General features: G+C 35.0%; 1 pseudogene; it reads left to right on the top strand.

Moving 5' to 3' along the window:
- The first annotated feature begins 27,261 nt into the window (after positions 1 to 27,261).
- LOC149542331 (uncharacterized) lies at positions 27,262 to 29,606 on the top strand (annotated as a pseudogene).
- The last annotated feature ends 114,573 nt before the right edge of the window (positions 29,607 to 144,179 follow it).

The raw sequence follows: 144,179 nt of genomic DNA, 5'->3' as shown, positions 1-144,179 counted from the left end.
GACTGTGATGTCCCCATTTTGGCAAGTAATTTAAATAGTAATAAATACTTTATATAAAGTAATATTAATAAATAATATTAAAATAATAATATTATGCTATAAGTAATATTATAATAATTATATTATGTATGTCATATTATAATAGTAATACGAATGATATAATAAATAATGATAAAGATATGTTTAATATAGCAATATTATATTAGTAAAATATTATAATATAATATAATATATATAGTTATTAAAATAATATATGATATACTTATTAATATAGTTATATTAATTAATCAAAACTTATTAATATAAATATATAATTAATATAATATAATTATGTTATTATTGTTAATATAATGAAAGGACGTGACTCTTATAATAAAATTATATATATATTGAATCAACTATGGAGAAGAATGCTCAGATAGGAGGATTGAAAAGTTCATACAGAGGAAAAAGGGAAAATATATGTGCAGTTGGAATTAAAACCCTAATGTCCTAATTGGCGACATTACATATATCCATATGCTCATGAAAATAAAAGATACCTCATCAATTTCAACAAAATCATGTCCTTCCACAATCTATCTTCTTCTCTTCATAATCTCTTTAACTAGCCAAACAACCTTCTTTCTAATCCTTAGATGCCAACTCAAATCAAACTCTTCCAAGTCATCAATTCTTTCATGTAATTCATCCCAAAAAGAATCATACTCATTGCTCTCAACATCATCAAGATATCTTCCTTCATTTTGCTCTAATTCGATAGTTTCAACTCTAGCTGCAATTTTCCTCAACATGTCGAATAACTCTAGATCAACATCTCTCCTTCCACGAACCGTCTTTACACATACAAACACTAATCAAAAGACAATTCCTCTACAAGTGTAGGCCAAATTTGTAGATTTTCCATCCTAGGCCAAATTCACCAACTAGACAGGACTTCCAAAATCAAACTCTTCTTTGACAAAATTCACCCAATCCAAGGTTCTGGTACAAACAACCTCACGCTTTGGTGATCTGTTGCAAACTCATGAAGATTGAGCTCTGGTACCACCTAATGAAAGACAAATCCATGTATACCCCTAAACAAGGTGATCTAGTTTCTAGGAAACAAACACATAGTGGAAAAAATGAACAAGATCCAAATCTAGAAAGACAATATTTCATATATTTGAATCAAGAAGTTTACATCCAACATGCTTGGTTGTATGACCTTTCAGGTTACAACCATTACAAAGAAGAATACATCATTCGAAGAAGAACAAATCTTCACACTCAAATGTGAAATCTACTCCAAGCTACTCCATGCTAAGACTCCCTAAATTAAATGACGTTCTCATGCTTCACTACATCTCCACATTGAATCATCATTTCCTAAGACTCTACCCAAGACACCTTTAAATACTTACATGAGCGCAAGTTGGCCTGTTACAAATTTACAAACTAAATAAACCCTTACATTAAATGCAAATCCAAGCCACAAGTCGGCTCACAACAAATATTAAATACTTATCACAAAACTAAATATAAAGGTTGGCTCCAAGTAGAAATTGAACACAAACAACTTAGTCAATGAAGGACCAAGACATAACTGACCATCAAAAGGATCACCAAACTACTCGACACATGAAAGAACTCAGTCATCAAGGAAACTCAATTCATATTGAACTCAGTTAGAACAGAAACTCAACAAAAACATGAACTCGATGAACACTAGAATAATTCAACTCAACTGATACTTGAACTCAGTCAAGGCTTCCAGTAGGCCAACATAGCCACTCGGTAAGTACTGTAACAACTCAGTAAGCACTGCTACTCGTCAACCACTAATTGAAAAGAGTAGGAAAGTTAAGAGACCAAGGATGCCCCTGCATCATTAATGAATCAATCAATTGATCATCATTTTACCCATCTCTCTTATGTTATCAATTGAGCTTCTAGATCTTAACATTTTCAATCCTCATCTTAGGCAAATTCTTATAATTTTTTTTATCTACTCACTCCTAGGCATTGAAGATTCAAAATCCTTCAAAGAAAAAAGGATAACCATACTACTTATTGCCCTAGTCTTTGCAATTAATGGGTGCAAAAAACCTTCGCATGGTGTCTATATTGGCACATCCTTCTTTTCGCATAGCAAAAAAATTCAATAGACTATTAAAGGTGTCACTTGATGGGGATGTGACAAGATAATCGAATTCAAAATATAAAGATATATTAAATAGAAGAAAATCCCTATAATTTTTTAAGTTTGAATTTTTAGGCTAATCTATTAATTTTAAAAAAATGAATATTTTTTTTTTTTAAAATTTGAAATTTTTTATTTGTTACATAGTACAAGAGTGTTAGCCCTTGGCACAATTAGAAGTAGCACATTAACAATGCATTGATCGCAACTAGCACATTCTCATCATAACATAACAACCACTTCTTACCTCTATCAAAAATATAATACGAACCAGAGTATTTCAAGCCAAAATTAAAGCTAACAATATAAACATGCATAAAATATAAGTTAAAGTAAACCATTAGCCACACAAGGCCAATAAAAAGTAACAATCTTTTTTAAAAAACTCTCAAAGCTTGTAGGGTTGTCACACACTATATAGCCAAAAACAAAACAAAAAACTCGTACCCAATAGATTTTAGCATCCAATCCCAGTCGCTTAGAGAAGAGAGTAGAGGCCCATTCCTCCTTGAGAAATTCAAATAGTTCATTGTAGTCTTCATTAGCTTTGGGTTTTTTATTCGTAATCCTTTCTTGCATCATGTATAAGGAGACAGAGTAGGCGTGTAACACCTTGATGAAAATTTTGTAGGGTTTGGCATACACTTGTTGATATCTTCAACAACCTTCTTGAGCTCTTTCAAAATAACCTCCAAAATCAAAAACTAGTTTTTGAAATTTCCCACCATGCCACCAATTTTTGGGGCAATGGTGTTAGTCTTCGATGCCTCCTGAATAACCTACAGGGGGGATTAGGGGTAGGGCTAGAGGCCAATGATTTAGGGTAAAATTAGGGCCATGGAGGGAGGGGGTAGTGTCCACAATAGGGGGGAGCTCTTTTTTCTAGCTGGAAGAGTTTGAAGATGACTAATTAGTAGCTTTGAAAACAATCATCCACTTATATTTTTTCTTATCAATTCTATGGGATCCATGAGTTCCTAGTGTTTCAATATAGCCCTTCAAATCAACAACATAGACCTCTTTTTTGCTTTTTTTTAGTACCCTAGAGTCAACACTTTTTTTCTTTGTGTATTTGGATTTAGGGGGAGACTCACACTCATTTTTTAGTATGTTAGTGATACACCATTTCCTACTTTTCCTAGGCTAATGGGTGCTCACATCTTGGGTCAAGCCAGATGGGGTAGCTTCTTTGACTAGTTGGGAAAAAATATTAGCAGGAGGGTACAAAGCCAAGTGAAATTTATAAAGCCTATAATTAAGGCCCTGATGCAAAATGACATTCTCCTTTCGTTTTATAATAGTCTCAACATTAGTTTTAATGGAATACAAGAGAAAAAAAACATAAGCGAAACGAGCTCCTTATTCCTGAGATTTTAAGAAAGGGAAGGTGATAGAAGTAGAAGACAACAAACTTATGGTATGGAAAATTGAGGCGAAATATCTGGAAGGTCCTCCCTACTATAGCCACCTTGTTTCTTAACAATTTCCTACTTTGGGGATCTAAAAAACTAGTTAAGGCCTTCATAATCAAATGTTTTACTTTTTTTTTTCCACTTTCGACCTTTCATAGACAAGTTAGTAGCCTTAGCAATGAAATCCTCATTGATCTCGAAGGAGATATCCTACATAGTAACCTTCTATTTGTTCATGGAGGAAACAAATTTCCTTGACACAACCTCATCATAGCCACCTATCATACTCTCCATGAAGGAAAAGATGCCACTCTCCTCACACACAAACATCACCTTACGGTTCTTTTTGAAAGCTTCGTGAATTTTGTTGGGATCTATTCTTAGCTTGCCTCTACCCATGGTGTAAAAATGAGAGTAAATAGTAGTATAAAACAATAGGCAAAAATGACAAAACTCTTCTTAAGACTAGGTTGAAGACCCAAGTGTTTTTTCATAAACTTGTGCTTATCATAAACCAATATTTTATCTTAATTATAACTATAATTAAAGTTGCACTTTATAGTATGAGTTGAATATTTGTACACATGGGAATTTTTAAAATGAAGATTTGGGACGATTTTGGTAAGATCACCATCTTTCTCATAAATTCTTACCTTGGGAATGTTGTTAAAATAATAATTCCTTTTCCAGTTCCAAAAGGATACATAACTTGTCATCATTTTCACTTGCCAATTTAAATTTGAAGAAGCCAAGATGGTCCTCAAAATCACTCTAATCAACAAAAGCCTCTATGTGTTGTTGATAATCATTAACATTAAAAAAAATATTAGGGGTGTAATTCTCATTATTTGAAAATTCATGGTCAAGACCCTTTGTTCTCAAATTAATAAATTTGACACTCATGACTAACATTTTGGTGACATATTCCGCTAACCTTAGAAGGCTTTGAGTATTCTCTGGCAGCTGATCTATAACACACCAATATCTCAGACCTTCCCAGTGCAGACCAATCACAACCATAGAGTTAGCAACAACATTTCCCTACTTGTAAATATGGTTGATCCTAGGGTTATGGAACCAATAGAGGAGGGTGGTGGCATCAAGGAGAATAGGGCTTACTTTCTAGTCTACCATAGTCCTAAATAGGATAGCATCCACAATAATTTTGAAGTTTCCATTAATCTCTAACCTTGTGATACCCATAGAAGCAACAATTTTTAGACCCCAGAGCAGAGCTATACCCTCAACCTGATTGATTGTATGTTCCCTTAGAGGAATAACATAGGAAACTTTTAGCTAACCATATTGATTCCTTAGAATTCCCCTGCTAGCCGTCTCATTAGCTCTAGCAACACCATCAAAATTTAGCTTTAGCCAACTATAGGGGCTGGATCCCACTTGACTTTAGCTCTAGCCATACTTTTGGAGCTATCAAATTTGTCAAACTCTGAGAAAAGGTTCCATTTCTGGGCAATTCCTTGATCCATAAGAGAACGGGGGTAGGGGAGTATGGGCATTTCCACTTGCAAGTAGAGATATTCTCCATGAGTAGCTTCAAACCCTTGTAAACTGTGACTTGAAGGGGGCTTTCAACATCTCTAAAGATCATGTTATCATTTCCTTCCAAATGCAACAACAAATGTGGGCGGTACCAATTTCCAAAGGATTTTTAAAAGGGGGTGGTTGGAGGTGCATTAACAGTGTACAAACTATTTGATATCCTCATTGAGAGCCCAATTGAGTTTGAGTTTGTTGAGAATTTGTTACTAGGTGAAGGAATCAAAATCATAGTAAATGAAGAGGTGATTGATGTTTTTCTCAACCTTCTTGCACATAATGCATATGTTGGCTAGATTGAATCCCCTTTTAATTAGATTATCTTGTGTGAGAATTTTTCCATACATTAGGGTCCACAAAAAAAAAGACTTTAGGGTTAGGTGTAGGTCCAAGATTTTGACCCAATCCTCTAGATATCTGATAGTAGTGATAATCAAATTGTAGGCAGAGTTAATAATGAACAAACAAAATATTGTAAGGCACTAGGTGATCCTATCATCCTGCTCAAACAAAGGGATTCTAGTTTTCTGAAGGTTAGCCATAAGTTCCTTGGTGAGATTTTGGATCTTTGAGACTATCTATCAAAGTGACCAAATTTGTCCACCTCCCCTAGTTGAAGTACCCAACTACCTTTTGGCCAAGGATGGAGACAAGCACATTACACAAAGGCTGGTACATATTTGGCTGCATGGTTAGTAGGTAAAGCCAATTATCCCTGTAGAGTATGGTGTTTTCCCCATTTCCAAGTTGTCATCTAATGCCTTTGTAAGGAGGGTTTTACACTTGAGGACGTTGTTCCATATTTTGAACTCTTAGGAGAGGTTTACTTCCATGAAAACTTCACTAAAGGAACCCTAATTTAGGTATTTAGCTTGCATAATATTACACCAACCCTTCTTTTCCATGATGAGTTTCTACACCACTTTGGATATTATAGCCTTGCATAAGTTATTAACTTTTTGTAGTCTAAGTCCGCTAAATTTTTTGGGGGAGAAAAACATGCCTTAGTTTACTAGAGACATTTTCCTTTTGTCTTTAGTACTTGCCTAGATAAAGGTGTGTTAGAAGTGAGCAATTGTCTTTTCCAACCCATGAGTTTCTTTTGGGTATGTTTTAAGATAATGTTCCAAAAAATAACTTTCACATCTTTGACCGTGAGGGAGAGCCCTAGATAAGTAGATGGTAGGTTAGTAGATTGATAACCCAAAATTTTTATGACCTTGGTTTGAATATCAATTACCATATTAAAGAAGAAGATTATGTTATTTTGGAAATTAATACATTTCCCAAAGGCCTCAACATACTTGTCCAACAAGTTTTTTCATTTTCTAGCTTCAACCATCAACGATTCCCCAAATAAAAAGGTCTCATCCACAAATTGTTGGAGGACCAAGGGAGGGAGAGTCGAGGCGAGTTTAATATTTTTTATTTTTCTCTGATCCACTAGGTTTTGCATATTTCTACCCAAAACTTCAGCAACTAGAATGAAGAGGTAATGGAGACAGGGTCTCCCTATCTCAAACCTTTGTTTGGGAAAAAATTCTCACCAGGGAAGTCATTAACAATAACAAAATAAATGATTGTCTCAGCACATTCTTTAACAATAGTGATAAATTTATCATTGAAGCCCAGTCTAGCAAGAATTCCATATAAAAAAGACCAATTGACTTTATCATAGGCCTTAAAAATATCAAGTTTGAGGGCCATAACTGCATTATTGCTCTTGTCCATGGAGAAAATAATTTCAAGGGTTAAATATCAACATCCAAGATTTGTTGCCCTAGATCAAATCCTTTTTGGTTTTGACTAAAAATCTTGTCCATAAGTGTTAAAGTAACTAAGATCGTTTCTACAAATGTACTTTCATTGCCATTGTAATTGATGATTTTCAAATGCAGATTTGGATCTCATATAGTATAATATGAGAGGAGGAGACATGTCTCTATAGTTAATCACCATTTAGTTTATAAATAACTATATGCATATCTCATCTTATATATATAATATTAATATATTAACCATATATGTAATATAATATAATATATAATGCATAATATATATAATACATATTATATTACATATATCATATATATATATTATATATGAGATATATAATGCATAATATATATTATATATTATATTACATATATAATATATATTATATATATAAGAATCACCAATAACAATTTATTTGAAAAACATAAACACAGATTAATATATCAAATAATCAATGTTTTACTTCTACTGACACTAAAACATTAGCAATCCCTCTTTAGCAAGGGAGAAGTAAAACATCATTAGATTAGAATCAAAATCATTATGTAACCAACACAATGCATATTAAAATCTCTTAGCAACATAAAGTATTTCGTATGATCTCTACTTGCACTTAAGTAATGTCTAGAGATGTCCATAGTGATTAAAATTTTCATGATCTCTACTTGCACTTAAGCAATGTCTAGAGATTTCCATGACACATTTGTAGTTCATGATCTCTACTTGCACTTAAGCATTGTCTAGAGATGTTCATGACACACCCATGATCTCTACTTGCACTTAAGCATCATCTAGAGATGCCCATAACACATTCATGATCTCTACATGCACTTAAGTAATGTCTAGAGATGTTCATGATACACATATGATCTCTACTTGCACTTAAACAATGTCTAGAGATGCCCATAACACATTCATGATCTCTACTTACACTTAAGCAATGTCTAGAGATGTTCATGATACACATGATCTCTACTTGCACTTAAGCAATGTCTAGAGATGCCCATAACACATTCATGATCTCTACTTGCACTTAAGAAATGCCTAGAGATGTTTATGATAACATGACTATCATTAGTAAGATCGTCACCTTACAAAGATTACCTTTTGTTTGTTATCATGGTGTCCAGCAGATTCCAACCCAAAGAACCATGATAACAAGCCTATCATATGTAAGATCGTCACCTTACAATGATTACCTTCTATTTATATATGCCAATGAAAGATCGTCACCTTTCATTACATATTTGAAACAACAATTATATAACCAGATATAGATTGAAATCAACATATCAGTTTTTACCTTTGAAATATTTCAATTTAACATTTCCCTTTAGAACTTCTCCTCATAGAGAAGATATCATCCATAAGGGATTGCATCTCAAAATTTCTCCCTCTGAATATAGATCTTGGGATGTCAGGTCCTCTTGTTACTTCCTCAAAAAAATCTCTTTTCCCAAGGATGCTTGACAAAGTCATCACTCCCTCATGATATACGTAGGAGTAGGCCCATCAACATCATGGAGTCACCCACATGGATTTCTAGACTCCCTTTGAGTATCAATCTTCTAAGTTCTAGCACTGCCTTTGAAGAAGTGTCACACTCCCTCTTAATGTAGAAGAATCTCATAATCTCAATCATCAAAGATACTTGCATCGAGAGCCACGCTTGATGATCAAGGTCTTTGGAACTATTATCGTTAGATTTAGTCTGCACAATATTTGGTAGCATATTTGAAGTGCCAGCCTTCTTTCCTGTAAGAATATCCTCAAACATAAAGGAAAAGATCAAAGCAAATGACCCTTATAATATGTATAGAATTACAAATAAATGAATAGATAAATGTAAAAGATACAAGTACTTATCTACCCATGAGTATCATGGAATATTTCCCTTTCTAAGGATGGTTCAAGTGGGAATGAAACATTGCCTATTATTCCCCCCACAATGTAAAGTTACCACTCTTATATCATTGAACACTTTCACATCACATCAAATTTGAATCTTCTTTCTAAGTTCCAACATGCACTTTCATATCATGTACACAAAGGGTAGGTCCATTAAGATCACATAGTTGAATGAATTATAGTCCTCTTTACTATTACAATTTATCGATCATTGAAGATTCCATCACAACATGGTTTACTCTCTCTGAATCGAGATCACTGAAGATTGACTGAATCATATCATCTATTTGCTCCCTCTTTTCCAAAGTTGCCTGAAGTAACATTCTCGAAGGAAAAGATCAAGGCACATAGTTTTTATAGTATACATAAGAATCTTAACATTAGTTAGGATTCCTACAACATAACTATATTTCTCGTTAATAATATCACGATTCACTATATAAATAATCTACAATTGTGAGAAAATAGTTTTACATTTATAAAATGAAAATTCATAATGATCTAATTATGTATATAACATAATAATCTTTATATGATTTCCAATATACTATAGATCAAATAAATATTTAAATATATTCAATATGTATATTTTAATCTATATTTCCTCATTTTAATATTAAACATATTCCTATTACTAACAATAGCATAAATAATTGTAATATTTATATTTTCATTAATAGAAGTAATAACTTAATCTTCCATACTCTCCTATTAGATCTCTCAATCATTATAACAAATTAAATGTTATCAAATGTAATTATACATATATAAGTACATGTATACAAATTCGACCTTTCAATTATATGTTAATACACATATAAATAATAAATCATTATGACTTCGCACAAAGAAAAATTAACACAAATTAATCAACAAAATACTTACCTCTTGATGAGATCAATAGAATCATACCATGTTTTAGTGATTTGTCACCAATGGATGTAATGCGATAAAGATACATCACTGTTATGATAGTGTTCTTACATCGATCAGAATTCAATAGAATCAAGCCTCCAATAATCATTATTGACTACTCCCCTATTATTTACATGATGCCCCTTTCTCCTCTAATGAATTGTCTTTTTTTTATTCATCATGTGCATTGCAACTAATATCAGTTAAGTTTGCTTACAATCGACAGAGGATGATTTGAGAATTCCTTTTGGTGTATCTAAATGATTGAACTTCATCATTTCCTTAAATGCGAGAAAAAATGTCTTCAAACTATTTGTATTTGGTTGCAAGTGATTACTAGGATGACTATTCATGGTCTTCTCTTATGTGTTATCACTGATATAGATTCTCATAGTTCCAGACTTGTCATCTATATTTCTCAATTATTTATTATATTTATAATTTGTAGGTCCTTCCATGTCATATCTTTCTTTAAAAACTTTGTCAAAGGGTCTCCTTTTGTTGAATATTCTCTTGCTGGGATGTGTTTTCTATTTAAGATTCAATCCTCAATCTGTTTTCAAAAGGTTCGGTGACATTGAAATGCATTTGAATAGTCACGTTGTCCAAGTAACCTTTCATGACAATTTTGCATGTTTTATTTCGCTATCCAAAATGAAACTCGTGATATTATGATATCCTTCACAATATATTTTAATCGCCTTCTTTATTCATTCAATATTAATTGTATATCATAGTTTGATAATTTCTAAATGGTTATCTATAAGTATATTCTCCCAATAAATGCTACATGGATTGGTGGTTTACTCCATTCTCTGACTGTGATGTGACTCTCTACAAATTGTATCTTTCCTCCTTCCATAGTCTTGTTTGGGATGATTGTTACAAAGGTTGTAAGAGATAAATTGGGTCCTTTTCAATCCAATGGTTAAATATGTCTATTTCCCAGTGCGTTATGAGAGCAACATAACCTCTCAATTGGGTTTGCAACATAACCTCTCAATTGGGTTTTAGTTCTTTCTGATTTCAATCAAAGGCTTCCATTCCTTTGGACCTTTTGAAGGTGTCATTCCCTTCTAGAAGGGGAGCTTCTGCATGCTTTCTCTCCATGGAGAAGATGTGAATCTTGACCCAATATCTACAATTTAATGAGCTCTCAACAAATTCTATGCTTGATTCTCTAGATCACTATCCTGGATAGAGAGGCACAAGTCAAGATTTGTGTACCATCTTTAACTACAATATCTCTTATTCCTCATCATGTTTTCTTAATGGTGTGACACAAACATGTATTATGTGCTTGGATATATATGCTAGTTTTCTAAAGCTTATCAAAAAAATTTGCCCCCTCTCGCAGCGAAGCTTTCAGTTGATTCACATGGTCAACATCATCCAAAGTGATAAGCACATGAAGGGATTTTATATACTTAGATTTGCCTTGGCTTATATCCTTCATCATTAGCCATTACAAATGTAGACAAATATCATAACTAGGTTTTGATGTATTGGATGACATATGTTCCAACTGAGGACGTAACCTTTGTTTTGCTACTTTGCAAGATATATTCTTTGTCTCTGAATTCCCTGTGTGTATGAATATCGACACACCTCTTCAAATACATGTCTCATTATTGACATATCTTCAAATAATCATATGTCAATGTCTTTGACTCTCATCCCGTCGTACATTTCTATTACAAGTTTGATCAGTTCAAACATTTGAATAGATGATTGGCTAGTGATTATCTTTGATAATGGCCTGAATATTCTGCAACTATACGAATGAACTGTAATGATATTATTGAGCATGTTGAAAACTTGTTATGAAGATGGTCACTCTCGTTGTGCTAACTCCAAGTGCAATATGTATTAATTACCACATCTATGTTGCAGTCTTGATCAAGAACAATCTCAATGCCCTAATAATGGTGTAATTGGCTATTGTTGACTACATGCTATGTGTTATTGTGTTGGAGAACTATTCATATATTGTTATGATAGCAAACTATGCAATCGCTGCAATTATAAATATATGTATGGGAGCATTGCACTATTAAAATTTCTTTGTCAGAAAATTCATCATTAATGTATATTACTTATATTCGTTTGTTCACATGCATTTGCAGCCTACTCTGATACCATGTTAAAGTAACTGAGATCATTTCTGCAAATGTACTTTCATTGGCATTGTAATTGATGATTTTCAAATGCAGATTTGGATCTCATATATGTATAATATGAGAGGAGACATGTCTCTTCAAGAGACATGTCTCTATACTTAATCACCATTTAGTTTATAAATAACTAAATGCATATCTCATCTTATATATATAATATTAATATATTAACCATATATGTAATATAATATAATATATAATGCATAATATATATAATACATATTATAGTACATATATCATATATATTATATATATGAGATATATAATGTATACTATATATATTATATATTATATTACATATATAATATATATTATATATATAATAATCACCAATAACAATTTATTTGAAAAGCATAAACACATATTAATATATCAAATAATCAATGTTTTACTTCTACTGACGCTAAAACATTAACAATAAGTAGCTTAACTCTGTGCACCATGATTTTGGAGAGGATATTGTAGAAGGTCGTACATATGTTGATGGGCCTAAAATCACTCATGGAAGTATGATGATTGTGTTTGGGCACAAATACAATGAAGGTTTTGTTATGTTGACACAATATTTTGTCCATCAAAAAGAAGTCTCTTGTAACCCTAGAAACATCCGGCCTAATAATATTCCAAAACTCCTAGAAGAAAGTTGAGGGAAACCATTCGGTCTTGGGACTTTGTAGTTGCCCATGACAAAAGCCACCTTTTTGACCTCCTTGTCAAAAACACAAGAAAAGAGGTTAGCATTATCTTCCTCAATGACTATATTATGGAGGTGGTTGATGAGAGGGTCTTACAACCTCAGATTACACCCCTATTTGTAGAGTAAAGGTTCTTGAAGAAATTAGTGGCATTGAGGCCAAGGAGATTTTTATCATTAATTACATTCATCATAGATCTATGTGAGAAGGCGGTGTTACACCCCCCTCTTGAAGCCATTGCACATGAGATCATTGCTTCAAATTGATTCTTCATCAATCATGAATTGCTTCCACTTCTGCCAGTGAATTTCTTCCTTTTTTTGCACATATAGTGATAGATTTCCATTAGCTAGCTATGTTTTAAGATCTCTCAAGGTGTTGGTGAGGTCCCTTTAAGAGAAAATGTCCCCAAAGTTATTTTTACTCGACCCCCTAACTTTCATCTTGATTATCTATAGTTTAGTAACAACTCTGTACATGAATTATCCTATAATTGGTGTTGCCCACCACTTTTTAACCACTTCCCTAAAAGTAGGATGGGAGGTCCACACAATCTCGTATCTAAAAGGGGTTGGACCTTTTTGGGTAGAATCCAACCATTTGAACAAAAGCATGTTATGATCTGAGGTCGTATAGGACATGGATCTAGGCATAGTGCAATTTGCAACATCCTAGTATAGGGAAGCAAGAAATGTGTCCAACCGAACCTAAATAAGTTGTTTTCCCTATCTGTTATTAGACGAGGTATGAGGCTTATCAGTCAACTCAATATCAACCAGAGTAGAGTCATTTATAAAAGTAGCCAAGTCCCCCGTACTATTATTATAGTCAATTAATCCACCAACTTTCTCTGAAGGGTAGACGGGGGAGTTCAAATAGAAAATTAGTGGTATGATCTTAGAACATACAATTATTGATTTTCTCCAAGAGGTTCTTTCGACCAACCCTTGTGTTGAGAGCAGATATGTGGATAAGGTGCTAGTTGTTAAGGTCCTTGTTGAAAGAGACCATAAGAAAGTTATAAGAGAAGGACAAAGCACTACCCGTCACATGGAGGGGGTTCTAAAGGGTGACAATCCCTCTAGAGGCCCTGTAGGTTTCAGAGTAGATAAATTGGGGCCCCAACCACAAATTTTTCACTATAATAGCAAATTTATTATAAGACATTTTAACTTGTTGGAGAAACATGATATCAACTTTGTGTTCAAGAATATCTTGTCTAATAGCATATTGTTTTTTTGGGTTGTTCAGACCCCTAATGTTCTAGGAAAGGAAAACCATTTCTTACCTTTTTGATTGGTGTTTAGGGTAAGATGCGTCCCAACAATGATCTCCCTTGCAATGACCTTCTACATTCAGACTCTTTCAAAGGGCCTACCTCTTGGTGTTTCCAAATCCACATCCACTTTTTTATTTTATTTTATTTTTTCTTTTCAATTTTCTAGTCCCCACCAGTGTCCTTAGGTTCAAAATTCAATTGTATTTGTTGTAGGAATGTAACATCTGGGAGGATCCCATTTTTTAAGGGTTGAGTGTCATCTCGCCTAAGATGTCTTCAATGCTCACTTGGCCTATGATGGGGGCTACCACAATATTAGCTACGGTCTCATCTTCAATTGAGAGAGTGGTTTTATTTGGTTATTTTTTTGAAGCCTTGAGCATTGCAGCTGCACTCCTTGGATGCAGTGTAGACTTTGTGGCTTCCTTTCCTTCCTCTACGTGGCTATACTTCCTTTTCTTTGCTCTATTGTATCCTCATGGGTTATTATTATTGTTACTTACTTCATTTTTTCTTATACCATTTTATGTGTTTTGAGTGCTTGACTAGGGTTTAGGTTAAATGTCTTCGGAGCCGAGCTCCCTCGGCTCCTAGCCTAGCTTGCTCATGTCCAAGGATGGAGGGTTGTCTAATGATGGAAGAAATGATGCAGAAATGGAGTGTCTGAATAATGGTTGTGAATACAATGTGCAGAAAGAAGGTGCAGTTTCTCGACCTTTACATAAAGCAGTTCTTTTTTAACAATCTAAACCTGAGTGTCCACCAACAACTGTATTTAATGGAGTTTTTAGTTGGAAAGATGACAATGTTTGAAGACCCACATCCAATAGAGATATATTGGAGGGAAAACCAGTCGAGGATGGAGGTTGAGACAATGGTGGAAATGGTAAATATGCCCCTAATGACTTCAAAACTCTTTCTTTATCTCCTAACAAAGATATGATTTTGGCTATTAGGAAGGAACAAAAAAGATTGAAGGATATTACTATTTTCTTTGTATATGTTGATAAAGAATCCATTCCCTCTTGAATTTTTTTTGATGACCAGATTGCTAACATATGTGGGAGAAAGGTAGGGATTCAAGTTAGCTTTTGTAGAATGATTAAAAAAGAGTTTTTTGTGGTTTTTCTTAAAACTCATAGAATGTAGGAAAAATTTTGGAAAAAAAAAACTATTGGAATGTTGGTTGGTCGCTCTTTAGGGCTTATCAATGGTCAACCACAAGTAAGTTTTAGTAGATTGTTGCTCATTCTCCCCTTAGAAAGGTTGAAATTAAGAATCTTCAACCAAAATTCTAGCCTTTTATTCCTCAGATTGTCCAATTATTAGGCTCTATTCTTTAGGTTGAGAATGCCAGGAACACCTTGCCTCACTTAAATGCTAGGATTCTGCTTGCTTTAGCACTTGATATTGAATTTCCAGAATTTATTTCGATGTGTCTAGGAGAGGAAAGCTTTATATGGGAAATCTTTCTATTAGGGAACCCAGGGTCATGTTTTAGTTGTAAAAAGAATGGCCATACAAAAAAGGAATGCCCAACCCTTGTTAATTTGAAAAACCCTAGGTTTGAATCTATGGCTAAAGCTAACCCAAAAGATGGTGATAAATGGGAAGTATCCAAATGAGATGATACTATCATTAATGATTCATCAAAGGATATTCGACTAGATGTCAGTGTCGACTCTTAGAATTTCTAAGGATGTGCAAGTTAATGAGATAGGAACTGAGACAATTGATGGTGGTAAGTTAATTAGTTTGAATAACCCTTTGTTTGAAGTTGATTTTGAGGTTGTGCCAACCTTGGGTCTTCATACCTTGAAAGCCCTAATTTTTTGTCAACTTGTATCTCTTTCAGCTAACAATAGTGGTAATGCAAAGCTTAATACTATTCCACTTAAGCTTAATACTCAACAATTAGCTCTTAATACCATTAATGCAAGAGATGAGAATGTTAGGAGGAATACAAATGAATCCTTAAATAGTGATAAGAGTCTAACTGGTGCCCTAAAATCAGTGATTATCATAAATGTCAATGGTGACTTAAATGAGGTAATCAAGGAGGAACCATTTACAAAAGTCATTCGTAAAATTGTTAAAAAGAAGAAGAGGAGAATGGTGAAAAGGAAGCCTATCTCTAATGAGAATAGAAGGATTGTGGTAAGGAGATACCAATTTTTTTTAATAGATTGTATAATAACCCTAAATAAATTCAACCTAAATGATGCACTTACATAGTTGGAATGCGCGAGGTTTAGAGATGTCTGATAGGAAGTATTTGGTTAGAAAATGGTGTAACAATCTTAAACTTAAGGATATTATCCATTTACAAGAAATTAAGATTGTATGTTTTAAAGTCTATACCATTTTGAAATTTTTTTGGGATCAATCTACATGATTTCATTCTAACCATCTCAGAGGCAGAGGTGGGTTGGCTATCATGGTTGGCCCACTTTGGGCTAACAAGATTGTTGATAATGGTTTCTCCCCATGTCATAGAGTTATGTGGGTTATTTTTAAACATAATGAAATTCTAATGGGGGTCTACAACATTTATGCCCCCAATGATTATAGAGATCGTGTTGCTTTATGGGAATGGTTAACCTATAATCTGGATTTTTGTTGGAAATTTCAATATTATAGAGAATAAGGAAGACAAAAGTGGGGGCTCCACCCAATGTTGGAAAGGTAATGAATTTTACTTCTGGTCTTGTTTCAAGAGGAAATACAGAGTTGTCAATCCTTTAGCTCTTCAAAAGAAAAGATTCTCTGATATTTGGTTCACCTGGTGTAACAATCAATTTGGGAGCCAAAGAGTTTACTATTGGCTAGACATGATTTATTTGGAAGAAACAATTTTTAGTGTTGTTAAAGGATTTAGACTGATTCACTTGTTAGAATGAGACAATAGATCTCTGACTTAGGGATAGATCTCTGACAATAAAGTATGCACTCGATAAAGAGATTTTGAGAATGACTATTAAGTCTACCTTGTTAAAGGATTTAGACTGATTCACTTGTTAGAATGAGACAATAGATCTCTGACTTACAACTAATTTGTTGATATAGATTCCTTGATTGTATTGATCACCTTTTGTGATGGATATATCTTTGCTGCTCCTTTGCTGATATGACCTTCAATCTATACTTTATCTATTGCTTCATCATATTTGCATTCTTACATGTTCATTATTTTGCATACTACATTGGATATGATACAATACATTACATATATACCAATCCAATTTACAAAATTACAAAGTCGGCTAATATACAAGTTAACACCAATATTACAAAGTCAGCCCATATGAAAACACTCGAGTTTTGAAGACTAACTTAGTGAAGTTTTTGATACTCGGTGTCCACTATCATTACTTGGCATCATCATGCATTCGGTAGAAGTAGAAGCTCGGTTCATACTAATCACCTCCAAGTAGTCTCGAACTTTGGTATGCACTGCTGACTTGGTAAATACCGTGTCACTTGGCATAAACTGAATCACTAGTTTACCATGGCTTCACTCGGTAAACACTATCTTCACATATGACTTGGTTAACACTAGCTTCGCATCACATGAATTGCTAGCTCAATAGAAACTGTAAAGCTCGGTAACCACTAGAGTGCTCGAGTTGAACTGCTAGACTTCACATTGCCTGACTCTGCTTGGTTTAAACTGTTGCACTTCACACTAACTGAATTCCCTTGGTAATCACTGGAATTCTTGGTGGCCACTGGAATTAGTCTAGAAGACTTGGTAGCAACTGTAGAATTTGGTGGCTATTGAATTACATGGCAAACACTGTAGACTGTTCAATGACCTCGGTAGCCATACAAAATCTAAATAAGTGTTGTCAGTAATGGTTCTATTAGACTTGGAAAAAACTTATGACAAAATAGAGTGGCCTTTTTTGATAGGTATGTTGCATGCTTTTGGGTTCCCCCCTAGTTTTTGTAAAATTCTTCTACAGTTATAGATGTTAACAAGGAGTTGACTGAAAGATAGTTCTTCAAAGATCTATAAGGAAGGGATATCCAATTGCTCTCTCTTAGTTTGTAATTTCTGTTGATGCATTATTTTATATTCTCAAAGCTTCTCAGTTAGGACCTCCAGTCAAGGGTATAACTCTGCGCAATCAAGAGATATTGCTTAATGCTCAATTTGCAGATGATACTGCTCTGTTCATAGGCTTGGATGAAGAGAATTTTGATAATATGTATCATAGGTGGCATTTTTTCTATTTGATTTCTAGGGCCAACGTGGCTCCCCATAAATCATCCATTATTAGGTGGTCCTTGTCCCCTCTTGTTTGGGTGGTGAGTAAAGGGTGGCAATGACTGGGGCCTAATGAGATTGTTAGGTATCTTGGAATTCCATTCTCTATTAAGCCATCTATTAAGGATATGTGGATGTGGTTTTTTTCCAAAGTGGAGAAGAAGTATTTGAAATGGAAAACTCATCTCCCATATCTAGAAGGTAGAGTTAAAGTGGTTCAGAAAGTTTTATTTGCCCATCACATATATTTCTCTTCAACATGGTTATTTGCCAACTATCAGAGCAGTGGTTTAGAAGGGATGATAAGGGACTTTTTGTGGTTTGATGGATTCGGGAATGAGAAAAATCATTGTGTAAAGTGGGAGTGGTGTTGTTTACCCAAAGAAAAAGGAGGGTTGGGGATTATGGATTTAAAAGCTCAAGGTATGGCACTGACTTCTAAATTGATCATTCAAGCTAAGACTGGGGATGGACCATGGAAAGTATTATTTAAAAACAACATTTATAGGTATGGTATCATAAAGGGGAAATGTTGGACCAATGTTCAACTTTGTGATAAGGTTTTTGGAATTTTTGAGTTATTAGTGTTTGGATACAAAGTTTTTCATTCTCTTTGGAAAGTTTGGTCTCACGTTAGGAAGCTTATTCCATTTAGGGATGCAGTTGGTGGTCCCCCTAAATATTTTATTATAGATAGATCTATTTGGTGGGGTGTTCAATCTAATGGTAAACCTCATGCATTAATCCAAAGTTGTTCTTCAAAAAATTGGAATAAATATGGCATTTTTGTTGTTGGTGATATATTGGTTGACAATAGGTTAGGGTTGTGGAATGAGATTGCTGGCAAATTTAACATTCCTAATTCTTAAATGAAGACTTACTCCATCATTGATAAAGTTGTAGGTAATATCTTCCCTAGACATATTATGAATTCTAATAAGTTTGTGCAGAAGATCAGATGGAAAGATGGTAATCATTTCAGTAGTGTCTCTACTAAACATATATATACAATGCTTAAAGACGATTATTCTATTTTTGACAGGGTTAACCAAGGTTGGGGGTCTCGATTGAGAGATGACATTTTATCTTTTTTTTTTTTTTGGCATTCTCATTGTGAGCCTAAGAAATCTTGTTTCAAGTGGCTGTTACTTTTAAAAAAACTTGCCGTTGGTAATACACTGCCTAATGGTCATGGTAATCCTATTATGTGTGTTGTTTTCTCTTTTCATGAGTCCTATGGGCACCTTTTTTTTTAGTGTTCCTTTGCTTGTGGTGTTTGGTTTATTTTTCTTGGGTCACCCATAGTTTGGAATGGTAGGCCAGGTCTCTCTTGGAGTGAAATCCTTGCAGGTTTTGTTGAAAATTTTGATCTGAAAATGAAAAATTTTGGGTCTATTTTTACTTGTGAAATTCTTTGGTTTCTTTGGAAGGAGAGAAATGGAGAGATATTCCAGAAGAGAAGGAGACAACTTACTGAGTTTGGATGTAAACTCATACATTTTCAAATTATGTCCTAGGTTGGTACTACTTTGGAAATATCTAGGGGCAAATTTATGATGCTGATGCGAGAGGAATAGATCCTGATCCACAAAGATGATATTATCTCATGTCAATATTTTGATATCCACAAAGATATGCTTAAACATAGGGAAATGGACAATCTTAACCAATTTATTAAAGATCTTAGAATTGGAGATAGAGTAAAGTCTAGTAATTATTTTCCTTATGATCATGCTACAGATGGACAAATGGGTTAGCACTACACATATATATGTGTGTGTGTGTGTGTGTTGGGAGGATAGATCAAGTTGGTTATACATCCTTTTTTTTGTATTAACTATTTTAAATCTCGGTTATGACAATTGTTTTGTAATCAATTAATAGGTGCTATGTATTATAAGATGTAGTTCATTTCAGGTATATGTTTAGGCTGTATGCATATACTTTCTGCTGAGCATATTTTGAAAATATATTGTAAGGTGTTCGGTGCTTAATAGAACTCATGATGTAACCTGTATGACTTCACTTTGTTAATACAAAAAATTGAGAGAGTAGATTCAATGTTGCCCAAGTTCCCTTTAGAAGCAATAAGAGTCACCTTGGGAAACTGGGGATTCTCTCCCTCTTCTAACTCTAGTTCCCCAACAAGGGGAGAAGAACTAGTATCTCTCACAACCTTGATGGGGTTGGCATCCCCACTTGGGATTGGACTACTATTAGAGCACTGTCCTAGGGTGATTTGGGTGAACCCCGGGGATGTTGTTTTCTCCTCATCCTTTAATTCTATGGAGGGATTGAGCTTGTAGGAAGCATTACTGCGGCCTCTAGACTTGCACTGTTGATAGTACATGGTTGCATTTTCACAGGCCAGTGCTTGGATATGCTTGCCAAATCTCAACTTGAGAATCACAAAATCAACAAGGTGTTGTCAATAGCCACATTAACATAGATTTTGACGAACACTAGGCAAGATTTGGAGAGGGTTACCAAGTTTTTCAATATATAATTACCAAACAAGTTGTCTATCCAACGAAATGTCTATTCATCCCAAGACTTAAGTGGGAGCCCATGCGATCTAAACAAAATCGAGGTCACATGGGTAAGCTCATTCGCAGGGTCAAACTGAGGCTTCCACTTTGCAAGCATGAGAAAATGTTTGCCAGAAACTCACGGGCTGAGGAGAACAAGAGAGAGCTCCTTTGATGCAGTGAAATCAAAGAGGAAGAGTCCTCCTAGCATTGTTGAATTAACAATGTTGCCCTTGAGCTTCCAATGGGAAGAATCCCATCTCCTTACCATGTTGATTGAGGGTCTAAAGTTAACAAGCCTTCCAACTAGGGCAAGATTCAAATTAGCTATGGTCCTCTCAACAACTCAGTGAAGGAGGACAATTTCAGTTCCCTCCCCCATTTGTATAATATCAACGATAAGAGATTCAAGCATATCCCGAGGGTCCCCCAAGAGTGCATCTTTCTAGCCAACTTTGGAGGGGGTTGAATATAATTGTTCAAAGACACCATTAGGCCTAAAAACTAGAGTTACTGTGATCAGGGGAGAAGTTGTTTGGGTAACCGTGTCCTAGGGCTCCAAACAACAATGAGGTTTGCAATAGGACCAAAAGAACCTAATCCCAAGAAAACCATAGTGCAGTTGCAAAACACTCTTGACAATTTCTTAATAAATGAACTAATTATTAATGTTAATAGACGTTCTACAACAACAATAAAAGATAGAGTACAATGGAAGAAATGGGTTAGGACAAACTTTTCATTTTTATCTTAAATTTGATGACCATTAGAAATGCCAAAATACTAATATACAACCATAAACATACTATTTCCAAAATAAGTAATATGCAAAATAAAGAAAAATATTGAATAAAACGAAATACACCCACATATGTATGTATGTATATGTACATGTACATTTATATATTCATATACATATACTTATAAATGTATATGCATATACATATACATATGTATGTATGCATGTGTGTGTGTGTGTACATACGTACATATGTATATGTATACATACATATATGCATATACATATACTTACATATACACACATACAACATACATATATGCATATACATATACTTACATATACATACATGTATGTATGTGTGTGTATATATGTATACATATATGTGTGTGTGTGTGTATACACATATATGTATATACATACATATATGTAGGTATATATGCATCTGGGTGTGTGTGTTTATGTGTATATATGTGTATGTGTAATTTTTTCTTTGATTGCTGTTTTTAAATTTAATTTTTCTTTTGATTAATATTTTTTAGTTTACTTTGACTTAATTAAAATTTTAGAAAATTCAGTACAAAAATTCTGATTTATAAATTTGATTTTTTAAAGTAATAAATAAATAATCAAAAATAAATTTGAAATAATTAATCAACTAAAAATTGACACTAAAACATAAATAATTTTTTAACATATAAATATAAAATAAAATAATAACAAGAGCTTTGGAAGAGCTTGAGTCCCTGCCTTCAATGGTTTTGAAAAGATAAGTTATAAATTTTAACAAATTGAATTTAGATTTTTAATTAATATTTTAAATTTTAGTTTTATAGAATAATGTAGCAACTAGCCATTGTCTAAAAATATACAATTTAATGTAATGCATTGTAAAATCACATGATTTGAATTAATAGATTTTTAACCAAGAAATTTAAATTTTTTAGAATTTTATTACATAAATTAAATTTAGAAATTAATTGTTTTTAATTTTTTTAATTAATATATACTAAAGTCTATATATATAAAGAAATACATCTCTTAATAGCAATAATATATTTTAATAAAAAGTTAAATTTAATAATTATTGATTTATATAAAACTAATTTTTAAAATAATTTAAAATTTATTAACATTTTTAAAAATTACTTTCAAAACTAAAAATTGTGATATTAATATTCATAAGACATTATTTTTGTTGTGGAAGATAAAAACATTACTTTTTTATAAATCTAATGAACTTGTGACAAATATGGAAAAGATAAAGTTGTAATTAATAATGAACTTGTGACAAATATGGAAAAGATAAAGTTGTAATTAATAATGAACTTGTCACAAATATGGAAAAGATAAAGCCGTAATTAATGAATTTATTAATGCATGTTAGAAAATATTGTAGAAAATATTGTATTTTTTGAAGTGGAAAAATAAAATAAATCCCACCAAAAATGCAAAGAATCAATTAAAAAAAAGATAATAAATCAATATAAATTAATTTAAAAATATAAAATTTGTTTAATTTTAGATTTGTTTTTTTTGGTTGCACAAATTAGCAGGGGGTAAACAACAAAAACATTAATACCTACGCAGGGACTAATAAACGATCGTTTTATTTTAGTTTTATGAAAGGAAACAAATTAATTGCTCAAAACATTTTAGGAATGTGAGGAACATTTCACATTTCTTCCGACCTACATTTAATTTCTCATAAAAAGCATAGCTGAAATATGAACGAAATCTGGACGTTCGTTGAATCAGAATTTCTGAAGTTACCATTAAACACAGTCATTACGACCAAAACAATAGAAAGGCCATTTACAGCTCTTAATTTGGTCCTCAGAGACCAACCAACTCGCGAAAGCAACAATGAAGGGCAACAGGATTTTCTCAGCGCTGTCGTCGATCTTGATCAGAAACAATGCACGCTCAAATTTTCAGGTCACCAGACAATACGGGTTAGTACCTATGGTGATAGAACACACATCGAGAGGAGAAAGGGCCTATGACATATTCTCAAGACTCCTCAAAGAAAGAATAGTGTGCATCAATGGGGCCATAGATGATGACACCGCATCGCTAATAGTAGCTCAATTGCTATTTCTAGAGTCAGAAAATCCAGAGAAACCTATCAATCTGTACATAAATTCTCCTGGTGGGGTTGTGACGGCGGGGCTTGCAATATATGACACTATGCAGTACATAAAGAGCCCAGTGAGCACACTGTGTGTAGGACAGGCTGCTTCAATGGGGTCTCTGTTGTTGACAGCAGGGACAAAGGGGGAGAGGAGGTCACTGCCCAATGCCAGGGTCATGATTCATCAGCCCTCTGGTGGGGCAAGTGGCCAGGCTTCTGACATTGCCATCCAGGCTAAAGAAATCCTTTTGACCAGAGAGAGGCTCAATGGCTTGTATGCCAAACATACTGGCCAGGGGATTGATAGGATTGAGAAGTGCATGGAGAGGGACATGTTTATGTCTCCCGGGGAGGCCAAAGAATTTGGGCTTGTGGATGAGGTTATTGAACACAGGCCAATCTCGCTTGTTACTGACGCTGTAGATGGTTCTGATGGCAAGAAAAAAGAGAAGCCGCCTAAAAGCAACAGCTAAGTTTTTTACATCTGGATATTTATGTTTCTGAAGAGCAGAGAGGTTATATAATTGGTTTCTGAATAGCAGCGAAGCTTTTAGGTGTAAGGCCTTATGTTTTCTTCACTTATATTGTCGGGAGTTTTGAGGTTATATGATTTGAAATAATTTCAAGGGTTTTGCTAGGGTTTAGTTTGCTTAAAATTTTTGGTAAATTTTTGATACCTATAATGTTGGTGAGAAGCTTCCCTGTTTTCTGGTCTAGATCCTTGCAAAATTAAGTTGTTAACATTGATTTATGCATATCAAATTTAGTTTTTTGTCACTTTTCTTTTGGAAACTGAGATGTTATAAATGAGTTCTGTGACAGTTCCTCACCCAAAAATACGAGATGACAACCAAAAGAATCCAACTTTTTTCCTTATGGTTTTAGTGTTTCTGGTTTATTTCTCTATCAGTTTTCAGTGTTTTAGTAAGGTTTGGTATATAGTATATCTAGTTTCAGCATTTTGATGGCATTTGAGAATTATTTCTGCACAAGAACTTTAAATTATAAGTTCTCTACCAAGAAATTGTGAAGGCAACCAGAAGCAGCTTAGTTTTTAGTTCCCGCACTTTGTTTTTGCTTTGCTTTTCTTTTTCCCTGGAGATGTTTTGGTATTTGAAATAATAATTTCTAGAGTTCGGTAAGGGGCTCAGAAAGTTCAATTGTTCTGGCAATTTGATTAGTTCAACAACTGCTTATTTTTTGCTTAAGATCTTCTGTAACTTAACTTGTAATCATTGATTCATCCACCTGGAATCTTCTTTTTTTGCTTCAACTTGCTATGCATAGGCCATATCACAGATGTTTGTTGTAAGTACTGTACATTTTTGTAATTTTTGCCTTTCTTATGTCAAAGGGAATGCTATACTGTTTACCTTTTGCCCCTTTTAAAAGCTGAGATCCTTACATCTTTACTATTCACAAATTTAGGGTACTTTTAATGGTCTTGGTGGTGTTTGGCATGTTTGGAGATTTTGTAATTTAAGCATTTAGATAGTGTTAGAAGCTCTTCGATCTTCTCTAGATTAAGCTGTGTTGAATGATACTCATCTGGATTCATTTATTTGTGTTGAAAGGAAAACTTAACATGCATGGGCTATATTTTAATTCTTTGAAAATTTAGATGTTACATTGGAGTTCTTTACATGTCTGCTGGGTGTTTTAAATACCTTTTGGATTCCTGGACTGCAGAAAAATATACTTTAGCTTATGTTTCATTTTTTATTACAAGGATGGCAAGTTTTTGAGGTTTTATGTTTTCAGCTTTTGTCTTTCTGATGTTGAAGGGAATGCCATATAGGTTATCTCTTGTTTCTTAAGAAGTAGGTTGATTACTCCTTGCCTCTAACTCTAAGAAACGGGATTTTGATATTTTCGTAAGCCTTTCCTTCCAAGGAGTGGTTCTAATTTCTAACTATTGATGCTTCTCTGTCATTTCTGCACAGTTTAGTCTTTAAAGTGTGTGGCTCATTCTTCTCATGGCTGAAATCTCAAATTGTAAGCCCTCATTAGTCAGTTGCGAGTTTGGAACTTGCATGTTTCAAATTGTATGCTTGTTCATGTCTTTTGTTTTTTTATATTATCCGCTTTCATTCTGGAATAGACGGGCGTGCTTTTTTCTCCACATTTCTTTTGCAATACTTAAATTGGTTATAAACTATAAAGACATATAAAACATTAATCGCAATTTCAGCCGATGCCAGAGTGAATAGGGACTGTGCTTTTGTAAGGTAGTAATAAGTGAGAATTGATATTATTCAGCTTTACTGTTAGTTCGATCAGGGGTAATTCCAGAATCAGCAGGTTCACTTGGCAAATTAAAAGTTTGTGGTGTGTTGTGTTAAAGATAGCATAGCTGCGCAAGATACCATTTATACATATGGTCATCTGCTTTGAGTTCTCAGAATTATATCTGTAGTGATAAACTGTGATCATCTTCTTTCTGGTTCAAGCACTTGCTATGATGCTCTTCTACCTCTTGATCCTTGTTTTTGTATTTTCTGGAGTTGCTTCTTTTCTACAGAGATATTATTGTATTCTTTTCTGTTGGAGGTGAAATGCATGCTTCAGTTATTATCATTACCCAGCGGAGATATTGTGGCCGCAGTCTTTCATTTACTTGTTGAGCTGTTCTTTCTATGTGATCGGTCTCTTACATATTCATTCTTCACCACTGAGTTAGAATCACATGGTACTGTGTGTATTGATTTGGCTTCATGGTTCTTGTTGTCTGAGGTAGCTTGTGTTTAATGACCAATGTGGAGACACATGGCTGCCATCCGCTCATCATTTTATCTTACCATAAATGAATTGATGATTTTGGTTAGTAAAGTCACAGCTGTCTCTTTGTGTGCCTTCATGGAGACCCATTGATTCTTCAAGAGTATTTCAGATGAGCATCGGAAGTTTAAAACAGGAGGTAGAATTTTTGATGGTATATTGGTGTGTTGTTTCATTTTGGTTATTATGGCTTGAGTATTGGTTCTCTGAGTTTTTTATTATATCTGTGAGATATGTTTCTGATATGATCAATTTGTGTACACAAGAATAAAGCTTATTGATACACTGATTAGTGTCTTCAATCATAAGCAAGAGATTATTGTATTTGATTGAAGAACTCAATAAGGTATCAATTTCTGTGGGCTGGGTTGTTCACCCTCAAGTGGAGGTTTCCCAAGATAATTTTTTTGTATACTCTGTTAATTTGTGTTTTGTGTTTCAGATCATTGCATTTATATATATTCTGGTTCAAAATTTAACATTGTATAAGCAGTCTATGGAAATGATCTAGAACCAGTATTAAGTTTCAAATTATTCTTTTCTCTACTTTCAGTTTGTTTGTTTTAGATTTTTACAATGGTGAATGGTTTGAAAGTTGAAGATAGGTTGGACAGAGCATCCAACTTTATGGAAATTTAGGGTCTTGATTGCGCTTGAAGAATATCATCTTCTCAATTATGTAAAGTCTGATGTAGCTGAGCCTACTGATGAAACTGAGAAAGCACAATGAAGAAAGAACAATATCATGGCTAGAATTTTTTTGATTGCTTCTGGTTAGGATCATTTGGTACCTGTCATTCCCAAGTTGAATTCAGCTAAGGAGATGGTTGAGCGTCCTCAAAAATCTGTATGAATTCAACAACACTAGCAAAGCTCTAACTTTGAGACGTCAGTTATTACATATTAAGATGGCTAGAGGTGATACTATTGTGTCATTCTTTATGAAGATTTCAGAACTAAAGGATCAACTCAATGCTATTGGAGACTCCATTGAGGACAAAGATCTTGTTATGCTGGCCATGAATGACCTTCCTCACTCTTGGGAATCCTTCATTCAGAGAATTAGTGGTAGAGTTGAACTTCCTAAGTTTGATCGGTTGGGAGCTGATTGCATTACAGAGGAATGTAGATTAGAGGCTAGAGGTAATGGACATAAAACTCATCATAAAGAAGATCATGTCCTTGCTGCCCATACTTCTAAAGGGAAAGGAAAGAGAGGTAGCTACATGAGGTACAAGAATTTTGATTCAGCCCCTGAATCCAAGAAAAAGAAGGATCTAGCTAGGATTTAGTGCTTTAGATGTGACAAATATGGCCACTTTTCTAGAGATAGTATTAAAAGACCCAAACATCAAGTTGCTGCCACAAATGTTTAAAATGTGTCTGTACAGAGGAACAAGTGAAGATTCAGAGGTTTTCTTATTTATTTCTGCTCTTTCTAGTAATGTTCCTATGGACAATTATACTTGGCTTATTGATTGTGAAGCCTCTCACTACATTACAGGTTATTGTGAGCACCTCTTTAATCTGTAAAGAAAGATTCTCACTTAAGTTATCATTAGTGACGATGCTTGTTATTCTATGAAGGGTTCTAGTTCTACATCTTTTCATTTAGATTCAGGAATTCCTCTTCATCTAATTGATGTTCTGTTCGTTCCTGGAATCAAGAGTAGTTTGATTTCTATTTTCAGCATTGGAAGATGAAGGTTATCAGTGTTGATTTTCTGATAGCTTCAGTCGAATGACAAAACCATTGGAAAATATACATGTATATGTTCTCTAATATATATGTTTATTTTTAATATTATTATTATTATTAAAATATAATGACATATATATATATATATATATATATATATATATATAATTGTCATTATGTTAATTATATGATAATGATAGACATGTCTCATGAAGGGACATATCTCTTCTTGTTTTATTCTCCTTATAAATGTAGAAGATTGCTGCCTTTGAAAAACACATACCGTATAGGCAGTGACATTACTTTTGCAACAATCCTCCAAACTCAACATGGTGTCAGAGTAAGGCTGCAAATGAAGCAAGGAGAAAGCAGCATACAAATCTGTCATTCAGCTAGAAGAGTTCTAACAGATGTTTGGTAATATGGTTATCATGGATTAATCAAAGAATCCAACCATCATACTAGCTTAGACAAAAGTGCTTTCAAAGAACGGTAGCCTTAAGCTTAACTTTAACGAGCTTCTGCAGGACCTTGGAGGTCTTATTCTGTTCAACGTGTTGGACACAAAACCTATGCGCCGTTTCCAAACTTGACCTCTCTAATAACAACATGCAGAATCTACCTGAGTCTGTCACAAGTTTAATGAATCTGAGAATTCTAGAAATCTGTTCAAACCAGCTCACATTGCTGCCTCACTTCATGGGTCGACTGATGAAGCTTAAAGTCCTGAATGTTTCTGGAAATTCAATTGCGGAGTTTTTTTGAAAGCATTCAAGATTGCAACACGTTGGAAGAGCTGATTGCAGATTTCAATGAGCTAAAGCGGCTTCCAAAGCCCCTGGGATTTGAATTTGTGCAGCTTTGAAAGCTGTCACTGCGCTCAAGCAGGCTCTCATTCCTCTCGACTTCCATATCCTATATGACATCTTTGTGCATTTTGGACTTACACATGAACAGACTCCTCTGCCTTCCCATGGATATGGAAAATCTGACCACTCTTGAAATCCTTAATTCCTGTTATAATTTCAACTATCTAACTGCACTTCCAGAATCCATTGGTGCCCTGGTTTCTCTCATCGAATTAGACGTGAGTTATAATCAAATTAAAGCCCTCCCTAATTCCGTTGGCTGTTTGGAGGATTTGGAACTAAATTTGGCGGGGAAGCCACTAGTTATACTGTCACCTGAGACGGTTAATCAGGGGGTCAAGAATGACGGGATGGATATGACCAATGAATGAGAAGGGGCATGGAAAAAGACAAAGACCCATAGCTAGCGGGAGCTGATCCAAGTCATGACTCATAACCCATGTGGATTGTTGGTCCGGTTGTATGTGAAAGAAAGACCCGAAATAAGTGAAAGTAATTAAAGGGAAGGCATAACACTCGACCGCCATCAATACCCTGTCCAAGCATTTCGGTCTTAAGTTAAAGATGATGATATTATATCTGTTGAAGACTAAGGTTATGAATAGAGAAGACACATAACATACATGCAATAAAAAAGGAGAGAGATAAGTATCTTTGGTTAACTTAAGTATTATTTTTATTTATTGTTGTGGTCACCTTAAATTATTATATGTGGAATTAATAAAGAAATAATATGTTGAAAATATAGATTAAAGTGTGTGTATATATATACACACTAAGTCACAAGGTTCAAATTCGAGTTCGAGTTCGTTGACTATAAAATTCGAATGACGTTCGGCAAGAGAAATAATTCGAGAAAAATTCGCCTTATATAATTTTAATTATTTTTAAATATATGTAATATATCTCATAAATTATCAAAATAGTTAAAATTGTTTAATAGATTTAAAATCTTTTTAAACATGATGATACATTTATAAAGTATTAAGTATAAAACATGATGACCATATTATTGAAAAATTAATATATCAATATTTTAAAATATTTCATTTATAATTTAAAAGAAAAATTTCATTTCACGTTAAATATAAACTTAATTGATTGATTAAATATATATCTAATGACCTATTACTCTTAACATTTTAAAATTTAAAGAATTAACTATATTACTTAAAAATAATAAATCAATACTTTTAAAATATTTCATTTATTCTTAATAATTTTTTTATAAAAAAAGACTTCATTTAAAATTAATAAATGGCCAAAGGGTTGTAGCTCAATTGGTTGGGCACAATTGGTGAGGATGATGGTACGATTGACATTGCCATCCACCAAGGTTCAAACCCCCGAAGGCGCGTTTGGGCCAGTTTCGACCCCTGGGTGACTTTGACGGACTGGAACCCCCTGCACGTGGCAGCTTAGCCAAAGCACGGCTTCTGGTTTAGATATACGCTTACTCATAATGTTGTAATCAGCTATGTAATGGCAGAGATGCCGATATCTATGTAATTCGGTTGTTTCCATCAAAAAAATAAAATTAATAAATGTAATATATACATTATTACATTATAGCAAAATAAACCTAAAGTTAATGAACATTATTTCATTTATACATTATCTCATTTATACTTATTAAATTTAATAAACAAAGTCTTCATTTATACATTATTACATTACAACTAAATAAATTTAACAAAGATGAATTTGACGAAAGACCTCCGCTGGGATGAAATCGCAGATGCAGGAGACGACACAAGGAAAATTGCAGACAATGGCACAAGGAAAATTGCGGATTACAGTTCGCAGGAGCTGGCTTAAAATTTTGTCTGTGCACTCTTCGTCGATATAGGGCTGTAATGGTTCGTTGAAACCTCCATTTTCAGTATTCTGTATGTTCAAAGAAAGAATGGTTTGGAAACCCTAAAAAAGGTTGCCAGATGCAGAGAGTACTAGTTTCTAAATGTTTACAGCAATAAAAAAAAATTCCAATTTTTGTGGTCGAACAAGAAGCAATTTTCATCGAATATATTAGGAAAAATTAAAATTCGGCAATATTCGAATGTTCAAAAGCATATATTTAAATTAGATATTTATCTATATTTTATTGGAATGAAATTATTATTATGTAGGATTATTTTTATTTCAATACGTACTATAAGAGCTATTTGCCTTGATCTTTTGTTTTCTCTCTGAGGATGTTCTTGCAGGAAAAAGATACCAGATTCAGAGGGAGTCTGACACTTCATTAGAGGTAACATTGAATGAGGAGCTCAAAAGATTGATATTTAGAGGCTAGCGTGATGGTTGGATTCTTTGATCCAATTGTTATCTCTAAGTCGCTATTCAAAATCAAACATGCAACTGATGGGAGCATTGAAAAATGTAAAGCTACATTTGTTGCTGTAGTGTTTTCTCAAAAAGAAGGTATAGATTATGAGGAGACCTTTCCCCTCCTATATTCAGATAAACTTGCACTTCCCTCATGCAATTTCATGTCTTTTTTACTTTGACGAGAGGTGCACTTTGACTAGAGGCCATTTAGACATTGCATTTCACAAAATGATAAATTTCAGCCTAATTAGTAATATAAAAAACAAAAAACAAAAACCTAGTATAAACCTAGTTTAGAAATTGAAACAAGTTTCAGCCTAAATAACAAAAAATTTAATAATATGCTTTCAAAATTTCAACATTCAAATAATTAGATTTTTTATCATTTTGGATTTATTTTTAAAAACAATGCATTCAAAGAATCAAAGTTCAAACAACAAGTTACAAAAAAAAAAAAAAAAAAACTATGAACAAGAATTTGAAACTCAAAACAATGCATCCAAATTTCAATATCCAGTTTTAGATTTTTTTTTTACAAAAATGAAAATTTGAAAATAAAACAGAGAAAATATTAGAAACCCTACCTTGTGTTTGATGAATCACTTGCAAAATAGAATCTTCTTGCTTCTCTTGCTCCTATTGATCTTGCAATCACTTGCAAAATCACTCTCCAAGCTCTTTCAAACACTTTTTCTCACCTTCCTCTCAGCTGTTGCAAAAATATGAATACCAAATGAAGTGTATGGGCCTTATGAAGGTTTTAAGGGTGTTATATGGGACCCACATCCTTCTAGGGTTCTTTAGGAACCAATTAAAATAAACTTATAAATACTACTTTTTGGGTTGCTACTGTTGACTGCACCCCATCGTGTCTTGTGTGTGGTTGAGGGATGCCAGGGCAGTTCGCAAGCACCATCCCCTAACACTTGCACCTTAGAGTACCTGTGTAGTGTGGGAAAGGGTTCTTTAGGAACCAGTTAAAAAAAACTTAAAAATACTGATTTTTGGGTTGCTGCCATTGACCGCAACCCATCATGTCTCGTGTGTGGTCGAGGGATGCCAGGGTAGTCCCCAAGCACCATCCCCTAACACCCGCACCTTAGAGTACCTGGGCAGTGTGGGAATGGGTGTAGCTACGGTCCGATCACCCTTTGACTGAGGTGAGGGTGCGCGGGTGCATGGAGCACCTGCCCAGAGATGTCCCCACACTCGATACTCCACTGTTTTTACTCAGGTGCATGTCCCTAGGATTTATTGAAAAATTATAAACCTGCCATATAAATTTTGAGGAAAAATTATTAAAAGCCGTCATAATTTTTTAAAATAATTCGAGGGAAAAAAATATAAACCCAAGAAAGAAACCTTCATCTAGTAAAGCAAGAGACTTTGCATGGTAAAACAACACGTGCAAGAACATGCAACTCACAAAAAGCTCATTCAAGTACATGCAACCCTTGAAAATCAAAGACTTTTGCTTAAACCAAGAAATCACACAATCAAAACCCTCGACCAAGCTTGTGATTTAAAAAAATATTTTTGAAGACAGACCACAATTTTTTTCATTAAATTATACCTTCGACGATTTTTATTTCAAAAAATCAAAAAGCAAATTTTTGGAAAACTTTCCTGATCACAAGAGGCTCGATTTTGTTTTTTTAAGATTTATCAAATTCTATGAAATATTATCAACCCACTCTGATACCATGCTATGGCAAATCAATGTTGTTTTTAAACAAAGGAGAAAAAAGCTGCTTATATAGATTTACAAAAATGATGATGTTGGGTTATGGTGACTGATCAGGGAAGTAGTGTACACTCACCATGTATCAAGTGGCAGGGGATTTAAATACTAGGTGGAGTACTATAGGATATTTATTTAGTTTTGGTGGGACAACATTGAGTTGGATTTGCCGATTACAAAAGGTGAATGCTTTATCCACTACAAAGGTAGAGTATATTACTTCTGCTACAGAGGTAGCTAAGGAGATGGTATGGCTGCGAATTTTCATGGATGAGTTGGGACACTCACAAACTAAAGATTATATCTTTTACTAATAACTAGAGTGCTATTCATCTTGTGAAGAATTGTGCCTTACATTCTAATGCCAAATAAATATAATTGAGGTATCACTTCATTCGGTTAGTTTTGGATGATGGACAACTTACACTGGAAAAGATACATACATACGAAAACCCAATGGATATGTTTACAAAGGCAACAAGGGAGAAGCTGAATTTCTGTTCAGCTTTTGTTGGTGTTTAAGGCTGAAAATAATAAAAGGAACAACAGAGTTTGGGTGCAACAATCTAGTAGGAGTTTTAGGGGTAGCAGTGTTGCTATAGGACCAATCTCCAAGTGGGAGGTGATGGTTTAGTGCGGAGTTTGATCAGTCCCCAAGTGGGAGATTGTTGGTTTATTTTGATTGATCAGACAAGTACTATGCAAATGCCATGTTTCGGGGTAATGGCCTATTTTTTATTTTTCTAGGTTTGACTCGTCAAACATTTGCCAAGGTTGACTCATCAAGTATTTTTAGGGTTTACTTGTTATCCAACATTGGTAAACTGCCTAAAGGGCTATAATAAGCCATAGTATAATGTATAATGTATTAGACAAAAATTTGCTCTTCGCGGGATAATAAGATTGGACTCTTTGTTTGGTGGACGTAGCTCAAGATTGGGTGAATCACATTAAATCTTTGTGTCTTCTGTTATACTTGTATGTGCATTTTTCCTTTGTATTATTGGCTATAGTAACATTTAATTGTTAGATTTCTGTCTTCTAACCCTAATAAATGTTTCTAAAAGAAAAAATCATGAAGTAAAGACGTTAATAGAAACTACTGAATAAACTTAAGACTAACTAAAATGATCATTAAAGAGACATTATAATATCCTAACCTATTGGTGTCTTGTGTCATTTTGGTTATTATGGCTCGAGTATCGGTTCTCTGAGTTTTTTAGTATATACGTGAGATACTTATGTCTCTGTTCTGATCAATCTGTGTACAAGGGAATAAAGCTTATTGATTGCCTCATTAATATAATCAATCATAAGCAAGAGACTATTGTATTTGATTGAAGAACTCAATAAGGAATCAATTTTTGTGGGCTGGGTTTTTCACCCTCAATTGGAGGGTTTTCCCTGGATAAGTTTTTTGTGTATTCTGTTAGTTTGTGTTTTGTGTTTCAGATCATTGCATATATATATATATATTTATATATATAGTCTAACATGTTGGACCCTGTGCTGAGCTTTGAACTAAGACATTCCATCAAGCATAGGGTGGCAGTTGTGTTCTGAGCATCATCTCCTCTAAATCACTGTCTTTCAAGCTTCATAGGCATATACATTAAACATAATATATAAAAGTTCTCACTGGTGTATTTGACAGTGTAAAGAATACTGATGATATTTTATGATTTCAAGGGACAATTCAAGGCTGTATAACTATACATTTTGTGAATGTTCATCAGTAAAATGCTCTTCCAATGATCAACATGAGGAGCCAGTATAAATTGCTGTCCAATGCAATGTCATGAAAGTAAAAATGAAATTCAATTACCTGGCCTTAAAATGGGGAAAACTTTATTAAAAATTGGGAACTCAAAAGCAATGTATTGAATGAAATTAAATTACATGGCCTAAAAATGGGAAAAACTTGGTAAAAAGTTGGGAAATTAAAAAAGTAAAGGTAACACAAGCTATATTTATTATTTTATGTCAAATATAATTGCGTATAGACAAAAATAAACATTATACATTATAAAATGCTTATCTGTATAATTTAGGGTTTACTTGTTATCCAACATTGGTAATTTGGTAAACTGCCTGAAGGGCTATAATAAGCTGTAGTATAATGTATAATTTATCAGACAAAAATTTGCTCTTCTCGGGATAATGAGATTGGTCTCTTTGTTTGGTGGTGGATGTAGCCCAAGATTGGGTGAATCATGTTAAATCTTTGGGTCTTCTGTTATACTTGTTTGTGCATTTTTCCTCTGTATTATTGGCTATAGTATCATTTAATTGTTAGATTTCTGTCTTCTAACCCTAATAAACATTTATAAAAGAAAAAATCATGAAGTAAAGACGTTAACAGAAACTGCCTAATAAACTTAAGACTAACTAAAATGATCAGCAAAGAGACATTATAATATCCTAAACTATTGGTGTCTTGTGTCATTTTGGTTATTATGGCTCGAGTATTGGTTCTCTGAGTTTTTCGGAATATATGTGAGATACTTATGTTTCTGTTCTGATCAATCTGTGTACAAGGGAATAAAGCTTATTGATTGCCTCATTAATATAATCAATCATAAGCAAGAGACTATTGTAGTTGATTTAAGAAAATAAAGAATCAATCTTTGTGGGCTGGGCCTTTCACCCTCAATTGGAGGGTTTTCCCTGGATAAGTTTATTGTGTATTCTGTTAGTTTGTGTTTTGTGTTTCAGATCATTGCATATATATATATAGTCTAACATGTTGGACCTTGTGCTGAGCTTTGAACTAAGACATTTCATCAACCATAGGGTGGCAGTTGTGTTCTGAGCATCATCTCCTCTAAATTACTGTCTTTCAAGCTTCATATGCATATACATTAAACATGATATATAAAAGTTCTCACTGGTGTATTTGACAGTGTAAAGAATACTGATGATATTTTATGATTTCAAGGGACAATGCAAGGCTGTATAACTGTACATTTTGTGAATATTCATCAGTAAAATGCTCTTTCAATGATCAACATGAGGAGCCAGCATAAATTGCTGTCCAATGCACGGTAGCCTGCCATTTATAGGGCATTAGCACAATGTCATGAAAGTAAAAATGAAATTCAATTACCTGGCCTTAAAATGGGGAAAACCTTGTTAAAAGTTGGGAACTCAAAAGCAATGTATTGAATGAAATTCAATTACATGGCCTAAAAATGGGAAGAACTTGGTAAAAAGTTTGGAAATTCAATATCAATGTATGATTTGTAAAAATAAAGGTAACACAAACTATATTTATTATTTTATGTCAAATATAATTGCGTATAGACAAAAATAAACATTATACATTATAAAATACTTATCTGTATAAAATAAAAAGAACTTTTAATAGCTATTTTACTTTTGAGTTTATATGTAAAAACAAATAGCAGGCCTTAAAATAATAGGTTTCTCTGTGACAAAGCATGGCTCACTATTTCAGGGGCAGTCTCGTGTTTTTCAAAATCTTTCTTAAACCTCTAAATCTGCCTTAGGGGATATATATTAAAAGGAAAACACTCCTTGTGGTTTGAAACTTAACTTTCTAATTTTTATATTCTGCAATTCTAAGCCAAAAATACTGTCTGCCTTTGTACTATGTTTTAAAATTTTCTTTCTAAGTGCCTAATAAGTGATCCAAAACACATATTGATAGTTTGGATCACTCATTGCTTCAATATATTTTATAGCATTTTGTTGGCAAACAAATTTTCCCTGTGATTATTTCTCTAAATTGACCTTGTTTGCACCAATAGTTTGAGAGATTGCAATCTTCCTCTGCATTTAAGAGGGACAGCTCCCTTGTATGATAGGGTCATTTGTAGTTTTTGTGTACTTTTCACTTGAAAGTACTAAAAGAAGACACAACAAAACTAAAGGAAATGGATAATGAATGCCCCAACAGTAGACATACGAATACCTTTTGAGATTCACAATGGACTGTGATAACAAATGGGTTTTAGCACTGAATGCAATGATGACGAAAGAAGGGTAACAGATCTCAACATACCAAAAGATAGGCTATGCCAACACATTCAAATTAAGATACCAAGAAATGAGTGCATTTCGTCACATCAATTACATAGATTAGAAGAAAAATCATTGGACTGCATCAAGTTTTCAACAAATAAAAAGATTACCAATTTGACATACAAAAAATTATTAGTATTAACTCATGAATATATTTAATTGACTAAATGCATTCTTCATTATCTCTTTGAAAATATGCAAGTCCAAAAAACTTTTATATATAGTGTAAAGCCAAAAGTCTCTTTGGAAATCCTCCATAGTTTCCCCTTTGTAAGAGTCTCTTACATTACAAATAGCTTGTATTTATTACATTACAAATAGCTTGTATTTATAGACATTCCTAGAATAACTACTTAAGTGGTTTCCTTGGATAAGTATCTAGGATGGTCACTTAAGCTAAGTACTTAGGATGACTATCTAAGATTACTTTGAGTAACCACTTGGAATAACTACCTTTGGTAATCATTTATGGTAACCAACTGGGTTAATTACTTAGAATAGCTACTTAGGATAACTTTCTAAAATATTTACTTATAGTTATTACCTATTTGAAGGTGATTTAGGATGTACCTAACTTTTACAATGATTGAGCCCAAAAACTAACTTTAGTTACAACAAATGACATAAGTCATTCTTGCAAGAAGACTATTTCAACCTTTCAACTTCGATAGAAATACAAGTCGTGAATTATGTTGAGGTACTTTTTATCTATATCCATTTCATTTGTACTTATGCTCATCTCTCCATCTAGCCATTTGAGAACATAAGATAAGACAAATTTATCAATGTCCAACAAGAGATTGCCAAAAGAGTCTAAGGGACTGAAAGCGTATAATAATGGAGACTTTGTACAAAAGGAACACCAACCGATGTCCGGGAAAGAACATGCAAAGAAGAACAAGGAAGAGAGCAGAAGAGAACGAAGATGAAAGAGGACAAGACTAAGAGTCTATCCTCCATGGAAAAAAGTCCCACAGCGAAGGGTACAGACTAAGGCTGCCAAGGGCACTAGTTTGTGTATGAATACCGCTTGAGGAGTGACTCTGTCGAGAGGATTTCCCCAGGGTTCTAGTTTGTCTCTGAACACCGATGGAGGAGTGATGCCGTCGAGTGAACCTGCTGCAAGATTTGACAGATCTAGAGTGATAGGTGGTAGGAGTGTTGAGTGGCTGCTTGTTACCTCGAGTGGGAGGCAAGGGTGAGAAGAAGGCCGTGATAAGCTGATCAGAGGCCTGGTGCTTTGGAAAAAGAAACTGCAGAGTGTGGTCACGAAGCTGCGACAACTCCTAGAGGTAAAGCGCTGGGCATCTTTGATTTGGGTAGTTGAAAAAGGTGGAGAGAGAACGATGCTCTCTGAACAAACAGTAGAACCTCCCTCTAATCTCATAGTAGATGGGGCACTAAAAAATGAAGTGGATCTTTGTTTCGGCCTAAGTCAAAGAACATAACCTACAATACCAGTCATTTGTGTCAATTTGATGATCCGTTTGGATCCAGAGTTTGTGGGAACCAATATAGAAGGAACCCAAGGAGATACGCAAGGCATGGCTCCAACGGGGAAACAAATGACCAGGGTGCATGATGATTCCATCTTGGATATCAAAAAGTGCTCCGCGTAAAGGGCCATTCGTGGATGAAGCCCCCTAGGGGGGTTGCACTAGGTCGTGAGAACGTAACATTTGTATATATCTAGTTTGACATGTTTGTTTAACTCCTGCCATGGGAGAAGAAGGTGAGCGGTAGCATTCAGTGAGAACTGAAAGGGGGGAGGTGGTCAATCTCAATCCCTACAGATCTCAACAAAGTGGTGACTTCAGCATACCAACAAGGAGCTCTGGTGGTAGTGTATGAGTCAACAATAGTAGTGGTCCAGATAGTGGTAGTGGTCACGGCCGTCCACCGAATCTGCAAAACCATGAAGACGGTGAAGATACCATATCAAATCAAAGACGGCTCCGAGCCTGAAGGGATGTGCATCGAACTCAAAAAAGATAATACTGTGTGGGGTGAACTAATGACATCTAATGATATGTTATAGAAAAGCGTTTGAACTTGCTCAATCGAGGCCCAATCCAAGTCAAGGAGGGACCCCATACCACAGAAACATAGAGCATGGTAGGTCTGACTAAGGAGTCCAAGAGAGGCAACCTAGAAGAAGTGTCCTGAAAGTGATGTCTAAAGCGCTGCCTCTTCAACATGGCAAGGGAGCCTAACCCTTTGTAGATCTTGGGCTGGATCGTAGATCTCGAGTTGAAGTGGGATCCAAAGAACTTAACCCTGAGATATATATAAGATGAGGCAATCTCGACCTTTTGTCCTTGAAAATAGAAGTGCAGGTGTGAGGTCTTCAAGTAGTTATAGACCATGACCCAAGTCTTACCCAAATTCACAATCAGTTGGTGTGAGTCACAAAAAGAAATAAGCCCATCAAGAAGCCTTTGAAGACCCTCAGGAGAAGAGGCCAAAAGAACCACATCATCCGCGAAGAGAAGGATTGAGATCAAGACCTGGTGCAAGTAACAACCATCCTCGGGAAGTGAAAGTCTTTGAGAAAAACCTCAAGCTCATCGATATAGATGCCAAATAGGGTGGGAGAGAGAGGGCAACCTTGCTTCACACCAATGGTGCTCTGTATGGGATCAGAGAAACCCTTTGGAGTCTGGAACCTGCCCACCACAGTCTCATAAAGCCTCATAATAGTTGTAAACAACATAAAACATTTATTTTTATGTTGGAATGAATGGATAGTCGTGATGCCTTCCACAAGGATGAAACTCTCAATTTTTGCAACATGCCCATGTGTTGATGCATTAGTTATTGACACAAAGATTGTTTGTTAATGTGAATGTTATTAAACTTATGATCAAACTGTCAGACTGATATGGTATTAACAATATGTGAAGGACAAAATCCTAACTTGTTTGTATTGTCTTGTAGATAAAATCACAAGTGCTTGAATTATCAGAGATATAAATCCGAGTGTCTATTATGTAATGCATAGTTTTGCAATTACTGATAAGGAGAGAGTGAGTACATTTTTTTATTTCAATGTCTTTTGTCTTGTGATCGGTTATTATATATATGGTAACCAAGAGGCATGTTAAGGGCAGATGTGTTCAGTTATAAGTCTCATTGAAGAGGCACAAAGGCTTTACTTACTTAACCAAAGACCTGAATGTTTATTGGGTGTGATTAGACACCAAATAAATTTATAATAACCCCTATGATTATTGGGCATGCTAAGCAATAATCATCTACAACGTTCGATTTGCTATGTGAAGTGGATCATTCACTTGATCCATATTGGAGCACACAAGATCGATAATGATCAGGGATAAGCAACTTGCTCTTAGAGAAAGATATAATCAGATTTTCATACTTGGTTTGATCAGATTAATACAAGGATGATCTCAATAGAAGTTTATGGCAAGATAATTTAATGTCTATGTATGTGTGTGTGTATGTATGTATATCACATGTGAACTGGTATACATACGTGCACACACATATGCATACAGTTTTCTAGTTGACCTGTCCTTGAATTCTGACTGACGCTATCATGTCTTAACACATCCTCCTAGCTAGGGAAGATAACCAAGCATGAACTAGTTTAGATATCACCTAACTCGTGATATCGAGGAGTTTACAAAACATTAAGTCACATTCGTATATCCTAGTTATGGTATGTACACTGACATCATGTCACATGATGCATACATAACCTATAATGACATGTCCATGGATATTACATCACATAATATCTACCATGATTATCTCATTAAGAACATATCGATACACAACTGATCAAGTCAGCATGATATCTCAATAAGTTCAAGAGATATTAACTATCAAGGCATTTCCATGAATATCAAGTCAGCATGATATTTGTCATGATAGTGAACATTGCAAATTCGTTACCTTACAGTGTTGAATACAGGTGTACATTATCAGAAAGATTGTTACCTTTTAGTAATGTACACAATGGGGTCCATAAAGTCATGGAGTCACACACGACAATAAAAGATTTTACATGGAGTCACCATGGATTCTCTAACGTGTTGTTGTCATAGTGTCACACACATGACATCCGCCATGAACCATATTAGACAGTGGAACAAAGGAATAATCCAATAAAGTTCATTTCATGAAATCAATGATGCCAAGACTCCCTCTTAGCAAGGGCTTCATTCTTCACAACTCCTATGTAGTTTCCAAATATACAAACTAAACTTTTGTAAGAGACTTGGTGAGAATAGTATCAGTTGTCAGATCTTTAGTGATAATGTACTCTAAATAAATAGTATATCAAGTATCCATCTATGGTTTAGGCATTTGCATAAAGACCTTTTAGTCTGCACATATGGAACCTCATCTCATGAATCATAGTTCTGTGATAGCTGTTTCTTAATTCTTGGAGAATCCATCTTGGCATGGTCTACTCCCTCTAAATAAATATGATAAGAAATTATTGATGCCAAGACTCCCTCTTAGCAAGGGCTTTGTTCTTCACAACTCCAATGTAGTCTCCAAATGTACAAACTAAATTTTGGTAAGAGACTTGGTGAGAATAGTATTGGTTGTCAGATCTTTAGTGATAATATACGTTAAATGAATAGTATTTCAAGTATCCATCTATGGTTTAGGCATTTGCATAAAGTCCTTTTAGTTTGTACATATGGAACCTTATCTCCTGAATCATTGTTCTCTGATTACTAGAATTTCATAATCACTGGAGAATCCATCTTGACATGGTCTACTCCCTCTAAATAAATATGATCAAGATCCTCAAAAACTCAACTGAACCATATCCTCTATCTGCTTCCTCTATCATGAAAGCATACCTCTTTGTCCAAGGTTGCCTCTAATGAAATGTCAAGCTCCCTCTTGATTTAGAAGGATATTCATGATCTCAATCATCAAAGATATTCACTTGAAGAGCTTCACTTTATCTAGCATGATCATCAAATGACTTATGAATCTTAGATCAAAACTTCTTTGGATGTGTTGTAATAGGATTGAGTCCTGCATAATATTTGGTAGCATGCTTAATGTATCATTCTTCTTTCCCTGCAATAACATCCTTAGAGACAAAGGAAATGATCAAGGTAAACTAGCTCTTTTAGTACATATATAAATACAATTAAGAGAGAGACTACAACGAGCATACAAATGTAATACTTATCTGCACATCAACATCCCTTGATAAAAGTTGCTCCAATTAAGGTCCATATGCGTCAAATTAGAAAATGCCTTGATATAAAAGACTGTCATATAGTGGGAATGGAACATTGTGTGATTATTCCCTCACAATGTAAAATTCCCACTCTTATATCGTTGAACAATTTTGCATCACATAAAATATATGGGAAACCTCTTGTTCTTCTTCTTCTTCCTCTTGGAGCTCCCCTTCGTTTCCTTTCCATTGTTTGCTTCTATATTAATATTGTTCCCATGATTGGATGAGGAGGGCAGGCAATGACGCTCAACTTTTTCATCGTCTTGTTGCTAAAAAAATAATTACCCCCATGGATAAAATAGACACTGTTGCCATCTTAGGAATAGGCCCATCAAGGAAAATGTCATTCACACTAAAATTAGCTAGACTTTGCAAAGAAGCTACAGACTAGTTAGAGTATTGATACTTCCAAGAACATCCAAGGTACCCATACAGAGGAGCGCAAATTTCAACTTCGCAAATTTGGGGGTAACAAAATAATTCAATATCAAGACATTTGGTAATATCGTGTTTTTTCTTTAAGTGTTAATCAAGGGATGCAAAAAGTTTAGAGTATGGAATGATTAGATTTATAATTTCTTGTGATTATTTATTTGTACTGGGCAATATTTTTCAAGAGTCACTGTAACATCTTTTTCCGGGGCTTAGCTAACAACTAGTGTATCATTGAAATATAGATACTACTTCACATTTATGCGAAGGCGGTCATAACAGTTATGTTCATACAAAAGAGATTAACGGTTATAATCCATTTAACTAAAATATCATAACTAACAATTGAAGCATCATCAATAAATCTAAAATAGAGTATTAAAATTTTTTGTACCCTAAATTTTGAAACCGGAAATTGCCTAGGGCAACATTTGCAAAACCCAGGTTAGTCCATATGTACCTCGTAGGGCACAAATAGAAAATGACCAATACCATTTAGGAAATCAAATACCAGTGTATCATCTATTTTCCTATTGCTAATTATGGCAATAGCATATAGTTAAAAGAAACGTTCATTTTCTTTATTCGCATAAAATGATAGTTATAACATCCATCAAGTAGGCCTATCTCAAGCATACATATGTGTTTCATGTTTAGTTTGGAAGATCAACTGATCTAATTGTTTACTAGTTACATTGAAGAGGAAAAGTTGATTTTGTTGAATGGAATAACTGATTTAATGATATTATTCAATGTAACATATCATCAACTTGTAATTTCAAATATCATAAAAGTGAAAAATCTGTTACCAAAAGATATTGAATGCAGATCGTATCTCTATCTTGTGCAAGCCTTGGCATTTGGTGGAGATGAGAAGCATCGTTAAGGGCTTAATGTCCCAATCGCAGACCCTTAAATATCCCCACACAATCTCAACCGAGAAAGGCCCTCCCTACCCAGAAATAGACACAAAACACCCTATCCAGCCACAATGGTATTTTGAGTATCAACCCATTGCTAGACTAGACAACAAGATCTAAACATTGGACCACCATGAGCTGACCCAATTTTTATAGTTTTATCATTTAGTTACTTTCTTTTCTGACATCCATTTGTTCTTACTAGGATATTTCTTCTCCCTACCGATTAATGCTTGACCCTTCCGGTCTTGGGTGTATCCTAGGAGATTCTGAGCCATGTATAATGTAAATATCATTTTATCAATTTAGGTTTATTTCATCCGATTTGTTCTTATCTTAGGGGTGTATGATCCTTATTGCTATATAAGTCAGATTGATGTCTCATGTAATACATTGGTGCTTGCTTCAGATATTCATGCACAAATATGCCATTAGAAGTGTAATTATTGAACATTCATAGTGATGACAAACTATTTCATTATAGTTGCAGTTCTGTATTATCGTCAATACCTGATAAGCATAGTAATAAGAGGGATTTGGAAGTTTTTATTACTTTCTTAAACAATATTCTATAGCCTTTAATAAGGGCCATTGTTGCTTCATTCATGATCAAGTATTAACAATGATACTACAACAATTCATTAACATCACTGATTTCAACATTTGAGTCAAACATGAACAAAGAATATATGGCAATAAAATATGAGCAATGGTTGCATGACTTGCAATTGGTTTGTTGCTTTGTCTATCGCGGCTCGAGAACCATGAGCTCCAACTCGATGAATGCAATCTGGAAATTGATGGCAAGTGCGTTGATTTAATTTGCAGCTTTTGATGTTCACTATATGATCCAGAGGTTTGTGATATACTAACAATGGAAGTTGCAATCGGCTTGAGGCCATGAGAGAGTTCTTGCTAAAAATACAATCTTAGGAACAATTGTGGGGAGAGAAAAAGAACGCTTCCCAGGCAGTGGAGAGAGCAATAAATAAATCACCCGCATGTTATTTCAGTTGGAAGAAGATGGTGGCATTGAGAGTTACAATGCAAGCAAGAGGTCATCGCCACAAATATTTAAAATGGCCATCTCGAATTATAAGGCCCGATGGAAAATAATACAGAAATATGGAAGGTGGCCACACATGAAATAATATTAAACCATAGCTAAGATGAAAGAGATAATAATAATATCTTAGTATATAACATCATGATATCTATAGATACCTATGTATGTATGTATGTATGTATGTATATACGTGTACATGTGTAAATCCCAACCATATATTTCTTACGTATACGCCAAATATCAAGTATGCGTATACATTCTTATATATATAATTGGTTTACGTATGTACACGTATACATGTATGTACATGTATATATATTTAGGTATTATGATGTTGATATGATAAGACATGCTTATACACTAGGAGGCGCCAACCAACAACACAATTACAAAGGTACAAACTTGCTCAAATTTCAGTTCATGTTTAGTGATTTCTTTTATTATTAAATGATATATAATTTAATAGGTTAGCTCATGGTCGTCCAACGTACATTCTTGCTTTCCTAGCCATTTGCCCTTAGCAATGGTGGTTCAAGGCTCATACCTATTTGCTCAGTGATGGTGGTGCCTCCCGTGCCCAATTCCTTTCTGGCAATGCTTCCTCCCCTTCAACATGCTCCTGTAAGGAAATTCACCACGATTAAATCATAATTCTCAATACAATAACAATTTACTATAACAAGTTATTATTCATAAACCATCATAATGGCTAACCACCATTCCACTTCCTATGATGAATAACCAACTTTCCAAGATTTCAAGATAACAATATAATAGCATCATAATGATGAATTAACATGTCATCTTCATATGAAGTTATAACGAATAACCATCGTACCATTTCACATGATCATAACTAATTGTACTTTTTAATTGACTTCACATGAAACCTCAATGGCTATATGAACATTTTTAAATTGAGTAAAAAATTGGGATGTAAGAGTTACAATGTCATAGTTAAATTGATGATAAAATGATGATGATACATGTTTATGGTTCTTAATATTTCCAATAGGCTTCCATTATCTTTGATGATCTCTTTGAATACACATAGATTGGATGTTCTTGAGTGTCAGTTATCTTTTCCTAAGAATGCTTTGACTCGCTTTGCTTCTATTCATTCAATCACATTAATGAATACTCCCCTTACTAACAAACACACAACAGAATGGAGAAATAATCAGGAAATTGTAAGGATCCAAAAATTGCAAGAACATAAACACTTGCTTTCTATTATCTTCAATGAAATAACATTACAATATTCAAGACATGCTATAGTCGCATGTGAATTTTCATTACAATATTCTGCAAGATGGAGCTACCATATGCACCATCATTACTGCCTTCGGTAACCCTTATTTGCCCTCTTATTTTGAAAAATTAAATTTCCATAGAAGGTTTTGGAAATTGTAACCCCCTCTTTGGGGATGACCAACCATATTTATTATTTTCCCTTACGTTGGAATATATCGAGAATATGCCCCCAAATGGGTTTCGACACTCATTGGAATATTTGAAGGGATTTTATTTTTCCTCCTAAAATAGTGCAACTTTCAAAGGCCATATCTTGTGAACTTATACCCTACTGGCTATTGTAACTACTTTTTGAAAGCCTCTCAATTCTCTACAACTTGTATAGGGAAGCACTTTTCCAAATAAGTTTGACTCCCTTTAGAGCCTCTAAGGCCTTCAAATTTGAGTTCAAAGTAATTTTGTACCCTCTACTAAAATAAAAAATTCAGTATCTCCGAAAGCGGTGTTAATCTTGCAATGAACTTTACCAACGTGCTTATATATCCAAAATAAGCCTCCAGGGAAGTAATTGGAACAATTTGTGTTCCAATGAAATTTGCTAAAATAGTAAACTTGCCAAAAATAGTAACCCTCCCCAAATAGCCATTATTGAAAAACTAGACAATATATTTGGGTGATGCAAGATTGCTTTTAAACATTGGACGCTCCTACCTTAGACACCCAAAGTAATTTGAGAAGTGACCTTGTCACATCTCAGTTGCTCAAAGGGAAACCAAGATGGTCAACCTTTTTTTTTGATAGCCATGACGAATCTTCAGCAAGTCATTCTTTCCATTTGACCAAGTACTCTTCATATTGCCTGTTTCTTGTGCTTCTATCCACACGACTTTCTAAGATATCCTCTATCTCTTTTGTAGTTGAAGTAGGTATTTGAATATTCCATTGTGCTTATGCTATTTCATCTTTTAGATAACCTTCATGATACTATCAAATTTGAAATATTAAACATAGGTGAAATATTGAGTTCACTTGACAATTGTACTTCACAAGCATTCTTTGAATCTCGCTTCTTCAAGATTTTGTATGGTCCAAACTTCATCTTCAACTTTCTGTATGTTCCCATCAGAAATGTCTCCTTGCTCAGACAAACCATGACTTCATCTCCAATATAGAATTCCTTATTTTTCCTTTTCCAATCTGCCTTAGCCTTGTGCTTCATATTCATTTATCAATATGCTTCCTCACGTCTTCATGTAAGTTCATTAGGTGTCTCGCAAAGTCTTCAGCTTTGACACTACTAATCTCTTCTTTGTCCAACTTTCTTAATTTAGAAGCATTTCTAGGACTATTTGCATATACAATTTAGAATGATGATTTATCAATGCTCCTATCGACAAAATTAATGTATGCAAATTCTACCTATGGTCAAATCAAATCCCACCCCTTTGGTTTATCTCCAACTAGGAATCTCAATAAGTTCCCCGAACTTCTATTCACCACTTCTGTCTGCTTCTTAGTTTGTGGATAGTGTGGTGAGTTGAATTCAATTTTTTTTACAGCTTTTTCCACATTGCCTTTCAAAATTCCTAACAAATCAAGTCTTTTGATCTGAAACTATGCTCTTTGGTAGACCATGTAGTCTCACCATTTCTTTGAAATATAATTCTGCCACATAAACAACATCATTTGTTTTTTTGCAAAGAATAGTATGCCATCTTTGAGAATTTGTCTACCACTACAAAAATGGAACCATGTCCTCTTTGTGTCTTTGGTAAACTAGGAACAAAGTTCATACTAATATCCTCTCATGGCCTCTCTGGTATAGGTAATGCCTGATATAACCCTGTATTCTACTTGATTTCTTTTGGCATCTGACATATTCTATAACTTTGTACAAACTTGTTAATATCTTGTTGCAATTGTGGCCAATAGTAATGCTCACTAGCCAAAGCAATGGTTTTATCTCGATCAAAATGACCAACCAATCCACCACTATGCTCCTCTTTGATTAGGTTTTCCCTTATGGAACTCTTTGGAATGCGCAATTGGCTACCTCTGGATAACATACCATCTTGGATTATAAAATCCAACCAGCTGGTCTTGTCTAGAGTAACACATCGTGGACAAGCTCTCCATAACTTTGCACAAACTTCTTAATATCTTGTTGCAATTGTGATCAATAGTAATGCTCACTAGCCAAAGCAATGGTTTTATCTTGACCAAAATGCCCAATCAATCCTCCAAAATGCTCCTCTTTGATTAGGTTTTCCCTTGGGGAACTCTTTGGAATGCACAATTGGCTACCTTTGGATAACATATCATCTTGGATATTAAAATTAACCACCTGGTCTTGTTTAGAGTAATAGGTCTTGTACAAGCTCTCCAGGCCTCACTAAAATCATGATCTTTACGATACAAACTATTGAGTTCCTATAATCCAACGACTTTGATCTGCATCTTTGTTAACAAATTCTATGCCCGACTCAACTCATTTGTGTTGAATTTTATAGCTGCAATAGAGATCATGGTACCTTCGTTGTTTTTCTTTGTTGCTACTTTCAAAGTTCTTAGTCCTATATCCTCCTTGTTCGACCTTCAATTTCTTCAGCTTTCAGTTTGAGAGATTATTTCTTATAACACTTATTCAGGGTGTTTACTCTATTTCCTCCTTTCATGAGTTATTTGGCATCGTGTTATCTCTTAATTTATTTCACTGTTTGACATGGCTTCATATTTGTCATTAACTTTGGATGAGTCAGTATTGTTGCTATTGTTCTTGGCATTGTGCGGACTTCTTGTGTTGCTAATGGAGCTTTGTCGATAACTAACATGTGCGATAACAGTTGAGGTTTTTACATTGTTGCACATGATGCATCGGTGTCGGTCATCAATGATTCATTACTAATGTCAGTTACTATTTTGCTTGTGTATAACTATAACAAGATAGGACTCTTAATTTCTTCACGATGATTGTTTTTTTGGCTACATTCATTAGCTTATGGTGTATTTGTGAGTCTTCAACATATGTGCGCTATATGCTATGTATTATGATTATTGAGAAGTGTGATTATATGCTTTGTGTATTGAGATTTAATAAGTGTTGAGACTTAGTTATTTTGATTTATCTATTTGTATACGATCTATATGTGTGATTTTTGAGTAGTCTATGTGGTTCTTTGTATTTGTAATGAGTTGTTTTAGAAGTTTGTGAGATTGTGAGACATTTTTAATAAGAGAAAAGTTAGGCTTATTGATTCACTGGATAAAGACTTCAATCATATACGAGAATACTTTGTATTTTTCTTCAGATCTAAAATTAAAGGATATGTCTTTCGGGTGTGGCTAGGTTTTTTCCTTGATTAGGAGGGTTTTCCTAGGGTAAATAATGGGGTCATCTATTTTTATGCTTTTTTTTTTGTTTTTTTGTTTCGAGATTTTATAAGTGTTGAGACTCAATTATTTTGTTTTATCTATTTGTAAATGATATGTGTGTGATCATTGAGTAGTCTATGTTGTTCTTTGTATTTGTAATGAGTTGTTTTAGAAGTTTGTGAGACATTTTTGATAAGATAGAAGTTAGGCTTATTGATTGACTGGTTGGAGACTTCAAGCATAAGCCAAAATATTGGTACTTATCTTGAGTTCTAAGTAAAGGTTATGTCTTTTGGGGTTGGCTAGGTTTTTCCCTCTAGTGGGAGGGTTTTCCTAGGGCCACCCTGCACCCTCACTATATTGATTGTAGGGCCACCTGTAGAATAATAGGGCTATCCCACAATAAGGCTCTTGTTGGTTTTGGGTACAAGTCATTAACAATCAGCAAATCTATTAGACTTTTCACTCTTGTGCTCCAAAACAAAAGTGTAACTTCGAAAAAGCTCAACCCATTTAAAATGCATTCGATTCAGCTTTACTTGATTGTTCAGATATTATAATGCTTGATGATTAGTTATAAAACAAACTCTTTAGGCAAACAATAATGTGTCCACTTGCTTAGTGCCTGAATTATAGAATAAAATTCTTGATCATAAACAAAATAGTTTCTTTTGGCATCAGTCAACTTCTCAGTAAAATAATCAATGGGTTGACAACCCCAATTACATTGCCACTAGCATCATAGTCTACTTGAAATACTTTATTTAAATAAAATAGGTTGTTTTGTAACTTTTCTTTTCAACAAATCAAAACTCTTTGCTTCTTATGCAGTCCTTTCAAATGCTTTTTTATCCCCTGTCCTTGTTTCAATTAAGGGTCCATTGATGCTATTGGATTGGTTGCATCCACGATTTGTCTCCTCAGTAGTAATTATTGGAGAAGGCTATTCAAAGATAGCCTTCACTCTTTGGGTCCATTTTAAGTCTATCTGTTGATACAACAAATTTCAGATACACTAACACGACAATAAACACTTTTTCAGGTTAATTGATAACTTTTCTTCCCTTAACTTCTCAAAGACCCTATGAATACACATTATATGCTTTTTAGTGTCTTACTAAAGACCAAAAAATCATCTAGGTACACAATAACACTCTAAAAAATTCTGTCAATACCTTGTTTATGAGCCACATGAATGTGCTTGGGGAATTGGTTAGCCGAAAGGGCATGAATAACCACTCATACAAGTCCTTTGTCTTGAAGGCCATTTTCCATTCATCTCATTCTCTAATCCAAATTTGGTGTTATCTGCTTTTGATTTATCTTTGTAAAGCCCTCATCCCCATTCAAACTATCCATAATGTCATCTATTCTTGTCAAAGGAATCAATCCTTATTGATAGTGCAAGAACCTGTATGCATCCTCCATTCTCTTTTTTTGTTTTTTACTAGTATTACTAGAACAATACATGGACTCAAACTCTCTTGAATCAATCCTTTCTGCAACAGCTCTTGCATTTGTTTGTTCAACTTTTTACTCTTTCCTTGAGTCATTCTATGGGCTTCTTTATTTGACAAACTTGCTCCAGGAATAAAGTCCATTTGATGATTAATCTTTCTTATTGGTGGTAATCCATCAAGGGCATTATTAGATATAATATCCTGAAACTATCCAACAAATTTGCAACTTCCATAGGTACATCTTCTACATCCTCATTATTAACTTTTGGAATTAAATCAAAACATTTATACCCATGCTTCATGCCTTCTAGAAACCTCTTTTGATTAACTAGAATTACTCTTGCATTAGTGTATAAATTTTTATCCGTTTCTTTCATTGGCTTTAGCTTGTGATGGACTCCATCCTTTGTCAAAGAATAGGTATTTGCATACATATTATGTACAACATGGCAATCAACTGCAATGGTCTCCCTAAAAACAACTTACAAACATCCATAGGCATAATATCATAATATCTCATCATCGTAGATTCCAATTTTGAACTTAACTAGACATAGTTAATTGACCAAATATTTGTGATCCTTTTGCAACCAATTAATCTTGTAGGGATTTGGATGCTTCCTTCTCTCTAACTTTAATTAATTAACCATTTCCTCTAAAATTAGGTTATCTGTACTATCACCATTGATAATGACATTGCAACATTACTATTACACTTACGTCTTGTGTGAAGCAAATTTTTCCTTTGCTCAGGTTCCTTCTCATCATTTAGCTAGACTCTTCTGGTAACAAGGACCTCTCCTCTTTTAGCATCTTCAGATTGTGATGATTCAACATCTTCATTTGCATGTGCAACTTGTGCATTGTTGTTTGGTCGTCTATTTGTCCTCTCTTGATATTGGGTACACTCATAAGCTCAATGTCCTTTTCCTTCACATTGGAAACACGTTCTACAAAATCTTCCTCTTCCCAGTCCTTGTCCTTGTCCTCTTCCCCATCCTATCTAATCACTATTATTTTGATTGCAAGGATGAGGGGAATTATGTCCCCTTCGATTCAACTACTACTAGAATCACTATTCTTCTTTTGGTCTTCATTTTGGCCTCTACAATACTATCTACTAGGCTTTCACACCATTACCTCTTCTATTTTGCTTGCTTCCAAACTTCGTGCTCAGTTCTCCTTCTACCTTCAAGGCAAATTGATATCTTCAATGGAAGACATTCTTACCATTATCAACTCTTCTTGATTATTCGGCCTCTATCCATTTATATAAAGGACGACCTTATCCTTGTTGGCTTCAGAATGACCCATTATGGTAAGGACTCAATATGACTCTTCTATATATTTTTGGTATTATCTTCCTGCTTTCTTCAACCCTTGCATTTTTTTTAGCAAATGAAGCTCATAATAATAGATATAAATTGTCTCTTCAATTCTTCCACCATCTTATCCCATTTTGTTATCTTCTCCTTCCCTCATCTATTTCTCTCCAACCAAACCTCTTTTCACCAAATTTTAGCATGACCTTTCAGCTTGGCCTTTGTAAATCTGACCCTCTTAGGATCTTATTCTTCTTCATATTCAAAACACTCTTCCATAATATTGAGCCAATTGATAAACTCTTTTGGATTAAGATTTCCAAAAAATGGTTAAACTTCAATTTTTGGTCTCTTTCCAACCTTACAAATAACCCAAAAAAATCTAGCTTAATCAAGATCTTAAGCCATTTCATGCTTTTTGTCAAATTTCTCTTCAGATTCATCCTCACTTTCATCTGTTGACCTAATATCGATTCGTCTACACAACTCATGTTATAATGCTTGCAAGCACTTGCCTCTGGAGGGCTCTAAAACCTCTTATGTCACACCAACGATTCTTTGTCCATGGTTCCTTCATGGAGGCAATTTTTCCTGCACTTATCTCGCAGACCCACAACCACAGTCTTGGAGTAAATTGCCTCATGTTCAACGATCTGTCTACGCTTAGGAACTTCTACTCTAATACCACTTGATGAAGAGCACTCCCCTTACTAACGTAGACATAAACACCACAACAGAGAAATTAACATGACATTACAAGAACAAAAACACTTGTTTTTGATTATCTTCAATGAAATGACATTATAATAGTCAAGAAAATAACATGCTATAGCCACATGGTTATTTTTGATTTTCATTACAATAAAATATGCAAGCCTCTTGTAACAACTATTTGCCTTCTTTCTATTAGGAAATTTAACTGCCCTAGAAGGTTTTGGAAATTGTAACCTCCCTTTTTGAACCCAACCAGCTTTATATTATATTCCCTTAAATTAGAATATGCCCCCAAATGGGTTTTGGCACTCATTGGAGTATTTAGAGGGATATTATTTTTCCTCCTAAAGTAGCCCAACTTTTGGAGGCTATGTTTTGTGACCTGTGTACTCGATAGTCTATTATAACCACTTTTTGGAAATCTCTCAAAGCGCTCTACAACTTGGACAGCAAAGTGCTCTACAACTTGAACAACGAAACAGTCTTGGAGAAAGTTTGATCTCCTTTTGGAGCCTTTTAAGACCTTCAAAATTGAGTTCGAAGTTTTTTGGTACCCCCCACTGAAACAAAAAATTCAATATCTCTGATATTGGACTTGATCTTGCCATGAAACTTTAGTGACATGCCCTTATTGGAAAACTAGACAATATTTTTAGGTGATGCAAGATTGCTCTTACACCATGGATGCTCCTACATCACACATCTATATTTCTTTACAACAGTCATTAATCTAGTCATTATTCCCACATTTTCAATTCCTCCCCATTTATTGAGGAGTCATTATCTCTTCAAGGAAAGACAACATTATGGATTATTATAAACATAGGCTGAAATGGAGCCCTTGATTTCAATATGGAATTTTTTCTCGTCCCAAGAAGAGTGATCAAGATTATTTGATCTGCTCTGATGAGACCAAAGTGTTTCTTCAATTTTTTTCTATTGACCAACCATTCTATGTTAGCACAAACCTTGAGCATCACGCTGCATGACACTACCATTTTTTACATTACACGAGAAGAAGTCTCTTCATATCATTCTGTCCATTAGTCGAAATGCTTTATGCTTCATGTTTTACTATGTGTGTTTGATTAGAGTATTTTGAGGTATAATGTCTGATAAAATCTTCTTTTCTTTATGCTTCTACGGCAACCCAATCACTGTTTCTGAATATCTGATATAACTTGCGCATTGTGATGGTGTAAGTCTTTTTTTTTAGATTGTTTCTTTAAGCATCACCAATAATATTTAAATGCAATCACTAACTTTTCACCATAGGAATAGATAGATCATTATTTTCCCTTGTCTTTCATAACTTCTGAACAAATGACTTGAATCTGGAAATACTTGCCTTTCTTTATTTGCCAACCTTATATCTGTAACTTAGTATAGATATCCTTATGATAAAGATCCCATTTTGATGCAGGAATTAAGGTACTGACAAAGAATATTGAATTTGACATTATATGTCTCAATTTACATTTGTTTGAAAGTTTCAATAACGCCTTCCATTAATTCATTACACAAATATCTTGCACTTGTGACTTTTTATTAATTGTGTGAGGCGTATCATTAAATAGTTTGGGTTTATTTTCTATGCTTCCATGCTTTGCACACAAGCCATGCATGAGGGCTTGCAACATGGATTCTGAAACTTGGATTTGTTCCCATCAATAACATTTGCTCCAGGTTTTTGAAAAACTTTTCAATAAATCCAATTAGTGCAGGTCATGCATTCCATGAGACGACATCTCCTGGAAGCATCTTGCCAGACTGATTCAGGTGCATTTTCTCTGTTTTCACATTTTGCACGTGTCTAGTGAATTATTTGTGATATCTGATAAAACTTCCCAACCATTATGTGTTGATGGATGTCCATGTGCTGTTCCAAGCCTCCTATTTTACTGCAGCAGGCTGCTGGTAATGATTGTAAAATTTGGCTTTACAAGTGGCCAATTGGATTTGTTCCGAAGTTTCTAAAGTCTTCTAAGCAAGTCTATTTTGCATATGTTCTGCAATCAGTTTATTTCATTCCTTGTAGTGACATCTCTCTGAGGCATTCTGTCAAACTGTTTGCTGCCCTTGTATATGCTTTTTAATTTTTCAATGAATGCCGCACCAATGGTATCCATTAGACCCCATTTATTTGAGGCTTTCTATGTAACAGTTTCTTTTGTACCCACATTCTTTTTATACATGTGCACACATTGCTTCAAAAGCTTCCATTTTACACAGGCATCAAGGATATTGGTCTGTACAGTGACATCTCTTTTAGGTTTTTGGGTGAACAATTCATGCCTTGTCTATTCCTCCACATTTTTTATGCATGTCTACGAGAGTATTCGTAGTAGCAACATCTGTACACCAACCAAAAGGTTCATTTTTGTGCACTATATTCTCCTGAAAGCTTCAAAATCTTTTCAACGAATTCCTCACATATGAACCACAGTTGTGGCATCCATGGTACCGTGCTTTGTTGATACCATGTTTCAACCTGCTCGCGTGCATTGTCAATGCTTGCAAGTTTCTACAGCCTTTTCAACAAATCCATTTTTAGCAAATATTGCCATGCATTCATTGAGATGGCCTGTTTTCAAAGTCTTTTGCTGGACTATTCTTGTCTGTTCGTTACAATTCCTCACAATGATGTGGTGAATGACTTGGTATGAGTCAATTATATTTGACCAAAGGTTTCTGAAGTTTTTCTGATAAATTCATTTTGTGCTTATGCTGCCATAACATGTTTGACAGGATACATCACTTGAGGTATTCTGACAAACAATCCAAGTGCATTGTCAATGATTCCTCATTTTGCTTGAATGTCTACGGAAGCATTTCTCACTTTGATAACTGATGAGAACCCTTCTTCATTACTCTTTGGTAGATATCTATGACTTGTATCAAAGCTCCTGCACCATTGTGGGCTGTGAGGATATGGGCAAAGGTGGTGAATTGGCTTTACATTTGCCATTAAATATTCTTGAAAGCTTGTGAAGCCGATTTAGTAAATCTATTTTGTGTGAATCTTGCAATCATTGCGTCTTATAAGATGGTGGTATGTTAGACAATGGTGAGCATTTTATTTGGCGCTGACTGGGAAGATGTAGGTATAGGTTATAGAATCAACTTTGTGTTGAACTTTGCAGATAACTGAGAGGGTGGGGGGAGGTGAATTGGTTATCATAAAACAATTTTCTTAATCTTAATTGATCAGGAGCAATCTTAAATCAATTAGATAAATAAAGAGGATATGAACATGGAAGCAAATAAGAACACCGTACACAATGAACACCAGAGTTCACATGGAAAACCCAAGATGGAAAAAACCATAGAGAATGCTAATTCTCAATTATGAAACACCGATTAATGTGAGTTTTGCAAAGGGGTGGCTTACTGCCAAGTTGCTCACTGCAGGTAGGCTCACTGCTTTGCTATCACAGCCAATACAAAACAACTGATTACCAAATAGTCTTATTGTCAAAACATGAATTGATGGAGCTGCATGTACATATGCATGAAGTCAATTCCGGTTAAGAGCACAATAATTGTCTACAACAGATCTGGTTAGGAATCTTCTTCCAACCTCTGAGAGCGTCTATGCACAAGCTCTGCAATATTGTTTGTGACATCATATCATAGTCACATCTCTTTCTATTGTTTGCTTTCCACTTTCTTATTTATTCCTTGTCACATTACTTCATCATCTTTCACATCCCTTTTCCAGTTTGCTCACACACCACACTCAGATCCTAAAAGATGTTCTATACATATATACTCGTAGAACAATAAAAACTCAGAATAGGTTGGCCTAGCATATGTCGGCTTGAATGCTAAATATTAATCTTGAAATGTCCATTAAGGCTCAGCATGTTAGTACCAAACCCAAAGGATAGGCTACACATAAAGATCTTTCCACATTACCACATGACCCATAAGTAGGTCATACATAAGATGAGTTTGTTGCATAGCATAATTGCTGAAGGACAAATAAATTTGAGGTAAGATATATTCCAATGCCGATGGGAATGTCACAGCCAAGACCAAGTCTTGATATCCATTAACTTTAGTACCAAGCGGAGGAACATGATTAATAGATTCTGTCCATTAACAGAATAGAAGTGATGCACCAAAAAGTTGTAAGGTGCTGCACAAATATCCGGATAGCAAAAATACCCAGAATAAGCTTTGAATACAGCAACCATTATTAAAGGTTTAATCTTTGTTACTCTGCAATGTCTTCTACTGTTGTCCCAAAACGTACTGGCATATCCGGATCAAGGATAAAATCCACACTAATCATCATAGCACACCATAGAGGATAGGTCAATGTTGTATATCATTCAAAGCACAGGTTTTGACATCAATCCTTTGGAATTGATGGCAAAACAACAAAAACTCCAAACTGCCGAAAATTCCACCCCCCCTTTGTCAATTAATTCCTTTTTCTGTTCTTCTTTTCATCTTCTCCTCCTTTTTTCCATCAAAGTCAAACGGCCAAATAAGAATATTCTCAAGAAATCAAGTAAGAATGACACTTTTTACAAGAAATTTTCTTGTACCTCTCTTTCACTATTGGAAGAATCTTATTCCAAGCTTGCATTGCAGAAATCATTCTAGCACACATAGTCATGTAAAACCAACAAATCAAGTGAAGATGACAAAGAAAGATTGTTTGGAGACAAGCACTGTTGTTCACAATTCTCTGCATCAGAAAGTAACCGGGACTTCCAATGAGATCTTCCCTGTCCCTGAGTAGGCAAAAGGTAGCTTGCAAAGCACCGACTCATTCTTTGTTTTCAGTCTTTATCTTTGAAAAAGTCAAAACACTTCCCCATAGCATCCAGTTTGGATTCAATAGCTTCAATTTTGCCTCTGAAATCATCAACAACTGTAGGCCATCTAAGACAATACCTATAGATGTCAGAGATCTCCTTAATGCATTCTTTCGTCTTACTAATGTGTTTGGACAATTTTTGTTTGCCATTGACACATCTTTTCTCAATCATAGTTTTGATCTTATGTCCTTTAGATCCTTCTTGCAACAACCTTTCTTCAACAACTTCTACCAGATCATTTGTTAACAAGTCAGAAATAGTAGAGACAACAATACCTATTTTGATCAGGTAATCAACCAAGACATCTTCAATTCTAGGCCTATTGACCAGAGAGCAAACATACCTCTTTTCACTAATTCTTTTGAAACCCCCCTTGTCCAACACAGAATGAATTTCAGTCAAAAGAGTCAGATCTGGACGAAGGCTCTTCTTCTTCTCCTTCTCTTCTGAGATTTTAGTGATGTCTTCTTTTCCCTTTGTGCTGGTTTTACTCCTTTTAGGTTGTAGAGGGAACCATCAAGGACAACCTCTTGAACCCTCCTCAAAAGGACTGACAGGCATAACACCAGATAATATCAAACTGGAGCATCGATCCATTTGCAAGGATGTGAAATAAACTTTGCATGTGTTTGTTTTATCTTCCATATATTCCAAAGGTCCGTAAACTTGCTTTCCAACAGGGATGCCAAATTTTGACTTAACATTTTTGCTTGATGGTAATGAATAATGAATTTAAAAAGTAGAATGCTGACTGTAGGATTAGCAATGGTACTTATTAATAAAGGTTGGGGGTCTTTGTTGATACCAGTAAGTTCCCCAACATCTTTGTATTTCACCTCTTTCTTCCCAGGGAGGTCACCAATGCTGCCTAATCCAATAATAGCTTCAATGGCTTCCTTAGTGATCAGATAAGGTTTGTCTAAACTCCAAAGTGATGTTGCTATCCTTACATCGACTCAATAGAAATACAATAGATTCTTTGTCAATAAACCAAGGAAATTATCCCCATAGATACATTCCCAAGGTTCTAATATTCTGCAATTGAATATTCATCCCAAGTTTCATTTCCCTTATCTTCTGATGAGCATATTTGTCCAACTCGACTGTTTTCAGTTTCTACAGAAAATTGTCACTGGATTCTCTATCCATCTTCAATTACATGATTGTGCTAGCTTTTTAGTCCCTTTATTGCTTTGCAACACTTAGTTTTCTTCTTTGTGAGTTGTGAAAAATGATTTGAAAGTCTACCATTTTATCCTTGATTGCTCATGATGATTTTGCCTCCAAAATGTGCATTGATGACACTAGCAATTGTACTTCGTTTTTCAATCAATATGAGCAAACTTAATAATGCCGAAGAACAAGATATGATTTGTTCAATGCCTACTAAGCCAAGGCAGCTGACTCAGATTCCTGAAGTACTTTCATCAAGATTCAGTGCCACAGGTGAGTTCTCTTCAGATGTTTCCTTTTCCTTCCATACCAAGACCGTCTTCTTCTTAGATTCACTCAATTTTGCAACTTGCTTTTCATTTTCAGACTTTTTTGGAGCAGTTACATATCTGTATCTGTTAGCATACTATTTGGAATGATTGCAGTCTTAGTTACATTGCCTTGGGGGGGGGGGGGGACAACAAAACGGGGGGACAAGTTTCTGGGATGGGGGAACAGAGGGGCCTTAATTTGGGGACGACAGGGGAACTGTGGTGGGGGATAGGGGGGTTGTATATACTATACATATGGTACTTAAAATGCTAGTTATGAACAAATGTATTGTAATATAAGATATAAAGATGTAAAAGAGTAAATGTTTGAACATTGCATTGAATTGGAACATCGAACATTGAACATAAGCAGTCAAATCAACACATAGTCAACACTAGGATGTCCCCCAATCCTCGGCGGAGGTGGCAAAATTTGGTAGCGCCGTTGGGGATGGGGGGATGGAGTTCCCAAGTACTCCGAGACATGGGGCAAAAAGTTGGGGGGGGGGGGACGCATCTCCATGTTACTATGGTCTAGACCATTCATGTATGGCACAAATCTTAATTAGAATCCACATATAAATGACGTGTATGATTGATAGACCCGAAATATTCTGTTTCTTGCATGGTAAAATAACCTTTGCCCATCTTGGCTTTCAATTTTTGCTGATGCAGAGTGTTAAAGGATCTATCAAATATGACACTGATGTTCCTCTCTTGAATGGCCAAAAATAAGAATGTCATCAAGATGGACAACAAATAATGTAAAAAATGGATGAATAACATCATTCATGACCCGTATCAATGATTTGGATTCCTTTGCTAAGATAAAGCCATGCCAACTATTACATTCCAATTTTTGGCTCAATTTATAAATGTTCCTCTATAGCCATTGAGGTTGCATGTGAAGTTGGTTAACTTAGTTATTTGTTATGATTTCATGGAAAATGGAATATTGGTCAATTGTTCTGATGATACATTAATTAGAAATGGATGGCTAATATGATTATATGTTATGGTAATTTTCAACTTCAAAAAAAATGATGAGCAATATGTTGTTACCATGATAGATTTTCACTTGTAGGAATGCAACGAAGGGTGGGGGAAGCATTGTTAGAGAAGGAATTTGGGTAGGGGGGCACCACCTACCATTGAGCAAATAGGTAGGAGTCTTAAATAACCATGACCAAGGAAAAATGGCTAGGCAAGCAAGAATATACAAGGGACAACCATGAGCTGACTGGTCTGACTTTATAATTAAATAAATACTCAAGCATAAATCAAATTGAGAACAATAGTTACCTATAAGTAATATAATTATGTGTTTAAATATAAACCTATGTCACGAACCCCTATATTTTATGTTTTAATACTATTATACGTTTTAATATTTTTCCAACCTTGGCTATGGTCTTAATATTTTTTCATGAGCGGCCACTTTGCTAATGTTTTCCATTGGCATCATTTTGTTTGGGTGGCCACATTAATATTTATTTTATTTTCCACATTGAACCGATGGGCGTGTGTTTTGTAACTCCTTGCCACCTTTGCAATCTTGCTCGTAACTGAGCATGCAACCGATAAGGCTAAGTTATGATACAAAAGCTCATTCTAATATAACATTCTTGCCTCTAGTAGAAACTACCACTACTTGCAGAGTTATTTCTTTCTTTCGCTCCCAACATTGCTTCACATTCATTCCTACAAGTTATACGTGCCTTGTATAGGTGATTGATTTCAGCTTAATCAATATTGCAGTAACTGATCGTGCATCCTTGCTTCCATAGCCTTTGGTGTTTGGGCAACCCGAGTATCAATCAAATTGTTTAGGCCGTGCAAGACTCAACCACCATTTCAGGTCATGATATCAGCATTGCTAGCTTATGTTTATAATTTTAAATGATATATTGAGGCATATTTGAAGCCGGTCATGAAACATTGTTTAGAATTGATCATGATATGAACCGATGTTCTCTCTTTAGGCACACATTGTAAGAATGATTTAGAATTGTGACATTTTCTTATTAAAGAATCTCTCTCTCTCTCTCTCTCTTTCTCTCTCTCCAATATCATGAATATTGGAGTATAGCTTATACAGGGATATTTGAATCTATATCTCCTGAGATAAGAATTAGTGCCTTGCGAATTAGAATAGTATTGTTTGTAAATTCAATACCTTTTTATAATGCCAATGCCAGAATGGCAGATGCATTGGCTATGCATAAAATGCTTGAGCATTCAACTATCTTTTATTATGTCAACGCCACAAAGGCAGATGTATTGTTTGCGCAAATAAATGCTTTAGCATTCAGCTATCTTTTATTATGTCAAACCCCAGAATGGCAGATGTATTGTCTATGCATATAAATGCCAAGGCTAGTTCGGCAGAAACATTGGTTGTGACTACAAATGTTCATACATCCACCCAGTGAATCATCTAGGGAAGACCAGCATGGTCAAGATGAAGGGTGTTAGATTGGAAATCATTGAACCATGGTCTATTCCTACATGATAAAAAAGAAAAGAACCATTAGTAACTTAAGCATGCAATTTTAAAGATGTTTAAAATCTATGTCATCTCATGGGAGTCCATTGTATAGGTTTGGTTGTCTAGCTAAGCAGTGGGTTGAAACTTTAACACCAGGATGCTCGGTAGCTGGACATTGGTGTCCCAAGCCTAATCCTAGGGTAGGGAGGGCCTTTCTCAGTGGAGATTGTGTGGGGATACTTAAGGGTCTGTAGTTCGGAGGTTACACCCTTGGCAATGCTGCTCCTCTCCATTAGTTTATAAGACTTGCACAAGACAGAGTTATGATCTGCATTCAGATATCTTCTAATAACGAGTATTTTACTTTATGAATTTGCAATTTCAAGTTGAAAACATATTATATGGTTAATATCGTTTAATCAGTTATCTTCTTTCAGTTATTTGGTTATAGCTGTTGTTTCTCTTCCATTTAAATATGGAAAGTAGTTGTAAAACTATCTTCATGTGATTATGAAAGGTACATTTCTTTATTAGCAGAGAAGTCTCTCTTACCATAAAGCAACAATTGGTTATGAGGGCAGTTATATTCATCATATTTGTTAATTGAATACTCCTTCAATTGCTAGTTAAGATATTTCAGTTAAACTGATTGTAAACGTTAAGCTTTTTCATATGAACGTGTAAAATAGCTGTTATAACTGCCTTCTCATGATCATGATTATGGAAAGTAACTATGCCAATGTTATCATAATTGTTAGATAAGGCCCAGGAAAAGGGGTTGTTACACCAACCTTTGAAACTAACCCTCCTTTCAAATGCTTGAAGGCTCAGCAAAGAATTATAAGGTAACTAATATAAAACCAACATTTAAATGAAGTATTTTGCACCATGGAGATCCAAAGTATCTTGAATTCTGCGAAGAGATTAATAATTCACTACTATTACAACTTGGCTACCTTAAGGCAAACAGCAAGACCTGATCTGTTATCTTTCTCAAATTCGTGAATTTGCTGCTTGATCCCTTCATTCTCTTCAAATGAAAGATGGTTTAGAGAAACATAAAAAATAGATTACTCTAGAACCAAATCATTTGCATGACATACTATGAACTATCCAAAGAAGTCATGTTATTCTCACCGCAGCTCAACAACAAAGTATATAGGTTGTCCTTTGACCCAAATTAAGATTGAACAGTCTTTTTGCTCCTCCGAGATTTGAAACAGAAGATGAGACAACATTGGCAATCACTGCAATGGTGCTGGTCTCATAGTTCTCGATTCATTTGCTAGTCAACAAAAGCTGTTCTTAGAATTCTGGTGAGGCTCTTTGATGTTCAGACTGGTAACTAAAATTACAAAGTAGATAGGTCTTAACCTTGGTAAGGATAATTAATCGAACCCTCTTCATAAAATCTCCTGAGAGGAACAATAAATTGTCTAAAATACAAAGCCAAATCAACAACTTGGACTTCGTAAATAAAATGTAGTTGAAACAATATAACCATGTGATGAATTATGGGGTTTTTAACTTAACGAGAAGTTTCAGTCTAGTTGGCCTTTGAGATTGTCAACTCATTAAAATGTGTACAAGCAGACAAATCACAACTCAACATATTCCCTATTTGTCATGTCCCCTTTTGGGATTACCCTATATTTTTCCCTAGAATAACAAGTTCAATAAAAACACATAATATAGTTAGAGATATAACTCCTCCCAAAGAATGCAAAAGCAAAATAGATCTTAGTTGAGAGCTTGCAATCATGTTAGACTTGTTGATGCGAGTTTTGTATCACTTACATAACATATTAGGATTTGAATATTCGATATGGGATATCAAACATGTAACTCCTCTCTTGAAAGGTTAATGCTCATGAGACATGAGTATAACTCCAATGTTCCTTACACCGTTGGATACTCGCTCAATTTTATCGAGGTGATTTGCTAGTAATCACGTAGGCGGCTTTACGCTATTCATTCAAGGATGACTTGGACTTTGGTGGAATGAAGGTGATGGTGACTCAATTTGTGAAATGTGCGGAGGTAGATAATGTTGATGATAGTGGTGATGGAGGATGTGTTTGCCAGTGATGATGTTGATGGGAAAGCGATGGTTGTGGAAGGTGAATGGATGTGCTTTGATACTTAACTTACTTCTCTAACTTGCTTCTCTCTAAACTTTGACTACCCAGCTACTCACTATTCTACTCCTACTCCTACGAATGGAAGGTTAGCAAATGGACGGGGATCGAACCTAATGAGAGTTGACCAGCGGCCTCACTTCCATAGGTGCAATGATTCAAAGGAATAATAAACTAGTTTACCACACAAGGCTTCCCAACCAGCCTCTAGGATGCTAGTAGTCTAGTATTGATCCCTATCAAACATCTACCAATGCTACCATACAACTATCCATCTGCTTTACTCTTGCTTAAACAACTTGAAATGAAATACGCTTCAACAACTCGAAAATAAATCTAACTATGTGGAAGTAGAAAACATGCAATAATACCCAATGTTCTTAATCAACATGCAAATCGCAACAATGAAGAAGAGAGCAATTTTGGTATTATCTTCGCAACAATTTCTCCAACACTTTACAAATGAGAGCAAATGGCCTTTTATTGGGGCCAAAAATACAATGGACGATGGAGATCAAAACAAGATCAACGATCCAGATTGGATCTTAAAAACCCTAATTAGGGTTGCCACCCCATCGGCCAATGAGAAGACGCCACCTCATCAATGGACCAATGAAAAAAGTGCAAAAAGTAGCAACCAATGAGAAGGCATCAAAATGGTGGCCAATCAGAAATAGACACTTGTCCTATTCTAGAAGAAAGAGAAATTGCCACTTGGGCTTATATCAAATGATCTTCTAATATAAATCTTCCTTTTTCTTTCATTTTCTTAGCTAAGGCAATGAACTTAGCTAGCCTTTCGTTAACTTCTTCCATAGGAGGGCAAGGTGTGTGCTTTGCCCTAAGTTTCGCTGACTTCGCCACGTTGCTTGCTGCTTGTAGTATCTTTTTGTGATCCTTCTCATATTCTTTCACAAATCCAATAAAAGCACTGAGAGAGGAAAGGGTGCTTAGATGCTTCTTCCTGATGGAAACCTTTTCTAGCTCATCCAATCTCGATCCAAGTCTTATCACATTGATATCCTCTTCTCTCATGTCTTCAAAATCAAGGGCTGCTCCATTGTCGCTCATCATGGTCGTAATGGAAGTGTCGATGCCTGGGCTGTGATGTGCAATTGCCTTTTGTATATCCTTTTATTGTATCGCCATTAGTATCGGTTATTCGCCTCATTTTCAAGAAGAGGGGTGTTTTGGGCATCATATCCTCTTTGTCTTTCTTAGTGTTTTTCCGCTTGGGATTCTTACTTGCACTAACATCCTCCATGCTTTTCACCCTATTACGGGATGGTAGAGTGGTGGACCAGAAGGCAAGTAGAACCAAGGGAAGCAATCCTTAGACTAGAACGAAAGAAGGATGTTAGCTTAGGGACCCCTTTCAACTCTAAATGATTAAAATTCACGTTAACCAATAGCCAAGGGGGATTGTCCTTCCTTTAGTCTGTCCTTCATCCGTATCATGTCCACTGCATCGATATTGGTGTCGGTTATTCTCTTCATTTTTGAAAAGAAGGGCGTTTTGGGCATCATATCCTCTTTGCCTTTCTTAGTGTTTGTCCACTTGGGATTCTTACTTGCACTAACATCCTCCATACTCGTCGCCCTATTACGGGATGGTAGAGTGGTGGACCAAAAGGCAAGTAGAACCAAGAAAAGCAATCCTAAGACTAGAACGAAAGAAGGATGTCAGCTTAAGGACCCCTTGCAAGTCTAAATGATGAAAATTCACCTTAACCAATAATCGTACGGCGACTTTTTGGAATTAGGATTGGACCTCAAGAACTTCAAATCCACTTGCAAATCAGAAATTTATCATGTAATTCACCTCCAAATAAAATTACCCAACCTAGGGCAAAAATCACAGCCTCTTGCAAAAATCAGAATTTTATCTTCCACAAATTTTGGCTCCCACAAATTTCGCCCTCCACAAAATTCGGCTCCCACAAATTTCGGCCTCCACAAATTTCGCCAAGCAAGAAGAGTGCAGATCTGCTCTTACAAAATCGCCAACGCCTTGAGAAGGAGAAGTGAGAAGTGAAGAAGAAATGGGAGAGAGGCCTCCTCTGTCACCCAACTTTCTTACTCCCCCCAAGCTGGCCGACTTGGACCCTGGGAGAAAGAAAAACAAATAATTAATGCAAAATTATGACCCACAATTAAATACTTAACCAAAATTAATTTTGCCAAAAAGAAAATTGCATTTTAAAATTGCCAATTAGTTCTAAATTGCAAAAAGAAATTAAATGGTGACTTGGAGATGTTAAATATTTCCATTTAATGAGGATTTAGTAATTAATACGTCATTAAAATTGTATTTTGGCTAACCAAAAGCCATTTTTCAATATTAAATTACCAATTTCATTAAAGGCAAAAAGTTTTCAAGGCAATTTTAATCTACTAAAGCCAATTTTTTGCAATTTCTCTCCAAATTGATTTAGCTTAAGCAATTTTAGCTTTTTAACACAAATAAAATTATTTCTCTAGAGCCTAAAATCGATGTTGCAATTTTATTTCACCATCACAAAAATTAATCTTTTTCACAAAAAATAATCAAGATTTTCCAAAAGACCAAATTTAACAAAATTTTCATTTTTGAAAATTATCCAAATTTACACAATTATATCCAAATTTTCAAAAGAAAATGTCTAAGAACAAAATTTACAATTTTATCCTGCCAAGTGTTGCTCTTTTAAAATTGTTCGGCTCAAGGATGAAATTGGTTGCTCTGGAAAATCAAGTGGAACCAGGTGAAAATAAATCTAACCTTTCTCCCCCCTGGCCCTGAAGGTGTCTAAGGCGCGAAATCTTCAAATTTGAAACCTCTGGATTGAATATTGCTAAGGCAATCGAAAAAGAAGGGGGTCCCCAAAATTTTGGGGCAATGGTGTGAAAACCTCGCAACAAGACTACTATTGAAGATACAATTCATAAAATCAATTATTACAGCTAGGTTTAAAGAACATACATTCACAATCATTTTAATTATATAATGCATTTAATCCATTGTTTGGGTTCTGTGATGATAGTGCTTAGATATGGAGACATGATATGGTGCCCAAAGTGATCCTCATGCTAGGCCCAAGAGCAGATTACCATCTTTCTTGGCCTAATGTGGCCTTCCACCATCCATGCTTAATGAGGTGGTGTACGTAGTGAGGAAGCTCATACCTGCCTTGCCTATTCATGTCACCTTATTTGTGCTCCTATTATTGAGACTTTCTTGAAGCCATTCCAACAATCAATCATTGTAGAGGTTGGAGGGGAAACTGCAATAGGGTTCCTGAAGCAGCCTTCCCATGTGAGCCCAAGGGTGAGATACATGTTGCCCGTTCCTGGCCTCATGTGGCAGCCTGCTAGTCATCCACCATGAGCAGGTGTAGTTAGAAGAGGACCTCATATTAGTTTCTCCCTTCTATTTCCTCCCTTAACTTGTCAACATGTCATAATTGTTCCTTGGGAGAATTAACAAATTAAGAATCCAGAATGATTAGCATTTCATATAAGAAACCATATGTTAGTATCTTCATCATGTACACAAAGCATATATCTCATGCGTACCACCATTGAACAAGAGTGCCATTTCTTGCAATAAATAGTGAGCTCTAATTTGATCCATCTATGTGCCAGATCACTGATATCTGATGAACAGATCTTCTCTTATGAGTACCGTTGCTAGTTGGTTTGTTTGTCTTCATCCTTCCTCTAGTGTGCTTTTCTTGCTTTTATAACTTCATGTCTCTTGAAGAGAGATAGCCATTGGGGTTGTGTCCTTAACAATGCTTTTTCATAACCTAAAATGAATTGCTACATTTAAGTGTCTTAATCGCTGCATGATAGAAGCTTTATTTTCCTTTATATTAATAATTGGTCCTCCTTATATAGAATTGATGTCAAATATATTGCTACTGCCCTGTTTTTTTAACTTGTGGCTCATAAAGTTTGCCTTTGTTTATCCTTGCTACTTTATCTGGGATATTGAATCAGTGTAACACGAGGATTTGCACTCGCCTCCAAAACCTCGAAGTACCTGTCCTCGAGATGTCCTGATGCTGGGTACTTGAGTACCCAAGTACTCCCACCTTTGCCATTCTGCAACCATGCCGCCATTGGGATGGATACTTGAATTTTTATTTGAATTTTGAAATTTGTATGTTACTATTGGCTATGTAATGTGTTACTATGTTGAATGTTCAATGGTTCTAGTTCATGTTGCAATTTCGCTATGTTCAAGTATTTTAATTTGGTTTGTTCTACTGAAACATTATTTCATAACTAGCATTTCATGTTCTATATGTATACTATACAACACCCCTCCTTGCCTTGTCCTCCCCTTGCCGCCGTCCCTTGGCCATCCCCACGCCATCTCGAAAATGAGGCCCATTTTACCCCTATTTCGGAAACTCGTCTCGCCGTTCCAACGTACCCCAGTATTGGTGTTACAATATTTAATTGAACTTCCTCCTTTAACTCAACCTCACACACCCTTTTTAATACCTTGTGCTACCTTTCCTTGAAAGGAAGCAACTTTTCATAAATAGGGATGACTTCTCAAGGGTGTTGACTTCTCACCCAAGAGAGGCGTCTCATCATTTCTAATCATGAGTTGGCCTTCCTAACAACTAATCACTTTATTGGAACACTGCAATCAGGGTGGTCATGGTTGTCAAGGGCGATTGGTGAGGGAGGAGAAATTTTGAATTCGGGTGCACGCATAAATCATGCAAGGCAGAGTGTGGGCACCTCAGAGGATGTTGGATCCCATGAAGATTGTGATTTTGATCAAGATGAGGCAAGCCAAGTGGATGGGGACCCACGGGGGTTTATAAAGATCTGGGGAAGGACTTTTAGAAGAAAGATGCTAGCTTGGAGATTCCCCAGATACTTGGGTCAGTAGAGGGGGATAACAAAAAGGTTGGCAAGTTGTAATGTCCCCATTTTTGGCCAGTCGGTGCAGTTGATAGAGTTAGCTTATCATGGCGACCCTCGTGAGCTAACAGGGTGTTTTGGGGGTCTCAGTTGATTACTTACTATTTTTAGTAAGTTCTTTTTGGGCAGTTGCTATTTTCAGCAGCGCAGTGGATGGCTTGGCAATTGGTCGTCACCTGCAGTTAATTAGGTTAATAATCGCATGAACTCTTATTTATTTATTATTCATTGAGTTGCATTATTATAATAATGTTTATATTAGTATAATAATGACTTAAAGAGAAATTTCTAAAAGGCAAGTTGAAAGTTTCTAGTGTGGAGTTCTTTTGGAAAACTTCCACGATTTCTGAAGTGGAGCTTTATGGAAACTTTTGCCAATGAAAGCTTATAAATGAGAGCTCATTTCATTGGGAAAGACGCGCTTGAATATAAATTCACTTTTTTGTGCCTTTGTGGCTTTCTTGAGTTTGAATTGTGAGCCTTTGCTGAAGTATAAGGGTCTCTGATGTTTCTGATGTTTGAAGTCACTGCTGATGTATAGTGATTTCACTATCTAAATCTCCTATCTATGTTTTCTGTGTTTGGGAGATTGTTGTAGTAATTACATTGCAAATTGTGCTATTATAAACAGTTTGCCAAATCTCCGTACTGTATTCCTGTGGCTAAGGAGATGTTTTTTGGAGGGAAGTTGACTGTTTTTTGTGGTATGAATCTTAGCTACTGAATTAAGATTCGACTGGGGTCTTTACTGGCAGCAGCAAGGAATTCTGAGGAACGTGTGGTAGTGGAAACAATCTAGACACCAAATAGCTGTGGCATTTGAACTGGGCAATAGCAGTGGCCAGAAAAGCATTATGAAATCAACCCTGAATTTGGCGTGTGCAACCAGCAATTCAATTGACATGAGATGTCCCTTATTACTGCTGCTGTTTGCATTTGGGACTAGTATTCACCGCGTTAGGTATTGGGTGTGAAGTTTGTAGCTGCGTTTGGAATTGGAGGTGGCAGCCGCTGAGTATTGAAGCCATGTTGAACATATTATGGACGTTCCTGCTAAATGGGAGGTACCTGCAAACATGTACAGCAAACAAGTTCTTGTTAAGCACTGTAATGTGGATATTAAGTTTGCTCATAGTCACTTGTCTTTCCTTTACAATAATTTTTAATAAATCTGGAGTTGTATTATGGTAATAGTGTTCTTCATTTGTGTTAATTATAAAATCTGAAAGAATTCCTAAAAAGATATAGATTAAATAAACAAAGAGAAAAGAGGAATTTGTTCATTGGCTGTCTAAGACTTGCAGAGGAAAACTAAGGGTTTTTACACAAGTCTCCTGATCCAGTACGACCACGAGACAAAAAGTTCTGGTCAAAGCTGTGGTCAACTCTTTTTGGAGTCAAACTAATGGGTAAATCAAGTTTCCTTAATATGAAAGATACTTCAGATAAGGAGATGGGGAAATTTGCGATTGCTATCCCAGACGAGCTTATTGATCATAATATTGGGCTGACAATGATGACTATGGTTGGTAAGTTTGTTGGTCCTAGACCAAACATTGATGTTGTAAGAGTGTTTGCCAAGAAGAAATGGGACCTGAAAGGCAATGTGGAGATCTCGGCGATGGCGAAGGAATTCCTCTCATCCTCCTCTTGCCAAGAGGACTTTAGAAGGATTTTTTGTGTGGGACCATGGGTGATTGGTAAGGCTACTTTGGCTCTTCAACACTGATCTCCCAACTTGGACCTGAATGACTCATTTTTTGTTCAAGCCCCGGTTTGGGTTAGGTTCCCAAAACTCCCTTTGGAGTTCTCGTACGAGGACATTTTCAAAGGTATTGCTGGTTCTTTTGGTGAGTTGTTGTTCATTGACTCGGTGACATTTTCTTGAAGAAGGCTTATGCCAGGATTTGTGTTGGGGTGGAGAAAGGTAAGAACATGCTAGAGGTTATTGAAATCCATTCTAAGTTCGACAAGTGGTTGCAAAAACTTGACTTTGAAAGTGTTCCTTTTGCTTGCTTTCATTGTAAGAAGGTTGGAAATATAACAAAGATGTGCCCTTCCTTCATAGCGAAAGAGAAAGCTAGGAAAGTCTAGAAAAAGGAATGGAAAAAAAAGGAAAAGGCTTAAGAAACTCAAGATAAGAAGGATAATCGGAAAATTGAGGCCCCTATCAAGGATGGTCGGGATACTCAGAAGAATGATGATGTCCTACAAGAGTGGAATGCCTTGTCACTAAAGAGGTTGGTAACCCTAGCCCGAGTTGTAAGGAGGACCACCCACAAGAGGATAATCAAAAGGTGGAGGGAGGAAGGAGAAGCATGGAAGAAGGGGGCTCTTCTAATTCCTTTTAGGAAGATTTGGAGAATATTTCTATTGCGCTCGACTCAACTTGGGAATGGTCCCTGGAATAAGGAGAAATCCAAGCCAAGAGGGAGTCTTTAGAAAGCGATGCCCATAATGTTCCTTTTTAGGATGCCCAACCGTGCAATGTGTTGGGAGGCTTTGCGTGGCAATCCCTTGAACTAGCTGAAGACAAGATGATAAGCCACTTAAACCCCTTGGCAAAAAACATGGAACCTTTATTTGCTCAATGTGAAGGGGGGGACATGTCTAATGAGGAGTGGGAAATGGTTTCTGAAAGGAAATCAAGAAAAAAAAGACAATAGAAATCCTTCACCAGCCTCCCTGGCCGTGACTAGAAGTAGAAACAAGGCAGATGTTGGTGCTAAGCCAAAAACTCCAGGAAGAAACAAGGCAAATGTTGGTGCAAGTATGGTTATAGAGGAAGAAACATGCAAGAATATAGCAGACCATCCAAGAGGCTTGCTCTCAAAAGAAGAAATCAAACTCACTAAATGGAACATTCGTGGTCTAGATGGATGACACAATTGGGATGTTTTGAGAAATCTTATTAGAGATCATAAACTTGATATCGTTGTGATTCAATTGACAAAGATGACTAAGGATAGAGTGGAGTCTATGAAATTTTGTAAGAATCTTGTTGTCTTATGGAATTCATACAAGCTAAAAGGTGATGCTATTTTTGAAGGTGATAATGTCATATATGTTAAGTTATCTAATTTTAGAGATGGTGATAGTTGGAATATCTTGAATGTGTACGCTATTAATACGAAGAGGGGAAAGAATAAATACTGGGAAAGAATTATAAATCTTACTAGAAGGACTGTGAATGGTAGATGGATCATTATGGGAGATGTTAACACACCCTTGAAGAGTCACAAAAAAGGGGAGGTTCGGAGGTTGATTTGGACAGTAGGATGAATATTATGAGTCTTGTCAATGATCTGGCTCTTATTGATGTGGATCTTCAAGGGCTTGATTTTACCTAGAACAATAGAAGGCTGGGGGAGGAGTGTATTCAAGTCAGACTGGATAGAGCCTTAATAATCGTGGACTGGCTTTCTTGCTTTTCTTGTTCTCCTTTCGCTCTGGCTAGAATTGGGTTGGACCACTCTCCTATTTCTTTGGTGTTGGATTTCCTAGATAGAAAAAGGAGCTTTCCTTTTAGATTTTAAAAAATGTGACTTGGTCACTTGAGCATTTGGGATAAGATATAGGAATGGTGGTCTATGACCATTGATGGGATTGCCATGTTTAAGATTGCCAAGAAGCTCATGAATGTCAAAGATAAGATCAAGATCTAGAACAAGGCTGAGTTTGGTAACTTTTTTGAGTCTAAAGTTGGGATTCCCATGGACATAAAACAGATTCAAGAAGCTATTCAGAAGTTGGGATATGACTTGGATAGAATGACAAAAGAAAAAACCTTGCTATCTTCTTACCATGACATTATTGCTAAAGAGGTCTTTTGGAGGCAGAGATCTAGGTCAATATGGTTGCATGAGGGTTATGTAAATACTAGGTTCTTTCACCTCATTGCCCTCAAGCGCCGACAACCATCATGATTTCAAAACTTGTCAAGAATGACGGGATAATCTGAGAGGAAGATAGAATTATCTTGGAAGCCAAAAGTTTTTTTGCGGATTTACTTTCTGTGGATTCCAATTTATCTTGTGATTTTCAGGATAGACTCTTGAGCCACATTCCCACTATCATTGGGGATGATCAAAATAAGAAGCTTAGTGCTATTCCTTTGGGGGATGAGGTGGAGAAAGCTCCCTTTTCCTTTGAAGGTGACAAGGTCCTTCGTCCGGACAGGTTTCCCATGTTCTTTCAACATTTCTACGGTATTGTTAAGAATGATGTTAAAGCTGTCCAAGAATTTTTTGGTTCTAAGAATCTTTAGAAAGAGGTCAACGCTACTTTCTTGGTTTTGATCCCCAAAGTGGCTGGTGTTGATTCTATAGACAAGTTTTACCCCATAAGCGTTAGCAATTCCTTCTATAAAATCATTTCTACAGTCTATACTTTGAGGCTTTAGGAGATTCTTCCCATGATAATCTCATCAACAGTCAAGCTTCACTCCTGGAAGACAGATTCTTGACTCTATTATTCTGGTGCATGAAGTCATTTATTCTCTTGATATGAGTATTTGAACTGCTACAACCTGATGATGGACCAACTTATTAATTGGGGTAAGAGCTCCTTATTTTTTATCAATACTCTCATGGAGAGAGAAGGATTGCTGACATTCTAGGTTGTGATATTGTTGAGTTACCCTACATTTATCGAGGCCTTCCCTTTAGACTGAAAGCTCCAAATTCTTTTTGGGATGGTCTTGTTGACAAATTTAATAGAAAATTGGCTGGTTGGAAAGGGGTTATCCTTACTTAAGTTGGTAAGGTTCAGCTTGCTAAGTCTACTTGTCAAAATCTTTCTACTTATGCACTTAGTCTTTTCCAGATCCCTTCTTGATTTGCGGAAGCCATTGAGAGGATCTAGAAAAGGTTTTTATGGTTTGGTGTTGAAGACCACAAAAGGCTCCCCCTTATTTCTTTGGACAAAGTTTGCCTCCGTAAGAATTTGGGGGGTTTGGAGTTGAGAAAGATCAGGTTGTTCAACTAGGTTTTATTGGCTAAATAGGTTTGGAGAAGTTTCCAAAGTTATGGGGCATGGAGCAAAATTTTAAACTCTTAAATACCTGTTCAATATCCTAACGTTCAGGGGTTTTTGCTCTCAAATGATATTCTCAAGGCCTCTTTCATTTGAAATGGATTTCTTAAGGCTAGACATATTGCCTCAATGAAGGTCAAATGGAAATTGGGTAATGGGGAATCTATTATTTTTTGGGAGGATGACTGGGTTGCCTTCTGGTGTCCAGGAGAACATAGAGTCATTTAGAGATTGGAAGTAGTGTGTGACCAAAAATGGGACAAGTACGGCTAATTACTAGGAGGGGGGTGACTATTAATCTAGGTGAAATTTCTCCTACTCTTTTGCCTCTTATGACCATGCTCTCATATGTTGTGTTAAACAACAAGCTAAACTCACTGGTTCGGGAAGCTATAACCTCCAATAATTTCTTTTTGGCTTCTACTTATCAAGTAATTTTGACGAACCGGGGGTTTTCTTCTTGTTGGGCTAAAGCTTGGAACTCGACTCTCATCCATAAAGTGAACATTTCTTTTTTCTAGATTCTTGTTCAAAACATAATTCTTACAATTGACAATTTATGTAAATGCGGTTTCTATATTCCCAATTTGTTCATCCTTTGTTTTGCCGAGGCTGAATTGTGAACCACCTCTTTAATCATTGCTCTTTTTCTAGAGAGATTTGGTCTCTTTTTCTAGGTAGACCTAGTCTATCTTGGACTTTTCCTGCTGGAATCACAGAGTGTTTCTCTCAATGGGTCTTTTCTCATAATACTGATTACGAATTCAAAACTTTGTGGTCTCTCTCACTTTTGCATATTCTTTGGTGCATTTGGAAAGAGAGGAATAATAGAATTTGCAGAGATAAGGCTTCTCCTAAGGTGGTCTTCTCAAAAATTGAAAATGCCATTTTGGTGAACCTTAATGTTAAGGGGACATGTGTTCCTAGTCTGAGGATTGTTATTGAGCACATGCAGGAAGAGAATCCTTTTGATAAAAGGAGGTTGGATAATAGATGGTCTTTTCCTTTGGAGAATTGGTGCAAAGTGAATTTTGATGGGGCAGCCAAGGGTAATCCTAGGCTGGTTGGGTGTGGGGGAGTGATAAGAAATTATTTTGGCACTTGTTTGGCATCGGTGGCACTTCCCGTGGGAACCCAAAATAACCACTTTGCTAAGGCTATGACCACCCTTCAAGTCACCAAATTGGCTAAAGATAATGGGGATTCTAAGCTTTTGGTTGGAGGATGATTCAATGAATATTGATAACTGTCTTAATGGATCCTCTAGTGCCTCATGGACTATTAACAATATTATTAAGGAGACTATTGATATCATAAGGTCAATGGGAAATTACTATATATCACATGTTTATAGGGAATCAAATATGGTTGCTGATTCAATTGCCAATGTGGCGTTGAAGTGTGAACAAAAGATGTCATGGCAAGGTAATATCAATTTGCTTAAGAACAACATGTTGAGTATTGATTATGACATCATTAATGGGAAGGGAGGAACAATTATTATTGAGAATGGAGGTACCTAGATGTGACTGTTTGTTCATTATGAGGCCCCAAAAGGGGAGTAAGGACGAAATGTGTAATTATTTCTCCTTTATTTTGCATGCTTTCCAGGTGTTTTTGAGAGCCTTAGTGTTTATTTGTATATATTAGACTCTAGTTTTTGGTGTGGATATCCTTTGCTATAGCTCTCTAGTGAGTAAGGAACAAAGCAAGAAAATGGGTGGTTAGCACAAAAGACGAGAGCCACCTAATTTTGAAAAATGGAAAAGGCGCACTAAGGTTTGGGAGATCTTAGAGAGGGGTGGTTTGACCACTTTCATGGAGAGACTCCATGGTGGGAATCTGAAAGTTACACAGTTGTTTTTGAGGAAGTGGAATGAAAGGACGTTGAATGTGGGTGGTCAGAATGTTACCATCATAGAGGAACTCATTTCCAAAGTGACTGGCATTCCAATTGTGTGCAAGAAGTTCTACAGGAATTATAAAATTTCGGATGCTACTATTGATAAGTTCCCCAAGGAGTCGGGTGAGAGTGAGGCCTTGGTCAAACCAGAAGGTAAAACTTATTTTCAACCTAATTGCATTAAGAAGCTTTGGCGTTTTGTTTTGTGTGTCGTTGTTTCTCAATTACTTTGGATGGTAGATTCACTAGGGTATGTTCATACCACTTTGCCATTCTGAATCATTTTAGGCACGATATAAAGATTTATATTCATTCCCTTCTATCTATATTCTTCGTTGAATGCCAATATTAATGGTATGAGGGAAAAAATTCTTTCCAATCCTACCCTCCATGGTGGTTTAATGTTGCTTATCTATAAGAACATTATGGCTCGTTCTGTGGGCAAAATTATTGAGGTGAAGGGTTTGGCAGATGATGAAGAGGAGGAATCAAAGGAGTCACAAGTTTTTTTTGAAACTGAAGATAGTGAGGGCATGCATTCAAAGGATGATGATGCTATTAGAGTTAAGGGCAAGGGAAAGGGGTCTGCTTCTAAGGCTCTTGTGACTTCTGTTAAGAGAAAGATGAAAGCTCCTTTGGGTAAGAAGCAGGTCAAGAAGGCCAAGGCCTACAATGAGGGTTACTATGAAGAGGAGTAAGACTTGGAGAGTAATGTTGAGGAGGTGGATTATAGCAGGGAAAAGTATGGGAAGGGCATGGAGAAAAAACAAAAGAGAGGTAGCGTGGATAGGAAAGCCCTCAGAATCCCTATGACCAAAAAACAAGCCAAAGTGGTTATCTCTTTTGATGATTATGACGAAGAAGATGACGATATGGAAATTGATAATGAAGGGGTGGGAACTAGCAAGAAAAGTCAGCCTTCAAGGAAAAAACAGAAAATGGAGAAAGGTGATGATGGAGTCAAGATGGTTTTGGATTCCCCTTTGAATCTCATTAAAGAACAGTATAGGATGGTCTCTCTTGTTGAGGTCAATCTGGGAACCAATGTACAGACTAAGGATCCGGCTGAGGGCTCCCCTGCCCATCTCTCAACATCCTTTTCCTACTAGAGGCAGAAAGGCAGTTTGGAAGAATATGGATATGAACTCGGCGAGGCTCGATGTTGCTAGAGAAAAAAACAATTTTATGGTTGGTGAGGTGGAGCCAGGTAAAATTGATCTTAGGCAACTTATCGATCAATTATGTTGATTCTTAATGACTATAGTAAAGAGGATAAGATGAATGTGTTCAACAACGCCAGAAAAAAGTATGTTGGACAATTTTAGATCCATTAAATGGCTGTTCCATGAGATTAGTGATTTGAATGATAGGTTAGTTACCTTGGAGGGCAGGATGGATAATCAAAGGAACCCTGACACCGTTGAGAAGGAGAGCTCGACGAGGGGTTCTTTGATTGACATGGCAGATTACTACAGATTAGCGGCCAAGGTGTTGGAATTGGACAATAAGGTGAATGGCATTGAGAGTACTTTGAGAAGCATAGATGATCAGAGGTACAAAATCCTCAAGGCATCTAATGAGCACATAAAAATTCTCATTTGGAAGTTGGAGAATACGGCAAGGGAGAAGGCCGTCATCAATGTTCCTGACGATCAAGGGGGTGTTACTGACAATAAAGATGGGCCTGGTAAAAGTACCAGAGCTAGCACTAGAAAGATGGTTACAATTGCCTCTACTGATGTTAGCAAATCAAAGATGCTGCAGGGAGGATGGATCAGTGAGAGTTGCAGGCTGCAGAGCTGCTCAAGAATATGGGATAGGTTCTCTTTTGGTGTCCTGGTGCTGTTTTTCTATGCTTTGTGTTAGTTTGTTTCAATGTTGTCCTATTATTGCTTGCTTTTGTTCATTGGCTGGCTTTTTTTTGTGTCTTGTTTTGCCTTGTGGGTGTAAAGCTTAATCCTTTAGTTTCCTTGAACACTGTTTCAGGCATAATTTGCAAACTCTCTGTGTATTCCCCAAGTTGCTGAGTACTCTCCATTTTTTTGTTGGGTGAGTACTCTCAAGTTTAACTCTCACGTTTTTATAGACACAAAAAACTAGGGGTAAAAATGTCATTATAAGTAAAATGATGGTTAAAATGTGTTAATCACAAGCTGTTTTTGCTACAAAACCGTACATTTTCTCTTTCAAGGGGTCAATTTATAATTTAATACATTTTGTGATTGAATTTTACAAATAAAAAATGTTTCTTTAGGAGAATTTAATATTTAGTTCTTTCTAAGTCGCTGAGTTTTCTCCGGGTTTTTACCGAGTTGAAAATTTTGGGCTTGTCGAATACTCTCCGAGTGCAAGTATGCAAAGTATGGTTCAGGGGCCCTTCAAAGCTTGTTTTCTTAATAAAAAACTAATCACTTTATTGTTTGATACCCTTAAATTTATTTGGATTCTCTAAATGATGCTGTAATATTGCCCTTTTGAAATAATATTTAATATTAAATAAGAATAATAAAATTAAGATTTAATCAAATAAAAAATTGAAATTCTAAATAGAAAAGAATACAATTAAACATAACATAGCTAAAATTTAGCTAAGCTAAATGAATGGTCAAAATACATGAAACGAAAATTTGTCTCCCTCAACATGAGATATAAAAGGAGGAAGAGAACTTCATATGATATGGAGAGAGGAAGGAAGAGAAAAGGGAAGGTGAGAATCAAGAAAGAATTAATAGAGAAGAAAATAATGAACAAAACTTATGAATGGCTGACTCTTTAAAAGTGTTGTGATTATGAAATGTTGGGATTCTCTCAAAGGGTAGAAATGATAAAGAGGTGTGAGTTCTCCCTCCCATTGGAAGTATAAAGGAGAGAAGGTTTCATTTGAGGAGGATCCAAGTAAGGGGAATAATATATTATTCTCCAACGCAAGAATGAAAAGTGGTGACTCAATTCTTATGAAAGGTGGTGACCCTTTCACCTATAAAGCATAAAGGAGAAATTATTCCAATCGTTCAAGAGACTTATCTATCATCTCTCACCAATTCATCAAATCAGCAGAGACTCAATCACCTTTCATCTCTCTATGAATTCCCATTTATTCTATCATTGTTCAGTGTTCACTAATATATCAAGTCATGAAATCAAAGGAATCATTCAATAATCCATCAATCTTCAATTGGGAATCAAGCAAACAAATCAGCAGAGACTCAATCACCTTTCATCTCTCTATGAATTCCCATTTATTCTATCATTGTTCAGTGTTCACTAATATATCAACTTCAAGTCATGAAATCAAAGGAATCATTCAATAATCCATCAATCTTCAATTGGGAATCAAGCAAACTGACCAGAAATCAGTTCTTCCACTAATTAAATTGGTCTATATTAATCAAGTCAGAACATCGATAAGCATCAGCAATCGCATAACAGCGAACTAGACTAAATCAGAATCTGTTATTGTCAGAAGGCAATAACATTCTTGTTATTGTGGTATGCATGAGCGGATGTCTAAATGTGTAGGCTTGATATATGCAGCAATATAATATATGCACATAACATTATGTATGTACCAGATATGAGTAATTAGCTGATAGGTTTCTATAGGTAGGAAAGGTCTGAAGTAATGAACAGATCAAAACTCAGTGGAAATCGCCTTTTCCTCGCTGAAAAAATACCAGACTTACCACTGACAATGGCACTCTGATAGATGTAGGCTGAATGATACTGCTGATTTTCAGCCTTTGGCTACAACATCAAATGTCACTGTCAAATGCCATCCTCTGATTATTTCAATCTCAGAAACCAGTCGAATGAGGTTCTGCGTAGTCTACTTACAACACACAAATCCCTTGAAGACTACTCTATTTATCTTCAATTATTTTAGACCTGTGTTCTCAAGGACGCGCTTTCACAAGGGAAAGATGTCTGAGATTCATCGCTTGTAGGTGATTTGCATTTGCTACACAAACAACTTTTTTCATAAGAGGCTTTTACATGAATGCAAGTGCAGAAGCTTGGTTAATGCCCATCAAGTGTTTGATTGCATGAATGAATGAGACAATGTTTCATGGAATACAATTACTGAAGTGTACAAAAGACACGGTTATCCTCAAGAGGCACTCACACTCTTTCACCATATGAAACCAACAGGGCTTCAACTTGATCATTTCACACTAGCCTGTGCCAAAATGTGAGCTTTGGGATAGGGTATGGACATCCATCAAGGCATAAAGGATAGAGGATTTATATCAGGTGACATAGTTGCAACAGCCCTGGTAGACATGTACGCAAAATGTGGAAGCATAGACAAGGCATGTGAATTGCTTGACATGATGTTTCGAAGAAATGAGTTCTCATGGACTGCATTGGTCACAAGATATGCGCAAAATAGATCTGATGAAAAGGCTTTAGAAACTTTTATGCAAATGCAATTGTCAGGTGTAAAGCCAAATCCCACAACCATTGCCAGCATGCTCCCTTCCTATGCTGTAACATGGCAAATCCAACTACCAGATAATAAAATCAAATACGAACAATTCATAGGACATAAAATTTTGCTTTAATTCATAGTAAGAAAATCAACTGCCATTCTTTTACTCGGAACATGAATAACTAAAAGTTCATTTATTAACTGAAAGGGAAATCTGATTTCTCTAGATTAACTAGGTTCACATGAAAGGAAATTTAACTAACGTATTTCCATTTCTTTAATGCCGAATAAAGAAATCATTTACTATTACAATCATGTACATGGAACCTGATGAGCTGGATGGTATGATCTTGTTTATCCTTACTTCAAGCTCCTGGTCTCTTTAGGGGTTAAAACTATCATCAGAGGTTTTATCGTCTACCATTCATCTTATGATCTTAACATTCAATGGTCTCCCACTCAACTTCTTTATAGAAGTGGCGTGGCCCTGCACGAGAGTTGCGGTTACGAAATTCAGTCTTTCATGACATCAGAGACTTGGTGCAGAGCCCACAATTATCATAGTGATTCAAACTGTTGTCATCTTCACCTATGAGAAGAACTTTCCTAGCTAGACATTACCTTATTGTTTCTAGAGACTGACAGTTGCTACTCGTAGCATAGTACCACTTCGGGCAAGGTTTTATATTGTAAGCACTGTACTTCGTGCTGTCCTTGCCACCACCAAACTCATTTATTGAGTCCTTTAGACTCTTTAAGGTCTCCACAACCCATTCCAGACTTGCTGTTCCTTTCCAGCAATAATGGCCCATTAACCTAAGATTGGTACTTCTTAGCAAAGCAAAGCCTTGATGGTTTCCATGATTCATGATCAAACAACAGGGAGTCCCTTCCCGACATAAACATTAAGTATGATTATTGTCTTTTCTATTTCCCCTTCCTAGGATAATAATGGAATCATTCCCAAAATGCAGCTACGCTTTTCACTGATCAGTCTTAATCCAGAATTTCAGATGATACTACATTCCCATTGATGACATATTATCATGTTCTTATGATGATTTGGTTTTACCCAACTATAGGTCTGTTCGTCAGCTATGAGATTTACAGTGTTATTTAACTTTCAAGTTATCATGTAGATTGGTTCATGGTTAAGCATCACTCGATATATGGCACTCCTACAGTTTTATAGGTTGTCCTGATGATATAAGATTCAGAGATATAACCACCACAAATGTCTAAGATTGGTTGTTATGCAGATTTATAGGTACATGGATTCATATCAGGAATCCAGATTCATGAAGATATCCATAGACTCCTATGGGAGAGACATCATTTCCAGTGATATACTGATTCATATGAGAATAGCAGATTCATAAGAGTTCATGGATTAAAAAAAGAAATACAGAATTAACATTAATGAAAGGGTAATTATACATGACATGGATTTCCATTCTTCATTTTGTCTTTCCCAACCTAAGGTTTTGCTATCCTATAATGGCCATCTACATTGTCTTACTGACCTGGCACAGTATATTAACATTCCTAAACTGCTATGATGTCCCTATTCAACCTGTTTCTATGTACTTGGATTAAGGAATAGGTCCAGTAGACTTCTTATACTTGACTGAAGAACAAGCTGCGATAACCCCTTTTAATCAATGCACTAATTCCTGAACTGAGGCTGTATGGTCAAAAATGTGCAGGCTGGATACTAATCACTCAAATCTACGATTGAATTAGCAATGTGCAAAGGAGGCGAGCAAACTGGAAGCACTGAAGGTAACCTTACAACAGGAAACAATGTCCGTACGGTGGGTCTGGACAATGCAGTGTACGGTGACTGGGTATGATACCTGTACAGTGTACCAAAGTCCGTACGGTAAGATGCCTGTACGGTGACTGACCGTACGTTGAGACCAATGTCCGTACGGTGGGAACAAAGGCCATACGGCAGGAAAGTGAGGGGGTTCCGTACGGAATGGCAGAGTATGAAGTCGTACGTTGTAGTGGGTGTCTGTATGGATTTGAAAGGTGAATGCGAGTTGTTGGGGATTGCAATGGCCGTATGTTAGGAGGTGAGGCACAAACAGTTGAGTTCTTGACAGTGTGATTTGTAGGGAGAGGAGGGGAAGTGAGCCATACACCATAAACATCAACCGATATTATTTAATTAATGGCAAATAATAATGTAAACACATGCAATGCCCGTAGGAATTTGGATGAACATTCGTAGATTGATAAGTATTTGCAAATAATGAGAGCACTCCAATTGCTGGATACAAACCAGATGAACACTGATGGAATAGGGTGAGGGTTGATTTCCACCAAAACCGTGCAAGCCAAATAGGGAAGGGTTTTCACTTCCGAAATGGCGAACAATGCCGAACTCCAATAGGAATCCGCAATACAGAGAAATCAAATTCCAAAAGCATACCTATCGACTACTACGAGCCGTGCTTAAATACCCATCGGAAAAGGCTTTCCGAGGGTGTACAAAATTAGCCGACGGCGACACACTCTACTATGACAAAAATTAAATTTGGGTCCGAGTTAAATTAAACAATTGGCCCGTTACACAAAAATAATTAAATACATTTATTTCTGTTCGGGAACATTACACAAGCATTCTTTTGGACACCCAACTCCTATAGGCAGTTAGGCTATAGATGCAAACCCAAGATTCTTTCCTTCCAAACCTATTTCAGATGCACCAAGGTTGGCAAATTTAAAAGGCTCAGACAATTCTAAGCTCTCTCAAGATCAAGTTCATTAACAGATTTACCTATTCTTAATGAGTTCAGATCTGTTCATAGAATGCAGACTCAAGGAGAATACTAGTTCATGTCTGTTCTTAATTCCCATAACATCAAAATAGATTTATTGGGGTCCCTCCACACAGTAAGATACCATGTATAACTTGGAAAAATATATTAATCAACTGGCTATATTCTTTCCAAGGTTCGATGGAACAGAATCTAAATTCAAATTCAATTATGCATATATGAAAATTGGCTATTGATGCCATACAACATTCACCATTCTGACTATTATAGATTTTCAATGGACACAACAGTAATATTTTTATTCTGAGGGTAGTTCAAGAGGCACCACTACCCGATTCATTTCATTCCTAAAACTGGGAAACGCATTCAAAGGATTAGATGAGTAATTGATCGGCGCTATTTCACCATACTGGAATTTATTCTTGAACTGATGTGAGTGGCAGTTATAACGCATGGTGAGAAGAACATTCCACTAGATTATTAATGATGAAGAAATGGTACATCCAATATAACATTAGTACTGGGCATGAATGCACAACAACATATTCCCCATTGAAGCAGATATATACCTATCCTTAACGAATGCACAGATATACATATCTTATCAGGTGCACAGATATTTCCATTCTTATCAAGTACACATTTATTGAATCTTATCAAAAGCATGGAAATAAGCATTCTTATAATACTTGACAAGTTGAATGCACAGTACCCTTATGATAGTTCTAAATGATAAAAAATAAATTGAATCCTATAGAATCAATTTCTTAGCATACATGATGCTAGTATTCATTATAGAAACTAATATCAATGAAGTCAGTCATATCTGGCTTGTTTATGATTGATGGGGATCCAATTTCAGCAGCTCAAGATGATTTCCATGTTAAATCTGATATCTCCTTAGTAACTGCATTTCCCAAACATTCACCTATTAATAGATGATGGGGCAATTTCCAAGAAATGACTTGAAAAATGCAGAATGCTGGTTCTAGTTGTACGAATGAAGCATCGTATCCCAAGATGAGATGATAGAAATAACCAAGAATGCTTGGATAAAAAGAACTTATTCATTTCAGGTGGCAAGAAGACTTACATTGCCATCCAAGAAGATATTCCTTGCCGAAGAGAATGATTAATTATAAATTAATCAAGAGCTGGGTCTGACCAACTATAAAGTAATATACTAACAATAGCAATATCAAGCCCAAGATGCATAAGGTTGTGCGCGCACACAGTTAAATGCATACTTGCTGTTAACTTAGTGCCAACTTACACTTAAATTTTCTTAATGCTGTGGAAGAGGACAAGAAAGAATTATTTCCTTCCCATCATAGTGAAAAGTTGGCGATTGCATTTGGTTTTTGAAAATGCACCTTGGAAATAACTATTAGAGTTGTAAAGAATTGAATATGTGCTAATAGCCGCTGTAATGAAATTTATCAGCAATATATATGCAAGAGATATTCTTGTGAGTTGTGGAAAAATGTTCTCATAGAAATTAATAGGGATGCTAAATGAAGCAATGTGAACATAGGCTTGTACTATAATACCTTGTATCAAAAGGAGGTGCAATGCTTATACCAATTATAATTTATATAAATAAATACTTTATTTTTGCTGAAAAATTTGGCAAACGCAAAAATTACAAAACAAAAACAAGAATTAGTTTAATAAATTATAAGCCTAATAAAACATAATTATCAAATAAATAAATTACAAAGAGAATCATTAAGTTGCAGCAGCAAATACAAATAAAAAAGTCTGCTACAACAGCATATACAGCCAATCGTAATATAAAAATGTAGCCGAATTGATATTCCTAACACACAGATCCATGAGCTGCTCTATATCAATCAATAGAAAACAGCTCTTAGCCTTGAATTTTCCAGCCATACTCATATATCTGTTTCATTCAATGGAAAGCTGCTGCATGCAAGCATGCCTTGATATTTTAGTAAACATATGTTTTGCATGAATTAATCGTTAATCAATGTAGTTAAAAGTCAACAATAGTTTTCCTTTTACTCTCTAAATATTAAAAAAGGAAGAAAGTAAAAACCTCTGTTCATCACAAATTTCCTTTGCCTTGGTACGAGAGTACCTAATAAAATTTTCCACCTTATACACATTTTATTGAGGTAGGATGGTGCGTGCGCACATACATTTTCATAGGGTAACATGCCGTTTTATGATACTCTGAAACTTACAAAGATTTATTGTTTAATACAGGTTTTATTTATAATTAGCTGTGCGAAATATCATATACACAAATCTACAAATTGAAAAATTGTGAAATAGATACAACAGTAAACAAATTTCAGCTACAATTGCTTATCTGTGAACCCAAGATTGAAAATCTACAAATTCAACTAATTGTGGGTCATGAAACCTGTTCTATATTCATGAAATCAAATTTCCGTAATCATGCGTATTACAAAATTCTGCTGCAATAGAAAACTTTAAATCATTAGTTGAAAAGTGCCCAAACCCAACATTTTGATTAGTAATGAAGTTTAACTACAAATTTGTATTCTTGCAAGTTTTGATAAAGGGAGGATCACATATTTAGAGAATAGGGAATTTGACAATGAATGACTTTGATGTGATCTAGTGCACCAGACTTTGACATTCAATCAGGTTATGCAAATTTTATCTAGCAAGGAACTAAAAGTGACCCTCCAACCTATAGTCACTCATTTTGTATTGGAAATGACAAGGCTTTCCATCGTTAGAATATGTAGACTACCATATTTTATGTAATGAATTAGTCATCAATTTAATGTAAATATTAATTAGTATTCACCGAAATTAAATAATATGTCCCGATCTTTCAATTTTAGTTAGAGTTAGACTTATGGTTCTGGTTTGGCAAGGTAAAGCTTAGGGTTAGTAGTATACCTAAATTTGCATCAGATATAGTGTTTTATTTAAATTTAAATTAATTTTTATAATAAAATTGAAAAATAATATTTTATAGTTCAAACTTATTACTAAAATATCTTTGTATTTTTTTTATAAATAAATTCTGGAATATACCATGTTCTTTTATTCTAGTACAATTTTTTTAATGTTGATTTTCATATTATTTGAATTGTCTTATTTTTATTCTATATATAATAATTTAGCTTATTTCTTAATATAAAATTTATGATTCATATCAACAAATGTAAAATTTATAAAATTTGGTTTAAAAATAAATATTAATAATAGGTGTATTTATGTTGTAATGGAGTCTATTTTGATGTGTTATTTGTTGTTATTTTAAAAAACTTGTAATTTTTTTTTACAAATTTAAAAATATTGAAAATAATTTTTACAAATTTAAAAAATTTAAAAAATTTAAAAAATATCGACAATAACAATTGAACAAGAAGTTTTATAAAATTATTTTATTATAGTATGCAGAATACAATCTTATATTAATTGAATTACAATTATCAATTTAATGTACACATTAAATTTTTTTATTCCAAAATTAAATAATGTGCAATTTTTTTATTGCCTTTAGATTTAGTGTTAAGGTTATCCTAAGGTTAGTGTCAAGGTTAAAATTCAAGGTTTCCATTTTAAGATAAGCATAGGTTAGGGTTTGAGTTAGTTTTAGGGCTTAATTAGTTTATAGTTAGCATTAGGAACTAAGTAGAGGATTACCATTCTACGATAGAGCTTGGGGATAGGGTTATAGTTGAATAGGTTTAGAGTTAGCGTTAACATTTACTAAGAATTGGAGTTAGTGTTAGTGTTATTATTATTATAGTTGAAACTAGTATTACCCCAAGTTTTTTAGATGGGTACGATAGGGGATGTGTGGACAAGTTTTTGGGATGATAATCTTTTTTGCCAATTTTGGGGATGGCTAGTAGATGACTATATAACAATAGTGAAAATTAAAAGATAAAGAATTTTTTTAAAAATTCATATGAAAACATGGATAAAGCATGTACTTATAAATAAAAATGCCTTAAGTTACAAGAATTTGTAGAATTCATATGCCAAATTTGTGTTACTCTGAGAGTCAAAGTCAAATTTCCTCAAGAAATCAAAGTCAAAGTCCTCTTGGCTTCCCTTGTCCTTGAGACGTTGTCGAGATGACAACAGATAGGAAAAATGTTGACTTCTCATTGGATAATACTTGTTAAAATTAATGTGTGTTATATTAGGGTTAGAATATGATTAAGGCTATGGTACTATAGGAAATCCTAACGTTGATCATAATCTCCACACTATAACCCTAAATGTAGTCCTACTTAAAACCCTAACCCTAACCATAGCTTTACCTTTAACCCTAATGTTATTCCTAACCCTTATTTTGCATCTAGTCATAACCCTAACTATAGCTTTACCTTTAACCCTAAGGTTATTCCTAACCCTAATTTTGCATCAAGTCATAACCCTAACCATAACAAAAAAACATATCAATGATCAAGATCACATCTATTCATTGTAAACTATTTCTTCAGTTAATTATCCCTTATATTGTAAAAGCTAGTGTGTAAAATGAAGGATGTTAGGAAATTTATGATGACAATTTCTTTGTTGATTTATCTTTACTATTGTATGCTATAATTTTTTAACTAGTTAATTGATTTGTACCATCCCATATATTATTCTATATATCTTACTTTAAACATAACCCTTGCACCTCATTTTGGTGCAAGTGCCAATATTTGAGATCTCTAAATAATGACTATCAGTCATGGTAAAGTGGGGAAAGGAGTACAAGGAGGGTGGAATTGCTACAAGGTCCTCTTCTAAGGCATTCCACCTCATGTTGGTGGCAAGTGGTCTCATGAGGCCAAGTGGGTGCAAGGAGAGCCTTGTCCTTGGGTTAGAAGGGAAGGATGTTATGGAGATCTTATTGATGTTTCCTTAAACCCTTGCCATGGTTGACCATCAAGTTACGAAACTCTAATCACAAGGAGGATGACAAAGGGCACAATACAAGAGGGGAATGACTGGGATTCTTTATTAGGTACACCCCCTCATATGGATTGCCAAAGGGAACATAATGGTCAAGTGGGACGGTATTTTCTCTTGGGCCTCACACCCTAATGTGCCCTTTATGCTAGCACTCCTATGGATATCTTATGATCAAATTAATATTCCTAACCCAATAAGGCAAATATGTGGTTTTAATGTCTCCAATAAGGAAGATCTATTTTGTGGATTATATTTTAGTGATTTTCTAACATATTGCAAGATTTCAACTAGGTACATGATGCTACTAATTCTGTTCTGCTTGAAATTTATGATTTAGGGAAAATACTAAGGCTTTTATAGAAGGGGACATTATAGATGTGATTATGCGAATATGGTCGGCCCATTACATATATGTCATTACCTAAATTTTAGTTATTAAATATGTGATTTGCCTTACATTGTTGCCCTAGATTGGCCCTAACTTCTTGCCCTAGTTAGCCCATGCAATGCATTGCATAGGTTTACGTATTAATTGGTTTGTGGAAATCTCTATCGATGACATGACACTACTACAAACATCTCTATTCCAACTAAGAACATGTAAGACCATAAATGTGTGTCATGCTTTTAGTTCTCATCATAATATATGGAAAACTTAGGTTCTTACTTTGCCTCAAAGTAATATCCCTAATGTTGTGCAAGTGTCGGGCTAATCGAAGTGGTTCCTTGCAGTTGATATTGAGAAGAAAAACAATTGATACTTCCCTTGTTTTGAAATTATGCTATTACAAGCTATCATTTTTCTTATCTCTGAGCATGACAAAAAACTTATCTCAAATCGTATACCTTGCAAATTTTCAACTCTTGGTTGTGTTGTTTAGAATTAATGGATAGCTCAATTAGAAGTAAAGACAAAAATATATCCTAGTTCAAGTTTTGTGACTTGTGATAATGGTAGAGTAGCACAAGAAGAATTAAGTTGTAAACTATGTCTTCATAAAATATAATTCTCAAGAATGTTAGAAACTGCATATACTAAGCTATTAGTAGAAATAAATACAACTCAAGGCGCTTTGCTATACAATATGGATAACCAATAAAAGTTGGATACAAGATAGACATAGTTGTTAAGGAGTCATATCAACAAATAGACAATTAATGAAATACATTGCTTGTCCAAGATTGATTTGAGATATTAGTTAGTCTAGAAATAACATACTTTTATGACTTGCATTTACCAAGGGATATTATAGGAAATTTTTGCATGAGCCATTAGCTTCCTCATTTAAAATTATTGAGGAGAAGCAATTTGAAGAAGGGTGGGTTGTCATATCCCGCCTGAGATCATATCGTAGCTTCTATTAACATCAAACTAAGACAACGGTAACAATGAGGCCGAGTAGGGTAAAATGATAAATAACTAAAAAGCAATGATTTCAGAAAGGGCCTGCCAATTTAAAATTTAAAATAATTACAAGATGACACATTCAAGATAATATTGACCACATATAATTTGAACATTAAAATATTAAAATAATTGTTGGTTTTCTATTCCCTTTTAAATACTATTTAATATTTTCTTTTATCTTTCCTTAGTTTGTGTGATCATGAATATTTTTTATATTCCCTTTTTACTTGAGTAGTGATGTCTCCTTCCGCTGCTTCTGGCACTTACGCGTTTGGGCGCGCAACGCCTAATTTTCAAATTTCTGTTGTTTCTGCTATGTGCCCTCTCCTGCCCTCGTTCAAGACTGGTGCGTCGCATGCTGGGTCGGTCTCAGGGGATGGTAGGGGATGCTTGCCTCTTGCAGGCTCTCCCTTGGCGACTCTTCCTGGTGGTGATGGTTCTGGGATGGCTTCTCCTGCACCTTCTAGGGGTAGGGCTGTCTCTTATGCCAATGTAGCAGCTTTTGAAGCGGGTCTTCATGGTGCTACTCGAGCTAGTTCTGGGCCTTCTTGTCCTCGTGAGGCTGTTCCTATAAGTGTATCCAAACCTGTCAAGGTCCTTTTAGATAATGAAACTATTGATGATATTCTTAATATGGCAGAGGAGTTCTCTTCCCTTGCTACTATTTTTCGTTTTCGGGGTTTTTTGCCCTCTCTAGCTGATCTCCAAGCATTGGGAACCTATTTTAGACCATGTTGTTTAGGTTTTTCCAAATGCCAGAGGATTTTTTATTGTTAAGTTTGGAAGTGCTAAGGACAGGAAGACCATTTTGTGTCATAGCAGTTTTTCATGGCAAGACAAATACCCACTCATGGTCAAATTGTGGCATATGGATTTTGATCCTCTCACTAAATCCTTTAATAAGGTTCCTATCTGGGTTTGGCTTCCAAACCTCTCGATGCATCTTTGGATAGATTCTGTTTTGGAAACTATCGGGGACTCTCTCAAAGACTTTTTATATGTCGACTCAGCCACTTTCGATGTTCTCCACTCGACATGTGCTCGAATTCTTGTTGAGACAGACGTCTCAAAGGGCCTTCTAGAAAAGATTTGTTTGGCCTCTCTGCGGGGCTCCTGGACTCAAATGTTGGATTACGAAGGTATCTCGTTCTGCTACAGAAAATGTCATAAGACAGGACACATTGCTGCTTGTTGCGTTGTTGAGAAGACGAAACCAAGGCGCCCACCCTCCTGGTGGTCTGGGGTCTCCCCTGAGCACTACATGGTGCTTAAGCCCTTGGATGTGTCTTCAGATGTTTCCTCAAAGGCTGAAGATGTTTCAGTTTCGCCCCATGCAGTTGTCACCCTAGAGCTCGTCGTGGTTGGGGATGTCAGGCCCTCTCCTCGTGTTGATTTGATGCCAGTGGTTGCTGTGGATGGCAGGTCTTCGAGTTTGGCCCTTGGCCCCTCTCCTGTCCCTGCCCCTGTCTCGGCTGATCTTCTTGCTCCTGTGGGAGGCTAGCCCTCCACGGTTTCTCCTGGGGAGTTTGTTGCTGCTCCGGTTCCCCATGGCTTCCACTCTTTAGTTCCTTCTGGGGATTGGATTGGTGAGGTAACTAAGGTGGAGCATGGATGGACTGTGGTAAAAAGAAAGAAGACTAAGCCCTCCGCTCTGCCTTTTGATATGTATCTCTGATCAACCAAGGGAGACTCCAAATCAAAGGAAGTATCTTGAGCTCCCTTGTTGTGCCTAGTTTTTTTGGAGGTAGATCCTTACTTCGGACCTTTGCTTCCTATCTGGTTATTTTGTTTTGGTTGGTGATAGGCTTCTTTGTCACCACGGTCTTCCCCTTTTGGGGGGAGACTTGTTCCTCTTTGGTTTGCTGTATTTTTGTGCTCATTGAATATCTAAAGTTGTGTACAGGGTTTCAGGCACCCTTCAAAACCTGTTTTCCTTAATAATAAAAAATTGTATATTGAAATGACATCAATATTATTTCAATGCAAAGAGATGTGTTTTTTCACGGCGAGGCTTTTTCCACGAAGGGTATAAATTGAAGGAGACATCACTCAAAGAAGGCTTCCAAAAATAGAAGAGAAAGAGTGAAGGAGCAATAGATTAGAAATATATTCCAATATGTTAATATTTAGATTAGACTATCATTTGTTAATATTTCAATCTAAGTGATAACGTATCATTATACTATTAAATATTGAAGATGTATAATAGCATTGCGACAATTTGCCAAAGAGATAAGGAAGGCATTCACATAAAGGGAAAACTGCTTTAGGGCACCTTGATGTACAACTTCCCTTTCAACCCCAACTTTGAGGAATTGTTGACAAAACCAAAGATCTCCAACCATGTTAGAAAGGAGAGGGCATGCAAGGAGTTTGTAACTTGATTGGAGGATTCTATGAGCACGTGTAGCTCATCATCTTCTTAAGTTAAGCATGTATCCCTAACTATATTTTACACTTTGTTTGTTCGAGTTTGTGAATCTAGGGAAAAATATAGAGTGGTCCAACAATATACATTACACCATAACATCTAAGAGTAGGAAGCTCAAGGGAAAGATAAGGAATTCTTAATTTGTGGCAAGAAGATGTTATATATCATGCGTGCATTAACCAAATTCAAGCAATACTTAGTTTGTAGGAAGAATGGATCATAATGGTATGAAGTTCTCCCCTAATTAGAAGTATTTGAATGATAGGCATTAAAAGTGGGTAAATTGCAGGCCTATTATCTTGATTTTTGACTATATCAAGGGAAAGAATAATGTGGTGGTTGATGCACCCTCTAGGAAACCTTATTTATTCTCTATGACTGATATATGTGCTGATTGGAAGGTTTCCTTAATTGCTAAATATGCCAAGACAAATTCGATATAGGCATTTTGAATGGGAAGTTACAAGATGACAGGTACAAAGTGGTGGATGAGTTCATTCTTTGCAAGGATAGGGTGTATCTTGTCTCCTAATCAAAGGTGAAGGAGAAAAGTTTGAGGGCATGTCATGACACACCTCTTGTTGGTCATTTAGGTTACTACAAGACACATAAGTGAGGGATCATTTTTTGTGGAAGGGACTTTAAAAATGATATGTTGAGGTGTGTTAGGGTATGTTTTATTTACCAACAAAACAAAACATAGCAAGTTTTTGTAGTTGGCTTGTGGCAACCCCTATCCATTCCGATCAGAAATGTTTGAAAAGCTTAGAGTTGTCATGGAACATGAATTGTGTCAATTGGAATAGGTATAAACATGTTTTCTAGAATCTAATATGTCCTTGTTGCAATAGGTTGTGCAATAGTTGGTGATTAAGTATGAAAAATAAATTATGTGTAGTTGTATAATTTTTCTTGTTGCCCATTGATACAACAATGCTATGAGGATTTTGTGTTGTAAGTACATTGGTGGCTATGTAGGTAGAGAACTCGGAAGAGTACATTAGACCTCCATTGACATCACACCTCCATAACATTACATCACAATATATCTCTTGAAATGGATGAATATCATATAAAAAGCAACATTGGATAGTAATGTATATAGTATATACCTTGGTTGTCACAAGTTTTGCACCATCTCGATTTTAACAATTTTAGACAAGGTATAGTGACGAATTCAATCACTTTAGGGTGTCAAAAGAAATAAGGTTCTTCATGCTACCAGCACCATTAGGGAGTCCAATAGCTACACTTTCACCCACCATTCCTTAAAAGAAATAATGTTATCTCATGTTCACTAAAAAATGGGGTGGTTACATCTTTCCTTAAAGGAACGAGTCTGGCTAACCATTTCCTTCCAAGAAGTAGTTATGGTGTTGCAAATGTAAAATTGGTTAGTTTTACTTTTAGTTTTAAGTATGCTCCTCTAGTTATTTGGTTGAAATGTGATTGTTCAAATATATTTCTCTTGAAATTTGAATAACTAAAACTTGGCACAAATATTAATTAATACTCTTAAATATACAGTTTAGAACTTCTATATAATATAAGTAGGTGGAGCTTTTTAGTGTCAAATTATGTGATATTTAATGAGGATTCAACTACATGCATTTTGATTCAAAACTCAAAAGGTATGCACCATTCAATTGAATGTTAACAAAACATCAAATAATTCTTTGAATTGTGTTCGACATTAATTCATATGGAGCTTCAATGATATGATGCCTCAACAGGGAACTCTTGTGTTAAGTGACTCTGGTTTTATATAGTTGTGCTGGCAAAGTAATTAGTTTAGAAACTAAATTAGATCTAAAGCAATTGATTCATTATACATAATAAATCAATTATGCAAAACCATGTATTTTATTTCCTAATGCAGTCATCAATTTCTAAATTACATTACAATATTGGTTGCTAACTAGTCATGCAGTCATGACAATCTCAATATAAAGTCACCAACATAGAGTTGTTAGTTAATAAATTGAACCCATAAATAACAAATGCAATCTAAAAGAAGATACAATAAGAACAAGAACGAAGACTTACATAAATGATCAAAAAGGAAAAAGTTTCTCTTGGGTGGAAAAATATATTGGGCATTATGCTAGAGGTTATAGGTAAATATGGAACTTGTACTTTTTGCACCCATACCTCGTAAAGAAGGTATTCATAACTCAATTTTTTGTTTGAAAGCATGTTGCAAACACAATGTGACTTTTTTTCCATTTTTGAGGTGTTTTATTTGCTTGCTAAGTATTTTCCGCTCCTTTCAAGTAATTTAAATTCTAAATCTAGTAGAAATATATCAGAACAAAAGATTGTATATAGATTATCTACAAATTGTAAACTTTTCATTGTAGATGTTATCTTAATCGGGTCATATCTCGTTCATAGTGTTCCCAGGCTATAACTTTAAGATGTAATGTGCAAGCATCAAACACAATGATAGAATTATATGACTGAGTAAGGGGTTTATGTACCTGTTGTCATTTTATTTTCCAAGTAGTCTTGTCAACCTAGAAATAATACCAAACATTAACACCCCCCTCCCCCACAAACAATTTAAAAAAAAAAAAAAAAAACTAATATATGCAATAGGTAAGGTGTTTGGACTTCATATTTTAGCATTAGCAATAATGTCAATAAAAGTGTTTTTGTTACAGTATGCATTGCAACCAGAGCTATAATGGCTTGTCTTGTGAGAGTTTTATTTGAAGAAGACTACTCTTCATTTCAATATGAAAAGAATACTAATTGCGCTTCAAATGTAGAATAACCAAAATCATTATGGAATATATAAGAAATGGGGTAAATGTTATAGAGTGAATATAGATTGAAAGTAATTTAGTCTAGAATACAAATATTTGAATAGGGGATTGAGAGGGGGAGAGAGAGTGAATATAGATTGAAAGTAAATGAATATAGCACGCGCACACACACACACACACACACACACACACACACACACACACACACACACACTTGAATTGGGGAGGGAGAGGGGGAGAGAGAGTGAATATAGATTGAAAGTAAATGAATATAGCATGCACGTGCACACACACACACACACACACACACACACACACACACACACACACACACACACAAACACACACACACACAATCCAATCTATGTTCATAATTGAATCACAATATCAACTATTTCTCAATTCCATCATTGAAATAACATTTTCTATGTCTAATGTGCATCTAAAAACCAAACATGATATAAAAGAAAGCTTGAGAAAGTCTCAAGTTGGTGTGATAAAGTCTTCTAAAATCTATACAAGAGTTATTTCATTTCTTCTATGCATTTTCACTTTTCTGTGGGGAGAAAGATTCTTCTTGATTAATATTCCAATTTTTGTCATCCAACCTAATGTTGAGCTCATTAACCTTGTGAAATATTATTCTTATAGTTGGCATACTTGCTTTCTTTAATGATTAAGGGATTATAAAATTGACTTAACAACAATTTAAATCTAGTTCAAGTGTTGGGAAAGCTATGAAGCGAAACATTTTGTCAAATTTGGTCTATTATGTGCTTATAGGCATTGTGCAACTTGCTTACACTAAGACTCTCAACCTAATTAGCTTGTTCAATTGGCCCTTGTTGTGCTTGTATATACAATCCTATGATCTCTTAGCTTTTGTAAAATCTATATAGAAGTACTTTTTCATACATATAGATAAATCATTGTACCATAACATTTAGAATGTTGGCATTCAAATCCATATTTTACTTAATATCCTTTTTAAAACTTTACTTGCATGGTTGCTACTAACAACTTATAGAGCATTTTTGGTTTCTTAATACATATATAGATTAGTACTTCTTAAATACAAAAATGCCCTATGGAGTGGTAGTGTTCCAAGATGAGTTTAATAAATTATTACTCTATAAAATACAAAATGAAAAAAGTGTTCATGTCTTATCATCAAATACAATTGGAAAAGAAGCCAAATTCTTGTGTAGTGGTTTGATTCATTTTTTTGAAGGCATTGGAAAAGTTGTAGACACAAACACATTGTCAAATTTGTTTATATTGCATCTTGTTTTTAATTAATGCAAAAAAAAGGTTTTAAGGGGACCGAAAACCCCGTACAAAGATAAAAAGTGAAAGTTAAAACATTAAGATTCCCCAATACAAGCAATTAGGCATCCAAAAAAAAAAACCAACCAAAAAAGAAAAGCTACTGAGTTCTACCACATATGAATCAATGAGGAACCATTGACTTAGAACCACAAAACCCCAATAGGATTTATCTTTAGCCCCCTTCTTATAGGACCTAAGGGTCATATCACGGTGGTCCATCCCTCCTCAAATTTAGCAACAACACTCTGCCAACACCAAGAATCTAGAGCTAAAGGCCCAATGCCATGCAAATATGTCACGAGTATCTTAGGACCAGCCAACTCAGGGCCAGCTTTTGTAATACAACCAAGGCCAACCTTTTTCCAGCAAAGGAGAAACATTACACCCAATAATGCCAGCTAAAACATAGAAACCAACTAAGACACTATCCCTAGCCAACAAAGGAGTATCTGAAGTGGCATTAACAACAACTAACTCAGAACTAGTTACAACATTTCCATCAGATCTAACATAAGCTTTATTGAAATATTTTTAAAAAATATTTCCCATAGAAGTGTCATTAGCAGTCCTACCTTTGAAGACATGTTAACAAAAGAGCCAACATAAATAATTATAGCAGAAGGTAAAGAAACAACAAGATTCTCACCAATAGGAGACTCCTGCACAAAAATGTAGGAAACTATATTTTTAAATATAATATTATGTTTAATAGAAGCACCCTTCCACCAAGAAGCATATTTCCTTTGTGTAAGCCCTCCCTAACCCAATTTTTTTTCCACATGACCCATTTAAAAGAATCTCTTTCATCTAAAGGAAGCCCTTCATAGTCCAACGTTTGAATCCAAAAATCCTTCAAATACTCTAGCTAAATCTTTCTTGGAAATCCCTTAGAGTTGTTGAGCTCTACCAAGATTTAAGAAAAGTAGAATGCATAATATCAGTTGATTCATCATCCACCATCATGATATCTCTGAGAGCCATTCCCATCACCTCGAACATGGTAACAACTGAAAGATAAAGAGGAAGATAGGGTAATGTCACCCAAATTAGAACCTTGTTAAAGGGCTCACATGAGGAGAATAACTTAGGGTGCCACAACTTCACCATCAACATAAAATGATCTTCCCAAGTAAAAGAATGATTGCATAAAATCAACTTGCATACTTGTTGATGTTGTGCACCTTGAGAATTTACAACCCTTGTGAGGAGAGTCTAGATTTGAGTAGATTTTCTAATTATTCTCTTTTGTAACATTTATAAGATCCATTTATGAATGTGCATATACATGAACATGTATGTGCTTAGATAAAAATAATAATTTGCAATGTTGGCATCTAGATTGATAATGAACTTATTATGTTTGCCAAAAGAATCTACTAGAAATTGACAAGCCTATCATCTTTATTACTTTCTCAAGAGATGACTTTACTAAGTACAAAATTATCCTAAATTTTTGTAAACAATGTCAATGTTCCAAAGGTTTTTATAAATTACATTATGAAATACAACAATGTACAAAAGTACGACAATATTACCTTAAGGTGAAAATATTTGTTGGTTTTCTCAGATTGTTCCAAATGTACTTGCACTGCCTATGTAGGGTATGTGCTTTTTAAATGCAGATCCTAATAGCAATATCACAAATTCACTTGCCATGGAAATCATCTCCTACTTATCAATTGATGAGGTTAAGGGGCTTTCTAATGGATGGTTCATAAGGCACAAGACTTGGTGAAGGTTTTGGAAATGAGATTGCAAGTAGGGTGATTTTAACCATGGAGGAAACTCTGTAGTTAAGCACACTCAAGCTAGAGTAGTACTGGGATGGGTGACCTCCTAGGAAGTCCTGATGCTTCACCTTTGTGAGCATCACTGATCCAATGAGTGCTAAGTGTTCCATTTATTCTAATGAGAGATGGATTTGCGTTGAATCACTACTCATGAAATATGGGTGAATGCGTTTGACTCAAAAACCACATAGTTAAATCCCTATAGCAATATCACAATTTGACTTTCTATGGAAATTATCTCCTAGTTATCAACTATATAAATATTATCGTTACGCTGAAAAACATTTGTGAAATAGGAAGGTAAAAGATTACTATAGGTTTGTAGGTTTTGGTTAGGTAGCACTACAAATTTATGTTATTTATCATTCACACATCCACTTGCATGGTATTAGAGTCAATGAGAATTTAATTTAATTTATAAGATGCATACATTTCTCTTTATCATGTTAGAGTGTATTTGATAATTTTGATGAAAGGCTTTTGGTTTAAGATACTTAAAGTATCTATAGGATGGATAGGAGTAAGTTTCATTAAGTTTTTATTATTGAATTGAAGCATATTGGATTGTAAGGAGTCAAAAAGTAGTGCAAATTTCAATTCTTTGGTTTAGAAGATAATTTACCTACAATAGATTGTGGTGTGATTGCAACTTGGTGTTCAATGTTGTTTAAAGAGTATCTATTTATCTTGATATATTTTTTGTTTTATTTTCTAATGCCTTGATAGGTTTGATGAACATCTCTAGACTTATCTATTAGAGTCAAAGATAAGAAACTTCATATTGACTAACTTGGAGTTGATGTTAATGAAGTGATATACATTAGTGTGTGAAAGAGGGTGTATTTTTTAAAGATCTAATCTTTAATATGTGGTTCTAAATGACTAATAAAAATTCTTTGAAAATCGACATAAAGAAGAGAATAAGAAATTTGCAAATATAAAGTTTTATATCTACCAATACAATGAACTACTTTTTCTTTAACACCTTGTTTGCAATGTACTAAATTAGTTAATCTAATTTGTGGTCCAACACTTTTTATTCACAAATTCTAAAAGAATGGTCTCGTCCCTTACATACTAGGTCCTGAGGTTAAATTACTACCATAGCTACAATAGATAGAAACCAATGAAGGCACTCCCCTTAATACCACAAACTCATAACAAAACAAAGAAATACCAATTATTAACAAGAACAAAATATGGGCTTCTTATTATACCCACAAATGTGGAATCATAGAGAGTTTTGAAGTACAATATGCAAACTCACATGGACAATTTATTTAGAGTACGTAATCTTCAACATAGAGCCATGAACTACTACCCAAAACTTTCTAAACATCACTATGAGCCTTCCTTATATAAGTTAGTTTTCATTGCCCAGGAAGGTTCTAGACATTAACCCTAAACCTTAAGGTTGACAAAACCCCAACTAAAAATTATTTCCTAAATTATTGCATAGGGTCGGCCCTAATTATATTTTTAGGTACCCCAAATTTTAGAGGCCATAAATTTCAAACTGTACGTCTAATTTTCAACTATAGTATTTTTCAAGGTCGTAGGCTCCTGAACTACAATGCTTGACATGCATAAGCATCAATTAGCCCAAACACGACCTTTTTTCAAAGGCTCTAAGGACTTCAAATTTGAGCTCAAAGGTTTTGTACCCAAAAACTTCAATAACTTCTGCAATACATATGTATGCTGATGCAACTCCACTACCAGGCTAATATGACTAAGATGAACCTCTACTTGTGAAATAAAAACATTTTGAGATCGTATAACCCACTTACTAAAGATAGTAAGTTTTCATAAATAGTAACTCTACACTAAAAAAACCCTTATTGAAAATGACAAATCAAAAATATTTTGCGGTGATGCAAGATTGCCTTACACCCATGATGCTCCTACATCAAACACCTATGGTAACTTGAGAAGTGACCCTGTGACATCTAAGGTGTTCAGAGGAAAATCAAGGTAGTTAATCTCCTCCCTTGTCAACCATGATGAATCCTCAATAGGTCATCCTTTCCACTTGACCATATATTCTTCATATTCCATGTTTCTTGTACTTTTGCCAACTCTGTTGTCCAGTATGTCCTCAATCTCTTTTGTAGTTGAAGTAGCCATTGGAATACTCCATTGCGCTTTTGTGACTGCATCACTATCACTTCCTTCATGATACTCTATCAAATCTGAAATGTTAAATACTAGTGAAATATTCAATTCAATGGACAACCCTACTTCATAGGCATTTCCATAATCATTCCTTTTCACTATCTTGCATGGTCCAAACTGCTTCATTTTCAACTTATTCTATGTATCCACTAGAAAATGCTCCTTTCTCAAATGAACCATGACTTTATCTCCAATTTGAAATCTATTATACATTTTTTTCACATCTACCTTAGACTTTTATTGTGTATTCATTTGAATAATGTGCTTCCTCAGCTCCTCATGGATGTTCTTCAAATGTTTAATGAAACCTTCTGCTTCAGCACTACTTATTTCTCCTTTATCTAACTACCTCAATTTAGAAGAATTTTTGGGACTGCTCTCATATACAATATGGAATGGTGATTTACTAGTACTCATATTGACAAAATTATTGCACGTAAATTTTGCCTGTGGTAAAATAAGATTTTAGCCTTTTTGTCCATCCATTTGTGAATGATGTGACAAACTGAAGTTCAAATTTGTCTTCAACTTCTTCCATGCTGTATGCCAGAAATACCCAACAAACTTGCGATCTCGATTTAAAATTATGCTCTTTGGTAGACCATGTAGTCTCACCATTTCTTTGAAAAACAACTCTGCTACATGAACAACATTACTAGTCTTCTTGCAAGGAATGGAATGTGCTATTTTTGAAAATCTATCAACCACTACAAATATTGAATCATGCCCTCATTGTGTCCTTGGTAACCAAAGATAAAATCCATGTTGACATCTTACCATTGCTTCTTAGCTACAGATAATGCCTGATACAACCTTGTATTCTACTTCAATCTTTTCTCCATCTGGCATACTTTGCAACTCTGTACACATGTTTTGACATCTTGCTACAACTATGGCCAATAATAATTCTCAACAACCGAAGCAATGGTTTGTCTATACTAAAATTTCTTGCCAATCCTCCATTATGCTTGTCCTTGATGAGATTCTCTCTCATAGAACTTATAGGAATACACAACTAACTTCCTTTGAATAACATACCATCTTGGATTATGAAATCCAACCACTTTGTCCTATCAAGTGTAAAAGGCTTTGTACAAGCCTTTCAAGCCTCACCAAAATCAAGATCCTCTGGATCTAAATTCTTGAGTTCTTTGAACCCAACCACCTCAGTCTGCATCTTTGTCAACAAATGTTGTCTCCTACTAAGAGCATCTAAAATTTTGTTAGACTTCTCACTCCTTTGTTTAAAAAAAAAAGTATAACTCTACAAAAACTCAACCCATTTCAAATGCCTTTGATTCAATTTTCCTTGACTATTCAAATATTTCAATACTTGATGATTAATATACAAAACAAACTCCTTAGGAAGAAGACAATGTCTCCACTTCTTCAATGCTTTACCTATATCATAAAATTCTTGATCATAAAACATAATATTTTCTTTTAGCATCATTCAATTTCTCACTGAAATAAGAAAATAGACCTACCTTCTTGATTCAAAACAAATCTTATTACAGTGTCACTAACATCATAGTCTACTTGAAACACCTTTTTAAAATCTGGAAATGCTAAAATAAGCTACTCTGTAATTTCTATTTCAACATACTAAAACTCTTATTTGCTCCTAATTCTTTATGCAAAGTTAAATAATTACATTTGAAAGATATTTCATATGGCCTGGCCTCGTGTTCTATGTGTATTCTTTGATTTCTATATAGCTTCTATGTGTAACTTTTAGTTGGAGCATAAGGTTGCAGTTGAGTTTATTCTACATGTTGTATTTAGCCTCTTCTTGCACCCTCCTTGCATTAGGTGGTATCATAGAAGAGTTATTTCTTATGGATTAGATCATGGAGAACCTTATTGGATTGGTTGTAGGGTGATTGATATAAAATCTAGCCTATAACCTGTAGAAGGTTATGATCTTGTAGGAACTATTATGAAGATGGTTCATGATAGAGGAAATGTAGGCAATGCTATAATGGATATGTTGAGACAGATCATAATTAGGCTTGAAGCTATGGATACAAACTAGAGAATAGGTGTACATCTTGAAGATATTAGTGATAAAGAAGAGGCAACACCTAATCCTAATCCTTAAGTTGAAGTTGAACAAGATGAAGAAAGGATTCTGAGAGTTTTTTCTATGGTGAATGCTAGACTTACTATTGAAGTTGCTTGCAATGATGGAAGACTTGAAATTGATGTAATATTGGATTGGATCTTTGAAATAGAAAAATACTTTGAGTATAAAGGTACTTTGGATAACAAGAATTTTAAGATAGAAATCACAAAGTTGAAGATTCATGCTTCTCTTTGGTGGGATCATTTACAAATTGAAAGATAAAAGAGAGGAAAAGAAAATTATCAAAACATGGATGAAGATGCTAGGAAAGATGAAGAAGAGGTTTCTTCTAGTAGACTACCAAGTAGTTTTGTTGATAAAGATGCAAAATTCAAGGCAAAAAGATGTGAGTGTGAAGGAATATACTGAGGAATTCTACAAGTTGGATATGAGATCTAGACATGTGGATGATGAAGTTGAGAAAGTGACTAGATACTTGAATGGACTAAGGACATCAATCCAAGATGAGATCAACTATGTTAAGATGGATAGTGTGGATGAAGCATGCCAATTTTATTTTAAGGATGAAGAAAGATTGGCAAAGAAACATGATCAAGGACATAGAGGAAGAGGTGGCTGATTTCAGTAAAGAAGGGGTAGAACATATAGAGAAGGTAGCAAATCTGATAGTACAATACCAGATAAAGGAAAGTCAAAATAGAAAGAAGAACCTTCTAGTAGAAGAGGTAACTACACTAAGAGTAGCTATATTGGGTACACTAGGAATAATAATGGTGGAAAAAGAGAAGAAATATCTTGGTTTAAAGGTACTTGTTACAAACATGAAGAAGAAGGGCTTAGGGCATTTGAATATACTAACTCGAGAAAGAAGATTGGAGGTAGTAGAACAAATAATTTATCTTGTGAAGAAGTTGATGAAACAACTAATGATCCTGAAAATGGTGAGAAACTTTTGTTGAGAAGGATCTTGTGTAGTGACAAAATTGATAGAGAACCTATTTTGAGAAGAAGTTTGTTCAAAACTAGCTGTAAGCGAACTGGAAAATATTGCAAAGCCATCATTGATAGTGGAAGTTCGAATAATTTGGTATCTAAGGAGTTGGTTGAAAAATTATAGTTGCTAAGATTGAGATATCCTAAGCCTTATCATGTTTCTTGGATTCATAAGGAGCATAAATTACTTGAAACTGAGCAATGCCTTGTTAAATTCAAAATTGGAAAGTATCATGATGAAGTCTTGTTTGATATTATGCCTATGGATTGTTGTTATATTCTTTTGGGTAGACCTTCATAGTATGATAGACGAGCTTTGCATGATGGTAGATTGGACCAATACACTATTTGGGTTAGTGGGAAGAAACAAATATTGTTTCCTTTGGTGGAAAAATTTGATGAAAGTCATTGTACCACAATCAAAGTATGCTTGGTTGAGGGTAATAAGTTTGAAAAATAAATGAAAGAACATAATGTTTGTTAAACTTTGATTCCTAGAAAATCTGAGAAACAAGATGAGTTAGAAAATGCACTTTAGATTGAAACTTTGTTGACTAAATTTCATAACATCATTTTTGATAATGTACCTGATGGTTTTCCTTCCATGAGAAGTATAAGTCATTGTATAGATTTGATACCTGGAGCTAGTTTTCCTAATAAAGCACCACATAGGCTAACACTTGATGAAAATATTAAATTGACTAGACAAGTGCAAGAATTGCTTGAAAGGGTCTAATTAGAGAAAGATTGAGTCCTTATGTTGTATTAACACCTAAGAAAAATGTAGAATGAAGAATGTGCACTAACTCTAGAGCTATAAATAAGATAATGGTGAATTATAGATTTCCTTTGCCTAGCATGCATGACATAATGGATAGTTAAAGTAGAGCAAAGTATTTTACAAAGATTGATTTGAAGAGTGGCTATCATCAAATTAGAAGTAGAGGAGATGAGTGAAAAATTGCTTTTAAGAATAATGAAGGTTTGTATGAGTGGTTAGTTATGTCCTTTGGTCTAACTAATGTACCTAGTACTTTCATGCAGCCAATGAATGAAATTTTTAAGAAAATTTTGGGTAAAGTTGTGATTGTATATCTTGATGACATCTTGATATTTATTAATCATAAAGAAAAACATCCTCAACATAAAAGACATGTATTATAGAATTTGAAAGGAAAAAAAATGTTGATTAATTTGAAGAAATGTTCATTCATGAAAGAAGATATTGTGTACCTTGGTTTTGTCATTTCAACTAATGGTCTTTACCTAATTTTATTGGTTACCATCAAACTATGAGAGGAGATTAAACATATTTTAAATGGACAGATGGAGCAGGAGTTTTGAAACATTAAAACAAAAGATTGCAGAATTGCCTACACTCACTTTGCCTAATTTTTGTAAAGTTTTTCAAGTTGAATGTGATGTTAGTGAAAGTGCAATAGGAGTTATTTTGAGTCAAGAAGGAAGACCTATAGCTTTCTTTTAGTGAGAAGTTGAATGTTGCTAAAATAAATATTTAGTTTATGACTAGGAATTTTATGCTATCATTCAAGATTTGAAGAAATGGAGACATTATTTGATGCCTAAATTTTTTTGTGTTGTACATTGATCATAAAGCTTTACTGTATTTGGGAAGTCAGAATAAATTGAATTAGAGACATATTAAGTGGGTTGAATTCTTGCATAATTTTTCCTTTTCATTGAAACATAAAAGTGGATAGTTAAACAAATTTGATGATGCCTTGAGCCAAAGAAGAAATTTGTTAGCAAAGATGAGAGTTGAGGTGCTTGGTTGTGATGACTTAAAACATTTGTATGAGACTTATCCTAATTTTTCAGAAGATTGGCAAGCTTGTAAGGAGAAAATAGTATTTGATAAATGGATTGATTAATTCATTTAGGAAGATACATTGTTTAAGAGAATTTAGTTATGCATATGTAGAGGATCTATGAGGGAAAATATAATGAAGGAGAAACATAGTGGTGGACTTGTTGGACATCTTGGGATTGATAAAACACTAAAACTAATTTTAGATAGATAGTTCTAGCCATAGATTTATAAGGATGTTTAGAGAATGGTTAGAGGTTGCAAAGTTGGTTACACAACAAAGTCATAATTTAGGATTGTATTCACCATTACCTATACCTAATAATCCTTGAGAAGATATCAATATGGATTTTTCTCTTGGATTGCCTAGAACTTAGAGAGGTAATGATTCTCTAATGGTGGTGGTTGACAGATCTTTTAAGATGACTCATTTAATACATTGTAAGAAAATATTTGATGCATTACATGTAGCTAAGTTCTTCTTCAAGGAAGTGGTAAGATTGCATGGTTTGCCTGAGACTATTATTTCAGATAGAGATACTAAATTTACTAGTTATTTTTGGAAGACATTTTGGAAGAAGCTGACTATGGAATTGAAGTTTAGTTCTACATTTCATCCTCAGATAGATGGACAAACTCTTGGGTAATTTGTTGAGATTTTTGGTTGGAGATAAGCCCACTAACTAGGATTTAGTGTTGGCACAAGCAACGTTTGCATACAATAATTTTGTGAATAGGAGCACTAAGAAGACACCATTTGAGATTGTTACTCGATTTCATCTTAAGGGAAGCACATAATTGAGAGATTTTCCTACTAAGACAAGAGGAAGTGTTGAAGGTGAGGTTTTTGCAATTTTCATGAGAGATTTACATGATGAAGTAAAAGGAAATTTTAGAGAACAATAATATGAAATATTAACAAAGAGATGGTAAAAGGAAGATACATAAATATTTTGAAGTTGGAGATGAAGTTATGATTGATTTGAAGAAGAATAGATTTCCAATTGGCACCTATAACAAACTTTAGATGAAGAAGTTAGGTCCTTGTAAGATTCTAGAAAAAAATGACACTAGAAATACTTATAAAGTGGAGTTACTAGAAGACACAAATATTTCACCCATATTCAATATTGTAGATATCTTTGAGTAGTTAGATGATGAGTTGGAAGATAATCAAGATTATCCTAAGAAGATGGGAGAAAATATTGAGAAGATCTTGGATAGCATAATAAGCAAGAGTACTAGAGGAAAAAACTACATGGAATACCCACTTAAGTGAAAAGACAAGTAAGTTGAAGACATTTCATGGATTACACAAGTTGAGTTGGATTTCTATGATACATGTTAGAATATGAGGAATGCCTGATGTGAACATCAACTCTTTATTAACCCCAAGTATCTAATGTAGGAGCAATCTTGCATTAAAGAAAGACATTTCTTGTTTTCTGTAACAATATTCTATTCAAGAAGTAGTTGTTTCTTCTTTTGGTTTTATGTTGTGCATAGTTGTCATTTGAATGAGAACCTATTCTAGATCCTTGTCCTAAGTGCTAGAATTCTTATGTTGGATATGTATCAAGTTCTGTGCCAATCTTTTTGGTCCTATTTTCCTACTATTGTCACCTTGCATAATGTGTTGATCCATTTGGCAGGGTTTTGATCGCTTATGTGGCATCTTAAGCTATTAGGATCTAAATCTTAACACACATGTGGACCTATCATCAAGCACATGAGATTTCATATGACCATTGGTTTGGGTTTTTGTTTACTCCTCTAAGTTTGGTCCTAATTTGTAATTAATGCTTCACTAGCCTACTTGTGGCTTAGCTAGCTATGAAAGAAGCTTGGTTTGATGTAGAAGATAGACATAAGAGGATAGCTAGAAGTAGTAAGAAGATCATAACAAATTAGAAGATAATAAGAGTTAGAAGATGCGAGATAAGACTTTGATTTTCTATATTTTCTATTTTGTTTAAGGCTGCAACCTGAAAGGCCTCATAGTCGGGCATGTTGTGGTTATTCTTTATGTGAAGATAAATAATTACAACTAAATGATGTTTCATCTGGAATCATGTTCTATGTGGATTCCTTCGATTTTTGTATAGCTTGTGTGTGTAACTCTTAGCAGGGGTAGAAGGTTTCAGTTGAGTTTATTCTACATGTTATAGTTAACCTTTTCTTGTACCCTTCTTGTATGATCCACACACATCCCTACGATTGATCCATGTCACAGTCACACTCTATGTGCATTAAATGCACCGAGTTGGCTGATCAAATATGCAAGAACACCATTTAGTGAACCTTACAATCAAGCATCAACAAAACCAACAAGCGAGCCAAGCATCACTGAACAAGCACGATGATCGAGCTCCCACAATAATTTTTAAGCTCCTTCATTTCTTGAGTTCTTTGGTCAATGCTACAACCCAAGATCAATTGAGCGCCATAGGCTTTGCTGAGCTCCTTTAGTGACCAAGTATTTTAGTCAACACTACAACTTAGAACTATCCCAATAATGACCAAGCACCACCCCTTCTTTGACTAAGTTCTTCAACTCTAGAGTCAAAACCACTGCAGGATGCAAAATTGCAAACTAGCTAAGGATTCTCATGCATCAAATACCATAGGTGCGAAAAGATGTTATTAGAGTTTGGAAGAACATCTTGTTGAATTTAGCATATATATCCTAAATTGGTTCTTTACACACATGTCCCCCAAGTCTTCAACTTACACACTCTTTCCCTTGTTTGACTTCTTCCAACCACTTGTAGCGATAGTCAACTATTTTATTTGCTTCTTCATATCCTTCCACAATGTACCACATGTCTTATTTCTATGCTGATCTCTAACCCGCTCAAAATTCTTTAGTTCAACTAAGTTATCAAAACTCAAGTTTCTTCCACCAAGTTCCTCATTTTGCAATGGAATCAGTGAAAAATTCTTGCCACATTTCTCAACTATAAACATTTTCTTGACACAACATGTGTAGCCCTACAATCATACTGCTTAACTCTACCAAGTAATATGTAACAGCTACTCACGTCCACAATATCACACAATACTTAATCAATGTACTGCCCAATCTAAAAGTTTAAGAAGACATTGTTTCCTCACTTCTAAAGCATGTTCATTTTGCAACAAGCCAATCCTATACAGACAAGGATGTCTCAATCTCTTCAAGCCAAGTTTCTAAACCATCTTCTCAACAATAAGGTTATCTATACTGCTTATTAGAGTGGGGTTTCCAATGCACCAAAAGATCTATCCATCGATGCCTAATACAACTAGTCAATTTATAATAGACAGGAGGTGGTTGAGCCCTTGTCATGAATCCTGAGGGGAGCACTGAATAAATTTTTAGCAATCTCCCCCTCTATGTTACTAGAGGGTTTGAGGATTCAAACCTGTGACCAAGCTTTGATACCACTTGTTAGAGTGGAGTTGCCATTGCACCAAAAGACCGATCTATCGATGCTTGATACAACCACTCAATTTATAATACACAAGAGGTGGTTAAGTCCTTGTCACGAATCTCGAGAGGAGTGCTAAATAAATTTCTAACATGACCACCATCCAAATCACCCTAAAATTTTTACCAAAAAACTTGCAACAAGTCCTGAAAAAATTACTCCTTTGACAATGTTCCAGTACCTGTTTATAAAACAATACTCATCAAGCCAACAAATTCTTGCCTTCCTTGTTCGATTCATTGACCGAGTTAACATTCTTATTTACCATAACAACTCTCCTATCACTGACCTTTTGGGAACATTCAAAAGATCTATGACCTTCTTTTCCACAATGAAAACAAGTACCCTTAATTCAAATCTACCTATCCTTCTATTTTTCTCAACAGGTTTTGGTTCACCTCCTACGCGTAATTTATCCTTTTCTGAGTGATCTTGCTTCTCCTTCCCTTAGGAACTACCTTGATGTCTTTTTCTCAATTTATCTCCTTCCTTTAGAGAATACTAATAAGCATCCTCAACCAAATCAATCTTCAACATATTAACCTCATCTTGAATATTGAATCTCAAACCATTAATATACGAAGCCACCCTCTCCTTAGAAATTTCTCTATATCCAGACCAAATGGTTAACTTGTAGAACTCCTTTGTATAATCTTTCACATACATATCCTTCTATTTCAGATTCTACAATCTCTTAAACAAATCAAGTTCATAATTAGCAGGAATGAACTTAACTTTCAACTTAGTCACCATCAATCTCTAGTGATTGATCTTCATTTCACCTTCCTCTTCTTAATCTCTTTGTAATTCTTTCCACCAAAGAGCAAAATGTCCTTTCAACTTAGTTTGTCCCAACCTCACTCTAAGTGGATCACCACTATCCTCTAACTCAAAGTGGTCTTCCATCTCACTAATCTAATCAATTGGGTCTTTAGGATTCAAAGTACCTAAGAAATTAGAAACATCCATCTTATGCTTCAACTTCAATCAAGAATTAGATCTCTCCATCTGACCATCTCTATCATCCACATATCTTTCCATACAGTCAGTTCTATCTTCACCACTAGATCCAACATCCTTTAAGTCTTCAAAAAATTCCTCATATCTATCTTTAGTATACAAATTCCTCAATACAACAATAATAGCTTTCATGATTTCATTCTTCATCAACTCCATCTTAGATCTAAAATCTTCTTTAATCTTCTCTAAATCTTAGTCTCCACAACATCACAGAGATCATCAATTTCCCTAGGATCCAATCTTCTTGGAGGCATCTTCCAATATGTTCATAAACCTTATGCAATAAATTCTACATGAGCACCTTGTGAGAAGTTCGAGTTGCTTGCAAGTTAGATCACAACCTACCACCTTGCACAAATAATTAGGAACACATCACAAGTATAGGAACATGAATTTGCAATATAAATCACATGAACTTATCTATAATTGCACTCCAACCATTTAAGATTTTGGTATAAATTTCCTCTCATGCCATAATCTGTCTACATAGTCAAGAACTCCTTTGATAATCTTCAACTAGATCAAACTTTCACTCTAATACCATTTGATGCAGTGTATAACTAGATGAACCCTCATTGGAGGTGGTCTAGTTCCTAGGAATAATGGCACAACAAAAATACAATACAAGTTGCAAGATCTCATACTAAACTCCAGTCTTTATTCATAAAAGAATTGATTACATGCAATGTGCCAAGCTGTAAGGCCTTCTTGGTTATGGACAAATACAAATCAAGGAATAGTTCTACAAGATCCCTCAAGATCCAACCCAAACCCTAGCTAATCCAAATATATAACACAACAACAATGCAAGAAAGATCTAAACTTGTGCTCACAAGCCACCAATCAATCTTCTTGTTTCATAAGTTGTAGCTACTAGCTCTTCTCACAAATTCACAACTCTAGATTCTGAACTTGAATCTCTTCTCCTCAGACTATTGCAAATAGAATAATCTACAACTCTAATAAACCAAATCTGGCACTAGTCATGTTACAAATATCATTAAATACACATAGGATAAATCACCAAAACCCAAATAGTTCTAAACAAATTCCTACAATCGATCTACGTTATGATCACACTCCATGCACATTAAATGCATCATGTCGGCTGATCAAATTTGCAAGAACACCATTTTGTAAAACCTCATGATTGAGCATCAATAAAACCACTAAGTGAGCCAGGCATCGTCGAGAAAGCATGATGATCAAGCTCTCACAATCATTATCAAGCTCCTTTAGTTACTAAGTTCCTCAGTCAACACTACATCCCAAGAATGATCAAGCACTACAAGCTTCATCAAGCTATTTTAGTGATCGAGTGCTTTGGTCAAAACTGCATCTAGGAACTATCCTAGTAATGATTGAGCACCACCCCTTCTTCAACCAAGTGCTCCAACTCCCAATTCAAAATCACTACAACATGTAGGATTGAAAACTACCCTAGGATGCTCTTGCATCACCATGCTCTTAGGGCTTATTTTAGTCCATACAATGCTTTATTTAACTTGTAGACCATGCCCTTCTTTCCATGTTTAACAAATCCTTCAAGTTGTTCAATGTAGACTTCCTCTTCAAGTATTCCATTAAAAAATGTAGATTTTACATCCATTTGATATACCTTGAACTTCTTGTATGTAGCAAAAGCCAATAGTCTTCGTACTCCTTTCAATCTAGCAACAAGTGCAAAAGTCTGACCATAGTCAATTCCTTCTTGTTTTGCATAACCTTCACAAACCAATCTAGCCTTGTTTCTTACTACTTTTCCATTCTCATTTAGTTTATTTATGAAAATTTACCATTTTTCCAATTGCATTCTAATAAATAGGTCTCAACACAAATTTCCAAGTATTATTCTTCTCAATTTGACCAATCTCCTCATTCATAGCATTAATCAAACATTCATTATCTAATGTAGATTTGACTGATGTAGGTTCAAATTCAGCTAGTAAACATGAACCTTCTCTTATCTTTCTTCTTGTTTGTACTCCAACACTTCTATCTCTATTTTTTTTAGGTGAATGCTTCTTCCTTGCATATTTTCCCAATACAAGTTCAGTTCTCTGATTCTCAATATCTTCTTCACTCGGTAGGGGTTCATCTTCCTTCTTGTATCATACTTTTTGGTGCTTGGGTGTAGCTATCTGAGACCCAGGTGCCACTATCTAGTATTCAATAGGCCTACGTTGTAACTTAGGTAGAGTATCAGATGCCTCTTTATAGACATAAACAAAACTATTGTAATCTTCAATTTCTTTCTTGCTTTCTAGGTCATTTTTCTCTGCAAACTCATCAAATCTTACATTTGCACTTTTAATTATCTTGTTAGTAGCCTTGTTCAAACATCTATAAAATTTTATTTTAGATGAATATCATAGGAATATACCTTCATCACCTTTAACATCAAGTTTATAATTCATATAATCTTTGTGAATGTAACATCTACTTCCAAATATTTGAAGTAACTTATATTTAGTGTATGACCATACCATAGCTCATAAGGTGTCGTATTTGTTCCTTTATTCAATTAAACTTGGTTGAGAGTGTACACATCAATACTAATTGAATCTCTCTAGAATATCTAAGAGACCCCCTTCTCAATAATCAATGTCCTTTCACAATCCATGATAGCTCTATTTCTCCTTTTAGCCATGCCATTCTATTGTGGTGTCCTCAATGTAGTTAATTGTCTTTTGATACCATTCCCATTACAAAAGTTAGTGAAGTCAACAAATATAAATGCACCACCTCTATCAGATCTTTAAACATTTTAATAATTTACCAATTTCCTTTTTAACTCTTAGTTTGTACCACTTAAACATATCAAAAGCATGTTATTTCACTTTCATAAACATTATAATCATCATCCTTGAATAATCGTCCATAAACAATATAAAGTATATATCACCATAATAAATGTCAACTCTAATTGGACCACATAAATTAGTATGCACTAATTCTATAATATCATTTTAAGTGTGTTCCTTGCTAGAAATGCTTGGCTTTGTCATCTTACTGAGATGACTTTCTTTGAACATTGAATTTTCATATTTTTGTAGATTTAGTAAGCCTTTTACTCTTTTCATTCTACTGATTGTCACCTTATTTTTTAATTTTACATGACACAACATTTTATGCCATAACCACTCATCCTCAACTCTAGAAAATAAACATGTCTCAACTACAGGATCAAGGTAAGATAAGTTACCTTTTGTTTTCAATCTTGTTCCAATTAGATTACCTTCATCATCAAAGATCTTGACATTTCTTTTCTCAAATTCCAACTTATGACTCGAGTTATTCAATTGGACAACACTTAAAAGATTATATTTGAGTTCTTGAACCAAATATTCTTCATTGCATCTGATCATATCATTAAACATTAGTTATCCTTTACCTTTCACTAAGAATGAAATATCACTACCAAACGTAAGTGTTCCACCATCATCAATTTCTTCAAAAATTTCAAACTTACTTAGATCACTAGTCATGTGATGTGATAAACCACTATCAATAATCCATGAGTCATTCTTACTAAAATGTAAATAATGACAGTTTTATTCTCATAACTTTCACCATTTGAATCTTCCTTGATTGCAACATAGACCATTTGGGAAACTTCCTTTTCATCATCAGAACTTGACTCAGTATGTTCTTCTTCATAAATGTAACATGACTTCTTGTCTTTGTCTTTGTAATACTTGTTCTTCATATACTTGTAATCTTTCTTATCCTTCCTATCATTTCTATCCAACTTTCTTTTGTTAGGAAATTTAGCAGCAAACTGACCAACCTCATTAGATTTGAAACAGATCAAGGATAATTTACATTTGCATTTACCTTTATCTCTTAATAACCTTCTTGTAAGTAATGCTTCAATCTCATCTGGATCATCTTTAGTTTTAGATTCACTTTCTTCTTTGGTTTTCTTCTCTTTCTTTCGATTGTTGATGGTTAGTGAAGACTTAAATGCATTTCCCATTGTAACCATAATGTTATCATAATTTCTCTCTTCAAATGCAGTCAACCGAACAACTAGACCATCAAGTGTCAAATCATTTCTAGGCATATCTCTTACTTCTTGAATAGAAGAAACTTTGATACCATAAACATGCAAAAGATTTCTTAATATTTTACTTAAAATTTTAGAATCCAAGATGGTTCTTTCGATAGCTTTGATTGCACTCACAACATATCTAATTTGGTTCATGTATTTGAGGCATTTTCACCTTCTTTCATTCTCATGCCATCATACTTACCCCTGAGACTTTCGGCTTTGGCTCTCTTTAAATTGTCATCTCCTCTATAAACAAGTTGCAATTTATCCCACATTTTCTTAGCATTGACATAGTTTTGTTAGGATTAACCATAGACATAAATAATAGTTACATGTAAATATAGCCAATATCAAAAAATAATGAATCTCACAAAAGAGAACACAAGACACAAGGATTTAATGTGGTTCACCCAATCCCTAGGCTATGTCCACCAATAATGAATCCAATATTATTATTATCTAATGATTATAATCTGCAATCCCTTACAAGTCAATACCACCACAAGAAGCTACAATTTCATTATACATTATGAAATCCCTAAACCGAAGCCATTTTATACAAGATTTTGTCACTTACAAAATTAGGGCTAGAATAAGTCATCCAATAGAAGAATAGTAGCCGATGCCTTTTACAATAGTGAGTCATTTTACATCATTGAGGGAAGATGCAATATCAATCATCATACTATTATGATTCCTCTTTTCATTCATTTTTTCCACAATCAGGGGACTAACAAGTATGACATATTAATTCTCTACCAATGTGTGACATTATCTCCAAAACTAGAAAGATGTAGGTTCATTCGGTCTTTCTATGAGGAAACATTCTCCTTGTTCAAATTTAGTTGCTCTCTCTTATACATCTTGATCTTTTTCTCAATTTTCTTTAAACTTCTTTCTTCAAGCACTCAAATATGATATCAAATTGTTGGATAACTAAGAGGTGAGCAAGGGGGGGGGGGGGGGGGGGTTGGGTGACTCAGTTATATCCAATTATCTCATAGTCCCTTCAAACATTTCAACACCATCAAAGCATCATAAACATAAAAAAAAAAACCTTCAATTCATCTAATCACTTAGTACAATCTTTAATCAATATTTTAAACACTTCTATCCAAATTGTTATCAAATTGTTCCTTTCATTATTGACTATCAATAAATTTCTAGTTATTACCTAGTGATATCATAGTTATTACCGAGTTGTAGTAAACTGTTAAAACATGTAAAACAACTTGCAATAAATATAACATTCACACAATTGACATCAAGATTTTTAATGTCGAAACCTTGTTAAGGGAAACACTACCTAGGAATGGCAACCCAACAATTTTACCCTTGTAAAGTGATCTATGTTAGGAGACAACCTTGTTAAAGGTTACATACACTTTGTTAAAGTCATCTTGTTAGAGGATTTCATCAAAGGATCATCTAGACCTTATCACTTCCCCTTGACTAAAAAGAGTGTCCTGATTTAAAAGACTTACAAACACCACAAATTGATGTTACTATATAGGATTTCATAGACTTGTTAGGTCCACTTGATACTTTCAAGATTTTATGCTACAATGGTTAAACAACAATAATATAAAGTGATATGTTAAGAATATAAACTACCTTTTCTTGTTCAAATATTTATTCTTTCTCTTTCTCTATCTTTTACCCACTCATTTGATTTTTTCTTTCACAAATTCTTCTTCTTGTCTTCTCTCTTCTTTTCTCGGTTCACCTGGCTCAAAAGTTACTTCTTCTCCTTCAACAACTTTTCACTTCTTAGTAACTTTCAATCAAACCTCCACCTCTTACTTAGGATTCAACCAAAATCATTAGCTCACAACATAAACTATCTTGTTCTCCTCCTTAAATAGTTTTCCCAATGCTTCTAGATCCTCCATCTTTTGTTGCTTAATTAGCATCGTCGATCTTATGTTTACAATTGAATTCCTTCATACAATGAATTTAGACACATAGAAAATATAACCTTTCATTGAAATTTGTACCCATCTTCATCCTTCTTTAATTTCCTTCATTAAACCCTTCTTGAATTTTGTCCATTGTTGATCTTACAACAAACTCTGATTCTTGCTTTGTACCTTCTTAAACTTTCCAAATTTTTATCAAAAGTTAGCCTCAGATTCCAATTTTCCAAACTTGTCTATCTAGCAAGCACTTGGTAAAAATTACATTTGTTGGTGAAATATATAACTCAATGAATGTTGAATCACTCGAGTAACATTGCATTCTTCTTCATTTACTAATCACTCAGGCAATAATGTAACCACTCAACGAATGCAATCTCCTTTTAATAACCTTGTGACTTGGTTAAGCTTGTGATATTTAATACTTCTCAATAGTACATGATTGTAAAATAATAAAACCAATATTAAATAATCATTGTCCAACTCATTCAATTATCCATTGAATACCTTACATATCAACTATGACTTCAACACACATTCTTTAAATCCTCTTCATCAATCTAATGATATGATACTTTCCCGAGTTAGCCTAATGTCTAGCCAACTAAGACTTTGACATTAATGATAATATAAAAACTAATACGACTCTATTACATACATGCATAGAACTTATTAGATAGATATCTCCCACTATCAATTACAATATTAGTTGGGGATAACGCTTGATGTTTTCTATTTACTAAATAGGTAAGAGGTACATTCACCCTAAATTTAGGATTTGAGTGTGTACCTATATCCCTAAAAGTGGGCACTAGGAGATAGTAACTTTGACCTTTCATGTTGAGCCAACATTGTCCTTGTATGGGCAATGTATCTCTTCAATTGTTATTATTAACCCTTTGGTAATTGGTAAATTCATATTCATATTGCATTATGTGATTAGACCCATGAACATTTCTATGCATTTAGGGTTCCACAACTATTGTAGAAGATGTTAATTTAACTGATTTGGGGGGAAATTTCTATTTGATTTAATTTATTTTAATTACCAACTAATTTATCATAGTTGAATTCTAAATATTTGGAATTGATTTATTAATTTGGGAAAAGAGGCAAATAGATTATTAAGTGGGTTCATAATCTATTTTATAACTTTGTAAAAATGCTTATATTATGCAAAAAAAGTGTTTTTAATTCTCACTTCTTATTTTCATGTTTTGAGAATTGAAGGATTTTTCCTCCAAACCCTCTTGGAGAAAATCTTTCATTTTTTCATTATTTTTTATTCGATTGAAGGATTCGTGTCAAGATTGTTCGACTTCCCCAAAGGTTTCATATGATTTGGTGAAGTTTTTATTTATTCCTTCCCTTTCTTGGTTTTTACCATTCATGAGAGGTAGGGCTTTCTCATTTAATTGGGTTTACTCTAGTTTAGTTATTTCTTTCAATTGCTAAATGTTAGGGGGTTGAGGAATAGTGTTCTCCATTTTTATGAAATTCTATCACCTAGTTGAATGGGGATGAATATTTCTTTGTTGTATGTTCTTGAAAATGAAGTTTTTGGTAATGTTATGTTGTTGGATTTTGCATGTATACCCAAAACTTGATTTTTAAGAGTTTGGTCATGTTTTAGAAATAGTTTTCAATTTCATCAAATTGAGAGATGTTTAAATTTTGGTTATATTTGGTATCACCTTGTTTTGCATGACATAAAATATTTTTTTGTTTCCTTGTTTGACTTAACTTGGTTTATGTGCTAGTAGCCTCTTGTACAAAGAGAAGGATCATGGAGTAGGACATTTTGAGGTATTTAATATCCTAGTTGGGAAGTGTTCTTTTAGTTATAAATGTGAATTTTTGGTAATTTGACCACATTATGGAAGTGAGTTTTCACTTCTATTAAAATCTAAGAAGTTGGAAATTTGAGGAATTTATCTCACCTTTTTTGCGTGCCACCCATATTTTGTTGGGATTTTGGTAGCATATGTTTAGACAATGAAAATGGATTGTATTCCATGTTTCCATTCAATCCTTGGATTTAACTTATGGAATTTGATATCAAATCTGTACTCCTAACAAGATGCACAGTTGAGTGAATATTGTACTTCTATCATTTGTTGCATTTTTTGAATCCAACCCATGCATTGGTATTATAATGAATATTTTATGGAGTTGGTTGTGCCCACCTAGAAGAACATACACATTCATATGGTAAGATCTTCTAAGACTCAAACTCCCAAATTTAGGTCGATTGAGTGTTTGTTCAGTTAGGGGTTGGGTTGGGAATTTATATTGTCTATGAGTTCTCATCATGTGATGAGCATGGATATGTAGGGAAGATGTGTGGAGTGGCTTCTCTCATGTACCCCAACCTGGAAGTCGTCCACAAGGTAAGGTGAAATGATTTTAATAAGTGATAACCAAAATGAACACTTGGGTAATAATGTTAGAGTAAATAATTAATATTTAATTATTTATTCTATTGCTTAAGCTTACTTAGGTCATGCATTTATTTAATATTTCATATTTAATGCATGTAGTGGTTAGTTGTTGACAACTCGGGAGTTTTCTCCTTTTTTAGCATATTCCACTTTTTGTGGATATGTGCTGAGTTGTCATTTTTGTCCTCTACCTCCTTCCAGCTTGTTCTACAAGCTTCCATGAGCTCTTTATATTCGGGCTCTCTCTCATTGTAACATAATCGATCATCATATCATTTCTTATTGTAAATACATTTCTTCTTGTGTTTGCATTATGATGGCTCTCATGTCCGTTTAGGGTTTTTGCCCGTGCTCCATGCTCTTCCCTTCTATGGCTTCTCTTTGACAGGTTCGCATGCAGGTGATCTTGGTGTCTTCGGAGTTGGCTTTCCTCAACTCCAACATGGTATCAGAGCCTTCCTGCTGCTGCTTCGTTAAAGAAATTTTGAAGCCGTGATTTGAAGTCACAAACCCTAGTTTGTTTGTGCAATTTTTCTTCAAATCAGGGGATCAACGAATTTTCGGAGCACTTTCAGCCCAAACGGACATCACCATTGGATCCGGAAGGCCATTTGCAGTCAGGATTCATATAAAACTTTTCGATTTCGGACACAGGGCAATTTTGGCGAATTTTTGAGACCTCCAGGAGTCTGCCGTACGGTCGTACGGACGCTGCAATGATTTTTTTTTATTTAAAATTATATATTCGACAGCGCCGCCGCCGCGCCACCACGGGGCCACCACCGCGCCACCCGCGCACCGCCGGCAGCGGCCGCAGCAGGCAGCGCCGCCCGCGAACCATCGCGGCCCGGCCGCCTCCTGGCCGCCGCCCTCCACCGGCGGCGCCTCTCCAGCCCGCCGCCCTGCGGCCACCTCCGCCGGCGGCTCCTCTCGGCTCCGCCGCCCGTGCGGCCGCCTCCGCCCGCCGACAGCTCAGCCGGACAGCACTGCACAGTCAGCGACAGGTATCAAATCCGCGTGTGACACGTGGCAGGCGTGCTACGTGGCACATTGCCACGTGGCCCCTGCCACGTCATGATCCGTACCTGCCACGTCAGCTGCCACATGGCAATGCCACGTGGCACTCTTTTTTGCGGCGACGGCCTCGAAGCCGTCAAATTTAATCGGCTGACTTGCTGACGTCAGCACTGCATCATCATCCTTGCCTTGCACCTCTCCTGATTTGGTTTTGGACCTACTTGTGGTTTTTTGGCCATAACTCTTGCATATGGAGGTATTTTTCCGATCCGAAAGAAGCGTCGGAAAGCTGGTTCCGAGACGAAGATTTTGGTGTAGGTATTTTTAGGTTTTGATGTTTTTTTATTGCCTATTTTTTTAGTTAAAGTCCGAAGTCTTCTTTTTGACTCCGGCATGCATATCTTTTGCGTCCCATGTCTGTTTTTGGAAAACTTTATATTTCTGGAAAGCTGGTTCTGTGTACTTTTCAGAACTGTTGTCTTTTTTTCTCACTTTTGGCCTCTTCTCTTTCTATCATAGTTTTGGCGTTTTTGCTCTATGGTTGATATTTTGAGTGTTTTAGGCCCGAGGATCGTTTTCCTGGCATGGTTTGCTTTATTTCAGGCTGTACTTTCTTTTGGTTTAGCTCTTTTTCAGTTCTGATCATTGTAGCTATCTTTTTGAAGCACTTTTCATTTTCGCACTGAGATAATTTGTCACTTTTATATTTTGGGATCATGAACGTTGTTTTGAGTCAGGTGTACTTGCACTATTTCATAAAGCACCATGGGGGGGATTATTTGTTTGCTGTTTTAGGCATTCTTCCTTTGTCAAGTGAGTGTCCCTTCCACGACATTAGCCCCATGCAGAGTCAGTTAGACCGTGTCTTTATCGGTGTCTATACTTCTTTTCCTCTCTCCTCGTTCTTGGTTTGTTTGCAGGAGATTTTGGCTCACCTTCTCAGTTGCTTGTCATCACACCCCGTCTGCATTAAGGGGGGATTATGCTGTGTTCTAATGCATCCGTGGTTTGATGGTTCGATAGTGTGAACTATGTATTCAGTGGTTGATCCTACATACAAGGCGATTGCAGTGGCTGGCTACCTATGCATTTCGGTGAGATGGATCATCTACCATATAGACATGCTCGGCTCGTGCCTTCTTCTTCCATGGAGGTTTCTTCAAATCAACAGTTTGACAGATTTGCGGCTCTTCATGCTTCAGTGATGCTGCTTCTTCATGATCACTCATTGTTCCTGTTTTAGGGGACATTTTCCCTAGTTGGAGACTTCTTCAGCTCTTCACTGGGTTCTTACCTCTTTTTAGGGGAGAGTTTTTCCCATGTGGTTTTCTCTCTTTCCCTGCTTACAGAGGTTTCATCTTCTTGCATTGTACTTGGGTACCTAAAATGGCCTCGTTGCCAAGACCCATTATGCATTTCATCTTTGTTTTGTGAGCTTAAGGCATTTCCCTAAGTTGCACTTAAGGGGGGGTGTTAGAGTAAATAATTAATATTTAATTATTTATTCTATTGCTTAAGCTTACTTAGGTCATGCATTTATTTAATATTTCATATTTAATGCATGTAGTGGTTAGTTGTTGACAACTCGGGAGTTTTCTCCTTTTTTAGCATATTCCACTTTTTGTGGATATGTGCTGAGTTGTCATTTTTGTCCTCTACCTCCTTCCAGCTTGTTCTACAAGCTTCCATGAGCTCTTTATATTCGGGCTCTCTCTCATTGTAACATAATCGATCATCATATCATTTCTTATTGTAAATACATTTCTTCTTGTGTTTGCATTATGATGGCTCTCATGTCCGTTTAGGGTTTTTTCCCGTGCTCCATGCTCTTCCCTTCTATGGCTTCTCTTTGACAGGTTCGCATGCAGGTGATCTTGGCGTCTTCGGAGTTGGCTTTCCTCAACTCCAACAAATAAAACATAATAAAATATAAGATTATTCAAAACCTATCCTCCCAAGGAGTTGGAATGAAGGTATGTATTTGGTTTCCCAAGGGATTTGGAATGAAGACATGATATACGGCATCTTTATGGAGTTGGAATGAAGACACAACATCTTTCCTCCCAAAGGAGTTGGAATGAAGATACATTGCAAGTCTAGCCTCCTATGGGAGTTAGAATGAAGGATCAATACTACTTGTGCTACTCAAGACAATAAATGACACTCCAGTAGAGTCCCTACATAGTTATCCTATAATGTGCTTGGCTAGTGACTTGATGTATTGCATTATATTCATGATTATTGAGTTCTTGTGTCATGCACTATTTGACATGTGTGTAAGTGTTGGATTCTTTTATCTAATGTGATTATGCTCAAATTGCTACCTCCATGAGCATGGAGAGTAAGCCTAAGAGTTCCATGTAGTTGGGAGGAATTGCTACATAGACTACTATTGGGGATTGTAGAAATGGACAATCTTATTCTAGTTACAGGAGATTTCCTTGACTTTCTCTCTCATCTTGTCTTCTTATTATTATTCAATTATGCTTAAAGTATATTTTACTTATTTATTACGTACACTAGTACATTTGAGGTCAAATTTTGACCTTTAATTTTGACCAAGGCCTTTTTTGGCTTGTTTAATTCTTTTTTTTGTTTATGAGCTTGATTTGGTGAAAAATTTGACAAAATGCCTAATTTGGTCAAAATTTTGACTAAATTAGGCTAATAAAAAAGAAAAGAAAAAGAAAAAGGTGTGCATGAGATTTATTTCACAATTTGGGCATTTTAGGTAGGAGCTAAATTGGAGGTTTGCATTTCAGGGAACTAAACTTAGAGATAGGGGAAGGCTTTTGATTTTTTTTGGGGGGCGAGGGGGGGGGGGGGGGGGGTGGTGGTGGGTTCTATTACTTGCAGAGGGTGGGAAGGTTGAAGAATTTGATGGGTCACAAGGTATTTCAGCCTTGTTGGGGTGAATTTCTAATGTTCGAACAATCAAATCCTCTTGATCTTTCTTGTAGACAACACATGTCCTCTCCTCAAGCCAAGCCATCCTGTATCAAATGTCAATAGGAAGCATAAGAAGAGTCTTCCATAGGCTGAAAATAATCATTTCTAACACAATGTCACTAGAACCCCCTTCAAGCTGTGTAAGCTTGAATTTGTCTACAGAAAAAAATATGCAAGTGGAAAAAGGACATGATATTATGAAAGCTACATTGAAAGAGAAGATAACCTCAATCATTTTGCTAGAACACTTTATTGGCTCAAATATCTCACTTCTTCATCAAACAACTTTACTAGGTAAGTTTGCAAATACCTCTCTATCTCCCGAGATTATAACTAGTTGGGCTAAATATAACTGGTTTTGTTTAAAAGAAATTATCTTTATTGACTTTGTATCAAACTTCTTTATTGTGATATTTAAATCAAATTTGTTAAGGGATAGAGTACTTAAGTTCAAAGGATGGTTTCGTAATGGAATTAGTTTGTTTAACATGCATTGGAGGCCAAATTTTAAACCAGTTGAAAATCTTTGTCACTATTTCCTGCTTTGGCTTGTCTTTCCCTCATTGCCATGTTAGAGTATAGAGATCCAAAAATTGTTGAAATTATGGAAAATCAGTTGCCTATTTTTATCAGAAATGATTTTCTACCATTTGAATATCTTCACCAGGAGACTAGAGTTTGTGTCCTTAAAGAAATATCCAAGCCTATCCCAAAGGCTATAGACATTAAATCCAAATGGGGCACTTAGAATCAACAAGTTTTGATTTAGGAAGAAAGCATAATTCCACCCATAATCACATCAATGCCAAAATATTCCACCAATCTATATTATTGTTCATATATCAAAGAGTGTGAGATTCAACTATGTTAATCGATCTTGGCGAAGAAGACGTGAATGCGCACTTTGGAGGTCTACCAGTGTGAGATTCAAATGTGTTAATCCCAGTGGAAAAGACATGAAGGCATTCTTTGTAGCTAGGTCTGCAAGTGACGTGAGTTTGGAAAAAATTGCCTTCACATATTTTTTTCACATTTCTTCAGTATTCTTGTCTATTCATGTAGGTAGAGTTTTATTCTTGTTCTTGATATAACATTAGAAATCTCATTAAATGGATTCAGTTGTTTTCCAAGTGCTTCATGTGATATAGAACTTGCTATAGTCAAGACTTTCTTTCTCTCCCCATATTGTTACTAGTTTAAACTTGGGATACCATGTTTTTATCCGTGTTTTATCATCATCATCATCAAATGTTAATTTATGGGCATATAAGGTCACATGAAGTTGTCATAAAAGTCACAAGTAGGTTTAAAGGTGTCACTTTTGGCTAGTAGGTAGGGTTGTGAGATTCCTAAACCCTAGCTAAGAAGGTTCAGTGACAAAATGAACCTAGATTATGAAGACAATCAGGAAAACCTTCATCATGGTAAACCAATATGTAAAAAGGTAGTGTGTAGATCTGTTTGGCTTCCTTTTAAGTTTTATATCACTTCAATATTGTGAAGTCATGTTTCTGAGTTGGATTTTGATTTGGAAGGTTTTTTGGTTGTAGTGGCAGTTGATTGGGTCCTAAATGCATCCATTTAATGTTTGACCAGATTGCTATTTATGTTTATTTTCATGTTGCCACTCTTTTATTTGTCAATTTTAGCCCATTGATGCTAAGGATGTTTGTATGCAGAGCATTTCCATACACTTTCACTTGAAGGTGTACCTACATTTGAGGCACACAACAGGGAAAATGCTTATCAGTTTGTCACATTAGTTGATGTATTTTCTCTCTCTTTTATCTTTCAATGTTGTCACAAGATAAGCCAAATTTCATCTATGAAGTTCAAATTCCAGCAAATTTTTACTCTTTCCAAACTTCATCCAAATTCTACATGTCTGATCATAATTGCCTCTAGTAATCTCTAGTCTCACTAAAATTGTTTCCAGCAAGATCGATACTAATTCTTCCTTGTGAATCAAAATATGAGGCCTCTATGTAAGTTTGTATTACTCATATTTACACATCAACTTAGAAAATTAGTTTGATTGCAAGTCACTTGTAAGAGAGATATTGAGTTGCTCATTTGACATAAGTGAGGCTCATAATCTTACTACTTGGAATAAACCTTTTTTTTATGAGTCATTGTCTCTTAGATTTATTTGACAATTTAGTTGACGACTATAGCTATTCAATGCTAAATTGCTACCATACTAATACAATGGAATGTCTATATTGTACCTTTTTGTATTGTGATATATATTGTTCTCCATAATGATAATAGACATTTTTGTCTCATCTAGTTATCGTATCACTAAACTAATTTGTAACAAATGGATATTTTATCAAATGTCTAGTTTCTTCAAGACATGTTTCCTATCTTTTTTGGTTCAAAGAAAATAAGTTCAATTCAAATTCTTATCTTATAGGGTCATCATACTATTTTGTAGTTGTGAATTAATTATATTCAAGTAATTTTTTTATAGGAAAAGATGTGTGTGGCTCATAGTTACACTTGCTTTTATTTTTTAATGAAATATTTAAGACAAGGAGGAGCTTCCAAAGAATGATTACCAAGGGATTAATTATTAAGTTATATTTCTCTTGTGGTAGATTGATAGAGATGAACAACAAGGAATATTTGGAAGAACATGCTTTATGCCTCAACAAGAAAGAGACACAAGAAGGTTTTTAGGCTGGGATGATAGAAGCTCCAAAAGATAATATTGAATATTTCTTTTTACCTTTTAGATGTTTGAATATTTATTTGAATATCATTACAATATTATATGAATCTTTCTACCAATATTTTCATATTTACATTCTACAATCCACCATAAAAATGAACAAAAGAGAGAAGAAAATGATTAATCTAACTAAAACCTTTTCATATTCACATTCTACAATCCTCCATTACCATTTCAGTTGTCAATACTATTATAAGTTGTGAACAACACAAGTTTTCCTCTTGTTTTGTTGGATATAATTGGAATGTCCCAGCTACACAAGGATGCACATCCCTCTAAATATGGTGGTGGTAGTGGCTCCTCAATTGTTTCAATGGACTCTTGCTTGATAACATTTCCTTCTACCGCTTGGAATGAGTGATGGGATGGAAGTGTTGACTAGGTGCTCAGAGCCAATATTATTTAATGGTACCAACTGTAGAAGAAAACTTAGATTGTAGGTGTGCATCTTATTTATTTCTTCTTATGTAATGATTTTGTTTTAATCTTGACAAAAGCTGACTGGATATAATTACTATTGTTGATAGGGCTATGTAGTTGTTCCTAATGTTGATTCCACAATTTCTTCTATATTTATATGTTTGGTTGTATATATTTTTATCACTAAAGTTTACTTTTGTTGATTTTGTCTCGTTTTCTGATTGTTGGCATTTAACTCCATATATATGATATATCCTTTCTATTGAAGTGTTGCAACTCTTATATATCCAATATACGTTTCTCTTTATTCTTAACAAATGCTAGACTCTTTGTGCAAAGTGTTATATTTTAAACACTTTATTAGCATGAATTGTAGCTTAGATGATGATGTGATTCATATAGATGAATCTTATGTATATATAGAGCACAATAAACTTATACTATATATACACTGGTGGAGAAAGTATTTATGGCGAAAAGTTTGCAAGTTTGTTATTGTCCACTCTATCATAATTTATTACTTTACTTTGAATGTAAAATCATATTGTTACCATTTTAATTGATTTAAAAAAAATCTTTGCAGATGAGAATTTTTTGTTAAAACGTGAGGGACCTAGAATTCTTTCGATGGAAAATGTTGGTACAGATACCACTGGATCTCAATTTTTCATTACTTTTGCAACAATGCCTCATCTTGATGGGTATTTACTTGATGCTAAGCTTGTAGTCAGTCGGGTTATGTTTTTCTTTTGAAAAGGCATGCTTTGCCTATTTTTATAAATTCTAGTTTTATAACAACATGGGTCTGTGTGTAAACTGACAACTATTAACATTAGACACCTTTTTGATTTTTAACAATTGACCTACAAATCTTCATAATCTTTTGTAGGCTATTCTCTATAGTGCAGTTCAATTGGTATATATGCTACTGATGGGGTGAGGCTAATATTTACTGATAAATGTGGTTGAAAATATGGTTACAATTGATTGTCACTTCCCCTCTTGTGAACATTTTTGCAGTTCTTTTCTCAATAGTAGACATGCAATATTATTATTTTTGTTACTTGTGTAGGTCTCTTGTAGGAATTTCTTAATACGCTTGACATGATTTTTCATTTTAAAATATAAATAGCTTCTTTTCTTTTTTTGCATCCATGCTAAAATATTTTTTTGCTTTCAATATATAAAATGTCAATAGTTTAAAAGTTAAAATTGAGATGATAAGTTGTTTTCTTTGAGTATTTTGTTAATTTTGAAGTAATGTCATATAGCTTTTAATGATTTTTTTATAACTAACTAACCATCTTCCTTTTTCTATTCGATGAGAGAGAGGCAAATTCTCAAAGAGAGATGGTAAACACTTGCACTTTACTATTATTTGATTAATTAATAGCTTGTGTATCTCTTAAGTCTCATGTTAAAACATACTCCCTATAAAGTACACTATGATCTAAATCCAAAAACCTCCCTCTTTCCTTATTCTAGATTGGGATGCTTGCAGGGATGTTGAATGCAAAGATAAGACTCCTATGACTTCAGGTTTGAGTGCCCTATTTTACAAAGTGCATGTACATGCAATAACTCTAGACACTTTACCTAGAGTTATGTTAAACTTTTCTAATATCTTTGTTGGATATATGAAGATACCCATGGAGCCCAATGCTTGTAAGAAGAGCTTTTTTTATTAATGATTCTTGATACAATACAGATATACTTGAAATCTTGAGATAACTACCTAATATAAATTGTATCTATCTTATTATTCTCGAGAATACTACATGCATTCAGTTCATTGGGAATTCAGTATCTAGTTAAATGCTAAAAGTATATGCATGGCTCTCTATAGGTGCATTGTATCCCTTAATATTATATTATTAATATAAATTATAAATGTGGATCTATACTGAGACATCTTTTTTTCTTCTTTAGTTTCATGCAACAGTATGATATTAATTCCTTTTAGATCAACAACTTTGTAAAAAATCTAGACAATTCAATGTATACACAAATAATGTTATTTAGGAATCATGTGTGAAAAGATAGTGATAGAAAAACTACAACAAGAAGTCAAGAGGCATCATAGAGTATTAGGCTTTAGTTCACATCATAGTGAAGAACACATTGAATAACCTGGGTATGGAAGGATACTTCTCGTAGTTTTGTTCCTACAATTTAAGTTTGATCATCCTCACATGCAGAAAGAAATTGGTAACATGCATCTACTGTAATGTCCCCTATAGAATAACTTAAATTATGCCCTCAATCTAAAAGATCTAAAAGGATCCAAGGTTGCGAGCAACCAATAGTTTCTAAAGGTTACATAAAATTATATAACTAGTTATAGAAATTTGCTAGTTCACCCTTGGTTTTATTCAAATTTGAACTCCTTTACACTGGAATTTATTAATGAACACCTTATACGTTGATAAAGGAAGGTAATATAATATTATCCACACCCAAGTCTGATATGATTTGAGGTAATTTTTTTTGAGCACTATATTCAATATTGAGAATTGACAAGAGTATGAAGTTGTTGTTCTAGATATATTTTGATGTGTATAAGAGAATACTTATCCAGTTGTTGTTTTCTAGTTGAACCTATATATTTTGTAGTGGCATACTAATGATTTATCTAATATAATATCACAGTACTAGTGCATTCTTATTTTGGTCATAGATGGGTCATGTACACTCTTTACTAAATGTGTGCTAGGCTATGAAGCCTTTTCTATTTGAATTCTTCAAATATGTAATTGATAATTCTCCTCCAATTTGCTAGCTTTTATATATAGATATAGATATGATTTCTTTGTCTTTCCTCAATATGTTTCAATGAACACTTGCTTGATAACATTAAGTGAACCAAAAAATGTGCAAGTATCTATGTTTTGCACTGTCACTACCTTGTATAGGTCACATTTCGATACATTGTATAGGTCACATTTCGCTACCTTGTATAGGTCACATTAACTGAAGTGCCGAAGGTGCAAACATTGTAACCCTCATTCAAAAAAAGATTAGTGGGTTCATATGAAACACTAGGTTTAGCTTTACTATTATATCTTTAGGGGTCCAATCTAATAGCATTGGAATACCTTCATTGATGTCCTTCATCTCATTCCAACCCTAAATGCTCTTACCAGTTGTATCTTGCCAAAACATTCTACAATTCTACACATTATATCCCACACCATTACTATACTATTCAAAACCCAAAAATGTTCCGCAAGACTCATCCTACCCACAATCTAACACCAGTAACCTTCAGTACTTCTCAACTTCCTATTCCCAATTAAACAATTTGGCATTCTTACCATTGTATCTTCCCTACAAAATTTTGCAAAATCCATCTGCTCAATGAGATCTTCATTCAATTTTCTAGGCAAAACTTCATCATCTGTCTTCTGCTTCTTCTCAGCTTTGTCCTATTTAAGCTTCTTTGTTTTCCTCTTTAGTCTCAAACCATAACTCTCTGTGATACCTTCTAAAAACTTCTTTTGGTACAATTCTTTGTAAAATTTGGATGTCAAACAACAATTTCATAGTTTCCTTTTGAAAATTTGTGAACAAAAACTAGTAGTGTTTTCCATTTTATAACCAAACATATTGCATTTGTGCATTTACTCTCTTACACAAATCAAAACATAAAGCCATTTTTATTGTTGTAACAAATGCACCGACTGTCAGAAGTTGCTTTGTGCAACTATCTCTGTGCCTTACAAAATATATTCAAACATTTGATCATTGTAGCTCTTAGCGATAAAAATATGTCTTCCTCCAATTGTTATATCTTAATCCTACAAATAGCAGATTGTTTTCTATTTCATGGCTATCGCTATAACAATGGCGACACTTCCATCACTCATTGCTGATAGCTATACTTCCATTGCACAAAATGCAATCTGTGATTGATTTCAAATTATGGCCATAGCTCATAGCGATACCTCTTTTATAATACATCAATCCATTGATATAAACTATAGTGATCACCAAGCTTCACCACTTATCACCACAACACATCTATTCACTCTTTGATAACTGATAATTGCTATATATCAGAGCGACAACTTCCATCTCATCACTAATCGCCAAAGCTGAAACCTTGTCATTTTGATTAGCAATAATCACTATATCTCATGGCAATCTCACCACTAATTTCCAAAGCTAAAACCTTGTCATTTTGATTAGTGATAATCATTATATCTCCATTGCAAAAAATGTGATCCATGATCAATTTTAACTTATCGCTATAAATCACAGTGATACCTCTTTTATAATACATCCATTCATCGATATAAACTATGGCAATCACCAAGCTTCATCGCTTATCGCCAGAGCACATCTATTCACTGTTCAATCACCGATAATGGCTACATATCATAGTGACAACTTCCATCTCATCACTAAGTGCCAAAGCTAAAACCTTGTCTTTTTTATTAGAAATAATCGCTATATCTCATGAAAATCTTCTTACTTTATTGTTGATCACTACATTTTTTTGTGTTTTCATCACATATAATCATTAAAATGATGAGCGATAGAGATGTTGTATCACTATAAGTCATGCTGATAAGTATTTTTGGTGATAAAAAGGAGGAGATATCACTATAGAATATAGCAAACTCTTCTATCGCTATATGGAGAAGGCCTAATCTTGACATAGCGATGAGCGATGAGGACAATATATTGCTATGACATATAGCAATCCCTTTTATCACTATGTAAAGAAACAATAGAAATAATATAGTGATGAGTGATAAAGGAGGCTTATCACTATAACATATATAAATCATCGACAAACATAAAAAAATATAATCATTACAACGATGAGCAATAGAGATGTTGTATCACTATAAGTCATGGTGATGAGTGTTTTTGGTGATAAAAAAGGAGGAGATATCACTATAGAATATAGCAAACTCTTCTATCTAAAAGGAGGAGATATCACTATAGGTCATGGCGACGAGTGTTTTTAGTGATTGAAAAGGAGGAGATATCGCTATAGATTATAGAGAACTCTTCTATCGAAAAGAAGGAGTTAGTGCTATAAGTCATGGTGATGAGTGTTTTTGGTAATCAATATAGGAGGCTTATCGCTATAGAATATAGTGAACTCTTCTATCGAAAAGGAGGAGATATCATTATAAGTCATGGTGATGAGTATTTTTGGTGATATAGAATATAGTGAACTCTTCCTTTATCGGTATAGAACATAGTGAACTCTTTTATAAAAAAGGAGGAGATATCACTATAAGTCATGGTGATGAGTGTTTTTAGTGAGCCAAAAGGAGGCTTATTGCTATAACATATAGTGATCATCAACAATTTAGTCAAAATTTTGACCAAAGAAAAAATTGGTCAAAATTTTGACGATAAAAATAGCAACAAAATAGTTTGTGAAAAATTTGACCAATATGAGTTGAAAATTTGACCAATTTTCATCGAAAAATGAGTCAAAATGTATTAATGGTAGTTAATTTATGCACATGTGATGTAATTGATGTCATATTATCATAAGGATGGATTATAATTTTTATTGACAGGATACTATGTTAGATGGTAGTATTTTTTAGTTTTAATGTACTTATGCTATCAAGTGCCTATCTTCTTGAGATGCATGTTTTTGGTACTCCCTAGTATGGAGGTTTGATTTATATTATGGTTTAGAGTAGAATCTTGTCTTTAATCTGGGCACTTGTTCATACCCCTTAAGAGAAACAAATCATATGATGAAACATAGATTCATGTTTCATCACAGGCAATAGGATTTGTATTGCACGTAGTTCATTGTTGTATCATGTGATAATAGAGTTTAGCATACACATTTTAGAGTTTTACCATGCAACATAAGGTGAAGTATCTTGTGTCATTCACCATTTTATTGCATGCCTTGTGGAGTTTTATCGTACAATGTTGATACAAAATTGTCATAAATAAAACAACATGCATTTTACAAATTGTTTAGAGGATACAACTTGGTGTTATAGATACCCTTTGAAGAGCTTCTTCTCCCCAATCTAGAACATATCACCTATCAATATTTTTAGGTTCACTATGTTACACTTTATGCTGGTAACTGAACTTATTTGGCTCAACCATTTTGAGAATTATATTTTGGCTTTAAAATGAAGATTGCTTCTAATGTTAATATGTTTAATGGGATGAACAATGCTTGGTTAATTCACCTAGATGGAAAAGTGTGTATTGATAATTAGTGAATGCTTGGGGATCTTTGGTTGGTTAGCTATGTCTTCTTTTGTGGAATTGTTTTATTGTTTTATGTATTTAATTGTGTATTTCTTAACAAGAAATTATGTTAGTCTATGTTTATCCTTGTTTTCAAGTATCTTCAGGTGAGGCATTACATACTTGATGTTGCTCCTCTCACAAGTTGCCCAGCTTCCCTAAATATTATAGACCGAGATGGGAGGGGGTGGGGGGTGGGGGCATGTGATATGCTTATCTTATCTTACATAGTGATCTTTATGATTTTTTTCCTTTTGTAATTTCTTCCCCCATATTGTGCTAATTTTTATATATTTTTAAAAAATTTCTATAAATGACCCTTGTTTTTTATTAGGAAAACAGGTTTTACAAGGATCCTGAAACCCAAGGTTTTACAACAGAAAACAACTTAAAGCAGAAAAGATAGAAAAAAAGCTGCCTCAAAAGGCCAGAAACAAAAAGGCCCAAAGCGTGAGAAACAAAGGCCTGGAACAGAGCCTGGTGGGCAGACTAGTGTCCCTTCTTTTCCATTGCCTGCAGGGTTTTTGCAGCGTCACTTTCCTTTTGGTTGGCCTCTTCCTCCTAGATCGTGGGGAGGAAATGCATCTGGTCCCCCTGACTTTCCTGGATACCAGTCTCTTTCTGAGGATCTTCCTGGTTGGTTTTGTGCTTTGTACTCTGCTCCACGTTCCCCACAAGATTGACATTGGTCAGATAGTCCCCCAGATTAACAATGTTTTCATTCAAGGTATGGAGGGTATCCACAATCTATTTAGTCACAATCTGGTGGATGAAATCTAGCCTTTGGACCTTCTGCTCGATCCGGGTGATTCTATCCTCCTGATTATCTCTGGGGTCCTGGCTTCTGTCTTTTTCCTGGCTGCCCACCTAGTCTTTACTACCTCTGGCCTCATGATCCTTGACATCCCCCCTATTGTTGGTCTGGTTGGACCTGTCCTTCAGAGTCTCAATTTCTTGAAAAAGCCACTTAATGGAGCGAAAATTGTCAATCAGGCTGTTCTTTGCATTGTTGAGAAAGTTGAAACCTGTTTCACGAACATTGTCAGAGAGAACCAGAAGAGTCGGGTCAAGGAGCTCGTAATAGTGGGTGCTACTGTCAAGATCCCCCCACACCTATATTTTAGCAGGTTCTCTGACAATGCCCATACTGACCCTATCCACATTGAAATTTCTCTAGGCTCTTCTCTTATTTTTCCTGATGGTCTCCCCCCCCTTTTCAACCATGATTTCTATCATCTCTTCTGGGGGCGAAATGGGGACCTCCAGGGCGGAGGTGGGCACAGTAGGGCTGGGGGGCAAATCGACGTGGTCACTGAGATGATCATGGGTTGGGGTCTGGTCCAATTTTCTTTTCTTGGGGTTATCTTGGGTTACCAAGGGGGTCACCTCCTTCTTGTCATTATCTTTCTCCTCGTCGTCTTCCAACTCACTTTCCTTCTCTGCCACCAAATCCGCCTCCTCCAACTCCGTATCCAACTCATCACTAGACTCCTTAGGATGAGGGGAATAAAGGAATCAAACATATTGTGATCATTCTTCTATTTATATCTCTCTTATTTTATATGTTTTCACCTTTTGTGTTGTACACATTCCATTTTCCATAAATGTGCCTTTTTATAATTCGCTTGGAATGATGCAACATGGTAGCACCAAGTTCTTTTTGGTTTCTACAATGATAGCCCAAAATGACTCTTCTTTATAACTCTTACATGTCTTCCTTCTATTGTGTTGCATTTATACTTCCTTTGGAGAATGAATATGTTTCATTTTGACATTATATTTCATATATTCTCATATGATCATACTACTGCAGAGTTGGTAGATCCCCTTTTTGCTTTCTTTTTGTTATGAGCTGATTTATCTTGATGTGTCCTTGCTTGGGGTGATTTCATAGTAAAAAAATCTTTAGTCAATGCATGTACGCTCTGTCAAAGCATTTTCTCCCATTGCATCATTAAGAATTGCTTTAGCATGGGGGGCATACACTCCACTCACATTTTGTGCACACAAACACACATTGTTCCATGATCTTTTACACTTTTTGGACCCCTTCTTAGATTACTAATAATCTTGTAAGGCCTAATGCCTACATTTTCAAATCCCTCCTTAGATTAATAATAGTCCTTGAGGCATGACCTCCCCATTTGCATCTTTATATCCCCTAAGAACACACACATTCTTATGCTTGAATCACCTTTTATTGGATTCCCCTTTTGGAGACGCAAATCCTTGAGAGTGTATCCTTGATGGGTTGAGTTGCATTCCACATAAACCCACTAGATTATCAATGACATTTTTTTTGCAACATTCATTTTTGTGTGATCAATAGTAAGAGATAAAAAGCTTACTAGGTGAGATAATAACACTCCTTTTGTTGTTTTTGCCCTTTTCAGTGATGTCTCTCTTGTTAAGATTTTGAATTCAATGAGGACTCAAGACTATTAGGGGCTTGATTTCTTCCTTGTCTCTTTAGTTGTGAATTATATTTTATATTGATCAAAAAACATTGTTCATTATGGGATATAAATTAATTCATGATGACATGATAGTTTTTTTATTGGACCATTTATGAAAATTAAAGTTTTGGAGATATAGTTTAATTTGAAATGATTTTACTAAATTAGTTTCTATTATTGACAATAGTTTGGTTTAAGGACTAGTTTAACCTTGATGTATACTTTTTTTTAATGTTTTATTCAATACACACACACATGTGTGTGTCTGTGTAACATGAATATATTGGCTAATTAATTATGATAAATTAGGTCAGATAATTATTAAATATAATAATTTAAGAAATGAAGTTTTATAGCCTAGAATAAAAAAAGATTCATTCTATGAATGTTAGAAAGCTACTTGTTGTTATAAAAATTGAGAATGTTATAGTTGTTAATCATTGGAAACTTAACTAGGTGCTTATCTAGCTCACTTTCACAAGCATAAAATTTGTTTGTGAATATATGTGTGTGTGTGTGTGTGTGTGTGTGTGTATTGTTAGAAATGCTTTACAATAACTAAGAGGGGGGGGGGGGGGGGCGGGGGGGGGGGGGGGGGGTGGGGGGGGGGGGTGAATTAGTTATTCAAGGTCCAAATGTCTTATAAAACTTCTTTTTACTAAGTATAGTGAGGCCATTTAAACTAACCATGCATCTAAGCTAAGATTTTCTACTTAGCAAGTTACTGAAAATCAACATGCAAGAATAAGACATGAAAGATCAACATATAACATAGTGATCTACGTGGAAACCCAATTTGAGAAAAATCACCAGTAACATGCTACTCAATTTTCACTATTCTAAAGTGATGCCCTATGAAAGGCCTACCCTATTAAAGGCTACAACACATAGGTAAATGTGACTTGGTTAAAAGATTTCAACCACCTTGTTAGAAGTGGACTTGATTAAAGGACTTTAGAATATTCACTTGGAATGTCACCCTGTTAAAGGATTTACACAATGGCTATTAAACCAACCTAAGTCCATAGGATTTTACCCTAGCTGATACAATTGTTAGAGAGAAACAATAAGGAATTTTGATTTGATACAAATCACAACATAACTTTCAGACTTCAGATCTCAATTCAACTCACAAATTTTCCTAGCTTTTAGTCTTTGCAGCTCTGAAAGCTTGTCCCTCTTTCAAGCTTCATCTCCTTAAGTTTCCATGCTCAATGTGCCAGTGCAATCACCTCTATGGTCACCTATCGAAAGCAGAGTCTCTATACTCTATTCGTCCCTCTCGATGCCTTCACCTTGACATCCAACCAACCACTCAACAACTCTTGCTTCTTGACCTATAACTCCTTAAATAGGAGTCTGAAATATTTTTCCCACTCTAATCTTTTCACTCTTAATTTTGGTTTGAATGGATTAGGTAAGATTGAATGAATCTATGCTTAATCTTGTTTCTTCTAGAAAGATCTTGTAGAATCCACCTGTATTTGCCTAAAAATGGTTTACCTAAAATTTTGTGCCACTAGCTCATCATCCTTATCTCCCGTCTGGTTCAAAAAATTGAAGGTAACAAACTTGTCAGCTCAGATCTGGCGAATCTTTGACTTTTCAAATAATGCAGTAGCTCGACACTATTGAATTTTTGATGCTCAGCACATACTGTGTTATTTGGCACCAACTATGTTTTACTGATGCTTGGCACTTGACATGGATTCACTCAACATCAACTAAGTTTTACTGATGCTCGACACCTATTACTTGCTCGACACCTAAACTTTCTTGACTCCTTCTATTTCACTTGGCACACACTAGATTTTGCATTTGCTTGGCACGTACTGATAATCTACTCAGCATGAACTAGCTTGCTCAACACCCATTGATGAACTTAGTCAAGCTTTTACAGATAGCTTTGTGACAATTTATTCTTCTAGAGTTTCTAAGTGTAGCCAACCTCTATATCTTCAAGTGTGTTGTCAATACATCATTTTACCATTGTCTTAACTGATCCTTATACTTCATTACAAAACCATAACTCAACCTTCCCTTAGGTGCTTTTGTTACATCTTATTAATTAAATCCTCTTCATCAATCAACTAAGTGATAGTACTTGGATCTTATAAGCAATTGTCATTCTAGCAAATAGCAGGTTTGACATCAGTGACAAAACAATGATTGAAAATATTCTTTGCAACAATCTCCCTTCTTCAATAATGATCTTTTCAATCAGATTTCAACATGTATATACATACATACATATACACACATATATGTATACATACATACATATACATATACATACATACATACATACATACATACATACATACATTCATATACATACATACACACATACATACATACATACATACATACATCTATATATATATATATATGTATGTATGTATGTATGTATGTATGTATGTATGTATATGTGATGTATATACATATATATGTATGTTGTACATGTATATATATGTATGTATGTATGTACAACTTAACTAGGCACTTGTCTAGTTCAGTTTCACAAGCATGGAAGTGGTCTTTGTGAGTGCAGATTTGAAGTTCAACATATTATTAAACATGTGACTTGTACATATGTATCAGCTAATAAATAATGAGTAAATTTTTTTGTCACTATATGCACTCTTGGTTTGTTAAGCAACATATCATCTTTAGAAATGTCTTTTAGGAACCTTGAAAAGTGTGAGAGTCATATCTTTAGTTAGATCCCTAGATAAACCTATTGGAAATATATGAGATAGGCTAAGTTACTGAGAGGGGAATGGTGAATCAATAACTTATAAAACTTAATCTTTATTCACCAATTAATCCTTCATGTGTATTCTGATCTAATTTCATGCATGAAAAACTAAAACCATTAAAACATTCATAACACTTTGACACACAATATGGTCACCCATAAACCTTCCAAATAGAAATTAAAACTAGGATGGGGATGATACCCACAAGCTTTAGTATTGTAGTATAAAGTTGGCGTGTTAAGGCTTACAATGATCATTTCTAATGATCTGCCCTGTTAGGAGCAATAAGGACTACTAGGTCCACCTTGCAAAAGGATTTACAAATATACAATGAAGTATGCATTTGGTAAAGAGATTTACAAATGACTGCTAAGTCTACCTTATAAAAGGATTTAATTGTTCCACCCATTAGGATGAACCAGTGGATGATCTTTGATCTACAACTTGATTTGTTGAATGAGATTCCTTTGAGTGTAATGATAACCTTGCTATGATAGATAAATCTTTGTTGCTCCTTATACTGCTATAGCCTTTTACTTTGCACTTCTTCTTAAGAATCTTCTTGTCATGATTGCAATATTATTGCTTTGGATGTTATACTGTAATATAATACATATATACCAATCCAAATTACAATTCAACAAATTCAGCTACAATACAAGTTTCACCAAAATACACAAAGTCAACCCAACTATAGGAAATTGAGTTTTGAAGGTAAACTCGGTGAGGTTCTGATGGTTGGCAACCATTGTCAGCACTCGGCATCATCATGCACTCAGTAGACATAGAAGCTTGGCTCATACTAATCACTTCCAAGTAGTCTAAACTTGGTTTGCACTGGTGATGGTGAATACTATGAAACTTGGCATATAAACTGAATCACTTGATTCATACTACATAACTCGATCAAAACTATCACTATAAACGTGGTAAGCACTGTAGAACTTGGTTTGCACTGAGAAACTTAGTAAACACTATGCAGCTCATTTTACACTGATAATCACCAACCTGTTAGAAACTGCTCAACATAAACTGAATGATGTTTTTGGTACTTGGTAGCAACTATAGAACCCAATAGAGCTTAAAATACTTGGTTAACATTGTTAACTATACAATAAGCTTGGTTGTTGTTAGCTGTTTGAATAAGTGTGTGTGTGTCACTAAAAAACAAACTTGATTGAAATGTCAACAATCTCCCTCTTTAAAATTAGTGACAAAAACACTTATTAATCAAAATTAAATTCTCAAAAAGTTCCAATTAATCTTAGTCTCCATCTTGTGTTTCAACTCAATGAAATACTCTATTTTTGAGATTTTTCAAAATTGCTTTTGTAAGAGATGTTTATCTAAATATTTGTACATGTATAATATTATGATGCTACTCCCCCATACATATATATTCAATATACTTTACATGTTATATACATCTTCTTGTCTTCTCCCTTTTTATATCACATCTTATATTACATCTTCTCCCCTTATGCTTTACATATTATTGTAAGAATTTTCCTTAGGGAAAAATTCACCCAAGACCAAGGAACTCAAACACAAGCACAACAGTAGACCAAAGAGAGTATGATCAAAATGATGATATAATTTTCATTCAATATTGATGAAACTACACTAGGAGTGATTGTATATAAAGGCCTCTGGAATGCTTCTAGAATGCATAGGAATCAACAACATAATAAGTCATACAACTAGGCACGTGTCCACCAGATATGGATTATCCTCCATTAAGCACATGAGTAAGTGCAATGATGAGAGGATAAGCCTACAAAGGTGTAGCATGCAAAATAATGTTGTAGACACCATGTGATAAATTAGAAGCGCGACTAATTGTGTTGTCTACATGACAACCCAGTTAATGATGCAAACTCCAGTGTTGTAGACATCATGTGCTGAATTAGAGTTGCTTACTCCAGTATTGTTAACATGACAACTCATAAGAATACACAAACTCCTAAGTGTCTCACCAAATAAATAATAAAATAATGGAATATAATAAAATAATACATTAACCTAAGTAAACTTAAGTAAAGTGTAATAAGTAAATAATTATTTACACCAACAACCCCTGTTAAGTGCAACTTACGAGAATACACTTAAGCTTAGGAAAGCTAGAATGAAATACAAGATGGGTCTTGACTACTAGGCCATGTTACATACCCATGTACATAATGAAATGCAATCTCTCATAAAGTGGAGAAAGAGGGAAAACCTCATGGGAAAAATCCTCCCCCAAAAAGAGAGATGAAAAGACTAGATGCATGGATGGAGTAATCAAGACCCCCACCATTACGACATACATCAAGTATATACAATAGAGAAATGTGAGAAGAACACTATCCCAAAAGAGGAAAAGGTCCCCTCCCACAAGAGAGAAGAAGAAGAGAGACAAGGTAGTCTCCCCCCCCAAATGAAGAGTGTTGATCAGTGATAGCTGCTTCGATGTAGAAGCTTAGCTAGGACTGTTGAATAGTGTTCCCCCCTTTGGAAGAAACAATACCATAGGTACAAATGAGATGCTTCCACTATGTGTGGAAAGAATATCGATGATCGATGATGCCTCTAAAACCTGTTCAACTATCCCTATCAAGGATAAATGTAGAAGCTATCCCAAAGAACATATTATCTCCTAAGATGATAAAGAGACCTCCTACAACTACTGTACATAAGTATCTACAATCACATCAATCTGTGAAGATTGATCATGTAGAGAATGGACATGAGGGCCAGAGTGAGCCCTTGCAACAATTGAAGAAGGATCTTCTCTATCAAAGAGAAGATGTATATCATCAATGATGCCTTCCAAATCTGCTATGTATGACTCCACAAATAAACTTGAAATATCTATTATGTAGTCATCCTCTGATGCTAGAGCTGGAAGACTAGGTGTACCCTACTATGCTAGACCTCCCACTATGAAAATATATGTATGTGGAATGTGCTGATATTGTGACCTCTTGCTACAACTATAAATAGAACCCCATGTATCTAAATCTATTGAAGCACTATCATTGGTGTCACTATTAGTTTCTACAATGTATGAAGTGTGGAGAGGAGTAGAGGATAAGCTAGGAAAACTTTCCTCAAAGTGTACATCCTTCCCCACAAAAATCTCATGTGTCTTAAGATCCATAAGTCTATATGCCTTAACACTGTCTTCATATCTGATGAAAGTACAAGGCCAAGGTGGTGGTGCCTTGCATCCCCTAAAAGATATGTTTGCCCATGTTGGACAATCAAAGACTCTAAAGTGTGTCACAACTAGTTTTCTACCGCACCATACCTCAAAAGGAGTCTTTCCATGTAAGGTAGGATGAAGAGACCTGTTAAGTATGTGATTGACATTGCTGATTGCTTCAAATTCAAGTGATGGATCTAGAGACTTGGCTTGTATCATGTAACTTTCCATGCACTTAAGAGTTTGTATCCTCAGTGTTGCAAAATCTATATTGTGCAAATTGAATGTTGTTGGATTCTGAAGATCAATTTCCTCAAGTTTGCAAATGTCTTTAAGTCTCTTGTTTACATATCTGCTTTCATTTTCCATCCTTAGAACTTTGATGGATTTCCTCGATTTCTATTCAACATGAATCTTGAAGGCTAGAAACTTGTCCAAAACTTTATTCTTGTGATGAAGAAAGTAGAACCAAGTATACTGTGAAAATTCATCAATGAAAGTAAGTATGTAGTGACCTTGGCTGACTAATGCCACTGTAAAAGGACCTACTAGTAACATGAGAACCAACTGAAGAACAATTGGTGCTCTTGAAGGCTTCCCTCTATGTAACTTCTCCTCTGGATGCATATCCACTAAACATGTTGAACATTCACCCTTAGAAAAGTTGACTGTAGGTAGACCTTTGACCATTTTGTTTGAACAAAGTTGCTGAAGATAGTGGAAGGCAAGATGCCCATACTACTCATGCCATAATTTGGTTTGTGAATTGGATTGAGTTAACAAGGCTTGTGAAGGAGACTTGGGAACAAAGTGGGAGAAGGAATACAACCTTTTGTAATGATTAACTTTCCCCACTATAACCACTGAATCATCTTTTAGACTGTGCACCTTTACTAAGTTAGGAAGGAACTCAACTTTGTGGCCATCTCCAAGGTGAGTGATTTGGTAAATTGATAGGAGATTTGAACTTAGGTTTGGAACATATAGAACATCTTTGAATTCTCCATTTTCCATCTCTACATTTCCTTTCCCTTTAACTTCTATTTTTGTATCATCTCCTATAAAGATGTGCAGTACCTTTGACTACTTCAATGAAGAAAAATCTCCTTTAGAAGAACCCATATGATATGAGGCACCTAAGTCAAGAATCCATTCCATTGAAGAACTTTAATTTTCCATGAGTGCTTGCCTTTTCCTTTGAATCTAAAGAAGATCATTTCTCCTTATAAGCATTAGGCAGTAGAACATTGTGTTTCTTCATGATGGTGGTCAACTCATCAATCTTCTTATAATAACACTCATGTTTGTCATGACCCAATTTCTCACAATAGGCACACTTTTTCTTGTCCTTATTATTGTCCCCCTTCTTGTTTGAATTCGAGGAAGACTTGCCTTATTGATTTGATTGTGGTGTTGTCTTTGTTATAATTCTTTAGAATAACTAAGGGTGGGGGGGTGAATCAGTTATTCAAGGTCCAATGCCACTTTTTTCTCAATCCTCAATAGCACATAACTGAAACTATCATGCATGTAATTTGAACATTTAAACAACTATGAAAAGTAGACATGCATCACACCATAACACTGAGAATTTGATAACCCAGAAACCCTCCAGGAATAAGAAGGTAAAACTAGGGTGGGGATGATACTCACAAAATAACTATGCAATTGATTTCAACCACTTCTAATGGTCTTCCCTGTTAAAGGCCTGCCCTATTAAAGGCTATAACACATTGTTAAATGTGACCTTGTTAGAGGATTTCACCATACTGTTAGGAATGGGCCTGGTTAAAGGACTTTGGAACATTCACTTGGAATGTCACCCTGTTAAAGGATTTACAACATGGCTATTAAACCAACCTAAGTTCATAGGATTTATCTTAACTATTAAAATTTCTAGAGAGTAACAAAAATGGCTTTTGATCTGATACAAATTACAACATATCTTGCAAATTACAGATCACACTTCAGTTCAATCCTTTGGTTGGCTTTAATCACTTCAGATCTGTTAGCTTGTAATCTCAAGCTTTGTCACCTTGAGTCTTCTTACTCATCATACCAATGCAATCATATCTATGGTCACCTATTGAAGTAGAGTATTTGTGCTCTCTTTCACCTAAGCACCTTCTTCAACACTTCATGATTTCATGCTTGACCACCTCTCCTTCTTTGCTTCGTGACCTTATGACTCCTTAAATAGAAATTTGGAATCTCTTTTCAGCTCGATTCTCCCTCTCCAATTTTAGGGTTTCAATAGATTAGGTAAGATACAATGTATTTATCCCATATCTTACTCTTATCTAGAAACTTCGTCTAGAATCCAATCGTATTTGCCAAAAAATGGTTCACATAGTGTTCTGTGCCACCAGCTCATCATTCTTATCTTCTATCTGATTCATAGAATTCTAGATAACAACCATGTCATCTCAAATCTAGCGAATCTTCAATTTTCAAAATAATGCAGCAACTCGGCATTATTGATTTACTGATGCTTGGCACCCTCTGTATTACTCGGCTCTTGTATTTTGCTCGGCATCTGATCTTCGCTTGGCACTTGATCTTTACTCGGCACTTGAAGATCACTCGACACTTGATATTTACTCGGTACTTGAAGATCACTTGGAACACTCTAAAGGTGAACTTGCTCGGCTTCAACTAAGAATCTGTTCGGCACTAACTAGCTTGCTTGGCACTCTCTTATGAACTTAGTTAGGCTATACAAATGACTTAGCTAAACCTTACATCTTTGATATGTCTTGGTGTGTCTATCCTCTGTGTCTTAGAGTATATCATCAATACACTATTTCATCAATGGCTTAGCTGATCCTTATACTTCATTACAACATCATAACTTCAACCTTGCTCTAGGTACTCTAGTTACATCTTATTGATTGCCACCTCCTTGTCAATCAACCATCTTGTAGTATTTGGATTACTAAAGCAATTGTCATTCCTGCAAGTAGCAAGTTTGACATCAATGAAAAAATAATGATTGAAAACATTCTTTATCAGTTCCATTACTCCTCAATCATGAGCTTTTCAATTATTTCCAACATTCTTTTCTGCATCCTTTGATTTTTTATTCTTCCACTTCTTATTCTTTCCATTTCCTTGATTTGAAGATTGACCAGCTGAATTTTGAGAACCCTCATTATTGGCCACCAATGCATTTGACTTAGGTGAATTGAGAATCCCCATTGATTTCAACTTCTTTTCTTCAAAGAGACTTTCTGACAAGCAGACCCTAATGTAATCTTTGAGGTGTTATAAGTAGGAAAAAATGTGGAGTACTTAGATGGTAGCTTATAATGAATGAGATAAATTAACCTATCATGTTTAATAGAACTCCCACAATCATCAAGCTTTGTTCTTAATTCATTCACCTTTATGATAAAATTTTGTATGGAATCAAATGCCTTTGGATCTAAGGAGACAAGCTCATCTTCAATTTTGAAAACATCTTCCTCAGACACTTTACCATATAGGTTTTGGAGGGTATCCCAAGCTTCCTTAGATGTACGAGACTTCTGGATCTGATATATGATCTTGTCTTCAACCCCCAAACAAATATCATCTAGGGCTTTCCTATCCATTGTTTGCTAATTAGTGATTTCACTAGCAGATACTTGATCACCTGTAAGTTTAGGAAGGGTACCATCTACATATTGAGAAACTCCTTTATGCATTAAATGACACCACATTTTAATGGAGCATGTAACATAGTTATGTAGAGTTAATTTTGGAAACTTAAAATTTCCCATGATGTATAAAATGAAAGAAAATAATAGAAAAAGAGGAACACAACACCAAGAACACCCCCCCTTTTCACTCAATCAAGAAACCCCCTCAAAAAAGATGCTTTTGACACTTTATATGTAGTGCATTTACAATGGCCACTTGCCAATTTTGGCCTTAGTGTACTTCTAATTTTGTCTTTTTATAACCTCCTTATGGAGTTCAAAATTGGAACATTTCAATGTATCTTAGATATACAACAATTCTGAAGATATATCAAAGTATTACAATGCAGAAAAGGACCTAATTCTGAAAGTGACACTTTTATCCAGACAACTCTATAATATAATTATAGATCTAGAAAGTAGACAAAAAATCATACACTTTTAGAAAAAATGGAACTTGTTTTCATGTCCAGATGAGCTCGTACGGAGCATTTGAAGTTGCAAAATGTAGGATTGGATAGGTACAGTCACCAAAAGACGCATTTTTTGACAAATCCATATACCAAAACTAGAAAAGAACTACACCACTGAAAAGTTTATGAATTTCTACCCAAAATTAAAAAAATTGCACCTAATTTGGAGTCCAAATGACTGAGATATGGCCTCCCAAAGTCAGACTAAAAAATCAAAAATAATCTGAAGAGGGGTTGGATCAACAAAAGATGGGGTTAAATTTAACAATCATATGACTGTCATAGCAATTTAAATTTTCCCCTGGATGATGGTCAGATGGCTGTCAATTTTTGGATAGTGAACTACTAACGTTAGTGTACTTGGGCCCTCTTATGACGTCTGCTTGTACTGAATCATACAAAATTGTACAAAAAAATCCATGTGTCCATTAAGTTGGTGTACGAATCCCCTGACTCAGAGCTAACGTAGATGTCTATCCTATTGGCGGGAGGGCTAAGTCAGAGCCAAGTTGGCTTCCTACATGGTAGGACCATAGTTCGCATGGCAAAAGTGGATTCGGTCATTGAGCACTAGGTCTTGCTGACTGTCAGCTACTATGTGGTTGATTTATTTAGGTGCTAGAAGATCAGAGTTCTAGTAATAATACTACACACCGCTGGGGGTCAGGAGAAGATTTGGCAGACTGGGAACTTTGTTTTAATCCCAAATTCATGGGGTTAAAAATTTTCCACAGTTTAAAACTGTGATCTGGTGCAGTGAATATAAAAATTAGGGCTGCCAGTGTGTTGGGCGAGGCTG

This window comes from Cupressus sempervirens, chromosome 8 (assembly GCF_028749045.1).
Source record: "Cupressus sempervirens isolate cs-2001-9-10 chromosome 8, ASM2874904v1, whole genome shotgun sequence".
Classification (NCBI taxonomy): Eukaryota; Viridiplantae; Streptophyta; class Pinopsida; order Cupressales; family Cupressaceae; genus Cupressus; species Cupressus sempervirens.
The sequence above is the reverse complement of the archived record's forward strand: the minus strand, read 5'-3'. Positions and strand labels throughout refer to the sequence as shown.